The sequence below is a fragment of the Rutilus rutilus genome (genome assembly GCF_951802725.1).
Source record: "Rutilus rutilus genome assembly, chromosome: 24".
Taxonomy (NCBI): domain Eukaryota; kingdom Metazoa; phylum Chordata; class Actinopteri; order Cypriniformes; family Leuciscidae; genus Rutilus; species Rutilus rutilus.
The window spans coordinates 30,398,506-30,501,848 of NC_140228.1; the positions used below are offsets into that span (position 1 = coordinate 30,398,506).

Genomic DNA, 103,343 nt, shown 5'->3' on the forward strand with positions numbered 1-103,343 from the left:
GCATGAGGAATCATGGAGTCTGCGATCAGTGTGTGTGTTGTGTGTGTGTCAGCATGAGGAGTCATGGAGTCTGCGATCAGTGTGTGTGTTGTGTGTGTGTCAGCATGAGGAATCATGGAGTCTGCGATCAGTGTGTGTGTTGTGTGTGTGTCAGCATGAGGAATCATGGAGTCTGCGATCAGTGTGTGTGTTGTGTGTGTGTCAGCATGAGGAATCATGGAGTCTGCGATCAGTGTGTGTGTTGTGTGTGTGTCAGCATGAGGAATCATGGAGTCTGCGATCAGTGTGTGTGTTGTGTGTGTGTCAGCATGAGGAGTCATGGAGTCTGCGATCAGTGTGTGTGTCGTCAAAGAGACCAAAGAAATCCCCCATGAAGCTTTTAAAAAGGAATTTCCTTCCTGCAATAGAACAGTATATTGGGTCAAAACACCAATTCTCGCCATCATGGCAATTCAGGATAAATACAGTATTTCTATTCTCACATGTAGAATTACTATCGGGAACCAGCAGAAGCACTGAGTCTGTGAAGGTTCTGAGTCGATGGAAACAGAAGAAGAGGATGGAGGTGAGAAGAGAAGCTGAAGGTCAGTCAGAAAGAGTGTCAATGGAAGATTTGCTTGAATATCCTGAATCAGTTCATCTTTCTTCTTGCTCACCATTATTTTGCTTTTAACTCATGCACAAATACTGAACATTTTGTCCTTGAATCAGCGAGTTTCATCTGTAAAAATACACTGATGATTTCATTAAGGGCAGCTCGCAGAATAAATATATGTGGATGTGAACTCACGATTTTACAATCTTACGTGCTAAAAATAAAATAGTCCATACACAACAATCGGCCTTATACAATGTTACAGCAATATTAATGCTTAAGTCTCGAGAGAGAGGTCGGCTTCACTAGAAAACATGACAGAGGCACAAAATGGCGGTTTCAGCGTGTGTATGAAGAGCGCGAGTCCGCGGAGTGATACCAGCGCCGGTTTGAGTTCGCGGGCGGAAAACGGTCCATTATCCATTACCATTAGATTAGAGATGAGAACAGCGTTGCCGTGGACGACCTCGATTATTAGGAAATATTTGTCCGCTAGAGGTCGCCATTGACCAATCAGAATCGAGTATTCCAGAGCGCGATGTTATAAAAACTGTATTGAACTTACGTTGCGGTTTTAAATCGATAAATTCGTCTATGTACTATGCAGTGAATATGGTTTACTGCCAATGCAAATGTTTCATTGCATTGTGTGTCTAACACCATTTAATGAACAGAAAACAGATCTATTGAATCAGTTCCACTGCCTCAGGATAGTCTGCTTCCTCGGTAATCTGACTCATTCCCACAGGGAGTGAGCGCTGGATCTCACGCAGATCTGAGCTCTGAATGAGTCAGAATCACAGAGGAATGACAGGGGTCTTCCAGCACCTGCAGAAACTGAAGGGATTGAGGAAAAACAGATTCTGAGCACTTTAATCAAGTCAGAGAAAGACTGATGATGTCAGCAAAATGCTCAGCTAATGAACCACACCAAATTACTTCTGATGCTAATGTTAGACAGCATGACACGATGCACAATTAAATCAAGATTTCTTGGGCATTATAGATGATGTGTGGTACTTTGGATTTGTTCTTCTAAATCTCAAAATGATTGCTTGTTATGTGAGTAACTTTGGGGGATTCAGAGAATGAATGATCACAAAACGAGCTGCAGAGGCTGTGATATGAAGATCTGTCGCCCTCGTGTGGACATGCAGTGTAATGCAGACACACAATATAATGCATCAAACATGACCTATGACTCTCTCTGTCCACCTTATTTTAACCTAAGAGCGAATCTTTTTAATTGAATGTGCAAAGCTTCAGTGTCCGCCGTTTACATTTAATTAACTGCACATAGCCAGTCGTTATGCTGCTTGATGCTTCATCATCTTTTAATTTATTGTAATTATTAACAGGTTTTGTTCGCTCGCAGTGACGGTCTAATGGGGAACAAGAACGAAAAAATGCAAAAGATTTGCAAGCGAATGCAAAGCATTACAATAAAAAAAATCCATCCTGTCAAATAAGGAGGAAAAAGAGACTAGATTTCAAAAGTACAACTGTATGAGGAGACAAACATTATTTTAATCTTCTGGTTTGCAGTGTTATTAGATCTAAACACTGGACCGGAAAATTAAGTTGGGCAAATTCTTCATGTTCACAAAACACTGCAAACAAAAAACAGATGTGGATTCCCTTTTATTCTTAAAATTTTATGTACAAGTGCAACTGATTTATTTTTTTATTAATGTACATTCAATATAGAAAGTTTTTGTACGCATATTACATTTAACATTTCATAATTGCACTAGTCGTTCACATACATTTGTAATCAAGAGTCAGTACAATTTGTTCTTTGTCCTTTTAGAAGCTGATTTTCAGTTGGTCTTTATCATAGGTATAAATAATCGAGTGCTTTCTGGGGAAGGAGGGAAGAGAGACGAGGAACAGGAGAGACCGCAGACAGTGCGCTTCTCACATCATAATCAGTTTCACAGGATCCTTCTCAACTGCAAGGCTGCATGTTATCAAACAGAAAATGCGTAGGATTGGTTGGGATGAGGACAGACTTCAGCTGAGACACGGGCTGAATGCGAGACGCAGGAAGACGAAGACGACACCGTATCAGATCTATTCATCGGCTCACTCAGAATGAAGAAAATCAACAAACGCATAAAAATATCTCAATACAAAAGTAAACTATTCTGCTCTCCATGGAAAGAAAAGATTTACGAGACGCAACTGAATATAAAATGAAAGAGGAAGAAGTGTTGATGTATTAAAATGAAGGAATCACTAAAGACCATGAGTGCTGTGAGAGAGGAGACGACCAGCCCTCCGTTCCCTCTCTCTGTCCATCAGTCCATCAGCTGTCCTCGAGGATCAGGAGGATCAGGAGGATCATGAGGATCAGGAGTATCAGGAGCTGCTCCAGACAGATGTCCGACTCAGTCTCCGGGTCCGGCTTCGTCTGATGCTGTCAGTCTAATTCAGCCCAGGTCTCCGATGTCGTTGTCTACGGGCGGTGGGACGCTGGGGATGACCGTAGAGCCGGTGCCTGCTGTCAGATAGCCTGCCACTCCTGGACCTGAACATCAACACAGTCATCATCAACATCATTATCATCATCATCAACCAACACCATCATCTTCATCGTCATCAACACGTCATCGTCAACACCGTTGTCATTGTCAACACCGTCAGTCACACAGTCATAGTCAACACCGTCATCGTCAACACGTCATCGTCAACACCGTTGTCATTGTCAACACCGTCAGTCACACAGTCATAGTCAACACGTCATCGTCAACACGTCATCGTCAACACCGTTGTCATTGTCAACACCATCATCAACATGTCATCGTCAACACCGTCAGTCACACAGTCATAGTCAACACCGTTGCCGTCGCCAACACCGTCGCCATCGTCAACACCATCATCATCTTCATCAACACGTCATCGTCAACACCGTTGTCATTGTCAACACCATCATCAACATGCCATCGTCAACACCGTCAGTCACACAGTCATAGTCAACACCGTTGCCGTCGCCAACACCGTCATTGCCAACACCGTCATCAACACGTCATCGTCAACACCGTTGTCATTGTCAACACCATCATCTTCATCGTCATCAACACGTCATCGTCAACACCGTTGTCATCGTCAACACCATCATCTTCATCGTCAAAACCATCATCTTCATCGTCATCCACACGTCATCTTCAACACCGCCGCCATCGTCAACACCATCATCTTCATCGTCATCAACACGTCATCGTCAACACCGCCGCCATCGTCAACACCATCATCTTCATCGTCATCAACACGTCATCGTCAACACCGTCGTCAACATGTCATCGTCAACACCGTCATCAACACCGTGTCATCTTCATCGTCAACACCATCATCATCGTCATCACATCGTCAACACCGTCGCCATCGTCAACACCATCATCTTAATCGTCGTCAACACGCCGTCGTCAACACCGTCATCAACATGTCATCGCCATCGTCAACATCGCGCCATCGCCATCGTCAACACGTCATCGTCAAACACCGTCATCTTCACCGTCAACTTCATCGTCAACACCATCATCTTCATCGTCATCACGTCATCGTCAACACCGTCGTCATCATGTCATCGTCAACACCGTCAGTCACAGTCATAGTCAACACTGTCGCCATTGTCAACACCATCATCTTCATCGTCATCAACACGTCATCGTCAACACCGTTGTCATCGTCAACATGTCATCGTCAACACCGTCAGTCACACAGTCATAGTCAACACCGTCGCCGTCGTCAACACGGTCATAGTCCACACTGCCATCGCCAACACCGCTAGTCACATAAAGTCAACAGTCATCAACACCGTCGTCGTCAACACCAAAAATTATGACATTTATCATTTTTGGAACATAACAGACATGGATGAAATGTTTTATACTGATCACTCGGTTGAATGGAAAAAACTGGACAACAAAACACCATCAGTGCTGCATGTGAAGGTGGAGATGCAGATGGAAACGAAGTGCAAAGACAGATGAAGTCATCAGAAAGAGAGTGTACCTGCTTTAAAGTGAAAGAGAGGAGGGTGGGAGACTAAAGGCCAGTGCGCAGCGGACTACTGGCGGCCAGGAGAGAAGGAGTGGACACACCTGAAGAGTCCCAGATATAATACAGCAGAGAGAGAGAGAGGGAGAGAGGGAGAGAGAGAGAGAGAGAGAGAGAGAGAGAGAGAGAGAGAGAGAGCGAGGGAGAGAGAGAGAGAGAGAGAGAGAGAGAGAGGGAGAGAGAGAGAGAGAGAGAGAGAGAGAGAGAGAGAGAGAGAGAGAGGGAGGGAGAGAGAGAGAGGGGGAGAGAGAGAGGGAGAGAGAAGGAAGGGGGGGGGGAGCAAGCAGATGTTATAACCAGCAGGCGCAGAGGAACGACAGAGCAGTTCAGATCAGTACTGATACAAAGACACAGTCTACAGTCTATACTCGTTACATGTCAAAATGAGTTAAATACCACTCAAAAACAAGCACAGAAACAGTGTACAGTAATGCAATGAAGACAGAAGTCTGTGGAGCAACTGCATAGATTAACCTTCTGACACACACTTTTAATAGCACAGACAGTACATGTTAACACAGGACAGAAGCTCGTTCACGTCTACATGTCTCGCCCACACACTTCCACTGTTACTGCATCGCTGTAAACACAGGCTTCTCGGAGACTGAATGTGCGCTGGACTCACCCGTCAGATAACCTGCAGTCTGGGAGTCGGAGATGAAGAGGTCGTGTTTCTGGTCTTTGAAGGCACTCCACACAGTGGAACGAGACAGGATTTCATTGACCTGTAGCAGAAACACAGCATGAGTTGTGTTCTGACTGTGGCTCAAGTGTAAAGACCTGCTGAAGGAGGATGATGATGATGATGATGATTATACCTGCTCTCCGAACTGCAGGCTGCGGGTCATGGACTTCAGTGCTTTGACGATCTGAGCTTTGGTTGCTGAAGGGTTTTCAAGAGTCTCCAACCCGATGCCCTCCAACAGCTTGAGAAGATACGGCACCAGCTCCACTCTAAGAGCCTGTAAACACACGCACATTAATAACTCTAAATATGCGCTGTGCTATTAAATGAAAGATAAAATATAAGCGAGCAATAGAATGAATAGGGTTGGGAATCGAAAATCGTTTCCAATTCTGGAATTGAATACTTAAGGTCATCAATCTATTACTTGTTATAAAAATTAAATTTCAATTCCTCATATCGATTCCTTTGTGAGCATATGACTGTATGAGCATATTCAATATGACTAAACCATTCAAGCGAGAGACGATTCTGTTCTCTGTGCTACAGGCGTGTATAACTGTATATTGGATCCGTGCGGCTCTTAAAGTGACAGCAGCCTAATATTCCTGCTGCTGTCTCTATAATAACACTAATCAAACAACAAATGACAGAGAAAATTCACTCATTCTACTCGAATAACTTTTGTAACTATATTTGTAATGTATATTTTATTTATAAAGTAGTGTTATTTTAAGTCCGCTATGGAGGCTGCAGAGAGGGCCTCCAGATGGCTGGGGCTTCGGAGGAGTGATCTGTGGACCAGTGCTGCTGATCAACCCTGGCTGGGTCACCTGGGTGAGGGTGTACGATGTTGAAAGACCCAAAACACCCAATGACCTCAGGAACATCACTGAAGATCTGTCCCAGCGCATCCTGGGATATATCTTTGACGTATTAATACTGGCTCAGCCAGTGACACCAGGAATAGACTGGGTGACAACCGAGAACAGATTGGTGACAACTGGAGAGACAGTTGACAGCCCGGAAAGACGGCCACCGGGGCAGGAAGGGGTGCGGTGAGCACCCCAATAGAATGGACCTAATTATAACTACCTTGGCAAACGGATTACTGACAACGGCAAGGTGCATTTGCGGCAAGGTCTACAAGAATGAGCGCAGCCTTGAAATTAATCAGGCCAAGATGAAATGCATGGTGCAGGAGAGCACAGCGCAACGCACAGAAGTTACTTCTGGTGGGACGCAGGAGGAACCCGGCCCGGAGACACCCCACAGAGCCCAGAACCTCCAAGCGCAAAACTCTTCGGCTCCAGACAGAGTAGTTCAGCAGCGTCGGATCAAGTGGCCTGCGGAAAACCAGCAAATTATAGAGCAATTTTGACGAGGATACTGCGAGAATCATTACCACCATAGCAAAAGAAGATGCAGATAAATGGCTTCAGACAGTGACTACCATCATTGTCAGCTTCGCAACAGAGAGGTTTGGCTTTGAAGAGTGCAAGACCAACAGACCAAACTACACAATGAACCGAAGGGCAGACAAGATCTGCCAGCTGCGGCAAGCGCTTCGAGCTTTGCAAGACAGTTCAAGGCAGCAAACTGAGGAGGAGAAACCACCACTCGCAGAGCTCCGCCACAGCATTAGGAGGAAACTTGTGACCCTGCGTAGAGCAGAGTGGCACAGAGGGCAGCAGAGAGAGAGAAAGCAAGGAAGAGATCTGTGTTTATAGCAAATCCCTTCGAGTTCACAAAACAGCTTTCGGGGCAGAAGTGAAGTGGACGTCTGACTTGTTCCAAGAAGGAAGTAGACCGGTACATGCACAACACCCTGAGTGACCCTGACAGGGAGCCAGACCTAGGGCCCCTCGGAGCCCTGTTGGACGTACCATCTCCCACGGTGGACTTCAACATCAGAGACTCTAAGGACATCGGACTCTAAGGACTCGAGGGTGGCATCAGCAGGCATCACGGTGCGGACAGGTAGGAAGTGGAGAGCACAGGAAGGCCTAGAGATAGCAGAGTCCCGGCTGAGACACAGGGCTTTGGTTGGCAGCAGGGAGCATGGACAAGGTGGGAGAGGCTGTACTGGAAAAGAAGATCTCTTGGACCGAGATCTGGCAGGCAGATCCACAGCAGATCAAGTTCTTGATCCGAGCAGTCTATGATGTCCTTCCTAGCCCAGAGAATCTCCACATCTGGGGTAGGAATGACTCACCAGCATGTCCTCGGTTCCCTAGAGCACATCTAAAGCAGCTGCCCAACAGCCCTGGGGGAGGGCCGCGACCGCTGGCGGCATAATCAGGTGCTAAAGGCCGGTGAGATTCAGCTACAATTAAATGTTTTGCAATAAGACTAAATGTGAATAATATTGATTCTTTTTTTTTTTTACCTTATTGGAAGCGAAATTAGGAATCGTTAAGAATCGGAATCGATAAGCAGAATCGAAATTGGAATCGTTAAATTTCAAACGATACCAAACCCTAAAAATGAACAGAGAAAGTAACAGAAACTTGTTCAATACATTTTAACAGGCTTAATTAAGCATGAATATAACTGAAGGAAATTTGCTAAACAAATCAACAAATGATTCATATTCTTTTGGTTTCTCTTCCTAATATATTTAAAAATTACAAATGCGGTGAAAATACAGGTATTGTATCGGCCTCTTTATCGGAGCTTGTTCTGTGTGTGTGTGAGTGTGAGTGTGTGTGAGAGTGTGAGGGTCACCTGAGCCACGAGCTTGTTCTGTGTGTGTGTGTGAGTGTGAGTGTGTGTGAGAGTGTGAGTGTGTGTGAGAGTGTGAGAGTGTGAGTGTGTGTGTGAGTGTGAGTGTGTGTGAGAGTGTGAGTGTGTGTGTGAGTGTGAGTGTGTGTGAGAGTGTGAGTGTGTGTGTGAGTGTGAGTGTGTGTGAGAGTGTGAGTGTGTGTGAGAGTGTGAGGGTCACCTGAGCCACGAGCTTGTTCTGTGTGTGTGTGTGAGTGTGAGTGTGTGTGAGAGTGTGAGGGTCACCTGAGCCACGAGTTCGTTCTGCTCTCGCTGGAACATGCGGTTCAGAGCCTCACAGGCCAGTCCTGCCATATCAGCCCTGAGCTTCATCCCCGTCATCAGCGGCCCGATGGCCTCCAGAGCCGCCATGGAGCGCACACACAACTGCAGCAACACACACACACACTTATTATCCACACACACAACTACAGCAACACACACACACTTATTATCCACACACAGCTGCAGCAACACACACACACACAATTATTATCCGCACACACAACTACAGCAACACACACACACTTATTATCTGCACACACAGCTGTAGCAACACACACACACTTATTTTCCGCACACACAGCTGCAGCAACACACACACACAATTATTATCCGCACACACAGCTGCAGCAACACACACACAATTATTATCTGCACACACAGCTGTAGCAACACACACACACTTATTTTCCGCACACACAGCTGCAGCAACACACACACACAATTATTATCCGCACACACAACTACAGCAACACACACACACTTATTATCCACACACAGCTGCAGCAACACACACACACACAATTATTATCCGCACACACAACTACAGCAACACACACACACTTATTATCCACACACAAAGCTGCAGCAACACACACACTTATTTTCCGCACACACAGCTGCAGCAACACACACACACAATTATTATCCGCACACACAACTACAGCAACACACACACACTTATTATCCACACACAACTACAGCAACACACACACACTTATTATCCACACACAGCTGCAGCAACACACACACACACAATTATTATCTGCACACACAGCTGTAGCAACACACACACTTATTATCCACACACACAGCTGCAGCAACACACACACCACTTATTATTACTATAAACACTTAAGCCACACACAGCTGCAGCAGCAACACACGCCACATTACTCAGCACTTATTACTTATTATTTAAAACTACTTGATATAGAAGTATTATATTAGTGTACTTAGTAGTATATTATTAGAACTATGGAGACTTGTTTCAGTCATAAACTTGCAATTACACTTGCAAGAATTTAGAATTGTGAGATAAAAAGTCTCAATAACCTTTATTTATGTATTGCGTGGCAGAAACAAGCTTCCTTTTCTGACAATCACAGTAAGAGTGTGTGTGTGTGTGTGTGTGTTTGTGTGAGAGAGTGTGAGTGTGTGTGTGAGTGTGTGTGTGTGTGTGTGTGTGTGTGTGTGTGTGTGTGTGTGTGTGTGAGAGAGAGAGTGTGAGAGCTTGTGTGTGAGCAGCACCTCGTTGTCTGACAGCACGTGTATGAGTCTGATGGCACTCTTGGGCACAGCGTTGTTCTTGTGACCGAGCGCCGTCAGCACCCGCGGGAGATGCCCGAGAGGAGGCACCTGATCCGCCAGCTGAGTGTGTGTGCTGAAGAGACACACTGCTGCAGTGGTGACTGTCTCCAGCGCCTCACCCTGAGGAGAACACACACCCGTCAGGAGAACACACCCGTACACACACCCGTACACACACCCGTACACACACCCGTACACACACCCGTACACACACCCGTACACACACCCGTACACACACCCGTACACACACCCGTACACACACCCGTCAGGAGAACACACCCGTACACACACACCCGTCTCTGTAGTCACACTCACACTGGGGTTGTTCTTCTCCAGCAGCGCCGTCAGAGTGTCCATCAACGACACCAGGAACTCTCTGGGCTTCCGCAGAACCCATCCGGGCTGAGCAATGAAGATGCGCAGAAACACTCCTCCGACCTCCAGCTCTCCCTGTCCCGCTCCGTACGCCACGGAGAACTCCTCCGGCAGCTGAGACACACACAAATTAAATTATCAAAAATAATGATAATTCACGACTGTAAAACTAAATTTTGACACAAAAAAACTCCTCACCTTCCAGTTGACATCAGGATTGTCTTTCTGCTGCTTAAAATGCCTGAGGAAAGGAAGAAGAGTAAATGAGCAGGAGTGATCAGGGAATGAGGATAGTGTGATGTAGGATAGCTCACTCCAGCAGGAGGAGTGATCAGGGAATGAGGATAGTGTGATGTAGGATAACTCACTCCAGCAGGAGGAGTGAGCAGGGAATGAGGATAGTGTGATGTAGGATAACTCACTCCAGCAAGAGTGATCAGGGAATGAGGATAGTGTGATGTAGGATAGCTCACTCCAGCAGGAGGAGTGATCAGGGAATGAGGATAGTGTGATGTAGGATAACTCACTCCAGCAAGAGTGATCAGGGAATGAGGATAGTGTGATGTAGGATAGCTCACTCCAGCAGGAGGAGTGATCAGGGAATGAGGATAGTGTGATGTAGGATAGCTCACTCCAGCAAGAGTGATCAGGGAATGAGGATAGTGTGATGTAGGATAACTCACTCCAGCAAGAGTGATCAGGGAATGAGGATAGTGTGATGTAGGATAACTCACTCCAGCAGGAGGAGTGATCAGGGAATGAGGATAGTGTGATGTAGGATAACTCACTCCAGCAAGAGTGATCAGGGAATGAGAATAGTGTGATGTAGGATAGCTCACTCCAGCAAGAGTGATCAGGGAATGAGAATAGTGTGATGTAGGATAGCTCACTCCAGCAGGAGGAGTGATCAGGGAATGAGAATAGTGTGATGTAGGATAGCTCACTCCAGCAGGAGGAGTGATCAGGGAATGAGAATAGTGTGATGTAGGATAACTCACTCCAGCAGGAGTGATCAGGGAATGAGGATAGTGTGATGTAAGATAACTCACTCCAGCATCATCTCTCTGACGGTGGTGGAGACCGTCTCTCTCGAGCTGTCGTTCCAGATCAGCTCCGGGTTCTCGTGCGTTCCCTCGAATATGTGCACAGCCGCCTCGGGATTGTCCCGCATGGCGTCCATGAACACGGCCGGCAAGAAGCGCACCAGGGTCAGACGCACCTGTGGGAAACACTCGACACTCAGCGCAGGCAGAGTTATGGGTAATAAACACATCTATGATCAGAAACACAGGAGAAGGAAGCAGTGCTGCTCCTACGCTAAAGTCTCCACACACAGCCACAGTCTCACCTTGGGTCCCACCAGCTTGTCTGAGGTCATCTTGGAGAAGAGCTCTGCGGTCTGTGTGCGCACCTGAGGGTGGGTGGAGTTACAGAACAGATCTAACAGGTAGATCAGCGCACCTGAGAGGAGAGAGGTCAGACACAGCTGCAGTGACTAAACCATCTAAGGGATTCACAGAGGAAATCTGCTATTGGGGTATTTCTACAGGAAATGATGTCACGCTGACCTTTGTTCATGGCCTCTGTGATGATCTTAGTGTTGGAGGTCAGAGCGTAAAGCGTCTCCAGCACCAGCTGACGGCCTGCAGAGAGAAGAAACACATCAATCAGTCGGACAGGAGCACGAGTCAGGGCTTTCATGAAGAAATCAATTTTCATTTTTCATATTTGAAATTCAATTGAAATATTCAAAATATTTACCATATTCATAAATATTTGTAAACATTAAAAATATTTACTATAGGTTTAGGACTATATTTTTTAAATAAGATTCATATATATTTGTTAATTATTAAAAATATTTACAATAGTTTTAGGACTATATTTTATAAATAGATATTCATAAATATTTTACATATTAAACATTTTCCAAAGTTATGAGACTTTTATACATATTTTAAATAATACAAAATATTTACCATAATTATGGGACTATATTTTTTTAAATATGAAAAATATTTATTATAGTTTTAGGACTTTATTTTATAAATAAATATTCATAATTAAAAAAATATATATCCTATGATTAAATAGTCATAAACATTATCATAGATATAGTCATAAAAACTGCTATAAAAACTATTTATTGTGGATTTTATGCTCAATTGAACTATTAAGGTAAAGCCACATTTATTTATACAGCACATTTCATACACAATCATAATTAAAAGTGCTTTATATAGACAAATTAAATAAAGTGTAAATAGCTTAAATATAGACTTTTATGAAAGAATATGTATAAGGAGGTATATAGAAATATAATAATGTCATTGTATAAGACACTGTATATACAGGTGTGTGACTGTGTTTGTTCTTCAGCGTCCAGCAGATAGGGATGAAGCCAGAAGTCTACGTCGTGTCTATATCGTGTCTATATCGAGTATATGTCTAGTCCATGTTGAGTCCATATTGAGTCCATGTCGAGGTGTATGTCAAGTCTATGTCAAGTTTATGTCGAGGACTCAAAATTATGTCGAGGACTCGAGTCCATGTCGTGCCTATGTCGTGGTGTCTATATCGTGTATGTCGTGTCTATGTCAAGTTAATGTCGATTTCATGTCGAGTCCATGTCGAGACTGTCGAGACTGTCAAGTCTATGTTGAGTCTATGTCATGCCTATGTCATGTCTATGTCGTGTCTATATCGAGTATATGTCTAGTCCATGTTGAGTCCACATTGAGTCCATGTTGAGGTGTCTATGTCAAGTCTATGTCGAGGACTTGAGTCCATGTCGTGCCTATGTCGTGGTGTCTATATCGTGTATGTCGTGTCTATGTCAAGTCCATGCCGAGTCCATGCCGAGACTGTCGAGACTGTCATGTCTATGTCAAGTTTATGTCGAGTCCACGTCGAATCTTTGAATGTTTCAGAAGTCTTACTGGAAGGTAAGGAGTGCAGCAGCACCAGCAGATTGGGAAGAACTAGTGATTCTGCGATGTTAATGACACAGTCCTGGTTTGATGTGACGGTGTTCACCACCTACAGTTAAAGCACAAGCAGATGAGAACAGAGACAGTGGCTAATAACAGCGGTGTGTGAGACGTGTGTGTTGCAGGATATGCGCACCTCCAGAGCGAGCTGTTGGACCTTCCCGGCGCCGTGAACCCTCAGCAGAGAGAAGAGCAGCTTGAAGTGTCCGATGCACTCAGTCTCAGAGCCTGCAGAGCCACACACACACACACACACACACAGCACAGGTTAAAACCACTGATCCTACAGGAACCGTCACAGAGATCCTCCTCGCTCGAGCACCTGTGTTGTTCTTGATGACGTTACGGAGCGCTTCGAGAGCCATCTCGGCCCAGCGCAGTCTCTGAGCGTGATGCTGCGACTCCACTTTACTGGCCTGGGTCATGGCCAGGAGTGTGTGCAAGTACTGCGCCTGAGAGCCCACGTAATCCAGCAGACTCGACGCCAGCGCCTTCGGATACTAACGGGAGAGAGAGTACAGCGCTCAACAGACACACACAACACACACGGCTTTAAATTCAGACTTTGGAAATGAACACTTCCATTCATCAAGGATGCATTAAATTGATCAGAAGTGACAGTAAAGATATTTATAATGTTACAAAAGACACTGTAAAATAAATGCTGTGTTTGTGAGCAGAAGAGACTCAGGAACACTAACGCTCTCTCACCTCCAGGGGAAACGTAGGCTGCTCGTTATATACCCGGATGAAGATCTCTCCCACGATTAGCTCCTTCCCGTGTTCACTGAACAAGAACTCTGATCCGAAGTTCTTATCACACTCGCCCTACACACACACACACACACAGATAGAGAGGAGAAACTGAGCGCTGTGTGAGATGAGGAGTGTGAGAGGAGGAGTGTGTGTGTGTGTCTCACTCTCTTGATGTTGCTCTCCTGCTGCTCCTCCAGGAACTCCATCAGCTCGGCTCGCGTCCCGTTGTTCCAGATCAGATACGGGTTCTCCGAGTTGCTATTCAACAACTTGAGAACCTGATACGAACACAAGAACCACATATGAACAAACAAGCACATTTGAATGTTTATTTTATAAAACAGACACTTCCAAACCTAAAATATGATGAGCCATGTGTGAAGCCACCCTTCAGGCGTACAGTACTGTGTGTGTTTGGTTACAGTGTTCATTTCATTGACAAATAATTTGTCATTATTTTCATTAACATTTTTTCAGAGACGATAACTTAATAAAAACAGTTTTGAATGACAAAAACTATGACGAAAATCTACTGACATTTTCGTCAACGAATAAAAATTAGACGAAAATGTTAGGGAGGGGCCAGGGCTGACTGGGCAGAGATCCAGTCAGAATGATGAGAAGCGGGACATGAGCGGGACATGAGCGGGACATCAGCTGGACATGAGCGGGACATGAGCTGGACATGAGCTGGACATGAGCGGGACATGAGCTGGACATGAGCGGGACATGAGCGGGACATGAGCTGGACATGAAGCGGGACATGAGCGGGACATGAGCTGGACATGAGCTGGCATGAGCTGACATGAGCTGACATGAGCTGGACATGAGCTGACATGAGCTGACATGAGCTGACATGAGCTGGACATGAGCTGACATGAGCTGGACATGAGCTGACATGAGCTGACATGAGCTGACATGAGCTGACATGAGCGGGACATGAGCTGACATGAGCTGACATGAGCGGACATGAGCTGACATGAGCTGGACATGAGCTGGCATGAGCTGACATGAGCTGGACATGAGCTGACATGAGCTGACATGAGCTGGACATGAGCTGGACATGAGCTGACATGAGCTGACATGAGCTGACATGAGCTGACATGAGCTGACATGAGCTGGACATGAGCTGGCATGAGCTGACATGAGCTGACATGAGCTGGACATGAGCTGACATGAGCTGACATGAGCTGACATGAGCTGGACATGAGCTGACATGAGCTGACATCAGCTGACATGAGCTGGACATGAGCTGACATGAGCTGGACATGAGCTGACATGAGCTGACATGAGCGGGACATGAGCTGACATGAGCTGACATGAGCTGACATGAGCTGGACATGAGCTGACATGAGCTGACATGAGCTGGACATGAGCTGACATGAGCTGACATCAGCTGACATGAGCTGGACATGAGCGGGACATGAGCTGACATGAGCTGGACATGAGCTGACATGAGCTGACATGAGCTGACATGAGCTGACATGAGCGGGACATGAGCTGACATGAGCTGACATGAGCGGACATGAGCTGACATGAGCTGGACATGAGCTGGCATGAGCTGACATGAGCTGGACATGAGCTGACATGAGCTGACATGAGCTGACATGAGCTGGACATGAGCTGACATGAGCTGACATCAGCTGACATGAGCTGGACATGAGCGGGACATGAGCTGACATGAGCGGGACATGAGCTGACATGAGCGGGACATGAGCTGGCATGAGCTGGCATGAGCGGGACATGAGCTGGACATGAGCTGGCATGAGCGGGACATGAGCTGACATGAGCTGACATGAGCGGACATGAGCTGACATGAGCTGGACATGAGCTGACATGAGCTGACATGAGCTGGACATGAGCTGACATGAGCTGGACATGAGCTGACATGAGCTGGACATGAGCTGACATGAGCTGGACATGAGCTGACATGAGCTGACATGAGCTGGACATGAGCTGGCATGAGCGGGACATGAGCTGACATGAGCTGACATGAGCGGGACATGAGCTGACATGAGCTGACATGAGCGGACATGAGCTGACATGAGCTGGACATGAGCTGGCATGAGCTGACATGAGCTGGACATGAGCTGACATGAGCTGACATGAGCTGGACATGAGCTGGACATGAGCTGACATGAGCTGACATGAGCTGACATGAGCTGACATGAGCTGACATGAGCTGGACATGAGCTGGCATGAGCTGACATGAGCTGACATGAGCTGGACATGAGCTGACATGAGCTGACATGAGCTGACATGAGCTGGACATGAGCTGACATGAGCTGACATCAGCTGACATGAGCTGGACATGAGCTGACATGAGCTGGACATGAGCTGGCATGAGCTGGCATGAGCGGGACATGAGCTGACATGAGCGGGACATGAGCTGGCATGAGCGGGACATGAGCTGGCATGAGCTGGCATGAGCGGGACATGAGCTGGACATGAGCTGGCATGAGCGGGACATGAGCTGGACATGAGCGGGACATGAGCGGGACATGAGCTGGCATGAGCGGGACATGAGCTGACATGAGCGGGACATGAGCTGGCATGAGCTGGCATGAGCGGGACATGAGCTGGACATGAGCTGGCATGAGCGGGACATGAGCTGGATATGAGCGGGACATGAGCGGGACATGAGCGGGACATGAGCGGGACATGAGCTGGACATGAGCGGGACATGAGCTGGACATGAGCGGGACATGAGCTGGACATGAGCGGGACATGAGCGGGACATGAGCTGGACATGAGCGGGACATGAGCTGGACATGAGCTGGCATGAGCGGGACATGAGCTGGACATGAGCGGGACATGAGCTGGCATGAGCGGGACATGAGCTGGCATGAGCGGGACATGAGCTGGACATGAGCTGGCATGAGCGGGACATGAGCTGGCATGAGCGGGACATGAGCTGGCATGAGCGGGACATGAGCTGGACATGAGCGGGACATGAGCTGGACATGAGCGGGACATGAGCGGGACATGAGCGGGACATGAGCGGGACATGAGCTGGCATGAGCGGGACATGAGCTGGACATGAGCGGGACATGAGCTGGACATGAGCGGGACATGAGCGGGACATGAGCGGGACATGAGCGGGACATGAGCTGGCATGAGCGGGACATGAGCTGGACATGAGCGGGACATGAGCTGGACATGAGCGGGACATGAGCGGGACATGAGCTGGACATGAGCGGGACATGAGCTGGACATGAGCTGGACATGAGCTGGCATGAGCGGGACATGAGCTGGACATGAGCGGGACATGAGCTGGCATGAGCGGGACATGAGCTGGCATGAGCGGGACATGAGCTGGACATGAGCTGGCATGAGCGGGACATGAGCTGGCATGAGCGGGACATGAGCTGGCATGAGCGGGACATGAGCTGGACATGAGCTGGCATGAGCGGGACATGAGCTGGCATGAGCGGGACATGAGCTGGCATGAGCGGGACATGAGCTGGCATGAGCGGGACATGAGCTGGACATGAGCGGGACATGAGCTGGACATGAGCTGGCATGAGCGGGACATGATCTGGCATGAGCGGGACATGAGCGGGACATGAGCTGGACATGAGCGGGACATGAGCTGGACATGAGCGGGACATGAGCTGGACATGAGCTGGCATGAGCGGGACATGAGCTGGCATGAGCGGGACATGAGCTGGCATGAGCGGGACATGAGCTGGACATTAGCAGGACATGAGCTGGACATGAGCTGGCATGAGCGGGACATGAGCTGGCATGAGCGGGACATGAGCTGGACATTAGCAGGACATGAGCGGGACATGAGCTGGCATGAGCGGGACATGAGCTGGACATTAGCAGGACATGAGCTGGACATGAGCGGGACATGAGCGGGGCATGAGCGGGGCATGAGCGGGGCATGAGCTGGCATGAGCGGGACATGAGCGGGACATGAGCTGGCATGAGCGGGACATGAGCGGGGCATGAGCTGGCATGAGCGGGACATGAGCGGGACATGAGCTGGCATGAGCGGGACATGAGCTGGCATGAGCGGGGCATGAGCGGGGCATGAGCGGGGCATGAGCGGGGCATGAGCGGGACATGAGGCATGAGCTGGACATGAGCTGGCATGAGCGGGACATGAGCGGGCATGAGCTGGCATGAGCGGGACATGAGCTGGACATGAGCGGGACATGAGCTGGACATGAGCTGGCATGAGCGGGACATGAGCTGGCATGAGCGGGACATGAGCTGGCATGAGCGGGGCATGAGCGGGGCATGAGCGGGGCATGAGCGGGACATGAGCAGGGCATGAGCGGGACATGAGCGGGGCATGAGCGGGGCATGAGCGGGACATGAGGCATGAGCGGGACATGAGCTGGCATGAGCGGGCATGAGCTGGCATGAGCGGGACATGAGCTGACATGAGCGGGACATGAGCTGGTATGAGCGGGACATGAGCTGACATGAGCTGGACATGAGCTGGCATGAGCGGGCATGAGCTGGCATGAGCGGGACATGAGCTGACATGAGCGGGACATGAGCTGGTATGAGCGGGACATGAGCTGACATGAGCGGGACATGAGCTGGTATGAGCGGGACATGAGCTGACATGAGCGGGACATGAGCTGGCATGAGCGGGACATGAGCGGGGCATGAGCGGGGCATGAGCTGACATGAGCGGGACATGAGCTGACATGAGCGGGACATGAAAAGGCATGAGCGGGGCATGAGCTGGACATGAGCTGGACATGAGCTGGACATGAGCTGGACATGAGCTGGACATGAGCTGGACATGAGCGGGGCATGAGCGGGGCATGAGCGGGGCATGAGCTGGACATGAGCTGGACATGAGCTGGACATGAGCTGGCATGAGCGGGACATGAGCGGGACATGAGCTGGACATGAGCTGGCATGAGCTGGCATGGGCTTGAGGCATGTCTGGGAGAGAGAGAAGAGCAGACATGGATAGATCTGAACAAGAGTGATGACGCAAAAGAAAGCTGTATTCGGTACGGTTACACACACACACACACTCGAAGCGTGCAGTCATGCACATAGAAAGCTGTACAGCGCGCGAGTCCTGAACTGAGCTCTCTTTCGCCTCTGAATGGACAAATACACACAACATTATGTCTAAGTGTCCGTTTGGAGAGTATTCACGTAAACACAGTCGGTTATGTCTTTACAGAACTCTACTTTAGAAGAAGTGGTTTTACTTAATTTTAAGATTTGTTTTATGTCACAGCAGTTAAACAGCAGTTAGATCTGTGTCTGTATTGCATGTTCAAACTTTAAAATAATTCATATCAACAGGGAAATAGATGTTTTCTACGGGAGTATATAATGGGTTTGGACATTTTAGAGAAATTCTAAATTAATGCATTACAATCTAACTAAACCCATTAGATTTTAGTCAACGAAATACATCAAGATTTTAGTCGACTAAATCTACAGTAGATTTAGTAAATCTTGATGTATTTTGTTGACTAAAACTAGACAAATTAAAACAATTCAGTTGTCTAAAATATGACTAAAACTACATGCCATTTCAGTCAAAAGACTGTGACTAAAACTAAATCAAAATTTGCTGTCAAAATGAACAGTTTGTCTTCATATACAGCCTCTAGAGTGTTTCTCACCTCGGCCGGGGAGCTGCCGCCCAGTTTGCGAGAGATGTATGGCGTGAGCATGGCAGCCAGGCTCTTGCGGATGGCAGGGTTCTCCGGCGGGTGAGCGGCTCCGTTGGGTTCTCCGACAGGCCCGTCCTCTGGTTCTCGAGCAGAGCTGTAGCCCGCCAGACGGCCCAGGGCCAGCAGGCTCAGCTTGGCCAGACGGTTCGACACCTCCTGCTGGTTGCTCTCCTGGCTGGCCTGGACGCCGCTCTCCTCCAGTGTGAAGTCGTAGCAGAACAGGTTCGCTAGCAGGTGCCAGAGGACACCGGCCTGGTACAGGTGCGTCTGCAGGAAGAAGTCCACGGCGAACGAGCTCACACACTGAACCGCCACCGACGCCAGACGGGGCAGACCCTGAGACAGAGAGAGCAGACACGTTTATTATATATTATACTGTTATTATAGAGGCATTACAGAAGCCATTATAATCAGTGCTGCTGTCGACACTAAACCGATGCCTGTATTTCTGACGTTCTTCAAGCGCTCGTTCTACTTCTGACACGGTCAAATCATTTGCAACGTTCACATTGTCGCATTCGGTGTAGACACGGTATTAGACTTTCATAAGGGTAACACATTCATTTAAAAAAATTACTCAAACTCAGAAAGAGGGTCTAAAAGGCCCTGTTATTTTACAGTGTCCTTGTTTCATATGTTTCATGTACTTACCATAGTAATAACAGTAAATTATGCATAATTACATGCAACTAAACCCTAATCCTACCCTACAGTAAGTACATGCAGTTACTTAATATTACTCAGTACTTAAATGTATAATTACACTGTAACAATGACACCTTAAAATAAAGTGTAACCCTTTATGTGAAGGTGTCCTTGTTGCACTGTAAAATACACAAATCTGAGTAATATTAATGAACAGCATCATGTACGTACTGTAGGGTTAGGGTTCGTTTAGTTGCTTGTAATTATGTATAATTTGCTGTTTTTACTACAGTAGGTACATGTAACTTGTGACAATGATTTTGTTGTGATTTCGTTATATTAAAAAAACAATTTATTTTGGTGCAAGAAATCCAAAGTAACATTTTAAGGGAACTTTTTATCTGTAATATATACCTTATATAACTTACAAAAAACAATAAAACAATTATGAGTAGACTACAGCCCTTTAAATGTGGCCCATTATGCATTTTACAAATATAATTTTTTATGTAGTGTGTAATAAAGCTGTTTGTGAATGTAAAAGCTCTGCAAAGTTTCAAAGTGTAGATAAATGGAGTTTTTGTCTCCAAAAGAAAGAAGTGATTCTGAACTGAAACGAGTCGTCAGTAATTCAGTCTCACTTCCTGCCGAATCTAAAGGTTTGTAACTTATTGGCATAATGCCTGCCTCTGGTCTTGATTGGCTGAACAGCGTCTCTTAGCCCCGCCCTCAAACACTGTAGTGTATCTGAGACTGGTGCTGCATCCCAATTCGCATACTATCCGTCCTAAATAGTATTAGAAAATGATTCGAATTAGTACATCCCAAATCGTAGTATGTTGAAATGAGTGTTCCAAAGATACCCGGATGGTCTACTATTTCCGGTCAGAATCCGAAGTGCAGATCGATGCGCACTCTAACGGCAAATATTGCCCACAACCCATCGCGCGCTGGACGAGGATTCGGTTAGAACTACAAACACGAGTGAAAAGTGTTAAAAAACTACAGACATGGAGGACGCGCGAGTCCGGCGGTTATGTAGAGAGGTTTAGATTAAGGGGTTTGAGTGATTAATTATCAGTATCTAACCTGACGAAAATGTATTTCTTCAATGTTTTCTACATTATATTGCATCTGCAGCAGCATTGTGAACTTTTGTAAAGATACGTTTAGCCATTAACTTTTAAATGCATCATTATATTCAAATTGCAAACACATGAGGAGAGTCTCCGCGTGAAAGACCCACGACTGGCAGATGAACGGGCAACTACATTTCTCTTCGAAACGGTAGGAAATTAAATTAAATTGAATGGCGAATTTTAACTGTGACAAGATGATTGACAGGGCAGTTTACAGTGACAGGATGTACGCGACAGATCTGTCCGTTAAGATGACGAAGTAGTATGTCCCAAAGCTTGCCTACTCTTTTGCTACACACTCAAAAGTATGTACTTTTTCTTCACAAAAAGAGTACATACTTTTAGGTCGTAGTATAAGTAGGCGAATTGGGACGCAGCATGGAAGAGTTTGGTTCGTGTTGTTCATGTCGAGAAGACGCTGTTTTCTGCTGCCAAAGCAAATCCATTTTGATGAGATTGATACAGTAAAACCCACGCCATCGTTACTGTTCATATCACTGTGATCAAGCGCTGAAATTCAGATATGATAATGAGTGTTTGGTTTCCGACCAATCAGAGCAGAGCAGCTCTCAGAGAGGCGGGATTTAGAGAGACTGAATCTTCGAACTAACCGTTTCAGACATTTTTTTTACCTCAGATGCATGTAAACCTGTTGAAGGAAACTACAAAAAGTAAAGAGCCTTTAAAATAGCATGATAGGGCATTTTGTGAGCTAGCATCTGTAAAGGTTCATACCTATTCCATAATTCTGTTTCCATAACCTCTATTTCATGGTCTATGACACTGTACAGGACTCATGTTTGTGCAATAAAGCCATGGGTGTGCTTACCTTGCCGTAATAGAGAATGTGACAGACATCTCTGATAATGTTGGGAAGCTCAACAATTTTCTCCCTGCACTCCTCGAACTGAGCAGCGACGCTATAGCACCGACAGACGTGCCCGCACACCTGAAGAACACACACACACACACACACACACACACACACTGTGAGCTCGCTCTTCATGTGCTCAGTGATGGCTGACTGTGGTTGTGGACGCACCTGTACTGCCATGTCCTCAGGTTTGCTGGAGGCCGTGAGCACAGCCACGCAGCGACACAGGGCCTCCATCAGCATCTGCGCATACACACACACACACACAGCGTTAGCATCCGATCTCAGGCACACCGCCGGTAACTGTGCTTCAGCGCGCTTTAACTGAGCTTCACTGCTCTTTAACTGTGCTTCGCTGCGCTTTAACTGTGCTTCACCGCGCTTTAACTGTGCTTCACCGCGCTTTAACTGTGCTTCACCGCGCTTTAACTGTGCTTCAGGGCGCTTTAACTGTGCTTCGCTGCGCTTTAACTGTGCTTCACCGCGCTTTAACTGTGCTTCACTGCTCTTTAACTGTGCTTCACAGCGCTTTAACTGTGCTTCACCGCGCTTTAACTGTGCTTCGCTGCGCTTTAACTGTGCTTCACCGCGCTTTAACTGTGCTTCAGGGCGCTTTAACTGTGCTTCACTGCACTTTAACTGTGCTTCGCTGCGCTTTAACTGTGCTTCGCTGCGCTTTAACTGTGCTTCACCGCGCTTTAACTGTGCTTCACTGCTCTTTAACTGTGCTTCACAGCGCTTTAACTGTGCTTCACCGCGCTTTAACTGTGCTTCGCTGCGCTTTAACTGTGCTTCACCGCGCTTTAACTGTGCTTCAGGGCGCTTTAACTGTGCTTCAGGGCGCTTTAACTGTGCTTCAGGGCGCTTTAACTGTGCTTCAGGGCGCTTTAACTGAGCTTCACTGCGCATTAACTGTGCTTTAACTATTTAACTGTGCTTCACTGCGCATTAACTGTGCTTCACTGTGCTTTAACTGTGCTTTAACTGTGCTTTAACTATTTAACTGTGCTTCACCGCGCTTTAACTGCGCTTTAACTGTGCTTCACTGCGCTTTAACTATTTAACTGCTTCACTGCACTTTAACTGTGCTTCAGGGCGCTTTAACTGTGCTTCACCGCGCTTTAACTGTGCTTTAGGGCGCTTTAACTGAGCTTCACTGCGCATTAACTGTGCTTTAACTATTTAACTGTACTTCACCGCGCATTAACTGCGCTTTAACTGTGCTTCACTGCGCTTTAACTATTTAACTGCTTCACTGCACTTTAACTGTGCTTCAGGGTGCTTTAACTGTGCTTCACTGCGCATTAACTGTGCTTCACTGCGCTTTAAGTGTGCTTCAGGGCGCTTTGACTGTGCTTCAGGGTGCTTTAACTGTGATTTAACTGTGCTTCACCCCACTTTAACTGTGCTTCAGGGCGCTTTAACTGTGCTTCAGGGCGCTTTAACTGTGCTTCGCTGTGCTTTAACTGTGCTTCAGGGCGCTTTAACTGTGCTTCACTGCTCTTTAACTGTGCTTCACTGCGCATTAACTGTGCTTCAGGGAGATTTAACTGTGCTTCAGGGCACTTTAACTGAGCTTCACTGCGCATTAACTATGCTTCACTGCGCTTTAACTGTGCTTCACAGCGCATTAACTGTGCTTCACCGCGATTTAACTGTGCTTCACAGCGCTTTAACTGTGCTTCACGGCGCTTTAACTGTGCTTCACGGCGCTTTAACTGTGCTTCACGGCGCTTTAACTGTGCTTCACGGCGCTTTAACTGTGCTTCAGTGTACTTTAACTGTGCTTCACTGCACTTTAACTGTGCTTCACTGCACATTAACTGTACTTCACTGCGCTTTAATTGTGCTTCACTGCACTTTAACTGTGCTTCACTGCACTTTAACTGTGCTTCACCGCGCTTTAACTGTGCTTCACCGCGCTTTAACTGTGCTTCAGGGCGCTTTAACTGTGCTTCAGGGCGCTTTAACTGTGCTTCAGGGCGCTTTAACTGAGCTTCACTGCGCATTAACTACGCTTCAGCGTGCTTTAACTGTGCTTCACTGCTCTTTAACTGTGCTTCACTGTGCTTCAGGGCGCTTTAACTGAGCTTCACTGCGCATTAACTGTGCTTTAACTATTTAACTGTGCTTCACTGCGCATTAACTGTGCTTCACTGTGCTTTAACTATTTAACTGTGCTTCACCGCGCTTTAACTGCGCTTTAACTGTGCTTCACTGCGCTTTAACTATTTAACTGCTTCACTGCACTTTAACTGTGCTTCAGGGCGCTTTAACTGTGCTTCACCGCGCCTTAACTGTGCTTCAGGGCGCTTTAACTGAGCTTCACTGCGCATTAACTGTGCTTTAACTATTTAACTGTACTTCACCGCACTTTAACTGCGCTTTAACTGTGCTTCACTGCGCTTTAACTATTTAACTGCTTCACTGCACTTTAACTGTACTTCAGGGCGCTTTAACTGTGCTTCGCTGCGCTTTAACTGTGCTTCACTGCGCATTAACTGTACTTCACTGCGCTTTAATTGTGCTTCACCGCGCTTTAACTGTGCTTCGCTGCGCTTTAACTGTGCTTCACCGCGCTTTAACTGTGCTTCACCGCGCTTTAACTGTGCTTCAGGGCGCTTTAACTGTGCTTCACTGCGCATTAACTGTGCTTCACTGCGCATTAACTGTACTTCACTGCGCTTTAATTGTGCTTCACCGCGCTTTAACTGTGCTTCGGTGCGCTTTAACTGTGCTTCACCGCGCTTTAACTGTGCTTCAGGGCGCTTTAACTGTGCTTCGCTGTGCTTTAACTGTGCTTCAGGGCGCTTTAACTGTGCTTCACTGCTCTTTAACTGTGCTTCACTGCGCATTAACTGTGCTTCAGGGAGATTTAACTGTGCTTCAGGGCACTTTAACTGTGCTTCACTGCACATTAACTGTACTTCACTGCGCTTTAATTGTGCTTCACTGCGCTTTAACTGTGCTTCACTGCACTTTAACTGTGCTTCAGCACGCTTTAACTGTGCTTCAGCACGCTTTAACTGTGCTTCACTGTGCTTTAGCACTCTCTCACCTCGATGCCGTTCTCCCGCCGCAGCTCCTCAGCGTTGAGGGCTGAACAGTTCACTGTATGGAAGGCCAGTTCAGCGGCTGCCGGCAACAGCGGAGCAGTTTTGGAGAAGAGCTGCTCATCACCCGTCTCCATGGTGATGGTCTTAATTAGCATGGGGTAGCCGGCATATTTATACGGCTCCAATTCTGAGAGGAGAGAGAGTTCAATCTAAATCACTCATTTATTGTGTGAACATCAGGAATCTGAACTAGAGATGTGATCTGATTCTGCTTTAAGGCCCCGATATACTTCAAGAGACATAGAAGAACGAACTGGTGTGACAACTTCAAACTACCGGCTGATAAACGCCTCTGAGCTCCCATTGGTCTGTGTGTTGATGACGTAATAGGTGGGTGTGGCTCTGAGGCTCTGACACTGTTTTTCATGTTTAATTCTGTAAAGCTGCTGTTTTAAAGCATCTATTGTATAAAGTGCTGTATAAATTACATTAAATCACATTAATCACATTAAAGCTGTATAATAAACATGACTGAAGATCTGAATCTCAGAGCTGCTGCAAACATCCACATCTCTGTGATCTGATGCTTTCTGAACCGCTGTTCTCTCAGTTTTATTGTGTTTGTTTAGCTATTGAGAGGAAAGTGCAGCACATATTCATCTAAACGCCACTCTCAGCGCCACTCTCAGCAGCATCGGGATGTTTACTAAAAGTTTATCACTGAAAGGGGTTTACCAAACTTATTTTTGAACAAAAGAATGAAAGCAAAGAAGCGTAGAAGGAAACAGAGCGTGTCTGTGAGTGCATCAGGGCCTTTAGCGTGGAGTTAGCGTGGAGTTAGCGGTTCTGACCCTGTTTGTGTCTGTTGAACAGGATACTCTGGGCCTTCAGGATCAGGATGATGTTTTCTGGGTCGGGGCCGTGCACGATCCGGGCTGATTTAGTGCACAAGAACTCGTAGGCTTTGTTCACCTTCTCAAACATGTCCTGAACACACACACACATTGTACAGCCTGGTTATAGACTCTCACATGGCTTTGTTCAGTGATAATCAGACTGAGTGATGAATGCTTACCCTGCCCTCTGGGTTTTTGTCTGGATGGTATTTTTGAGCCAATCTGAAGTAAGCTTTCCTTATTTTACTCTCGTCATGCCTTAGAAAAAAGCACACAAACTCATATCAAATCAAAGATTACAAACAAAAGCATAGTGTCACATACATAATATTATCGTATTTTATTTTATTTTAATCAGAATAAGTTCCTCTTGCAGCATCTCTTCTCTTCTCTGATGATGAGGGCGGGGCAACCTGTCACTCACATGAGATCAGCCAATAGCTGATTTATCTTGTTCAAGCGTTTCACTCCGATATACGACACAATAGAGGAGAAAAGACCAGCACAACTTCCCTTTCATTTACAGGTCAGAATGGGAAACTGGCTGGTTTTGGAGCTAGAAATAAAATATACAGCAGAAGTGAAAAGTAAAATAATAATAGAAGAGCATGTGACTCACTGTCCCTGTCCGTTGGGGAGGTTGAGCACTTCGTAGGCATCGTCCACAGACATGGACGGAGGCTTCTTCTCCACCTCTCTCTTCCAGGCATCCAGCGTGTCCTTCAGCAGCTTCACCTGCAGGGGGTGATAATCACACACACACTGAGTGATACAGAGACACAATCACACACACACACACACACAGCGTGATACAGGCGAGGGAAGTGGAGAGCTGATGTGAGCGTACAGGGTCTCGGATGGGCCAGTTGGGGAAGCGTGTGGAGTCGCACAGGTGTCTCAGGTAGTAGATGTTGCAGAAGAGCTCGGAGTCGAGCTGTGGGAAGCTGACCACTGGGATCGGGCAGTACTGGTACAGCGCTCGTGTGTTGCTCTGCAGGCGAGGTGAGAAGTCTGCCAGGTGAGCCGCGATCTTCTCGATCATCAGACGCCTGCATACACACACACACACACACACACACACACACAGAGAGAGAGAGAGAGAGAGAGAGAGAGAGAGAGAGAGAGAGAGAGAGAGAGAGAGAGAGAGTCCGTAAACTACCAGCAGAGGATGATGGACCATGTCAATGTGCAGATTTACTAAGGTCCCCCCATTAACTACTATGTAATTGCATCAAAATATGTATGTTAAGAATATTGTGTTGATGATGTATTAAAACACTTGAGCTGGATACTGGGAAGATTAGGACAGGTTTGCTGGATACTTTTAGGACAGGTTTGCTGGATACGGGGAAGGTTAGGACAGGTTTGCTGGATACTTTTAGGACAGGTTTGCTGGATACTGGGAAGGTTAGGACAGGTTTGCTGGATACTGGGAAGGTTAGGACAGGTTTGCTGGATACGGGGAAGGTTAGGACAGGTTTGCTGGATACTTTTAGGACAGGTTTGCTGGATACTGGGAAGGTTAGGACAGGTTTGCTGGATACGGGGAAGGTTAGGACAGGTTTGCTGGATACGGGGAAGGTTAGGACAGGTTTGCTGGATACGGGGAAGGTTAGGACAGGTTTGCTGGATACGGGGAAGGTTAGGACAGGTTTGCTGGATACTTTTAGGACAGGTTTGCTGGATACTTTTAGGACAGGTTTGCTGGATACTGGGAAGGTTAGGACAGGTTTGCTGGATACGGGGAAGGTTAGGACAGGTTTGCTGGATACGGGGAAGGTTAGGACAGGTTTGCTGGATACTTTTAGGACAGGTTTGCTGGATACTTTTAGGACAGGTTTGCTGGATACTGGGAAGGTTAGGACAGGTTTGCTGGATACGGGGAAGGTTAGGACAGGTTTGCTGGATACGGGGAAGGTTAGGACAGGTTTGCTGGATACGGGGAAGGTTAGGACAGGTTTGCTGGATACTTTTAGGACAGGTTTGCTGGATACTGGGAAGGTTAGGACAGGTTTGCTGGATACGGGGAAGGTTAGGACAGGTTTGCTGGATACGGGGAAGGTTAGGACAGGTTTGCTGGATACTTTTAGGACAGGTTTGCTGGATACGGGGAAGGTTAGGACAGGTTTGCTGGATACTTTTAGGACAGGTTTGCTGGATACGGGGAAGGTTAGGACAGGTTTGCTGGATACTTTTAGGACAGGTTTGCTGGATACTGGGAAGGTTAGGACAGGTTTGCTGGATACGGGGAAGGTTAGGACAGGTTTGCTGGATACGGGGAAGGTTAGGACAGGTTTGCTGGATACGGGGAAGGTTAGGACAGGTTTGCTGGATACGGGGAAGGTTAGGACAGGTTTGCTGGATACTTTTAGGACAGGTTTGCTGGATACGGGGAAGGTTAGGACAGGTTTGCTGGATATGGGGAAGGTTAGGGCAGGTTTGCTGGATACTTTTAGGGCAGGTTTGCTGGATACGGGGAAGGTTAGGGCAGGTTTGCTGGATACTTTTAGGGCAGGTTTGCTGGATACGGGGGAAGGTTAGGGCAGGTTTGCTGGATAAGGGGAAGGTTAGGACAGGTTTGCTGGATACTTTTAGGGCAGGTTTGCTGGATACGGGGAAGGTTAGGACAGGTTTGCTGGATACGGGGAAGGTTAGGACAGGTTTGCTGGATACGGGGAAGGTTAGGGCAGGTTTGCTGGATACTTTTAGGGCAGGTTTGCTGGATACTGGGAAGGTTAGGACAGGTTTGCTGGATACGGGGAAGGTTAGGACAGGTTTGCTGGATACGAGGAAGGTTAGGACAGGTTTGCTGGATACTTTTAGGGCAGGTTTGCTGGATACTGGGAAGGTTAGGACAGGTTTGCTGGATACGGGGAAGGTTAGGGCAGGTTTGCTGGATACGGGGAAGGTTAGGACAGGTTTGCTGGATACGGGGAAGGTTAGGGCAGGTTTGCTGGATACGGGGAAGGTTAGGGCAGGTTTGCTGGATACTTTTAGGGCAGGTTTGCTGGATACGGGGAAGGTTAGGGCAGGTTTGCTGGATACGGGGAAGGTTAGGACAGGTTTGCTGGATACGGGGAAGGTTAGGGCAGGTTTGCTGGATACGGGGAAGGTTAGGACAGGTTTGCTGGATACTTTTAGGGCAGGTTTGCTGGATACGGGGAAGGTTAGGACAGGTTTGCTGGATACTGGGAAGGTTAGGACAGGTTTGCTGGATACTTTTAGGGCAGGTTTGCTGGATACTGGGAAGGTTAGGACAGGTTTGCTGGATACGGGGAAGGTTAGGACAGGTTTGCTGGATACGAGGAAGGTTAGGACAGGTTTGCTGGATACTTTTAGGGCAGGTTTGCTGGATACTGGGAAGGTTAGGACAGGTTTGCTGGATACGGGGAAGGTTAGGGCAGGTTTGCTGGATACGGGGAAGGTTAGGACAGGTTTGCTGGATACGGGGAAGGTTAGGGCAGGTTTGCTGGATACGGGGAAGGTTAGGGCAGGTTTGCTGGATACTTTTAGGGCAGGTTTGCTGGATACTGGGAAGGTTAGGACAGGTTTGCTGGATACGGGGAAGGTTAGGACAGGTTTGCTGGATACGGGGAAGGTTAGGACAGGTTTGCTGGATACTTTTAGGGCAGGTTTGCTGGATACGGGGAAGGTTAGGGCAGGTTTGCTGGATACTGGGAAGGTTAGGACAGGTTTGCTGGATACGGGGAAGGTTAGGACAGGTTTGCTGGATACTTTTAGGGCAGGTTTGCTGGATACGGGGAAGGTTAGGGCAGGTTTGCTGGATACTGGGAAGGTTAGGACAGGTTTGCTGGATACGGGGAAGGTTAGGGCAGGTTTGCTGGATACTGGGAAGGTTAGGACAGGTTTGCTGGATACGGGGAAGGTTAGGACAGGTTTGCTGGATACGGGGAAGGTTAGGGCAGGTTTGCTGGATACTTTTAGGGCAGGTTTGCTGGATACGGGGAAGGTTAGGGCAGGTTTGCTGGATACTTTTAGGGCAGGTTTGCTGGATACGGGGGAAGGTTAGGGCAGGTTTGCTGGATAAGGGGAAGGTTAGGACAGGTTTGCTGGATACTTTTAGGGCAGGTTTGCTGGATACGGGGAAGGTTAGGACAGGTTTGCTGGATACGGGGAAGGTTAGGACAGGTTTGCTGGATACGGGGAAGGTTAGGGCAGGTTTGCTGGATACTTTTAGGGCAGGTTTGCTGGATACTGGGAAGGTTAGGACAGGTTTGCTGGATACGGGGAAGGTTAGGACAGGTTTGCTGGATACGAGGAAGGTTAGGACAGGTTTGCTGGATACTTTTAGGGCAGGTTTGCTGGATACTGGGAAGGTTAGGACAGGTTTGCTGGATACGGGGAAGGTTAGGGCAGGTTTGCTGGATACGGGGAAGGTTAGGACAGGTTTGCTGGATACGGGGAAGGTTAGGGCAGGTTTGCTGGATACGGGGAAGGTTAGGGCAGGTTTGCTGGATACTTTTAGGGCAGGTTTGCTGGATACGGGGAAGGTTAGGGCAGGTTTGCTGGATACGGGGAAGGTTAGGACAGGTTTGCTGGATACGGGGAAGGTTAGGGCAGGTTTGCTGGATACGGGGAAGGTTAGGACAGGTTTGCTGGATACTTTTAGGGCAGGTTTGCTGGATACGGGGAAGGTTAGGACAGGTTTGCTGGATACTGGGAAGGTTAGGACAGGTTTGCTGGATACTTTTAGGGCAGGTTTGCTGGATACTGGGAAGGTTAGGACAGGTTTGCTGGATACGGGGAAGGTTAGGACAGGTTTGCTGGATACGAGGAAGGTTAGGACAGGTTTGCTGGATACTTTTAGGGCAGGTTTGCTGGATACTGGGAAGGTTAGGACAGGTTTGCTGGATACGGGGAAGGTTAGGGCAGGTTTGCTGGATACGGGGAAGGTTAGGACAGGTTTGCTGGATACGGGGAAGGTTAGGGCAGGTTTGCTGGATACGGGGAAGGTTAGGGCAGGTTTGCTGGATACTTTTAGGGCAGGTTTGCTGGATACTGGGAAGGTTAGGACAGGTTTGCTGGATACGGGGAAGGTTAGGACAGGTTTGCTGGATACGGGGAAGGTTAGGACAGGTTTGCTGGATACTTTTAGGGCAGGTTTGCTGGATACGGGGAAGGTTAGGACAGGTTTGCTGGATACTGGGAAGGTTAGGACAGGTTTGCTGGATACTGGGAAGGTTAGGACAGGTTTGCTGGATACGGGGAAGGTTAGGAAAGGTTTGCTGGATACGGGGAAGGTTAGGACAGGTTTGCTGGATACTTTTAGGGCAGGTTTGCTGGATACGGGGAAGGTTAGGGCAGGTTTGCTGGATACGGGGAAGGTTAGGACAGGTTTGCTGGATACTGGGAAGGTTAGGACAGGTTTGCTGGATACGGGGAAGGTTAGGACAGGTTTGCTGGATACTTTTAGGGCAGGTTTGCTGGATACGGGGAAGGTTAGGACAGGTTTGCTGGATACTGGGAAGGTTAGGACAGGTTTGCTGGATACTGGGAAGGTTAGGACAGGTTTGCTGGATACGGGGAAGGTTAGGAAAGGTTTGCTGGATACGGGGAAGGTTAGGACAGGTTTGCTGGATACGGGGAAGGTTAGGACAGGTTTGCTGGATACTGGGAAGGTTAGGACAGGTTTGCTGGATACGGGGAAGGTTAGGACAGGTTTGCTGGATACTGGGAAGGTTAGGACAGGTTTGCTGGATACGGGGAAGGTTAGGACAGGTTTGCTGGATACGGGGAAGGTTAGGACAGGTTTGCTGGATACTGGGAAGGTTAGGACAGGTTTGCTGGATACTTTTAGGACAGGTTTGCTGGATACGGGGAAGGTTAGGAAAGGTTTGCTGGATACGGGGAAGGTTAGGACAGGTTTGCTGGATACTGGGAAGGTTAGGACAGGTTTGCTGGATACTGGGAAGGTTAGGACAGGTTTGCTGGATACGGGGAAGGTTAGGAAAGGTTTGCTGGATACGGGGAAGGTTAGGACAGGTTTGCTGGATACGGGGAAGGTTAGGACAGGTTTGCTGGATACTTTTAGGGCAGGTTTGCTGGATACGGGGAAGGTTAGGACAGGTTTGCTGGATACGGGGAAGGTTAGGACAGGTTTGCTGGATACTTTTAGGGCAGGTTTGCTGGATACGGGGAAGGTTAGGACAGGTTTGCTGGATACTGGGAAGGTTAGGACAGGTTTGCTGGATACTGGGAAGGTTAGGAAAGGTTTGCTGGATACGGGGAAGGTTAGGACAGGTTTGCTGGATACTTTTAGGGCAGGTTTGCTGGATACGGGGAAGGTTAGGACAGGTTTGCTGGATACGGGGAAGGTTAGGAAAGGTTTGCTGGATACGGGGAAGGTTAGGACAGGTTTGCTGGATACTGGGAAGGTTAGGACAGGTTTGCTGGATACTTTTAGGACAGGTTTGAATCTTCTGGTACCTCACGATTCGGTTCTTGAGGTCACGAGTCGATTTAAAACTGATTCTCAATTTTGAATCAAATTTCGATGCGATATGTGCATTTTGATTGTAGTTTACTGTGTTGTGTTACTTTCTTATTTGACTGCGGTAGACGGTTTAATAGGTCTAGAAGAGAAAAAATTCTTCTCAATTAAATGTGAACCTTGACATTTAAATCGGTAGAAGATAGAATCATAATTCATATATGAATAGATTTTTCCCGCACCCCTAGTCTTTTTTTTGTTAAAATGTTTAGCATTCATAAACATTAAGATACATGGACAAAGGACACATGTGAAGCAGAGTTACAGAGAGGGGTTGGGGTTAGTGTGAAGCAGAGTTACAGAGAGGGGTTGGGGTTAGTGTGAAGCAGAGTTACAGAGAGGGGTTGGGGTTAGTGTGAAGCTTCACCTCATCTCGCTGCTCCAGATGGCCTCCGGCGTGTCGAACTCTCCCAGGAAGATCTCGGAGAACCTCTCGGGCTCGTAATTCTCCAGGTAACACACCATGGCCTCGGGCAGCATCGGGCCCAACACACTCCTCTGCACCAGCTCCACTCCTTTAGCCTGACACGGGCACACACACCATCATTAGTGTCTGAAGGGTTTCTCTGTTTCAGTCTTTCAATAAAGTAAATATTGATTCCTGAAATAATGAATGTTCTGAGAAGCATTACCTCCTCTGATTTGAAAGCTTGTTTCAGATGAGTGTACTTCAGGAAACTACAGAGAACAGAAGTACGTGAGTCATCATGTCTCTGTCATGTGTTTAATGAGGTGTGTGTAGTCTCTGCAGGAGTGTGTGTGTGTACCGAGCGACGGGCAGCACGTTGGAGCCGGTGTACATCATGATGAAGAAGAAGACCCCGGTGAGGTAGAGTCGCTGCAGGTTCGGGTTGTCCTGCATCACCACGTACAGCAGGTTGGCCACTTTCTCCACCAGGATGGGGTCAAAGGTCAAGAGCAGCTGCCAATGACAGGAGAGGAAGGTTACAGGCGTGCTGCAGTAGGGCTGTCACATAAACATTACAATTTTGAATATTCGTAAAAAAAAAATTAAAACTGCACATTCGAAATGCTGGTGTGTCGAGAGCCGCGAGACATGATGATGACGTCACTGACGCGGAGTGTTTCGGTTAGCTTATCCAGTACAGCGCAGTGGCTAATGTGAAAAGTGTCGGGGAAGTGTCGCTCAGTCCGAGGCAGAAATCGTACAACGACACACTTGACCTTCACCTGCACATCGGTCAGAGCTGAGCGTGTGTGTGAGTATGTGAGTGAGAGAGTGTGTGAGTGTGTGTGAGAGTGAGTGTGTGTAAGTGAGTGTGTTTCACCAACTGAAACACTGTCAACAGAAAGTGCTCAGCATGTGAGTGTGTGTGTGTGTGTGTGAGTGTGTGTGAGTGAGAGAGTGTGTGAGTGTGTGTGAGTGAGAGAGTGTGTGAGTGTGTGTGAGTGTGTTTCACCAACTGAAACACTGTCAACAGAAAGCGCTCAGCGAGTGTGTGTGTGTGTGTGTGTGTGAGTGAGAGTGAGTGTGTGAAAGTGAGTGTGTGAGAGTGAGTGTGTGAAAGCTCAGATCAAGCTGAGCGTCTGGTGTTTTTGATGAATAAGTAGATGTAGAGAGTAGAAGAGAGTGTTTCTGAATGCCAGTTTGATATTGTGTGTTCATGTAGTTTGGTTTATATTTGCTTATTGCGCTCGCTTGCGCCCTCTTGTGGACACAGGAGACAATACAGCACTTTTATCCTCTAACATGAAGTATTGCCTTTAGAATTAGAATATAACTCGAATTTTGCTAATATTTAAGAAAGAAATTTGAATTTAGCTTTTCAGCCATTCTGCCAGCCCTGGTGTGTGTGTGTGTGTGTGTGTGTGTGTGTACCTGTACGATGTGAGGAAGGCAGGTGTTGTCACTGATGAGTCTCTTCACCTTTGGTAACGGCCTGATGATGGCATTATCCTGGTCTCTAAACACACAAACACATCACAGCAGCAGGTCTTATTATAAATCATAAAGTTGTAGTATAATTATAGTATAGTATAGTAGGCATTTATATTACAGTATAAATAAATGTATATTTAAACGCATTTTAACACTAACACCGTGTCCTAACAGACGTGCCGGGATTATAGTTTAGAAAGTTTCTATTTCTGCGACGTCACGGCTGGAACAACCACATACAGAGTGTGACAGAGATGATCTCAGGTGCTGATTATGTGCTTTATTAACCCCTGGTGCTTTTTTTTTTTTTTGAATGGTACGAAACGTGGGTTTTGGCACTTGCTGTGTGAACACAAAATAAATCATGGACAAGATTGGAACAGGTTACATGGTCCTGGAAAAAAATAGTCACACTTGAGCTCCTCGCGGTCAGAAATGACGCATTGGAAATGAATGGAGACGAGTTTCCTCTAGTGGAAGCGTTTGGTACTGCAGCCGAACAACATCTCACTGAAAGATCCTTTTTTGAGATATCAGACTCAAAGTTTGAACACAAGTTGATTAGATTTATGGCTTTGATTTTCTCACAGTTTTAGAGTAAAACATGTTTTTGAAAATATAAATTTGATATAAAAATTGAAAATAGTATTTTTGCACATTTTTCATAAAAATAAACGTAAAATTCTGTAACTTTTTTTTAAGTTCACTTTTTAAAACTTTTTCCACTTCAGCAATAATCTGCCAAGTGTCGTCTTTGAAAAGAGATCAAACTTCAGTCTGTGCTTTAAAGCATTCAAGATTTACCACAGTTTAAGTTGGAAATTTATTTTCAGGTCTATGCTCAAAAAGTGAATAAATAGATTATAAATACAACATAAATATAATGTAGTGCCATAAAATCCCCTAATAATACAAAAAATGTATAAAAAGAATTATCAAACTAAAATATAGTACATTCATTTAATTGAAATAATAAATAAAAAAGAGAGGTCTGAAACAGTTTCTCAATAGTCTACATGTGGTATCGTAAACATTTTTGCACCATGGCAATACATGCAAGATATACCACGGTAAATATATGTTTTAAACGCATTTCCTTTACATTCCTTCTGAAATCATCAACTGATGCTTGACCTTCTGCTTTAGGAGTAACATCAGTTTTCTCAGATATTTTTGCAGTTGCTTTTAACCAGCAGCCAGTATTAATGTGTGATCCTCCGAGGCAGTGATGGTGCGTGTGTGCGTGTGTGTGTGTGTGCGTGTGTGTGTGTGTGTGCGTGCGTGCGTGCGTGCGTGCGTGTGTGTGTGTGCCCTTGTTTATATTACATTGTGGGGACCAAATGTCCCCATAAGAATAGTAAAACCTGAGATCACCTACATTGTGGGGACCAGCCAGCGGTCCCCACTTTTCAAAAGGCTTATAAATCACACAGGATGAGTTGTTTTGAGAAAGTAAAAATGCAGAATGTTTCCTGTGATGGGTAGGTTTAGGGGTAGGGTTAGTGTGTGTGTGTGTGTGTATGATGGGTAGGGTTAGGGGTAGGGTTAGTGTAAGGGGACAGAATATACAGTTTGTACGGTATAAAAACCATTAAGTCTATGGAGAGTCCCCACAAAGATAGTGAACCAGACGTGTGTGTGTGTGTGTGTGTGTGTGTGTGTGTGTGTGTGTGTGTGTGTGTGTGCGTTTGATTATCTCTTGGAAAAATAAACTTTGATTTATTCATTGCTATAGGAAAGGAAGAATTGTCTAAACTTGTTAAATCATCTAAATCAGCAACATGTATGTTAGACCCTATACGGACTAGGCTACTGAGAGAGATGCTTCCAGAGGTCACAGATCCTCTTCTTAATATCATTAATTCATCTTCATCTCTAGGATACGTACCGAAAACCTTTAAGCTGGCTATGATTAAACCTCTTATTAAAAAAAACGCAACTCTTTTACCTTGCATTCATATAGAACATTATACAAATCAGTTAAATGATTATTAGGCTGCATAGATCAGGTCAGCCGGAACCGGGAACACTTCCTATAACACCTGATGTACTCGTTACATCATAAGGAGAATGGCGTCTACGCTAATGTTAGTCTCTCTGTTTATTCCGAGGTTTACTGAAGTCAGCCGGATCTGGGCCGTATCCAGATCAGATGGTGGACCTGCGCCTGGACACACACACACACACACACACACACACACACACACACACACACACTCCAGATCAGATGGTGGACCTGCGCCTGGACACACACACACACACACACACACACACACACTCCAGATCTGATGGAGGACCTGCGCCTGGACACACACACACACACACACACACACACACACACTCCAGATCTGATGGAGGACCTGCGCCTGCACACACACACACACACACACACACACACACACACACACACACTCCAGATCTGATGGAGGACCTGCGCCTGCACACACACACACACACACACACACACACACACACACACTCCAGATCTGATGGTGGACCTGCGCCTGCACACGTCCACGACGCATCCCTGAGGTGCCAGCCTCATCAGCCCTGTGAAGGCCTCATCCACACCACAGCCATTGGCTCTGATCCTCAACAAACTCTTCTCCATACCGGCGTGACTCCGACTTCCAACCAGAGGAACTGGACAATATTCTGAATGTTCTGATCCAATCTGACCTCTGACCTGTAATGCCTGGATCATAATCATACACTGTTCGCTGGTTGGCCAGAGGAGAACTGAGACTGAAGGTGTTTCTCAATGTCAAGGATACTTCCTTGGCAGGACTGGTCCTTCCAAGTCACTTCCTTCAGAGGCTAGGCGAGGCTCCTCTTTAGCATTCGGAGAACATGTAAATGGAACAGGCTAGCAAGTGCACGTCAGTGCGTCATTACGTCAGTGAAAATGAAAAACAGAGCGTTGCTATGGACGCAGTTCTGTTCACTCAGGCAATATAATCGTTTTTAAATCAATAAACTCCTTTTTAATCATATTGATTATTTGACTGTTAAGTGTGTTTAAACAGTGCGGGTCAATATGACCCATAACATAATGGATGTAATTATTTTTTTAAACAAATGTTTGGTAACGTAAATATATTTACATTTGAAAGCATATTGATCCGTTAACGCTCCGACTCCGTTAACGTCTAACATTTTGAATTTTTTGAACAAGATAGCAAAGCTGCGCGCATAGGATTGTGGGTGATTTGAGAGCGCGAAGAGCGCGAAGGCTACACATATGCATCCTTTCCTGTATATGGGATATTTTTCGAACGAAGGACTCAGTCCTTGGTGGAAATTCCGAGGATCCTCGACATTGGAACAGTCCTTCCACGGATGTTGATGACGTAGCATCCTCGACATTCTGGCTTCCGAGGATCCTTCCTTGACATTGAGAAACGCCTTGAGTCTGGGTTCTCCCAAGGTTTTTTTCTCCATTCTGTCACTGATGGAGTTTCGGTTCATTGCCACTGTTGCCTTGGCCTCTGGCTTGCTTAGTTGGGGACATTTAATATTCAACAATATTACTGATCTGCCTTATGGGTGGACGACGCAATTTTCTTCTAGAAACAAACTTTGTTGTATTATTTTCAATGTTATCAATGTGAAGCTGCTTTGATACACTCTGTATTATAAAAAGCGCTATATAAATAAAGGTGACTTGACTTGAGTGTGAGTGTGTGTGTGTGTGTGTGTGTGTGTGTGTGTGTGTGTGTGTGTGTGTGTGTGTGTGTGTGTGTGTGTGTGTGTGTGTGTGTGTGTGCGCACCTGCTGGGGAAGTACGAGCACATGGTGATGAGCATGTTGAGTATGAGAGTGGCCAGGTCGCTCTCGTTCATCACGGGCGTCCCCAAGGCCATCACACTCCACTTCAGCTGCGGGACGGCCTGTAGGGGGCGCCACCCTTCCATGCCCTGCGCCCAGCAGCGGGTCTTAGCCGTCAGCTCGCCCGTGCGCCAGAACGCCTGCATCTGCGGGTCACAGGGCAGAGGTCAGAGGTCAGGGGTCAGCAGATCCTCACACACTCTCCTGAGAGATACAGCACCTCCTCGTAGCTGAACGGGCCTCTCCTCTCTTTATCTGCGTTCCCGAAGTACCACTCCTTCTCACTCTCTCGCTTCATATCTGGAGAAGCCTCCAACACGTTACTCTGGAACAGAGCATCAGAAATACAGTAGAAACAGTGAAATATTATTATAATGTAAATCAGCTGTTTTCTATGTGAATATACAGTAAAGTGTCATTTATTCCTGTGATCAAAGCTGAATGTTCAGCATCATTACTCCAGTCTTCAGTGTCACATGATCCTTCAGAAATCACTCTAATATGAGGATTTGATGCTCAGGAAACATTTATGATTATGATCAGTGTGTAAAACAGTTGTGCTACTTCAGATTTTAGAGGAAATCGTCATACATTTTATTTTTTGATAAAATTCTTTAAAAAATAAATGTTACTGCCTGCTAGTGTATATTGAGCGTGTCTGAACACACTCACACACTCTCACACACACCTGCAGTGGTACGGTGGCTCTGTTGGTGTGAAGGTGAGCGAGCGTCAGCAGGTCCACTAATATACGCACTCCATTCGAGTCCATGATGTCCTTCACATTTTTCTGTCAGAGCAGGAATGGTTGAAGCATGAGCAGAGAAACATGCACAATAAAACATATTCACAGATCATCTCATATTCCCTCTCAAGCTCTTCGCTGATGCTGCCGGCTGGAAGTACACTGGCTTACGATAAAACAATACTAGAGGCAAAATAATAATAATAATAATAATTTGTTGTTATTGGTGAAATGACGCCACAACTCTGGGACAGCTGCATTTACTTTCTAAATTAATAAATAGAAACTTTTTTATAATTATTTCACTTGTTTAGATTAATATAGTTTGCAGTAATGTAATACTTCATATGTTCATTGTGGATTTTCAACGCTTAAGATTAAAATGTTGGGTCTAAATCAATGTTTAAATGATCAAATCTATATATAAGCAAAATAAATGTATGCACGAGAAAGACAAGTTTCCTTCATATAACAAAAGGAAAGAAGTTGAAATCAACCCTTGGGAGATTGAAGAAACACCAATAAACATACATATACATACATATATATATGTGTGTGTGTGTGTGTGTGTGTGTGTGTGTTATGGGTATGTTTGTATGTATGTGTAGCTTTGTGATGATTTGACACCATCAAGGCCTGACATGTTCCTCACCTTGTTGAGAATGAGTTTGTTGAGGAACAGGATGAGTCTGTCTCTCTCCAGCTTGTCTGTACACTGGAGATTCACAGAAGAAAGATGACACAAACACACACACTGACACAGTTCACCATCATTCAGAAGAGAACATTACACACTGAACCCTGACCCGGTCCAGCAGAACATTACACACTGAGCACTGACCCGGTCCAGCAGAACATTACACACACTGACCAGGTCCAGCAGAACATTACACACACTGAACCCTGAGCACTGACCCGGTCCAGCAGAACATTACACACACTGACCAGGTCCAGCAGAACATTACACACACTGAACCCTGAGCACTGACCCGGTCCAGCATGCCCACGATGTACTTGGTGTCGGCGAAGGGCCCGATCTCCTCAGAGCACTTGCTGTAGACGATGGCGAGCGCCTGCAGACACAGACACTTCATGCCCACTTTAGGCGTCAGCAGGAACCGGTGGTACAGCTCGTTAAAAAACTCATACCTGAAGACACAGACATCAGGGTATTAAACATCAGACCACAATCCTTCAGAACCTTTGTGTAGAACAGAGGCCGACTGATATTTAATGTGTTGATGGCCGATGAGATATCTAACAGAGCAGTGTGACCAATATATAAATATATATACATATACATTATATATATATATATAAAAATACTACATTTAAAGATTAAACAAATGCATAACGGGCAACGATTAATCGCATACAAAAATAAAAGTTTGTGTTTACATAATATATATGCGTGTACTGTGTATAATTATTTTGTATATATACACACACATGCATGTATATATTTAAGAATATTAGCATGTATAATTTGAAAATTAATATGAAAAATTTTAGATGGCAAAATAAAAGTCCCTACACATCGGCCAAACTGAAACACACACAGGCCAATGGTGATAATTAACATCACCCGATATATCGGTCGACCTCTAATGAAGAAGCTCGAGAGGGAGTTCAGAAACGTACGATCTCTTGATGGCACCGGACTCGTCGTTCTCATCTTCCTCCAGCAGCAAACGCAGGTAATAATCCCCGATCCTAATCTCATCAGAGAGGCACTCGTACTTCACCTGAACACAGTTCCACAGGGTTTATACATTAGTGTCCAGTGATACAGTGAGACTCTAGAGTGTGTTCAGTGATACAGTGAGACTCTAGAATGTTCAGTGATACAGTGAGACACTAGTGTTCAGTGATACAGTGAGACTCTAGAGTGTGTTCAGTGATACAGTGAGACACTAGTGTTCAGTGATACAGTGAGACACTAGTGTTCAGTGATACAGTGAGACTCTAGAGTGTGTTCAGTGATACAGTGAGACACTAGTGTTCAGTGATACAGTGAGACACTAGTGTTCAGTGATACAGTGAGACACTAGTGTTCAGTGATACAGTGAGACTCTAGAGTGTGTTCAGTGATACAGTGAGACACTAGTGTTCAGTGATACAGTGAGACACTAGTGTTCAGTGATACAGTGAGACTCTAGAGTGTGTTCAGTGATACAGTGAGACTCTAGAGTGTGTTCAGTGATACAGTGAGACACTAGTGTTCAGTGATACAGTGAGACTCTAGAGTGTGTTCAGTGATACAGTGAGACTCTAGAGTGTGTTCAGTGATACAGTGAGACACTAGTGTTCAGTGATACAGTGAGACTCTAGAGTGTTCAGTGATACAGTGAGACACTAGTGTTCAGTGATACAGTGAGACACTAGTGTTCAGTGATACAGTGAGACACTAGTGTTCAGTGATACAGTGAGACACTGGTGTTCAGTGATACAGTGAGACACTGGTGTTCAGTGATACAGTGAGACTCTAGAATGTTCAGTGATACAGTGAGACACTAGTGTTCAGTGATACAGTGAGACTCTAGAGTGTTCAGTGATACAGTGAGACTCTAGAGTGTGTTCGGTGATACAGTGAGACTCTAGAGTGTGTTCGGTGATACAGTGAGACACTAGTGTTCAGTGATACAGTGAGACTCTAGAATGTTCAGTGATACAGTGAGACACTAGTGTTCAGTGATACAGTGAGACTCTAGAATGTTCAGTGATACAGTGAGACACTAGTGTTCAGTGATACAGTGAGACTCTAGAATGTTCAGTGATACAGTGAGACTCTAGAATGTTCAGTGATACAGTGAGACACTAGTGTTCAGTGATACAGTGAGACTCTAGAGTGTGTTCAGTGATACAGTGAGACTCTAGAGTGTTCAGTGATACAGTGAGACACTAGTGTTCAGTGATACAGTGAGACACTAGTGTTCAGTGATACAGTGAGACTCTAGAGTGTTCAGTGATACAGTGAGACTCTAGAGTGTGTTCAGTGATACAGTGAGACTCTAGAATGTTCAGTGATACACTAGTGTTCAGTGATACAGTGAGACTCTAGAGTGTTCAGTGATACAGTGAGACACTAGTGTTCAGTGATACAGTGAGACTCTAGAATGTTCAGTGATACACTAGTGTTCAGTGATACAGTGAGACTCTAGAGTGTTCAGTGATACAGTGAGACTCTAGAGTGTGTTCGGTGATACAGTGAGACTCTAGAGTGTGTTCGGTGATACAGTGAGACACTAGTGTTCAGTGATACAGTGAGACTCTAGAATGTTCAGTGATACAGTGAGACACTAGTGTTCAGTGATACAGTGAGACTCTAGAATGTTCAGTGATACAGTGAGACACTAGTGTTCAGTGATACAGTGAGACTCTAGAATGTTCAGTGATACAGTGAGACTCTAGAATGTTCAGTGATACAGTGAGACACTAGTGTTCAGTGATACAGTGAGACTCTAGAGTGTGTTCAGTGATACAGTGAGACTCTAGAGTGTTCAGTGATACAGTGAGACACTAGTGTTCAGTGATACAGTGAGACACTAGTGTTCAGTGATACAGTGAGACTCTAGAGTGTTCAGTGATACAGTGAGACTCTAGAGTGTGTTCAGTGATACAGTGAGACTCTAGAATGTTCAGTGATACACTAGTGTTCAGTGATACAGTGAGACTCTAGAGTGTTCAGTGATACAGTGAGACACTAGTGTTCAGTGATACAGTGAGACTCTAGAATGTTCAGTGATACAGTGAGACACTAGTGTTCAGTGATACAGTGAGACTCTAGAGTGTTCAGTGATACAGTGAGACACTAGTGTTCAGTGATACAGTGAGACTCTAGAGTGTTCAGTGATACAGTGAGACACTAGTGTTCAGTGATACAGTGAGACACTAGTGTTCAGTGATACAGTGAGACACTAGTGTTCAGTGATACAGTGAGACACTAGTGTTCAGTGATACAGTGAGACACTAGTGTTCAGTGATACAGTGAGACACTAGTGTTCAGTGATACAGTGAGACTCTAGAGTGTTCAGTGATACAGTGAGACTCTAGAGTGTGTTCAGTGATACAGTGAGACACTAGTGTTCAGTGATACAGTGAGACTCTAGAATGTTCAGTGATACAGTGAGACACTAGTGTTCAGTGATACACTAGTGTTCAGTGATACAGTGAGACACTAGTGTTCAGTGATACAGTGAGACACTAGTGTTCAGTGATACACTAGTGTTCAGTGATACAGTGAGACACTAGTGTTCAGTGATACAGTGAGACACTAGTGTTCAGTGATACAGTGAGACTCTAGAGTGTGTTCAGTGATACAGTGAGACTCTAGAATGTTCAGTGATACACTAGTGTTCAGTGATACAGTGAGACACTAGTGTTCAGTGATACAGTGAGACACTGGTGTTCAGTGATACAGTGAGACACTGGTGTTCAGTGATACAGTGAGACTCTAGAATGTTCAGTGATACAGTGAGACACTAGTGTTCAGTGATACAGTGAGACTCTAGAGTGTTCAGTGATACAGTGAGACTCTAGAGTGTGTTCGGTGATACAGTGAGACTCTAGAGTGTGTTCGGTGATACAGTGAGACACTAGTGTTCAGTGATACAGTGAGACTCTAGAATGTTCAGTGATACAGTGAGACACTAGTGTTCAGTGATACAGTGAGACTCTAGAATGTTCAGTGATACAGTGAGACACTAGTGTTCAGTGATACAGTGAGACTCTAGAGTGTTCAGTGATACAGTGAGACTCTAGAGTGTGTTCAGTGATACAGTGAGACACTAGTGTTCAGTGATACAGTGAGACTCTAGAATGTTCAGTGATACAGTGAGACACTAGTGTTCAGTGATACACTAGTGTTCAGTGATACAGTGAGACACTAGTGTTCAGTGATACAGTGAGACACTAGTGTTCAGTGATACACTAGTGTTCAGTGATACAGTGAGACACTAGTGTTCAGTGATACAGTGAGACACTAGTGTTCAGTGATACAGTGAGACTCTAGAGTGTGTTCAGTGATACAGTGAGACTCTAGAATGTTCAGTGATACACTAGTGTTCAGTGATACAGTGAGACTCTAGAGTGTTCAGTGATACAGTGAGACACTAGTGTTCAGTGATACAGTGAGACTCTAGAATGTTCAGTGATACAGTGAGACACTAGTGTTCAGTGATACAGTGAGACTCTAGAGTGTTCAGTGATACAGTGAGACACTAGTGTTCAGTGATACAGTGAGACTCTAGAGTGTTCAGTGATACAGTGAGACACTAGTGTTCAGTGATACAGTGAGACACTAGTGTTCAGTGATACAGTGAGACACTAGTGTTCAGTGATACAGTGAGACACTAGTGTTCAGTGATACAGTGAGACACTAGTGTTCAGTGATACAGTGAGACTCTAGAGTGTTCAGTGATACAGTGAGACTCTAGAGTGTGTTCAGTGATACAGTGAGACTCTAGAGTGTTCAGTGATACAGTGAGACTCTAGAGTGTGTTCAGTGATACAGTGAGACTCTAGAATGTTCAGTGATACACTAGTGTTCAGTGATACAGTGAGACTCTAGAGTGTTCAGTGATACAGTGAGACTCTAGAATGTTCAGTGATACAGTGAGACTCTAGAATGTTCAGTGATACAGTGAGGCACTAGTGTTCAGTGATACAGTGAGACTCTAGAATGTTCAGTGATACAGTGAGACTCTAGAATGTTCAGTGATACAGTGAGACTCTAGAATGTTCAGTGATACAGTGAGACTCTAGAGTGTTCAGTGATACAGTGAGACACTAGTGTTCAGTGATACAGTGAGACTCTAGAATGTTCAGTGATACAGTGAGACACTAGTGTTCAGTGATACAGTGAGACTCTAGAATGTTCAGTGATACAGTGAGACACTAGTGTTCAGTGATACAGTGAGACTCTAGAGTGTTCAGTGATACAGTGAGACTCTAGAGTGTGTTCAGTAACTCGATGGGTCAGACCTCGAACTCCTGGTGGTTCCAGGCGATGACGCTGGCGCTGCCCAGCTCGCGGTCCACACTGAAGCCGCGCATCTCTCCCTCCAGAGCGTCCCGCAGCTCCTCTCGCGTCTTCAGGTTCCAGATGAGGTTCGAGCGCGCGTGATCCTGCTGAAACCTGCACACACACACAGGGAAACACACTGAAACCTGCACACACAGAATCTCATATCTCAACACACCTTCTTATCTCTCTGACCTTTTGAGTACAAACACTCCAGCTAGAGGTTTAAGGTCATTGAATCAGAAACTCTTAGGGTGTATACAAACACCGGTCTTGTTTGGATTGATTGAATCGAACTTAAATTGGTTTCCCCCGTTGGTGCGGATCTTTTGGTCAGGTGTGATACAGCGATCGCACTCGAGTGTGGACCCAAATACTCGTACGTGACCCAGCTGAAGAGGTGCTCTCGGTCCGATTCCAAACCAACTCTGGCACGGTTCGTTTAGGTGTGAACACGACCCGACCCAATCGCAGAAACCACTGCGCCTTTTTTGACAGGGTCAGATTTTTTACTATGTAATTTGGGGTGATGAAATGCCTATACATTAGGGGCGCAACGGATCGCATTTTATCCGTACGGACCAGCTGCCCCATTTTAAAGGCAGAAGAGGAGGCGAAAACCTAACCCAAACTCTTTTGCGTTTCCTTGCCCTTGAACGGACACATGCACACAAAATTATTTTGAAACATTCATCTAAATACCCATCTGAGCAAGTATTCTCTGGGTTATGTCATAAGTGAACAGTTGAAAAAGAAACCAGATGTTCGTCAGATTTTTCGGTCTGTGCATTCGGCCTTAAAGTGACAGCAGCCTAATATTCCTGCTGTTGTCTGTGCCATTAATGTTAATAAAACAACTAAATACAGCTTTAACAAAGATGAAACTTTTTTATTTATACAGTGAACAAATAGTGTTATTTTACTTTTAGGCTAAATTATTAATTTCTGTATACTGAATACTGTTAGACTTTGTAACTTTGTTATTTAGTATTCATCTCTGCTTGTAATTAAGTTGGCTTGAGAGAGATTTGTTCTTATTTTATTACTGACTGTTCTCTTGTTTTTAATAATGTTTGAACTTCATCAGTGAAGAGCATGTTCTCTCTGCCGGAACCGTCTCGCAGCACATCTTCGTCTTCGCAAAATCCTAATTACAACATCATATAGATGACACTGTATCATATGATGCTCATAAGTTTCTTCATATTGCGTTAGTAGCTGATAACACCAAACCAGTCAAGAATAAAAATTGCACTATGAAAGATCTCCATGATTAGCCTGTTTTTGCACTTCCTGCTTTTCCCTGCTTCAGAATTTCTGTCCAATGAATGAATGACCTTAGCACACATGTGGTTTTGTTTACACATTTTGGTTCTCTTGGAAAAAGGCCAGTGTGAAAGCGAACCACAAACAAAATAAACAATAATCAACATTGTATTGGTGCGGACCGAAGTGTGGTGGCAAACAATTTTCTAATACTGAATAAGAGACAAAAAGGAATCAATTGTCTTTAACAATTATTTATTCCCTTGCATATATATATTCATAAGGGTATGTATCGACACTACATTCTTCTAATTACCATCATATTTCTAAGATTCTATAAATATAATTAAATGCAAACATATAGAACATATTCAATTTCTTCCACAAAAGCAAGTGAACTAGCGGACTTCCCTGGTGTGAATACACCCTGAGTGTTCCCTAGATCTAGGCTGAGGGAAAGGGTGACTGGGCTTTGGCCATAGCCGGCCCTATTAGATTAATCACATCAGAATCACTTTTTAAAGCAAAATTAAAAACCAATCTCTTCGAGAAGGCTTACAATCGCTGAGTTTCAAATGTTTTTTGTTGTTTTTTTCTTAACATTTATTGTGTATTTGTGTCTTATTGTCATATTGTTTTATGTTTCTGTTTTTTCGTTTTTCTTTTAAATGATATTGTTCAGCACAATGGTCAACCATCGTTGTTTTATTGTGCTTTATAAATAAATTGAGATTGAAGTCATATACTTAATTTCCAACAAAATCAGGCCAAAACAAAGTTTGCTTGAGGTTTGTTTACGGAGTTTGAAACAGCTTGTCTAAGTGTTTGCGCCAATGAACGCCTCTGAGCTCCCATTGGACCGTGTGGTGATGATGTAATAGGTGGGTGTGGCTCTGAGGCTCCGCCTTCTTTGAGGTGTAAATCTGTTCAGTCGGTCGCGAGTAAAAACATGAACACACTGAGAGAAACTGAAGCTGAAAGAGACTCTGACACTGTTGTTCATGTTTAATTCTGTAAAGCTGCTGTTTTAAAGCATCTATTGTATAAAGTGCTGTATAAATGACATTAAATCACATTAACGCTGTATAAATAAACATGACTGAAGATCTGAATCTCAGATCTGATCAAACATCCACATCTCTGTGATCTGATGCTTTCTGAACCGCTGTTCTCTCAGTTTTACTGTGTTTATTCAGTTACTGAGAGGAAAGTGCATATTCATGTAAACGTCGCTGATTAGCATCGTGACGATCTTCGCTAACAGTTCATCACTGAAAGGGGTTTCAAACGTCTTTTTACCTGTAAGTGAAGAACGGTAAAGAACTTCGCAGTGAGAACATCAGGGCTTCTAGTCTGAGTAAAACGGCGAGTGTACCTGTAGTAAAACAGCTCCCAGTTGGACTCGATCTTGATCCGCTGTCGTCTCTTCCTCAGGATGACCGGCTTCTGGTTTGCGTTCTACAATCAGTGCGACAGAATTACTGCAGTGGCGCAATATTGGTTTATAAGACAACGACTTCATATAAATACTAGACACAGGGATGTAAGGATAATGCAGACGACACTAGAGCGGTGGAATTTAGCACACATGATATGAAGTTACGATCCTGCTATAAACACACATAAATATGCCGTCCTGAGAAGAGACACGGATGTCAACACACTGATCTAACACAGCGCATGTGTAACAGCAGAATAAACCCACGTGACATGATAAAGTGAGTGACATGAGAAGGGGAGGGTCTAACAGAGGTGGAGGTCTCTGATTGGATAATGCTACTCACCAGGTTATTCCTGTCCTGCTGCATTGATTGACAGCAGAAACCACAATAAGAGCCGGTGGGGGGGGCAGAGATAAGAGAGGTTATTGGTCCTGAGGTCAACCAATCACACTGCTGAATACTAGATGTTCATAACGAACATGGTTTCAATTTCAACAAGGCAAATGCATGAAATTGTGTGATTGGAGGCTCAAGAGCGAAGAGATTATGATGAGGGTCAGTTTATAACTCATGCTCATGATTCCAAAGCTGCAGAAAATGATTCATATCAGCAAAACAAACATCATTACCCAGAATTATTATTCCCGGGAATAACATTTAGATGTCATTAGATGACATCGTTAAATGCAAGATGGTGCCAACACTCAGACCCAGTGTAGGTGGTGGTGTTGTTTTGGTGTAATTTATCTACAGGATGCACAGTATATGGTTATCATACGGGTTATTGTTAAATAACACAATTATTAATCTATCAGCATCGGTTAATGCACATTTACCCAGAGTACACCTGCCGTCGTCTAACGCCCACTTAAACTTAGATTTTATAAACACCTATAATGCTAACACTTACATTTAATTATTTATATTTATATTTTTATTTTATATTGACCTTAGATGTTTAGATCAGTGCATCTGTAATTAGTTTTTTCCCTGTGAAATTCTGAACATGAATCAGATACAGAAAGGCACAGTTGACAGATGTTCAGTCGGCCAATCAGAACGCGAGCAATCCATGTCAAGAAGTGTGCAAAGGTTAATTAACAGGAGCGTTAATTATTATTAAACCATTCCAGAGCCAGAAGATTACAGAGAGAAAAGCCAACACTAGTTTGTACTCAAATGCACTACACGCTCTCGCAACATCTCAGAAACATGAAAAACCAGCGAGTCAAAGATGGACATGCCTAGCATTTACAGCAAACCAGCAGCACAGAGCAGAGGACAGCAGGTCAGAGGTCACTCACCTCCTTCTGAGCGATGCCCATCTTGTCTCTCCAGTGCACCAGCACGAGGTCGGCCTTCTCCTTGGCGAACTTCTCGACCTCTTTCGCAGCCTTACCTGCCAGACGCTGCCACTCCGGCACTTTATTCCTCCCGAACTGGTCCTGCAGAGATATAGGCATTAATGCATTTACAGCACTAAAAGAGGACATTTGAGAATAATAGCTGTTCATCATTATACCGTGGCAATCTTGACATTGTCCCGTATGTGCATCCTATCGACGTCCTTCTCCGGCACGGGGTCAGGGCTGTCCAGGAACGCCAGCAGACCCGTGGGCTGAGCACAGACACAGAGTTAAAGCTTTCTGTGACACTTTCACAAGAAACAATTCATAACTGTGCACACCAGGGCTGTCAAAATGGCTGAAAAGCTAAATTTGAAATTCTTTCTCAAATATTAGCAAAATTCGAATTATATTCGAATTCTAAAGGCAATACTTAAAGATGACATATTATGCCCCTTTTCACAAGATGTAATATAAGTCTCTGGTGTCCCCAGAATGTGTCTGTGAAATTTCAGCTCAAAATTCCCCCCAGATCATTTATTACAGCTTGTCAAATTTGCCCCTTTTTGGGTGTGAGCAAAAACACGCCGTTTATGTGTGTGTCCCTTTAAATGCAAATGAGCTTTAGCTCCGCCTCCGTTCAAAAGAGGGCGGAGTCTTTACAGGAGCTTCAGAAACTCCAGCAATAACAAAACAGGCCAATCTCACTCATCCAGAATCCCAGAATAACCAGTAGCGAGTGCAGCCTTACGGAGAGACTCAGGAAGAGCTTCTGAATGTTAGTGGAGACATTTCTGTAGTTGTTGTGGAGTTACATTGATCATCTCATCATCATGTTGAACTTCTCCACAAGTGTCCACAGTTCCTGAGGTGTTTATAAGACAGCGGTGACATGTTCTGGTCAATAGTGTTCAGTGCTCGTCTGTGCTCAACCACAGAACAGTTTCAGGCTTTGCTGGATCTTTATCATTGCGTTAGAACTGGTCTCTGCTGTCGCTTGTGGAACCAAATGTCGGCTGGTGTGTGTAAACGTGCAGATTAAGGGCCGGTAATATTATAATAAGATCCTCTTCATACGTCAGAAGGAGAGAGAAATCTGATCGGCTTATTTTTTGACATGCTTGCAGAGAAAGACTCACCAGAACACAGTTACTGGGTTTCACTTTTCACGTTTTCTGTGTTGGTAGAAGCACCGGGACCCGATTATAGCACTTACACACGGGGAAAAGTCAGATTTTCATGATATGTCCCCTTTAATGTTAGAGGATAAAAGTGCTGTATTGTCTCCTGTGTCCACAAGAGGGCGCAAGCGAGCGCAATAAGCAAATATAAACCAAATCAAGCATCGCATCTTTTATTGAAATGAAATATTCACTTTTTAAAGTGCATTAACTTTTGAAATAATTGTTCTTAAATAAAATATAATTTCCTTTATAATTGTTATAAAATGGTTACAATAGTGCATAAAACTGTGTTTGTGCATCAATAACCTGAGAAAACACACTTCAACACACAGCGTAATGAACTACATGAACACACAATAGCCAAATTGGCATTCAGAAACACTCACTTCTACTCTCTACATCTACTTATTCATCAAAAACACCAGACGCTCTTGATCTGAGCTTTCACACACTCACTCTCACACACTCACACTGAGCGCTTTCTGTTGACAGTGTTTCAGCTGATGAAGCACACACTCACACACACACTTAGCTCTGACTGATGGTTTGGTCAAGTGTGTCATTGCACCATTTTTGCCTCCAACTGAGAGGGTTTCGTCAGCAGGAAGAACCTTTTCCCGCCATTTTTCACATTAGCAACGCAGCCGCACCTGCTGTACTGGATAAGCTAACAGAAACACACTGCGCCAGTGATGTCATCATGTCTCGCGCAGCTCTCGACACACCAACAATTTGGATGCACTGTTTTTGCATTCGAATGTGCAGGTTTTTTTAAATCGACAAATAATCGAAATTCGAATTTTTATTTGACAGCCCTAGTAGACCACTCGTCCGGCTCACCAGTATCCTCTTCAGGAGGTTCAAGGCAATGGGGTTTTCTGCCGTCCACAAGCCCACCAGATGTCGACTCAGCTGTCTGTGAGAGAAAGGGGATTATCAGTGTAAGAGGTCAGTGATGTCCTGCAGTGTAACTGTGATGTCCTGCAGTGTAAGAGGTCAGTGATGTCCTGCAGTGTAACTGTGATGTCCTGCAGTGTAAGAGGTCAGTAATGTCCTGTAGTGGACCATGATGAACCTGACCTGTTGGTGAGCATCCGCTGGTCAGCGCTGACGGTGAACAAGGAGGTGTGGAGGTGTCTAGGTAAAGCTCCTTCGCTCAGGGCCAGATCCTGCATCTTAGTGGCGATCTCCTTATCTCCTTCCTGACACACACACAGTTTAATAGACTTATAGGGAACACAGACAAACACGCGGCAGGAACTGCAGGTCTCACCTCAATGATGGCCTTCATGATCAGACCGGCTCCTTTCACGATGGCCATGGAGGGATGCTGTGGAGAGACGCAAATATACACATCAAGGATGCATTAAATAGACCAAAAATGGCAATAAAGTCATTTATAATGTTACAAAAAATTATATTTCAAATAAATGCTGATCTTTTGAACTTTCAATTCATCAAAGAATCCTGAAGAATAAAAGAATTCTTGATCATCAAATCATCATATTAGAGTGATTTCTGAAGGATCGTGTGACACTGAAGACTGGAGTAATGATGCTGAAAATTCAGCTTTGATCACAGGAATAAATTACACTTTACTATATATTCACATAGAAAACAGCTCATTTACATTGGAATAATATTTCACTGTTTTTACTGTATTTTTGATCAAATAAACGCAGCTTTGAGCAGAAGAGACTCTTTCAGACACATCAACACATCTTCTGAACGCTGTAGAGACAGCAGTGTGTATGAAAGCTGCAGCTCCAGACCTGGAAGAGCTTGAAGAGCGTGCGCCCGTGTGACGCCGCCATCTCCAGCAACATGTCGAACTGCTGGCCCTCCGTGGTCTCGCTGTATGGCGCGCAGAGGGCAAAGGTCAGGAAGTCCAGCAGAGAGCTGATCACTAACGCCCCGGTGCCCTGATCCTGAGGAGACACACACACACTGAGTCAAGCACTCAGAGACACACACACACACACACACACACACACACACACACTCACACACTGAGTCAAGCACTCACTCAACTCTCTGTCTCACTCTCTGTCTCTCACACACACACACACACACACACACACACGTGACGCACCACATTACTGATAAACTTCTCCAGTAGGTTTTCCAGGAACTTCTTTGAGGAGAGCAGAGAGGCTTTATTCAGCTGCTCCTGCCGCAGGTCGTAGTCATCGTGCATCGGCTGCAGAAACACACACGTCACATCAGGATCTGCGCATTAATGTCAATCTGTCACACTTTCATCATCATACTTACACACATCAGAGCACACAGCATGTCTATGGCGGCGTGCGTCACACCGTTGTTGTTCCTCTTCAGTGCTTTTACGGTTTTTACTCCCAACTTCTCTCTAAACCTGCAACACAAACATCAAGCAATTGACAAAAAAGACAAAAAAAGTGTTACTGGCATTTTTATAATATATATTATATTTATAACATTATATATGGCCCAGAAAAATAAATAAATGAAGATAGATAGGTGGATAGATAGAAACACTACATTGCGAAAAGTTTTGGGACGTCTGCCTTAGCATGCACATGAACTATAATGACATCCCATTCCTGATCTGTAGTGTTTGATAAGGAGTTGCTCCACCCTTTGCAGCTATAACAGCTTCAGCTCTTCTGGGAAGGCTTTCCACAAGGTTTATGAGTATGTTTATGGGAATTTTTGACCATTCTTCTAAAAGTGCATTAGTGAGGTCAGGCACTGATGTAGGATGAGAAGGCCTGGCTCGCAGTCTCCGCTCTATTTCATCCCAAAGCTGTTCTATCAGGTTGAGGTCAGGACTCTGTGCTGGCCAGTCCAGTTCCTCCACACCCAACTCCTCATCCATGTCTTTATGGACCTGCATTGTGCACTGGAGAGCAGTCATGCTGGAACAGGAACATCCACAAAGTCTTCCCACAAAGTGGAGAGTGAAATTGTCCAAAATGTCTTGGAATGCTGACGCTTTACACCACTGCACCCCGCGCTTTAAACCACTGCACCCCACGCTTTACACCACTGCACCCCACGCTTTACACCACTGCACCCCGCGCTTTACACCACTGCCCCCCGCGCTTTACACCACTGCACCCCACGCTTTACACCACTGCACCCCACGCTTTACGCCACTGCACCCCGCGCTTTACGCCACTGCACCCCGCGCTTTACGCCACTGCACCCCGCGCTTTACACCACTGCACCCCGCGCTTTACGCCACTGCACCCCGCGCTTTACGCCACTGCACCCCGCGCTTTACGCCACTGCACCCCGCGCTTTACGCCACTGCACCCCGCGCTTTACGCCACTGCACCCCGCGCTTTACACCACTGCACCCCACGCTTTACGCCACTGCACCCCACGCTTTACGCCACTGCACCCCGCGCTTTACGCCACTGCACCCCGCGCTTTACGCCACTGCACCCCGCGCTTTACGCCACTGCACCCCGCGCTTTACACCACTGCACCCCACGCTTTACACCACTGCACCCCACGCTTTACGCCACTGCACCCCGCGCTTTACGCCACTGCACCCCGCGCTTTACGCCACTGCACCCCGCGCTTTACGCCACTGCACCCCGCGCTTTACACCACTGCACCCCACGCTTTACACCACTGCACCCCGCGCTTTACACCACTGCACCCCGCGCTTTGCACCACTGCACCCCGCGCTTTGCACCACTGCACCCCACGCTTTACACCACTGCACCCCGCGCTTTGCACCACTGCACCCCACGCTTTACACCACTGCACCCCGCGCTTTACTCCACTGCACCCCGCGCTTTACACCACTACACCCCGCGCTTTGCACCACTGCACCCCACGCTTTACACCACTGCACCCCGCGCTTTACTCCACTGCACCCCGCGCTTTACACCACTACACCCCGCGCTTTGCACCACTGCACCCCGCGCTTTGCACCACTGCACCCCGCACTTTACACCACTGCACCCCGCGCTTTGCACCACTGCACCCCACGCTTTACACCACTGCACCCCACGCTTTACACCACTGCACCCCGCGCTTTACTCCACTGCACCCCGCGCTTTGCACCACTGCACCCCGCGCTTTGCACCACTGCACCCCGCGCTTTACTCCACTGCACCCCGCGCTTTACACCACTGCACCCCGCGCTTTGCACCACTGCACTCCGCGCTTTGCACCACTGCACCCCACGCTTTACACCACTGCACCCCGCGCTTTACTCCACTGCACTTTACGCCACTGCACCCCACGCTTTACAACACTGCACTCCGCGCTTTGCACCACTGCACCCCACGCTTTACACCACTGCACCCCGCGCTTTACTCCACTGCACTTTACGCCACTGCACCCCACGCTTTACGCCACTGCACCCCACGCTTTACACCACTGCACCCCACGCTTTGCACCACTGCACCCCGCGCTTTGCACCACTGCACCCCACGCTTTATGCCACTGCACCCCACGCTTTACGCCACTGCACGCCGCGCTTTACACCACTGCACCTCACGCTTTACGCCACTGCACCCCGCGCTTTGCACCACTGCACCCCACGCTTTACACCACTGCACCCCACGCTTTACGCCACTGCACCCCACGCTTTACGCCACTGCACCCCACACTTTACGCCACTGCACCCCACGCTTTACGCCACTGCACCCCACGCTTTACCCCTTTACGCCACTGCATCCCACGCTTTACCCCACGCTTTACTCCACTGCAGCCCGCGCTTTACACCACTGCACCCCGCGCTTTACGCCACTGCACCCTGCACTTTACGCCACTGCACCCTGCACTTTACGCCACTGCACCCTGCACTTTACGCCACTGCACCCCACGCTTTACCCCACGCTTTCCTCCACTGCACCCCACGCTTTACTCCACTGCACCCCACGCTTTACCCCACGCTTTCCTCCACTGCACCCCACGCTTTACTCCACTGCATCCCACGCTTTACTCCACTGCACCCCACGCTTTACTCCACTGCATCCCACGCTTTACTCCACTGCACCCAACACTTTACTACACTGCATCCCACACTTTACTCCACTGCACCCCACGCTTTACACCACCGCATCCCACGCTTTACTCCACTGCACCCAACACTTTACACCACTGCATCCCACGCTTTACTCCACTGCATCCCACGCTTTACCCCACGCTTTACTCCACTGCATCCCACGCTTTACTCCACTGCACCCCACGCTTTACACCACTGCATCCCACGCTTTACTCCACTGCATCCCACGCTTTGCACCACTGCACCCCGCGCTTTGCACCACTGCACCCCGCGCTTTACTCCACTGCACCCCGCGCTTTACACCACTGCACCCCGCGCTTTGCACCACTGCACCCCGCGCTTTGCACCACTGCACTCCGCGCTTTGCACCACTGCACCCCACGCTTTACACCACTGCACCCCGCGCTTTACTCCACTGCACTTTACGCCACTGCACCCCACGCTTTACAACACTGCACTCCGCGCTTTGCACCACTGCACCCCACGCTTTACACCACTGCACCCCGCGCTTTACTCCACTGCACTTTACGCCACTGCACCCCACGCTTTACGCCACTGCACCCCACGCTTTACACCACTGCACCCCACGCTTTGCACCACTGCACCCCGCGCTTTGCACCACTGCACCCCACGCTTTATGCCACTGCACCCCACGCTTTACGCCACTGCACGCCGCGCTTTACACCACTGCACCTCACGCTTTACGCCACTGCACCCCGCGCTTTGCACCACTGCACCCCACGCTTTACACCACTGCACCCCACGCTTTACGCCACTGCACCCCACGCTTTACGCCACTGCACCCCACACTTTACGCCACTGCACCCCACGCTTTACGCCACTGCACCCCACGCTTTACCCCTTTACACCACTGCATCCCACGCTTTACCCCACGCTTTACTCCACTGCACCCCGCGCTTTACACCACTGCCCCCCTTGCTTTACGCCACTGCACCCTGCACTTTACGCCACTGCACCCTGCACTTTACGCCACTGCACCCTGCACTTTACGCCACTGCACCCTGCACTTTACGCCACTGCACCCCACGCTTTACCCCACGCTTTCCTCCACTGCACCCCACGCTTTACTCCACTGCACCCCACGCTTTCCTCCACTGCACCCCACGCTTTACTCCACTGCATCCCACGCTTTACTCCACAGCACCCCACGCTTTACTCCACTGCATCCCACGCTTTACTCCACTGCACCCAACACTTTACTACACTGCATCCCACACTTTACTCCACTGCACCCCACGCTTTACACCACCGCATCCCACGCTTTACTCCACTGCACCCAACACTTTACACCACTGCATCCCACGCTTTACTCCACTGCATCCCACGCTTTACTCCACTGCATCCCACGCTTTACTCCACTGCACCCCACGCTTTACACCACTGCATCCCACGCTTTACTCCACTGCATCCCACGCTTTACCCCACGCTTTACTCCACTGCATCCCACGCTTTACTCCACTGCATCCCACGCTTTACTCCACTGCACCCAACACTTTACTACACTGCATCCCACGCTTTACTCCACTGCACCCCACGCTTTACACCACCGCATCCCACGCTTTACTCCACTGCACCCAACACTTTACTACACTGCATCCCACGCTTTACTCCACTGCACCCCACGCTTTACGCCACCGCATCCCACGCTTTACTCCACTGAACCCCACGCTTTATTCCACTGCACCCCATGCTTTACTCCACTGCACCCCACGCTTTATTCCACTGCACCGCACGCTTTACCCCACTGCATCCCACGCTTTGCACCACTGCACCCCACGCTTTACACCACTGCACCCCGCGCTTTGCACCACTGCACCCCACGCTTTACACCACTGCACCCCACGCTTTACGCCACTGCACCCCACGCTTTACGCCACTGCACCCCACGCTTTACGCCACTGCACCCCACGCTTTACCCCTTTACGCCACTGCATCCCACGCTTTACCCCACGCTTTACTCCACTGCACCCCACGCTTTACACCACTGCACCCCACGCTTTACGCCACTGCACCCCACGCTTTACGCCACTGCACCCCACGCTTTACCCCTTTACGCCACTGCATCCCACGCTTTACCCCACGCTTTACTCCACTGCACCCCACGCTTTACTCCACTGCACCCCACGCTTTACCCCACGCTTTCCTCCACTGCACCCCACGCTTTACTCCACTGCATCCCACGCTTTACCCCACGCTTTACTCCACTGCACCCCACGCTTTACTCCACTGCATCCCACGCTTTACTCCACTGCACCCAACACTTTACTACACTGCATCCCACGCTTTACTCCACTGCACCCCACGCTTTACACCACCGCATCCCACGCTTTACTCCACCGCATCCCACGCTTTACTCCACTGCATACCACGCTTTACTCCACTGCACCCCACGCTTTACACCACTGCATCCCACGCTTTACTCCACTGCATCCCACGCTTTACTCCACTGCATCCCACGCTTTACTCCACTGCATCCCACGCTTTACTCCACTGCACCCAACACTTTACTACACTGCATCCCACGCTTTACTCCACTGCACCCCACGCTTTACACCACCGCATCCCACGCTTTACTCCACTGCACCCAACACTTTACTACACTGCATCCCACGCTTTACTCCACTGCACCCCACGCTTTACGCCACCGCATCCCACGCTTTACTCCACTGAACCCCACGCTTTATTCCACTGCACCCCATGCTTTACTTCATTGCACCCCACGCTTTATTCCACTGCACCCCATGCTTTACTCCATTGCACCCCACGCTTTACTCCACTGCACCGCACGCTTTACCCCACTGCATCCCACGCTTTATTCCACTGCACCCCATGCTTTACTCCATTGCACCCCACGCTTTACTCCACTGCACCGCACGCTTTACACCACTGCACCCCACGCTTTACTCCACTGCATCCCACGCTTTACTCCACTGAACCCCACGCTTTATTCCACTGCACCCCATGCTTTACTCCACTGCACCCCATGCTTTACCACACGCTTTACTCCACTGCATCCCACGCTTTATCCCACGCTTTACTCCACTGCATCCCACGCTTTACTCCACTGCATCCCACGCTTTACTCCACTGAACCCCACGCTTTATCCCATGCTTTACCCCACTGCATCCCACGCTTTATCCCATGCTTTACCCCACTGCATCCCACGCTTTACTCCACTGCATCCCACGCTTTACTCCACTGAACCCCACGCTTTATTCCACTGCACCCCATGCTTTACTCCACTGCACCCCATGCTTTACCACACGCTTTACTCCACTGCATCCCACGCTTTATCCCACGCTTTACTCCACTGCATCCCACGCTTTACTCCACTGCACCCCATGCTTTACTCCACTGCATCCCACGCTTTATCCCACGCTTTACTCCACTGCATCCCACGCTTTACTCCACTGCACCCCACGCTTTACTCCACTGCATCCCACGCTTTACTCCACTGCACCCCACGCTTTAAGCCACTGCATCCCACGCTTTACGCCACTGCACCCCACGCCTAATGCCACTGCATCCCACGCTGTACCCCACTGCATCGCACGCTTTACACCACTGCATCCCACGCTTTACACCACTGCATCCCACGCTTTACACCACTGCATCCCACGCTTTACACCACTGCATCCCACGCTTTACACCACTGCATCCCACGCTTTACACCACTGCATCCCACGCTTTACACCACTGCATCCCACGCTTTACACCACTGCATCCCACGCTTTACACCACTGCATCCCACGCTTTACTCCACTGCATCCCACGCTTTACTCCACTGCACCCCACGCTTTACTCCACTGCATCCCACGCTTTACTCCACTGCACCCCATGCTTTACTCCACTGCATCCCACGCTTTATCCCACGCTTTACTCCACTGCATCCCACGCTTTACTCCACTGAACCCCACGCTTTATTCCACTGCACCCCATGCTTTACTCCACTGCACCCCATGCTTTACCCCACGCTTTACTCCACTGCATCCCACGCTTTACTCCACTGCATCCCACGCTTTACTCCACTGCATCCCACGCTTTACTCCACTGCACCCCATGCTTTACTCCACTGCATCCCACGCTTTATCCCACGCTTTACTCCACTGCATCCCACGCTTTACTCCACTGCACCCCACGCTTTACTCCACTGCATCCCACGCTTTACTCCACTGCACCCCACGCTTTACGCCACTGCATCCCACGCTTTACGCCACTGCACCCCACGCCTAATGCCACTGCATCCCACGCTTTACACCACTGCATCCCACGCTTTACATCACTGCATCCCACGCTTTACACCACTGCACCCCACGCCTAATGCCACTGCATCCCACGCTTTACACCACTGCACCCCACGCTTTACGCCACTGCATCCCACGCTTTACGCCACTGCACCCCACGCCTAATGCCACTGCATCCCACGCTTTACACCACTGCATCCCACGCTTTACACCACTGCATCCCACGCTTTACACCACTGCATCCCACGCTTTACACCACTGCATCCCACGATTCACACCACTGCATCCTACACTTTACACCACTGCATCCCACGCTTTACACCACTGCATCCCACACTTTACACCACTGCATCCCACACTTTACACCACTGCACCCCACGCCTTATGCCACTGCACCCCACGCCTCACGCTTTACACCAATAAAAACCCATTCCATGAAAGTCTACGCACTGTTCTTGAGCAAATCTGAAGGCCACAGAAGTTTTTTGGTCTGTAGCTATTGACTCTGCAGAAAGTTGGAGCCTACCACTGAGTTACTGTTGTTCCCAATTGCTTCCACTTTGTTATAAAACCACTATCAGTTGACCGTGGAATATTTAGTAGTGAGGAAATTTCCCGAATGGACTTATTGCACAGGTGGCAACCGATCACGGTACCACGCTTAAGTTCACTGAGCTCTTGAGAGCGATCTATTGTTTCACAGATGTGTGTAGAAGCGTCTGCATGCCTAGTGCTTGATTTATAAAACTGTGGCCATGGAAGTGATTGGAACACCTGAATTCAATGATTTGGAGGGGTGTCCCAATACTTTTGGCAATATAGTGTAGATAGATATATATATAGAGAGAGAGAGAGAGAGAGAGAGAGAGATTTCTGGTAGTCCATTCAATATTTGCATGGTTGCATTGGTAAACAAATACTGAATGAATTGTAGATGTATAAATAGAGGACAGGAACACAACTAGTCGATTCATACATCTCAGTGACCCAGAGAAACACAATAAAATGATTTATGACAGTTTTATGACAGTTGAGAGAAAGAGAAAGCAGGTGTAAAGCGTTTAAAAAAAGGGGAAATGTAAAACAGCAAGACAAATGAAGATTTCCTTAAAATGGTTTCAGATAGGAAGGCCGATGGAGAGACAGATGGACGGATGAGAGAAAGAAAGGGTACACTGAGATATATGGATAATATTTACATTGCAGGTTCGAGTCCACCCATGGGACCAGACCTTAGGACAACAGAGGGGTTTCATTACAACCCAGACAAACATGTGCAGATACAGAGAAGGGCAACGTGAGTGTGAACCGAGAGGATACGGTGAATAATCAAGCAGGAGTCGATCCGACTAAACACACGAGTATCACAGTCTCGGCTCAACACTGCATTAATCTCAAGCATTTAAATGCGATATAAACGGATTGATCTGGTGTGTGAATGCATATAGTTTGTGTTTGTGTCTCTCTGCAGCAGAGGTGTGGGACGAGCCGTACTTCGGGAGCTGTGTGAAGGCCTGGAAACCGGCTTTGGACGCCACGAGTCTCCTGATGGCCTGAAACTGGGCCTCCAGCTCCACGTTCGGTCCGGGCAGATCCACGTCCTGAGACAGCAGAGCCAGCACCGCATTGCTGATCAGCTTCTCTTTATTCTCTGAGAAAAGACCCTATAACACACAGAGCAGAAGGACGGGTCACACTGAGACCCAGTTAACACACACACACACACACAGAGAGCCGTGGGAACACACTCACGTCCTGAGTAACGGCGTGCAACACACCACTGTACGAGATGTTGGCATTGAATCTGAACACGGCATCCGCAAAATTGCCATCTAGAATAAAGAACAAAAAACATTAGTTATTATATACATTAGCTAACTGTGATTTTGTATATATACATTTCTGAAATACATAACTTAGACAGTCACCTCTGATTACAGATCACTCTAAACTGTAATGTGGACTCTGAATGTGGCTTTGAAACGATGTGTATTGGGAAAAGCGCAATACAAATAAATGTGAATTGAATAAAATTATTCAAAGCGAATGCGTTTCAGATCTAAAATGAAAAAACAATGATGGCAGTGGGAATTGTTATTTTTATTTTATTAATTTGATTCTTTACTTTTTAAACATTTATTTACTTTAGCTTTTAGTGTGTTTTAATTCTCCTTTTTATCATATCTGCCGCTTTTGGTGTCGGTAATGTGTCTGAAGTAGTCTATTCTGTCACCAAGGCTGTGTTTATTGGATAAAAAAAATACAGTAACAACAATGAAATATTATTCAAATTTAAAATAACTGTTTCACTGTTGTGAATTTATTCCTGTGATCAAAGCTGAATGTTCAGCATCATTACTCCAGTCTTCAGTGTCACACGATCCTTCAGAAATCACTCTAATCTGATGATTTGATGCTCAAGAAACATTTATGATTATTATCAGTGTGGAAAAAAGTTGTGTTGCTATATATTATTGTGGAAACTGATACATTTTATTCTTCAGGATTCTTTGATGAATTGAAAGTTTAAAAGAACAGCATTTATTTGAAACAGAAGCTTCGTGACATCATAAATGTCTTTACGGTCACGTCCTTGCTGAATTAAAGTATTAATTTCTTTATTTAAACAACCCTCTTACTGATACTGACCTCAAACGTTTAAACGACTATGAGTATAAATGCACATATTCTGTATACATGCACACACACATTAACAGTTAGAAGATAAATATCAATGTTCAGCCCTCCTGCTAACAGCACTAGAGCAGATGACGAGTGAGGTTTGTGCACTAAATCACAAAGCAAAATTCTCCTCAGATCTTGTAAAACACTGTTTTTTAGACACTGAACGATGAGAGTGTGTGTGTGTGTGTGTGTGTGTGTGTGTGTCGTACTGGGCGGCGCGGCGAGGAATCTGAGGTGAAGACTCTCCACCTCCTCGTCCACAGGAGTGCTGATCAGACCCCAGCGCTGACCCCGACGCGAGCTCGCCATCTTCACACACACATCCCTGTTCCCAGACGCCCGCACGCTGTCCAGCAGACTCGCCAGCAGAGAGTCCCTGCACACACACACACACACGTCAAACACACGCTGACATCAGGAGAGCAGAGCAGAGAGTCCCTGCACACACACACACACGTCAAACACGCATCAAACACGCTGACATCAAGAGAGGAGAGCAGAGCAGAGAGTCCCTGCACACACACCACACGCGTCAAACACACACACGCGTCAAACACACACACACGCGTCAAACACACATGCGTCAAACACACGCTGACATCAGGAGAGCAGAGCAGAGAGTCCCTGCACACACACACACACGTCAAACACGCATCAAACACGCTGACATCAGGAGAGGGGAGCAGAGAGTCCCTGCACACACATCACACACACATCACACACACGCACACACACACACACACACACACACACACACACACACACACGCGCGTCAAACACACACGCGCGTCAAACACACACGCGCGTCAAACACACACGCGCGTCAAACACACACGCGCGTCAAACACACACGCGCGTCAAACACACACGCGCTGACATCAGGAGAGGAGAGCAGAGCAGTGAGTCACTGCACACACACACACACGCTGACATCAGGAGAGGAGAGCAGAGCAGTGAGTCACTGCACACACACACACACGCTGACATCAGGAGAGGAGAGCAGAGCAGTGAGTCACTGCACACACACACACACACACACAGACTCACACACACACACACACCTGTCAGTGGAGCAGTACTTCCGGATCTGACCGCGGATAAACTCCATGCTGAAGACCTGAGGATTCTCCGCATCACAGATCAGAGCAAAGACCTGCACACAAACACACACACACACACACACACACACACACACACAAACAGACGGACACACAGACACACTCCACGTCAGCACATTCTGGTTACAATATAAACACACTTCAGAAGTGAGTTAGTGCATTAACTGACAGTAAGCAGCAGGTGTGTTGCAGTAAGAGTCCAGCTGTGTGTTCATGTCAGCTCAGGTCTGCTCAATAATATTATCAGATACAACTTCTGGTCTGAATAATGTATCAGTAAATGCTGAAATTAACATTAGATAAAATTAAATGCTGTAGAAGTGTTTTTCATTGCCCATTCATGTTAACTGACAGAACCTTATTTTAAATTTGTTGCCCAAATTTCTATATATAAATGATTATTTCTATTATGCAGGGCTGCCCTCGACTACAGATGTTTCTAGTCGACTAATAGTCGTTCATTTAAGCCATTAGTCGATCACGTGTTTATATATATTAACAAGCCATAAATCATAATAATGCGCCTTTAATTGCCTATATAAATCACGTATAGCCTAATCAGCGCTCAGACGCACACATAAAGCCACAGCGCACCGGCTAATGTAATGATTATGAGTGTGTCGTGACAGAAACAGAAGGAGACCGTTTAAACATTTGAATAATTTATTGGTAATTAATGTTTTTGGCTGCAGAGATTAAGTCACGATGCTGACTCGTCACCTATACGCACATTTCATACGGATTACATAATCTGAGAATATCTATTTTCCATTTAAATCTGTAAAAAAAAATGCAGACATTTCAAGCTTTCTACAGATACGTTCCTCATGTCTGAAGTATACGCTGAGTTTCTCCAGTTCTGGCTGAGACGGCAGAAAACACTTCCTGTTTGCTTTCATTATTAGACAGAACACAACGTTTGTTGTTATTGTGAGTTTACAGAAACAAAAGTAGACCCTTTACAGTTTGCATTACTCGTATTTGTATAATGGAGAATGATGGAGTATTTTAAGTTAAATGCAGTGATGCGTGCGATGAAGATGTTTATGTGCTTGTGTTGGTCACCTCTCCGAAGGGTTTAACGGTGACGATGTTGTAGGATGCGGGGTCTCTCTCCACCAGACACGTCTCAGTGAGGGCCAAGATCCTCTTCACCGGCTCCTGAACACACACACCCACCAGTCAGATCATCAGGACGCAGGTGACATCATGAGCGTGAGTGTGTTCGGCGGCTCATCTTACCCCGTGCCGTGGCGTGAGCTTCTGCACGATGAACTCTGTGAGCGAGGTGATGCACTCGTCTGAGCTGTACTTCCCCAGGCGCTCACACACGAAGCTCTCGAACACCAGCGGGTCCTTGCGCAGGCGCAGCGTGAGGCCGATGAAGCTGCCGGCGTGCTCGATCGCACTGCGGATGATCTCGTCTCGGTGCTCCGACGCAAACAGGTGCTGAGAGAGAGAGAGAGAGCGTCAGTGTGTGTGTGTGTGTGTGTGTGTGTGTGCAGGATCTCATCTCGGTGCTCAGACGCAAACAAGTGCTGAGAGAGAGAGAGAGAGAGAGAGAGAGAGAGAGAGAGAGAGAGAGAGCGTCAGTGTGTGTGTGTGTGTGTGTGTGTGTGTGCAGGATCTCATCTCGGTGCTCAGACGCAAACAAGTGCTGAGAGAGAGAGAAAGAGAGAGAGAGTGTCAGTGTGTGAATGTGCAGGATCTCATCTCGGTGCTCCGACGCAAACAAGTGCTGAGAGAGAGTGTGTGAGTGTGTGTGTGTGTGTGTGAGTGTGTGTGAGAGAGACACACACCAGCCTGCCGAAGCCCCCGTACACCACACAGAATCCGCCCTGGTAGTCGGACACCTCGGCGAATCCCTCCACACACCGGTAGTCGTACGAACACAACACACGGTTGGTCTGCGGGTCGATCTGATCGATGCCGCCCGGAGTCACTTCCAGACACACACTCTTCCTTGCGTCGCTCCAGTGGTGCTTGAAGCAGTTGTAGCGCTGAGGACACACACACACACACTGACAGCATGAGCACTGCACAGAATGGGAAGGACATCAGTAAAGCTCTGGTGGACGGAGAGGGTTTCTCATGTGTGAGTCTGTACAGTTTTTTGTTACTTTATATTTTATTTACCTTTAAATTACTAGATTTGATCAATAAATAATAAATAAATAGTCATTTAAGCACATTACTAACATTTGTTCAACTTAAATTCAAAATAACTCATAATTGTATGCTCTAAATATCTTACATTGGGAGTGTTTGTCGACCTCTTGTGGAAAAAACGAATATAAGATGATATTTCCTGACTCTAGATGGCGCTATAGCTCTATATGGAGTACATGAGCTGTTCCTCTGGGTCCTAGACTCAGCTCTCTTCAGTGTGCATTCAGATACACATGTAGACATTATAAAACAATTTCTTGGTAAAGATTTAGCATTTTTAGTCAGAATTTTGAGCATTTTTAGGTTTTTCTGTGTGTACTGAAGCATTCCTCACATTCCCTTCATTCCTATGGGGGTCAGATTGACCCGAGAATGAAGGATGTGTTACTTTTTTAAACTTCAACCACAAAACTCCTCGAATCCATTTAACTCCTCAGTTTCGGGTCAAAATGCCCGAGGGAAGGACGAGTGCACGGCAGCTCGTGATAAACTCATGCGTTCGGATGGAGGTAGGGTTGTGCCGATAGACGATAGTCAGAGATATGCTGGCAGATGCCTTTGACGATATCAATACGATAATTGGCTCGTTTTCCCATTAATGTATTAAATCATTATTATGAAGCTAGTATTGTTATTAAATTAATTAGGAACTACAATTAATTTGCCTTGCATAAATTCATAACGACATCACCACATAACCACACTTGCGGCATCACCGACACGCGTGTATGAGGACTCCTCGAAGAAAATGGTTTTAAAACAGACTAAAAAACTACATCCCACATCAAAATGTAATTGTAAGATGATCCTTCACAAATTGTCGAGTGCTTGTTTTAACAGACGCATCATTCTTATCCAGAGCCAAGATGAAGACGGCAGCACTGTTCGGCAGTGTTTTGTTTCCATAGCACATTAACAAAACATTTAATGACACTGATAACACTAAAAACAATACAATTACAAAATATTAATGATAATAATAATATCACTAAAATTCTATAGGCCTGATAACAGTCTTTAGTTCACGAACGCAGACCAACTTCAAACACTTGTTTAACAAGAAATATTCTTCTAATTTATTCACTGTCAATAATGTAAGTCCACAAGAGAAATATTAAGCCAGTAAATTAAGATAGTTGCTATACCGTTATATCCACCGTGGTCTCTGAGAGAGCGCGCCGTTAATCCAGCGAAAGCTCAGTCCGTTTCTGCTTTCCCTCTCAGGGAATGAGCGCGTCAACACGTAGCCTATACGTTATCAACCCGATTATGCTGAATAGCTGACAGTGCATGTGGTCATGTAAACGCATTAACCTGTTTTCCTTTATCGGAGTCAAGTCATAAGTTCAAGTATAAACCGATCGACTTTTAGATTTTCTAAATTGACTGATTTCTCCCGGCATTTAAAACACATTAACCCGCGTTCTTTGGGCTTATTGAAGTGTGCATATGTGAAGTGCATCCAGACAGAGAGAGCACTGGGAGGAGGACATATATCGCAGACTCCGACTCTTTCTTGACCCAAGATATTATTACAACATGTTCTCATCTCGTGCAGAAGAACAGTCAAAATGCTGCATCTGTAACGGCATGAGAGGAGAATGTGTGTCCGTAAACTTCCTGAGAATACCCAGCTGAAATACCCAGTCAGATACAAGAATGATTAGGATCTTTTTTTACCTCACTATACCGGGGAATAACCTGATTTAGCCTATTAATAAACACTCCACCTTTGCTAGCAAAATAGAAAAAGATTCAGAAATTGAGTAAATAAGCAAGTTAATAAAATCAAATAAGTAAGCCCCGCCCCCCTCACGATAATATCGACCTCCCAGGCGGACGATAGGACGATATGAAAATGGAGCATATCCCCAACACTAGATGGAGGAGATGTTACGCTGTCAATCACCTGACTGTGAACTGAGCCGTAAACAAAGGTCATGTGCTTGGAATCAAATGAATAAATAGTTATAATTTATATAACTCTATAACTGTAGTTTAAATGGTTTTGCATTTGATCTTTCAAAGTGTTGGATGTCATTTTAGCAGAAATAAGTTAGCGCAAACTGATTAGTTCTGCAATATCTAACTTATAAATATGCACATATCAAATATTGTAAAAATACCATAATAATTGCCCATTAAATTTTTTTTTTTTTTCTTCTTACCAGCCGGCGCTCGCTGTAGTGGAGCGGTGACGTCATGTTATTCATCTAAACCGTTTCCAGCATTACAGTAATAAAAGTGTCCAGATTTAAACTGTGTTCACTAGCTCTAAGTGCAGTAGTTACCGTACGGTGCCTGGCAGGGGTCAAAAAGCACTCAGAAAATGACTTTTGGATTCATCCCCTCTTATAAACTTGGATAGCAAGTGCACGACCTTGGTGTGTGTCAAGGAAACTGTGTGTGATCGGCTGGGGATTGTGACGCAGGTGAGGGAGAAAACACTGTTTACATGTAAAGATGAATTTGTGTGTGAAACGGCATCATTTCACACAGCATTTGCCGACAGCATCAGAGGGATTATACTCACTCTCCCGGTGATCTTTCCCTCGGAGAAGTCCGTTCGGAATCTCTGAGGAGCAGACAGAGACAACATCAGCATTACAGGAGAGAGTCAGAGTCAGTGTGAAGAAGAGCGAGGGATGAAGAGGAGTGATGATGAAGAGGAGTGATGTAGTGATGAAGAGGAGTGAGTGATGAAGAGGAGTGATGTAGTGATGAAGAGGAGTGATGATGAAGAGGAGGAGTGATGTAGTGATGAAGAGGAGTGATGAGGAGTGAGTGATGAAGAGGAGTGATGTAGTGATGAAGAGGAGTGAGTGATGAAGAGGAGTGATGATGAAGAGGAGGAGTGATGTAGTGATGAAGAGGAGGAGTGATGAAGAGGAGTGATGATGAAGAGGAGTGATGATGAGGAGTGAGTGATGAAGAGGAGTGATGATGAAGAGGAGGAGTGATGTAGTGATGAAGAGGAGGAGTGATGTAGTGATGAAGAGGAGTGAGTGATGAAGAGGAGTGATGTAGTGATGAAGAGGAGGAGTGATGTAGTGATGAAGAGGAGTGAGTGATGAAGAGGAGTGATGTAGTGATGAAGAGGAGTGATGATGAAGAGGAGGAGTGATGTAGTGATGAAGAGGAGTGAGTGATGAAGAGGAGGAGTGATGTAGTGATGAAGAGGAGTGATGATGAAGAGGAGGAGTGATGTAGTGATGAAGAGGAGTGATGAGGAGTGAGTGATGAAGAGGAGTGATGTAGTGATGAAGAGGAGTGAGTGATGAAGAGGAGTGATGTAGTGATGAAGAGGAGTGATGAAGTGATGAAGAGGAGTGATGTAGTGATGAAGAGGAGTGATGAAGTGATGAAGAGGAGTAATGTAGTGATGAAGAGGAGGAGTGATGAAGAGGAGGAGTGATGAAGGAGTGAGTGATGAAGAGGAGGAGTGATGAAGAGGAGTGATGAAGGAGTGAGTGATGAAGAGGAGTGATGTAGTGATGAAGAGGAGTGATGAAGTGATGAAGAGGAGGAGTGATGAAGAGTACAGCTGTCTCACCAGGGCTTCGGTCAGGAGCTCGGTCCGGTGTTCGGTGGAGAACTTCAGCGTCTCCGACTTCTTCCCGCTTCCCTTCCGGAAGGTGAGATTAAACTCCGAGCCCTGACCTTTACCAGCCGGAGCGAGGCCACAGATGTCCCCGTACGGCCACTGCGCACACACACACACACACACACCACAGAGGTTATGTTTGCATTATAATAGTTGTTGATGAATATAATACAGCAACCAATAATAATATTAATGATGATAATAATAATAATGAAGAATCATCAGTATTACTATTATTAACACTAATACTATGAAAACAAGAAATATAATTTTATCTATGTTAATGATGACAATAATAATAATAAAAAACTAAAACACAATATTAATATAAAATCAATAATAATATTATTATTAATAATACATTATTATTATGAATTGGCTGATTTTTTAATAACTATTGTAATTATGATGTGAAGCACAGCTGTAATCATCAGTACCTGGTTTGTAACCTCTAAGGTGGTGGGATTGTATGTGGTGATGCCATGAGTCCCGACCGAGAACACACGCTTGTACCTGTAAACACACACACACACACACATACACACACACACACATTACAGGCTTTTCTGCATCAAACTTCATATTGAAACAACCGTTTATAATAATAATGATAGTGTCTTCTGTCTAATCCAGCAGCTCCTGTCCTACAGAATACATCAGAATAATCAGAGAGTTCAGTGTGTGTGTGTGTGTGTGTGTGTGTGTGTGTGTGTGTGTGTGTGTGTGTGTGTGTGTGATGTTTGAAACCCTATTCAAAGCACATTTCTGTAAATCTGTTTCAGTCTGACTGGATTTCACGTCGCTTTTCTTTCTCACGCACGTAAAATGTAAACATGGCAGACGTTGCTGAAGGAAAGATGCTAAAAGATGTTGTGTTGTTGTGAAATACAGCAGAAACTACAATATAGCCTACTGCAATACACAGTCACCTGATCCACACACACTTCAGATCACACACACTCTTCATCGGATCTTAATCATCAGATGTTGGTGTGAACGGGCATTAATACTAGTTTATCAGACTACTAGTTTATCAGACTAGTTTATCAGACTACTAATTTATCAGACAAGTTTATCAGAATACTAGTTTATCAGACTAGTTTATCAAACTACTAGTTTATCAGACTACTAATTCATCAGACAAGTTTATCAAACTACTAGTTTATCAGACTAGTTTATTAGACTACTAGTTTATCAGACTAGTTTATTAGACTACTAGTTTATCAGACTAGTTTATTAGACTAAGAGTTTATCAGACTAGTTTATTAGACTAAGAGTTTATCAGACTACTAGTTTATCAGACTAGTTTATCAGACTACTAGTTAATCAGACTACTAGTTTATCAGACTAGTTTATCAGACTACTAGTTTATCAAACTACTAGTTTATCAGACTACTAATTCATCAGACAAGTTTATCAAACTACTAGTTTATCAGACTAGTTTATTAGACTACTAGTTTATCAGACTAGTTTATTAGACTACTAGTTTATCAGACTAAGAGTTTATCAGACTACTAGTTTGTCAGACTAGTTTATTAGACTACTAGTTTATCAGACTAGTTTATCAGACTACTAGTTTATCAGACTAGTTTTATCAGACTACTAGTTTATTAGACTAGTTTATCAGACTAGTTTATCAGACTACTAGTTTATCAGACTACTAGTTTATCAGACTAGTTTGTCAGACTACTAGTTTATCAGATTACTAGTTTATCAGACTACTAGTTTATCAGACTAGTTTATTAGACTACTAGTTTATCAGACTAGTTTGTTTATCAGACTACTAGTTTATCAGACTACTAGTTTATCAGACTACTAGTTTATCAGACTACTAGTTTATCAGACTACAAACTACTAGTTTATCAGACTAGTTTATCAAACTACTAGTTTATCAGACTACTAATTCATCAGACAAGTTTATCAAACTACTAGTTTATCAGACTAGTTTATTAGACTACTAGTTTATCAGACTAGTTTTATCAGACTACTAGTTTATTAGACTACTAGTTTATCAGACTAGTTTATTAGACTACTAGTTTATCAGACTAGTTTGTCAGACTACTAGTTTATCAGACTAGTTTATTAGACTACTAGTTTATCAGACTAGTTTATTAGACTAAGAGTTTATCAGACTACTAGTTTATTAGACTAAGAGTTTATCAGACTACTAGTTTATCAGACTAGTTTATTAGACTACTAGTTTATCAGACTAGTTTGTTTATCAGACTAGTTTATCAGACTACTAGTTTATCAGACTAGTTTTATCAGACTACTAGTTTATTAGACTAGTTTGTTTATCAGACTAGTTTGTCAGACTACTAGTTTATCAGACTAGTTTATTAGACTACTAGTTTATCAGACTACTAGTTTATCAGACTACTAGTTTATCAGACTACTAGTTTATTTATCAGACTAGTTTGTTTATCAGACTACTAGTTTATCAGACTAGTTTATTTATCAGACTAGTTTATTTATCAGACTAGTTTATCAGACTACAAGTTATTCAGACTAATTTATCAGACTAGTTTATTTATCAGACTAGTTTATTTATCAGACTAGTTTCAGACTAGTTTGTTTATCAGACTACTAGTTTATCAGACTAGTTTATTTATCAGACTAGTTTATCAGACTACTAGTTTATCAGACTACTAGTTTATTTATCAGACTACTAGTTTATCAGACTACTAGTTTATCAAACTACTAGTTTATCAGACTAGTTTGTCAGACTACTAGTTTATCAGACTAGTTTATTAGACTACTAGTTTATCAGACTACTAGTTTATCAAACTACTAGTTTATCAGACTAGTTTGTCAGACTACTAGTTTATCAGACTAGTTTATCAGACTACTAGTTTATTTATCAGACTACTAGTTTATCAGACTACTAGTTTATCAAACTACTAGTTTATCAGACTAGTTTGTCAGACTACTAGTTTATCAGACTACTAGTTTATCAGACTAGTTTGTTTATCAGACTACTAGTTTATCAGACGACTAGTTTATTTATCAGACTAGTTTCAGACTACTCGTTTATCAGACTAGTTTATTATACTAGTTTATTTATCAGACTAGTTTATTATACTAGTTTATCAGACTACTAGTTTATCAAACAAGTTTATTAGACTACTAGTTTATCAGACTAGTTTATTAGACTAGTTTATTTATCAGACTAGTTTATTATACTAGCTTATCAGACTACTAGTTTATCAAACAATTTTATTAGACTACTAGTTTATCAGACTAGTTTATTATACTAGTTTATTTATCAGACTAGTTTATTATACTAGTTTATCAGACTACTAGTTTATCAAACAAGTTTATTATACTAGTTTATCAGACTAGTTTATTAGACTAGTTTATCAGATTACTAGTTTATCAAACAAGTTTATTAGACTACTAGTTTATCAGACTAGTTTATTAGACTAGTTTATCAGACTACTAATTTATCAGACTAGTTTATTAGACTACTAATTTATCCAAAAAATCCAAACGACAACTTTCTTCCAAAACTGTATTATGACAGATAATGAGTTGATAGTGTGTGTATGCTCAAGTCTGATCCGCTACAGCAGATGAGTGTGAAACATCGCAGTGATAACAGCTCACATGATGAAGGAGACCGTATAACACAGAGAATAATGAGACGTTATCGCAGAAATAAAAACGTTGATTTACATTTTGTCCAATTTTGAGTTAGATTAGACGTTTGAGTGTGTTAACTTTTGTCAGTGTGCCGTATATAGATGATATTATTCAGTATGTAGATGATATTCTGCTGTATATAGATGACAGTATTCAGTATATAGATGATATTCTGCTGTATATAGATGACAATATTCAGTATATAGATGATATTCTGCAGTATATAGATGACAATATTCAGTATATAGATGATATTCTGCTGTATATAGATGACAATATTCTGTATATAGATGATATTCTGCTGTTCTCAACACAAGGCCAGTTCCTTCGGTCTCTGTGAGCTTGCAGAAGAAAACAGGCTTGTCACAAGACTGGTTAATTATTCAATGTGTGGCTTTTAACATCTTCCCCTGAACGAGAACATCACACACACACACACTCCCATCACATGACTGGACCCAACAAATGCTCCTGTCATCTGATTGAATATCTCCAGCTTTCTTTACTTCCACCTGCTGTATCTGCACTAACGAGGTCATAAACGAGGGGAAAATCACTAAAATAACTCCATCTTGACGAATCTTCACTGACTTCACTCCTATTGGCTGTCGCTCCCGAAATTCACTCTTTATTTGCTAGGGGTGTAACGATATTCGAACCGAACCGAAAAACCGCGATACACCACCCACGATACGAATCGCGATTCTCTCATGGCGTACCGAACACGCCCGCCCCGCCCCCTGCTGTCGGCTCATTGGACCTCATGTCTTATATGTACACAACGAATACAGCGTTGTCTAACCACCATTAACCACATTTAATCGCAATAAGCTTATGTTTTGTTACATTCGATAATAAGCAAGGTATAATCTTTCAAATTCTGTCTATTTGATCACGAAATTCAAACATTAAATGTCATTTTGGCGCTCTTTGATGTGGCGTGACAGATCACCGTACTAGCACCTCATTTAAAGCGGCAGCGCGGAGCGCGAGTAAACGCGATTCTCTTCCTCAGTTACAGAATAAACATGAATGGACACCTGAAGGTATGTTGAAAGATACAGTATACTTACTGAAACGCATCATAACTCGTGTAATCGCTCAGTCAGCGTTTCAACAGCGGAAATACGTCAATAAAACGCTTAGTTTTTCACATAGCTTTATTTAGGCTACCTCAGGCAAGTCATTCAGTGTCCACAGCTTGTTGGTTTGCTAAGGAAATGAACTCTTTCTCTAAATAAATGCACTATATTAGCCTATATATTATATTTTACTTAACCTGTTAATGACATCTTGATTATTTAATGTATGTTTAAAATATCTGTCATGAAAATGACAGCAACTGTGTAAATGATTATATTTCAATAATAAATTAGTAAAAATGTTAATGTAAAAACTGCCTTATGTGCAGTTTACATGTTTTCATACAATTTGTTACTTGAGTGTTGATTATTATTATTATATCTAAAAATAAATAGCAACTGAATTTAGGCTAAAAGTCTAGGCTCTGTTGTTAAGCTTTAATGTTATAGTAATGTGCAAGTATGGGCTCCTATATAGTTTACAGCATTAGCAGATAATTGAATAAAAAAATGTATCCTTGCGAAACGTTTACTTGTAATTGAATTAATTTAAAGACAAGGACACAATTTGTTAATTAGAGCACTGTTTAACAAAAAGAAGAAGCAATTTTAGCTTTCTAAACCCCCCACTCCACCTAAATGAACCGAACCGAACCGAGACGTCAAAACCGTGGGACGTACCGAACCGTCAGTTTTGTGTATCGTTACACCCCTATTATTTGCATATAGTTCAACATATCTCAGCTTTTGGCTATAGTCACTGTCGCTGGAAATCGCCAGCTCTCCATTGAGTTTAATAGTGTCGCTGCCTGTCATTTAAATATACATATACACACAATTATATATATATTAGGGGTGTCCCCGACTATGGATTTTCATAGTCGAATCAGAAGTCTTGCCTATAGTGTAATCATGTGTATGGGGGTGGGGCTGGGGGCGGGGCTTTAACATTTCAAAGCCGCGATGTACAGAAAATCACACAAAGATATAGAAGAAAATGTATAAAAACATTTTGGGTGAATACAACTAAGAAATAACATAACTCCAGAAAGGCCACACTGCAGACAGGATTTGCATTTCACGTGCAAATCAAATTAAATGAGCTAAATTACCTGTGCGAGCAGGCTCTAAGTACAGCACAACATCGATGCACCGAAAAAAAACCCAATTAATTTGCTAAATTAAATTAGAACAGAATATACCTTTCTAATAAATAAAAATACAAAACAAAATAAATCAGAATCAAGTCACAAGATGAGGAGCAAATGTGTGCAAAATGCCTAAAGTGCAGGGGAACATATATTCAAAACACAAGCCACAAATAGTTAGATTAGATAACCCTGACAGATCAATCAATAAAATTAAAATAAAGAAATTATTAAAATAACGATAGTAGCCAGAATTTTCAACTTTGTCTTTTTAACTGCAGAAACAACAATAAATGCTAAACTGGAGTGGCAGTCTTTAGCTAAACATGTTCACAGCTAGTAATATAGTAATATACACTGTATATTAAAATTATGTATTTTTTGGTAATGGTATGACTGAACTCCAATTGCTGAATTAAACATGCAATTTAATAAGGTCATGTGACAATGTAGTATCAAAACTTCAGTTTGAAACGTTTTTGCATGATAAACATAGTTTCACACACTGTTAATAATAGTATCACAACGATAGTCTTCCATACTTGAGGTTTACATAAAGCCAAAGTACATGAAGACACTGAAATCAGGAACTGAAAGAAAGTGTTGCACAGTCTTGGCCACAGTGTGTAACCAGTAAAGTCTGAGAAAGAGAAAAGCCTGAAGTGTGAAACTGAGCAGCGCTGAGATTTCAGAAGCTCAATCCTCAGATAACAGCAGATCTGAGATCATCTGAAGAACGTCAGGAAGATTATATAATCCTGAAGAAGCTAAACTACACCTGTTCTATCTCTATTTAGCAAATATTCTCTGGCTCTGTGGGCATTATTGTCCGACTCCGGGTCGAACTGAACACCGCTAGTGCAGCTTCAGTGCGAGAGATTGTCCTGTTTTGTCTGAGCTCTTGAAGCTCCGCCCTCTTCTGGAAAGGGGGCGGGGAGCAGCAGCTCATTTGCATTTAAAAGGACACACACAAAGAGTGCGTTTTTGCTCACCCCCCAAAAAAGGCAATTGTAACATGCTATAAAAATAATCTGTGGGATGTTTTGAGCTAAAACTTCACATACACACTCTGGGGACATCAGAGACTTATTTTACATCTTGTAAAAAGAGGCATAATTGGTGCCCTTTCAGAAGCTGTAATTCATATAAACTTAACTATAGCCTAATTATATTATATTAAAAATAAATAAAACAATTTAATCTTAAATACTTTTATCATATACAGTGTTTTTTGTTTCTCAATTTATTCAGAATCGTGCAGCTCTACTGACAACCATTTTAGAGTTGTTGCCAGCTGTTGCATAATTTACTCTCGGTTTGTCAGAAGTGAAAGTCAGACTGTACAGCTGTGTGTGTGTGTGTGTGTGTGTGTGTGTTTAGCCTCAGTGCACTGGTCAATGAGAAGCTCTTTAGTAAATCTAATCAACTCTCAGTGGCTGCTGTCACATGATTAGGAAAAAAATAGAGTAGATCCCTCACAAATACAACAAAATCAATCAGGAAACTGAGAAGTCTGAATAAAACTAAGATATTTTTCTCAGCAAAACTCTTCCTGCTCAGATCCTACAAGCCGGACTAATGATTAGAGGTGGACGAGTCACGGCTCCTGCACAACTCCTGTGCTAATCCTAACTCACATCATGCTGTACACACTCACTCAAACATACACTCAATATCAGCAAGGCATGGTTAGTGGTCCTGACCGTCCAGTGGGAGTTAAGCATGTTCTGGTACTACTTTTCACTTTCTGTGTGTTTTCCTCTGGAGTTTTTCCCAGCATTCACTCTAACCGGAGAGATGATGTTTGTGCTTCAGTGTTAAACACTGTGGAGAAGAGCTTCACAAGAACATCTGCGTCAACACTGACAACGACCAATCAGGACTTTACAATCCGGACTTCATTAGGAAAACCATCTCTGGAAAGTGCAACCTTTGAAGGAATGGCTCAACCTTTTAAACTAAAATTCTGTTTGGAACAACAAAGGATATAAGAGGCAAAATATTCACATAGATCTAATTCACACAATGAAAGTAAACGCTGTCAAACTCAAAAAAGGCAGAATAAAAATACCATAACAACTGGTCTGAAGGACGATCTGAAGTCCAAAGATCCAAAGCACTTGAATAAAACAGAACAAAATGTTCATCTTAAATGGCTAAAATAGAGTCTGGTAAATCCAGTCGCCGGTCTCTTCATCACACCAACTCTCATAGAAAACTAATGAAATCAGTTCCCCTAGTCGCTCCAGATCAGTGTCAGTGTAAACGCTCTAGAGACTGAGACTATCTGACACGCGGCTCGAGGGAACCAGTCTGAAGCAAACAGATCAAAACACTAGACTGAGTTCATTTAAAAGTCAGTTGTAAATCTGACTGAAGCCTGAGGTCATGGAGAAGGTCATGGAGAAGGTCATGGAGAAGGTCATGGAGAGTGTTTGAAATTAACTTATTCACTCACCGGCCAATTTGGCTACTAAATTAAGTTACCGGCCATTCAGAACTTCAGAAAAAAAGGAAAGAAATTAACCAGATTAACTACATCACAGCTTATATATATATATATATATATATATATTAGGGATGGGCATTTTTCAAAAATATTGCATTCGAATATTCGGGCTCATAAAATTTGAATATTCGAATATTCGTTTATTTAAATGACGTTTAACGAAAAATACGTTATTTTTTAAGGTAATTTTTTTTTTACGTTTTGTCACCATTTCTGAAGAAGCTTATGATTAGGCAATATACACAACAAGCTTACAACATGTGTTAAAGTTTTCTTTTAATTGAAAACATTAAACAGTAGGCCTATGTGTAAACAAAAAAATATAAGAACAAAAGGATATAGCAGCTAAGCTCAAGCAGCGCGAACGGAAAAAAACGCCTAATAAAGCAGAGTAGCAGATTGCGCCAGTTATCGTACAGAACGTACACATACACTCGAGTCAGCATATGATTATCGTGTTTATATTGTTTCACGTTTATGTTGAGAAAAACAATAATATCCACATGGAGGGACGCCGCGAGCAATTTATGCTCGAGTGAGAAAACGCGCTGCGCTGACAGACGTTTCAGAGAAACAAAGATAACGGTGTTCTAGTTCTAAGTTTCTAACAGCACCTTGCGTTTTCTGTTCTTAAACCTCTCTCTCAAAGAAAACTTAAAGGAAGAATATACCTCATTTACTATTAGATAAGTTATCATCTCGGATCACTCGCACAGTCGCACTACAGCTGCGCTTACCTGCAGTCGTGATGCAGTGATAGACAGCTGTCTTTCCTCAGTCGACTGCTGCTGTTTGGATTTCATGTGATTTCTCATTGTGGTGATGATATTATAACTCCAGATTAATAAATTAATTTGATCAAAAGTAATTCCATTTTGTAAAATCATTTAGTAACCTCATTTTCGACTAGTAATTCCAAACTTCGCGAGGCAGACGACGGCATTATGATAAAATACAAACAACTTGTTAAACATGCGCCACAGTGCCACCCAGTGCATTTAATTACAACTGCGAGTTAGTGCTTGGGATTTATCAGGGATTCACTGCATTTACGACCCGCAAAGTATTTACGGCTTCATAAATTCGATAAAATTCGAATAGTATTTTATTTTTCGAATAATAATTACAGATCGAATATTCGAAAATTCGAATATTCGTGCACATCCCTAATATATATATATATTGTAAAATTTGGATTTCATACATTCATTTCTTATTCAAACTAAATCCTGTGGTCCAGCATCTCCTCTTCCTCTTTCATCCTTTCCCCCATAAATGTGTTTTAGACGGACAGATCAATACAGCACACAGAACATCAGAAACATGAAGGATGATGGGAAATAACACTGTCTTTCTGTTCACCAAATGCTCTTTATTCTCCGCTATTGCTTCATCGCTAATGAACAAGCGCTGTTATCTGTTGTGTAGTGACGTGTGTGTTCAAGTAATCCAGATATGAGCAGATTCTGCGTAATACACTGTATTTAATATATCAGGATGATTCACGAGTCGAGTATTTTTGATTTGACTACATGAACTTCCCAGCAAAGTGAATAAATATAATAAGTAACACGCCAAACTGGCCAGTGATTGGACAGCGTTTCCCGCCACTGGTGTTCATCTCGAACCCTGGTCATGAGTCTCCTGTGAACGAGACGCAGAGCAGAAAGCACTTACTTGCCCCTCCAGGAGTGTTTGGTTGTGTAGAAACAGGCCAAGTCTCTGTTGTCTTTGAGGACGTTCATCTTCAGACAGCGCCTGTGGAAAGAGAATAGGAGATTCACGTCTGCAACTCTCATTTACTTCCTGATCAAACATGACAAGGCCAGGTTCATGATCACGCATATAAGCTGTCATGGGGAAATCTGGAAAGACATTTAGCAGTTTCTTGTAGGATGACGGTGAAACTGTGGCCTAGACATCACTCAAGGCACTCACACATCAGTTCTGAAGTTAAAGCTGAAGATGGTTCACCCAAACACTTCATCTACTCACACTCAGATGCCTACGGGTTCATCATAGACTTTTGCTCATCTTCAAAACACAAATGAAGATTCTTTTGTTCATCCAATGAATGACTTTTATCAGCATACAGAAGATGCAGATCTCTCAAGCACTGCAGACTCCACTGAGGTCCTCAGACTAACCCTAACTCTACAGACTCCACTGAGGTCCTCAGACTAACCCTAACCCTACAGACTCCACTGAGGTCCTCAGACTAACCCTAACTCTACAGACTCCACTGAGGTCCTCAGACTAACCCTAACTCTACAGTCTCCACTGAGGTCCTCAGACTAACCCTAACTCTACAGACTCCACTGAGGTCCTCAGACTAACCCTAACCCTACAGACTCCACTGAGGTCCTCAGACTAACCCTAACTCTACAGACTCCACTGAGGTCCTCAGACTAACCCTAACTCTACAGACTCCACTGAGGTCCTCAGACTAACCCTAACTCTACAGACTCCACTGAGGTCCTCAGACTAACCCTAACCCTACAGACTCCACTGAGGTCCTCAGACTAACCCTAACTCTACAGACTCCACTGAGATCCTCAGACTAACCCTAACCCTACAGACTCCACTGAGATCCTCAGACTAACCCTAACCCTACAGACTCCACTGAGATCCTCAGACTAACCCTAACCCTACAGACTCCACTGAGGTCCTCAGACTAACCCTAACTCTACAGACTCCACTGAGGTCCTCAGACTAACCCTAACTCTACAGACTCCACTGAGATCCTCAGACTAACCCTAACCCTACAGACTCCACTGAGGTCCTCAGACTAACCCTAACTCTACAGACTCCACTGAGGTCCTCAGACTAACCCTAACCCTACAGACTCCACTGAGATCCTCAGACTAACCCTAACCCTACAGACTCCACTGAGGTCCTCAGACTAACCCTAACTCTACAGACTCCACTGAGGTCCTCAGACTAACCCTAACTCTACAGACTCCACTGAGGTCCTCAGACTAACCCTAACTCTACAGACTCCACTGAGGTCCTCAGACTAACCCTAACTCTACATACTCCACTGAGGTCCTCAGACTAACCCTAACCCTACAGACTCCACTGAGGTCCTCAGACTAACCCTAACCCTACAGACTCCACTGAGGTCCTCAGACTAACCCTAACCCTACAGACTCCACTGAGGTCCTCAGACTAACCCTAACCCTACAGACTCCACTGAGATCCTCAGACTAACCCTAACCCTACAGACTCCACTGAGGTCCTCAGACTAACCCTAACCCTACAGACTCCACTGAGGTCCTCAGACTAACCCTAACTCTACAGACTCCACTGAGGTCCTCAGACTAACCCTAACCCTACAGACTCCACTGAGGTCCTCAGACTAACCCTAACTCTACAGACTCCACTGAGGTCCTCAGACTAGATAATTCACCTCAGATCTTGAAATTAAACAAATGGAAACAAGAACGTTCAAACTGTGAACATACAAGTGTATTCTTTGACAAATATTGTTTTAGTAACTCAGAAGCCTATGTATTTTTTAAAATGTTTAAATGGTGTAATATTTGTGAATTTGATTATGTAGCCTACTTATCCATTTTCTTGCAAGTGCCGTCAAGATTAGGCTACTCTCTGGTGCTGTGAGTGTGCACTTGCTGCGACTCCGCGAGGGTTGACAAATGCGGTCTTCACGTGAGAGAATTCTGTTAAATAAGCACGTGCAATTAAAAGCTGAGGTCCTGCTTTTACTTTTTTTATTTATTTACGGTGCGGTTGGACGCGGCGTCCGTCGAAAATAGACTAGGCGCCTATCTTTATCGAAGCGGCGCTGAGAGACGCTTCTGAAACGCGCCGCGTCGTGGCTGTTGTAAACACAAGCATTGACTAGAGTGGGCGCGATCAGCTCTGGTAGCCGCGTCACAGCCGTAACACGCCACAGAGTGTAAATAAGGGGTTATAGTCAATAGCCTACGAATGGAATGTTATTTATGTGTCATGAAACAACTTGCGAACTTGCGAAAGGTCGGATTTGTTCCATCTTTTGATGATAAGTTTTGTTTAGAAAACCTTGAATCCATGTAAGACACAATGTTATTAGACACAATCCATGTCATTAGAATCAATGAATCCATGTCATTAGACACAACGTGAACACATGTGAAGGCCAGTGTAAAAAAAAAGTTTTTTTTTTTTGCGGTGATGACGGTGACCAGCTCAGACCCGCGGTAGGCGTCACGTGACCGCGTTATTGCGGTAATGCGGTAACCGTCCCAACCCTAGTGGTTTTCTTAGTTTATTATGCATTTAAGTTTATGTGAGCCAGAATAATGCTGAATTACACAATCACCTTCGCATTAATAGTGTAGCTTTGATAATTAGAGTTGATTGGGTGGAGATCTGCTGCTGAACACACTGAAGTAGAGATGCACAATATATGAACCACCATATCAGCCAATACCTTCATCTTTGATGTTATCGTTATCGGCCCAATAAAAAAAAAATGTGGCCAATATATTAAAGCCGATAAATAATGTATTATTTCCTTCAGCTGAGAGAATGTGCACTGTTCATCATGATGGTTTAGAAATGCTTGAAATATGATTGGAATCACTTCAAAAAGGAAAATACAGTGAAGTGCAACAGGTAAGTCTGTCAAGGCTACATAACATTATCATGAGAACATTATAATTGTGTGTTTAGGACATGGATTTTAATGGTGAGACTTTTGTTTTTGTAATTAGGCTCTCAAAACTTATATAAAAACTTGGATTTAGATTTATCGGCCAATATATCGGTTATCGGCTTTCAAAATATCGGTTATCGGTATCGGCCAAATTGTTCCTCTCGGTGCGTCCCTGCCCTAACCCTAACCCTGCACTGGAGCACTGGAGCCGTGCCGCGTCTCAGGAGCCCGAGACGATCCTGGAAACATCCAACGTTTCCCACAACACACAGATCCACACCTCACTCTCACTCTCATGTTCTGAGGCTGAAGCCATGGAAAAACACTGGGGCATTATGGGTAATTCTGACAAGTGAAAACACAGATGTAAAAAGAACATTTTACGAGTTTTGATCATGGAAATAACTTTGAGTCATCCATAAAAGTAGGTTATGAGTTTCACTCTGGAATTAAATATCATGCAAACAACATTCATATTGTATTCAGAGAAGAAAGCACATGTAAACATGAGACGGGAGGAAAGGGAAGCGCGGGTCATGTTCACTGAGTGCCTAAGCTCGAGGACAGTGGGAAGAGGAGAGGTGTTGATCTGTGAACCGTGTTGATCATGAATGTCTCTGTCAGCAGAAAACCCCTTCCTTCCTTCCTCAGACCGACACTAAACCCTTACAGGAGCTCACAAACTCCTGACTCTCAGCATCAGCTAAAGCTAATCAGCACACCACCGCTCTCAGTACATCAGCTAAAGCTAATCATTCCTCAGCACACCACCGCTCTCAGTATATCAGCTAAAGCTATCAGCACACCACCGCTCTCAGTATATCAGCTAAAGCTAATCAGAACACCACCGCTCTCAGTATATCAGCTAAAGCTAATCAGCACACCACCGCTCTCAGTATATCAGCTAAAGCTAATCAGCACACCACCGCTCTCAGTATATCAGCTAAAGCTAATCAGAACACCACCGCTCTCAGTATATCAGCTAAAGCTAATCAGAACACCACCGCTCTCAGTACATCAGCTAAAGCTAATCATTCCTCAGCACACCACCGCTCTCAGTACATCAGCTAAAGCTAATCAGAACACCACCGCTCTCAGTACATCAGCTAAAGCTAATCATTCCTCAGCACACCACCGCTCTCAGTACATCAGCTAAAGCTAATCAGAACACCACCGCTCTCAGTATATCAGCTAAAGCTAATCAGCACACCACCGCTCTCAGTATATCAGCTAAAGCTAATCAGCACACCACCGCTCTCAGTATATCAGCTAAAGCTAATCAGAACACCACCGCTCTCAGTACATCAGCTAAAGCTAATCATTCCTCAGCACACCACCGCTCTCAGTACATCAGCTAAAGCTAATCAGAACACCACCGCTCTCAGTACATCAGCTAAAGCTAACCATTCCTCAGCACACCACCGCTCCCAACACTGAGAATGACTGCGGCTTTACACTGACACTACTAACCCAGGGTCAGATCTAAACTCGGGTTAATCTTATCCTGGGTTATCCATTGTCTATTATTCTTGACTTAGTATTGGGTAGTCAGATTTTACATTGTACACACTGGTAAACTTCAAGCTAAGGTTCTAATTTGCATATTTGGTACATAAACTCAATTGTAAAAGTATCGCCATTTAAATGCACTCGGATTCTCTTAAAATTGTACAAAAAATAATACTCTTTTCACCATTCCAGTGAGTGAGCGTATTCTGATCTAGAGATATGAGCGCTACAGTAACATCTTTCCAAAATGACTTAGCCTAAGTATAAATGTCTAAATTAATTAACAAGAGAAAATGATTTTGAGAAATGGCTTAAAAAACACATTTTTTTAAATGTGTAATGCAATAAAACTTTTTTTTCTTTTTGTTATGCTTTTTCATGGCCCGTCTCCTCGACTCACTGAGAAAGTAAATTGTAATGAATTAAAGGAAGCGCTGGAGGAAGATGCAGTAATCTAGGCTACGCAACAGGACAACTAAACTGCACCGGCAGTACTGATAACCCCAGCGATCGGACATTCAGAGAGGGCTCATATCTGTAATCCTGCTGGTGTTCTGGGTCTAATGGAGTTACAGCACTCGGATGCAATGCATTAATAGCTTAAGTATGTTAAAAATCCAGCGCGATTTCCAGGATGAGGTCACATGATCAATCTCCACAGCTCTCGGCACGGATCAATACAAGCTGCACAGAAACACACACTCTTTAAGTGCCTTCATTCTGCACTGAAGCGTCACAGAAATACAGCTAAATGTAAATGTCTCCTCTGTACAGGTTTAGTCCCGTACGATGGAGAGGTTCTGCCAAACTGCTGAAACTGATCCTTTTCCACAGAACATAAAGCCGTTTTGAAGGGTTTTATGAATGCAAAGCTCATGCGTAATGCTGTCACTGAGAGCAGTAAAGGCCGTGATGAATCTCTCCTGTATCTGCAGGCTTCAATAAAACACCATGACAGTCGTGATTGTGTGGCATGACATTTACACTAGCATTGCATCACTGCTCACGACGAGCTCGAGGGCTTACTGCCTGTTAGTTATTACACAATCCTAGACACTCTCACACACACACTCACTCACACACACACACACACACACACACACACTCACACTCTCACACACACACACACACACACACACACACACACACACACACACAGGTAAGTTTATATCCTTCTAAGTTTATAAATAGCTGTAGTACTTTTGCACAATTTCAGTTACACACACAGCATGATGAAGTGTTTGGCTCATGTTGTGTGTGTAACTGAAATTGTGCAAAAGTAGGCTACTACAACTATTTACACTCATTTTTTGCTTTCACTTCTGCAATAATCGGCTTTCTTTTAAAAGAGACCAACCTTAGGTCTGCATTCATTTAGGGCTGCACGATTCATCGTATTTTAATCGCGATAACGATATCTGCCTCTCCCGATTCATTTGAAAAAATCGTCGCGATATTTGCCCGCTCGTTTTTTATCCTGAAAATGCTTTTTTATTAGACTTTTGCATTATCTTGCATTGTAAACAAGTCCCCACTAGCACTGATGTTTGTGGTTGCCAGATCTGAACAGCTTAAATCTCCCAAATTACCCAAACAGAGCTTTTCTCTTACATTTTATGCCCCGTGTTTTACTGAATCGGTGCAATCTGGCAACCCTGCCTGTAAAAAAAAGTTTTTACCAGTTTTCATGATGTGAATCAGCTGAAACCGACAGCCACTGCCCGTTTTCAGTGTGTATCAACAAGTAGACTATTTTTCTTTGCAGTACGAATTTGCTGAGCGATCTGGATCTGTACTTTGTCTCATTTTCAACCGAAATGTGTCGCTTAGAAGATCTAATGTGAAGTGCTCATCTAACGTTAAATCATGCCATTTGTATTGACTTGCTGTTTGAGGAAGTTGTCGTTGGTTAAATGAAGTCTGATGGTGATGGTTTGAAATTAACATCGCTGTCAAATCACTGGCCAATTTGGCATGTTATTATGTTTACTGACTTTGCTGGGGAAATTCGTGTAAACCAAATCTGCACGGATTTTGCGCAAATACTCGCAAATAACGGTGCAAAACCGTTAACTGTCTCTTCTCTTTCTCTGTAGTTTCTCAAATGAGAATAATCATCGCGATTATAATTTTGAGCAAAATAATCGTGATTATCATTTTAACCATTATCGTGCAGCCCTACATTTATTAGGCTATCTAATATAGTTCAGATCTGTTCTCAAAGGAGTAGACAGTAGCGAACGGGTTAAGAGCGAACGGGTTAAGAGTAGACAGTAGCGAACGGGTTAAGAGCGAACGGGTTAAGCGTAGACAGTAGTGAACGGGTTAAGAGTAGACAGTAGCGAACGGGTTAAGAGTAGACAGTAGTGAACGGGTTAAGCGTAGACAGTAGCGAACGGGTTAAGAGTAGACAGTAGCGAACGGGTTAAGAGTAGACAGTAGTGAACGGGTTAAGCGTAGACAGTAGCGAACGGGTTAAGAGTAGACAGTAGTGAACGGGTTAAGAGTAGACAGTAGCGAACGGGTTAAGAGTAGACAGTAATGAACGGGTTAAGCGTAGACAGTAGCGAACGGGTTAAGAGTAGACAGTAGTGAACGGGTTAAGCGTAGACAGTAGCGAACGGGTTAAGAGTAGACAGTAGCGAACGGGTTAAGAGTAGACAGTAGCGAACGGGTTAAGAGTAGACAGTAGCGAACGGGTTAAGAGTAGACAGTAGCGAACAGGTTAAGAGCGAACGGGTTAAGAGTAGACAGTAGCGAACGGGTTAAGAGCGAACGGGTTAAGAGTAGACAGTAGTGAACGGGTTAAGAGTAGACAGTAGCGAACGGGTTAAGAGTAGACAGTAGCGAACGGGTTAAGAGCGAACGGGTTAAGAGTAGACAGTAGCGAACGGGTTAAGAGTAGACAGTAGCGAACGGGTTAAGAGTAGACAGTAGCGAACGGGTTAAGAGTAGACAGTAGCGAACGGGTTAAGAGTAGACAGTAGCGAACAGGTTAAGAGCGAACGGGTTAAGAGTAGACAGTAGCGAACGGGTTAAGAGCGAACGGGTTAAGAGTAGACAGTAGTGAACGGGTTAAGAGTAGACAGTAGCGAACGGGTTAAGAGTAGACAGTAGCGAACGGGTTAAGAGCGAACGGGTTAAGAGTAGACAGTAGCGAACGGGTTAAGAGTAGACAGTAGCGAACGGGTTAAGAGCGAACAGGTTAAGAGTAGACAGTAGCGAACGGGTTAAGAGCGAACAGGTTAAGAGTAGACAGTAGCGAATGGGTAAAGAGTAGACAGTAGTGAACGGGTTAAGAGTAGACAGTAGTGAACAGGTTAAGAGTAGACCGTAGCGAACGGGTTAAGAGTAGACAGTAGCGAACGGGTTAAGAGCGAACAGGTTAAGAGTAGACAGTAGCGAACGGGTTAAGAGCGAACAGGTTAAGAGTAGACAGTAGTGAACGGGTTAAGAGCGAACAGGTTAAGAGTAGACAGTAGCGAACGGGTTAAGAGCGAACAGGTTAAGAGTAGACAGTAGCGAACGGGTTAAGAGCGAACAGGTTAAGAGTAGACAGTAGCGAACAGGTTAAGAGTAGACAGTAGTGAACGGGTTAAGAGTAGACAGTAGCGAAAGGGTTAAGAGTAGACAGTAGCGAACGGGTTAAGAGCGAACAGGTTAAGAGTAGGCAGTAGCGAACGGGTTAAGAGCGAACAGGTTAAGAGTAGACAGTAGTGAACGGGTTAAGAGTAGACAGTAGCGAACGGGTTAAGAGCGAACAGGTTAAGAGTAGACAGTAGCGAACGGGTTAAGAGTAGACAGTAGCGAACGGGTTAAGAGCGAACAGGTTAAGAGTAGACAGTAGCGAACGGGTTAAGAGCGAACGGGTTAAGAGTAGACAGTAGCGAACGGGTTAAGAGCGAACAGGTTAAGAGTAGACAGTAGCAAACGGGTTAAGAGCGAACAAGTTAAGAGTAGACAGTAGCGAACGGGTTAAGAGTAGACAGTAGTGAACGGGTTAAGAGCGAACGGGTTAAGAGCGAACGGGTTAAGAGTAGACAGTAGCGAACTGGTTAAGAGTAGACAGTAGCGAACGGGTTAAGAGTAGACAGTAGTGAACGGGTTAAGAGCGAACGGGTTAAGAGTAGCAAACGGGTTAAGAGTAGACAGTAGTGAACGGGTTAAAGGAGAAGTTCACTTTCAAAAAAACTTTTGCTGATAATTTACTCACCCCCATGTCATCCAAGATGTCCATGTCTTTCTTTCTTCAGTCGCAAAGAAATTAAGGTTTTTGATGAAAACATTCCAGGATTTCCCCCCATGTAATGGATTCTATTGGGACCCAAACGGTAGAAGGTCCAAATGACAGTTTAAGTGCAGCTTCAAAGGGCTTTAAACGATACCAGACGATGAATAAGGGTCTTATCTAGCGAAACGATCGGTCATTTCCAAAATAAATAAAAAAGTTTAAGTTTTATAAGCACAAACGCTCGCCTTGCTCTGTTCTGTGATGCGCGTTCGTGACGTCACGTAATACGCAATTACGTTGAAAAGGTCACGCTTGACGTGTTTACAAATGTGCAGGAGGAGGACCATATACACATTTTCAAATGTATTTGTGTCAGTTTATCGTTTAAAATGCCCATTTCGTGTGCGTATCCTGGGTGTTTTAATATTAAAAAGCCAAAAAGAACATTTTCTTCAGGACAGAAATTTTTCAAGCGTGACCTTTTCAACGTAATTGCGTATTACGTGACGTCACGAACGCGCATCACAGAACAGAGCAAGGCGAACATTTGTGCTTATAAAACTTAAACTTTTTTATTTATTTTGGAAATGACCGATCGTTTCGCTAGATAAGACCCTTATTCATCATCTGGTATCGTTTAAAGCCCTTTGAAGCTGCACTTAAACTGTCATTTGGACCTTCTACCGTTTGGGTCCCAATAGAATCCATTACATGGGGGGAAATCCTGGAATGTTTTCATCAAAAACCTTCATTTCTTTGCGACTGAAGAAAGAAAGACATGGACATCTTGGATGACATGGGGGTGAGTAAATTATCAGCAAAAGTTTTTTTGAAAGTGAACTTCTCCTTTAAGAGCGAACGGGTTAAGAGTAGACAGTAGTGAACGGGTTAAGAGTAGACAGTAGCGAACGGGTTAAGAGTGAACGGGTTAAGAGTAGACAGTAGCGAACGGGTTAAGAGTAGACAGTAGTGAACGGGTTAAGAGCGAACGGGTTAAGAGTAGCAAACGGGTTAAGAGTAGACAGTAGTGAACGGGTTAAGAGCGAACGGGTTAAGAGTAGACAGTAGTGAACGGGTTAAGAGTAGACAGTAGTGAACGGGTTAAGAGTAGACAGTAGCGAACGGGTTAAGAGTGAACGGGTTAAGAGTAGACAGTAGCGAACGGGTTAAGAGTAGACAGTAGTGAACGGGTTAAGAGTAGACAGTAGCGAACGGGTTAAGAGTGAACGGGTTAAGAGTAGACAGTAGCGAACGGGTTAAGAGTAGACAGTAGTGAACGGGTTAAGAGCGAACGGGTTAAGAGTAGCAAACGGGTTAAGAGTAGACAGTAGTGAACGGGTTAAGAGTGAACGGGTTAAGAGTAGACAGTAGTGAACGGGTTAAGAGTAGACAGTAGTGAACGGGTTAAGAGTAGACAGTAGTGAACGGGTTAACAGTAGCGAACGGGTTAAGAGTAGACAGTAGCGAAACACATAATGCTTCTATTGTTAAAATAAAACATTACTCTCTAACTTATGACCAACCTTACAAACCATTGTGTCAAAATACCATAGTTTCCCATTCATCAACACAGAAAAGACAGACAGATAGTAAAAGCCTGTTATATTCTCTAGGGTTTGGTGATGTTTTACTGTGGTATTTACAGTAAACGCTCGCTGTCTGACAGGCGTCACTGGCCTGATCGCGCGGTGAATGCAGTGCTGGAGAATGAGCAGAATGAGTGTGTTTTACCTGGATCTGTGGTGTCAGAAGCGGCTCGGTTCGGTCCCTCGGCCCCCGCCCTCCTCAATGCGAGTGTGCTTTAAATCAGTGATCCAGAACTGAAGCCCAAACTGGCCGAACGCGCTTCCCTCAGTGAGAAACCCAGGACGCCGCCATCTTCCTTCTGCCACCAGCAGGGCACTGCGCATGCGCACGACGGCACTCTCACGCGTGTGTCAGCTGACGGGCTCGACAGGAAGTGGAGATTCTAGAGATCCGCGGGCCCCATCCTGACAGTTAATACTATAAAGACACATTTAATCTGAGAAAAATGAACATGCTACTATAAAGGTGTAAAGTGTAAAACTATTTAGAGTATATAAAAATATTATATACAATTTAAAATATTTAGTTTTTAAGCAAGATGTATTTTATTATTTTATTTGTATACAATTATTTATTATTATTTATTAATTTAAATCATATTTCAAATATGTTAATACATTTTTATTAAAAAAATAATTACTTTATTTTTTAGTTACTTATTTAGTTATTTGCTTTTATAAAATTAATTTTATTTATTTAAATGTATTTGTTTTTATCATTTTTATTTATTCATTTTAAACTATTTTTCTTTTTAAATATTTTTTTATTTAGTTGGTTATTAATTGTTTATAAAAAAGTATTTATTTTAATTAATTTTGTAATTGTAATCAAATTAATTTAGTTAAATGCTCTTGGGTTTAATTTCCCGATTGCGCAGCGCCCCCTTGTGGCCCCTGAGGGCCCGGCCCCGTCTGAGAAACACGCTCTGAGATCATTTCATGCGAGTCTGACAAGAACACTTACATCATCAAGTTTTACTTCGCTCATTATAAGGACATTATAAGAAAAGTGTGTATTTGGAAAACCCGAGTAACAGCGACTCAAAACATTACTTTGTTCATTTTTCATTTGCATACTTTTTATTAAATGTCCTGAGAATCTACTGAATCTACTGATGTTCTTCTCCACTCATAACGGGGTTCAACATTAATTAAAATAAATAAGAATTTATTTCCAATACCATTTCAAAAATAAAATGAATGATAAAAATAGTGATTTAATTACAGCTAATTAATGAACTAAAATGTATTTAATGCATAAACTGAATCCTTGGGTCGTCTGGCGATGAGAATAAAGTGATGCCGTTTCTGTGTGAGTTATTCTGTCTGTGTTTTGTTGTTCGACTCGCCGTTTTAATTCCAGAGTTTCACCAAAATAATGTCAAAAAGCAAAAGCTTGAAACTGAGATTCACTTCTCTCTTCTGCAGAATATTATTAAGGATTTAAACAAATTTACACAGCAAGAAGAAAATAGCTGTCTATGAAAGAGGACAACGCAAAAAAGTCTTGCTAAATCAGTGCAAGTAAAAGTTGTGAAGCTAGTTTATACACTTGAGGCAGAGAGAGAATATTTAAGCTCACATGTAGTCATTTTATAGCTTTATCTATTGATTCGAAAGCGTATTTATATTACCTTCTATATATTTATTCCTTTAAACTGTGCGTAATAATAATTGATAAACTAAAATTGTACATGTGTGATCGATTAATTATTACATAAATAATATCTAAATCATACAAAATGATCATTCTAAATAAGCATTACTAAAAGCCAGGAGATTCTGTCTTTAAAAATCATGTGTAGTGACCTTTAATGTGGAGAAACAGGGGGAGTGGCTTCATCGCATCATCAGACATGTGTCACTGTGCTCACAGCTGATTGGTCCAAGATCGGTTTGCAACCTCTCACCTGGAACATCACCTGACCCGGACCAGGTTAGCCGTTACTATGGCGATGAACACTGCTAAAAGCCAAACCACTTTCATGGTGCCTAAACCCCAGGATTTGGCTCAAACTGGTACAGACCTGAGTGTGTGTGTGTAAACCCGAGTGTGTGTGTGTAAACCGGCTTCATGGTACAGACCCGAGTGTGTGTGTAAACCCGAGTGTGTGTGTGTAAACCTGAGTGTGTGTGTGTAAACCGGCTTCGTGGTACAGACCCGAGTGTGTGTAAACCGGCTTCATGGTACAGACCCGAGTGTGTGTGTAAACCCGAGTGTGTGTGTGTAAACCGGCTTCGTGGTACAGACCCGAGTGTGTGTAAACCGGCTTCATGGTACAGACCCGAGTGTGTGTAAACCGGCTTCGTGGTACAGACCCGAGTGTGTGTAAACCGGCTTCATGGTACAGACCCGAGTGTGTGTAAACCGGCTTCATGGTACAGACCCGAGTGTGTGTGTAAACCTGAGTGTGTGTGTGTAAACCTGAGTGTGTGTGTGTAAACCTGAGTGTGTGTGTGTAAACCGGCTTCATGATACAGACCCGAGTGTGTGTGTAAACCCGAGTGTGTGTGTGTAAACCGGCTTCGTGGTACAGACCCGAGTGTGTGTGTAAACCACCATCTAACTGCATCTGTGTGTGAGGAGCCGCGTGACGTGAAGAGCCTGAACTCATCAGAACCGCACTGGAGATCCTCACAGGAACTGCACATGCTCCGGTTGTGAGGAAAAGGTCATATAAAGTGATTTTGTAAACAAAGCCAGAGGAATGCAGGTCAGGGAACCACACATGACAATCAATAAGAAGAGGTCGTGACCCTTAGGAGTCGAGAAAGCATTGCTTTGATCAGAGACACTAGTTTCCTCAACATCAGTGACGGTTATCAATCGCTGCCTTTGTGCTTCAGCTTTAGAAACGCATGTTTCTCTGAACATAAGACTGTGTTTAGCTTGTGTCGGTCACATTTCTTCTGTTACAGGAGCACTAACACACAGAGCAAACTTCAGATATCACACACTTCTGTCTTTACATCACAGTATACAGGTTTACTTTTATGATTTTGCAAATGACTATAGTTTATTTGTTTACACTGAAAATCTAATGAAAGCCCAGTATGAAAAATAAAGGATTCAGTGAATAAATCAGCAAACAGAAAGTCTGTGTCCACTTCAAATATATAAATAACTAAAACTGTCACTGCACTAAAGAAAGCGTTACTTAGAAAGAACAATGAAAATGTTCCTCTGTCAACAGCCATCAAAACCAAGACATATGATAATGATTCTTTTTTGAAATGTAAAGTAATCACAAATGGTCAAATCTTCTATTCTACATCATTCTCATCGGCCTGTGTTGTTCACATCCGGTGGATCACTCAGATCATCAGTCATTGTAAGAAGAAGGCAGCGGATCATTAGATCATGGTCTGATATTTCTCCTCAGATCCATGAGTGTGTAGTAAACCTGAGGAACTCACCGAGACTGAAGGTAGAGAGGAAACATGCTGTCGTCTGCGTCGCCTCATGAGCAGTGATGGACCTCACAGAGCATCTGATCTCGAGCATGTGCTGCCCGTTACACTAATGCAGTTAGTGACCCACCGACACACAAAACACACATTCAGACAGTCTCAGCCTCTACTGACGGATGTGGAGCGCTGTGAACTTTATCAGCTTCACATGGAGTCAGTGTAGCTGTAGAGTAGAGTAGAGTAGAGCTTTAGAGTAGAGTAGAGTACAGTAGAGTAGAGCTTTAGAGTAGAGTACAGTAGAGTACAGTAGAGTTGTAGAGTAGAGCTGTAGAGTAGAGTAGAGTAGAGTAGAGCTTTAGAGTAGAGTAGAGTACAGTAGAGTAGAGCTTTAGAGTAGAGTACAGTAGAGTACAGTAGAGTTGTAGAGTAGAGCTGTAGAGTAGAGTAGAGTAGAGCTTTAGAGTAGAGTAGAGTACAGTAGAGTAGAGCTTTAGAGTAGAGTACAGTAGAGTACAGTAGAGTTGTAGAGTAGAGCTGTAGAGTAGAGCTGTAGCTGTAGAGTAGAGTAGAGTACAGTAGAGTAGAGCTTTAGAGTAGAGTAGAGTAGAGTACAGTAGAGTAGAGCTTTAGAGTAGAGTACAGTAGAGTAGAGTAGAGTACAGTAGAGTAGAGCTTTAGAGTAGAGTAGAGTAGAGTACAGTAGAGTTGTAGAGTAGAGCTGTAGCTGTAGAGTAGAGTAGAGCTGTAGAGTATAGTAGAGCTGTAGAGTAGAGTAGAGTAGAGTACAGTAGAGTTGTAGAGTAGAGCTGTAGCTGTAGAGTAGAGTAGAGCTGTAGAGTATAGTAGAGCTGTAGAGTAGAGTAGAGTAGAGCTGTAGAGTATAGTAGAGCTGTAGAGTAGAGTACAGTAGAGTAGAGCTTTATAGTAGAGTAGAGTAGAGTAGAGCTGTAGAGTAGAGCTGTAGAGTAGAGTAGAGTAGAGCTGTAGAGTATAGTAGAGCTGTAGAGTAGAGTACAGTAGAGTACTGTAGAGTAGAGTACAGTAGAGCTTTAGAGTAGAGTAGAGTACAGTAGAGCTTTAGAGTAGAGTACAGTAGAGTACAGTAGAGTAGTGTAGAGTAGAGCTGTAGAGTAGAGTACAGTAGTGTAGAGTAGAGTACAGTAGAACTTTAGAGTAGAGTACAGTAGAGTACAGTAGAGCTTTAGAGTAGAGTACAGTACAGTAGAGCTTTAGAGTAGAGTACAGTACAGTACAGTAGAGTACAGTAGAGCTTTAGAGTAGAGTACAGTAGAGTAGAGCTTTAGAGTAGAGTACAGTACAGTAGAGCTGTAGAGTATAGTATAGTGCACTAGAATAGAGTGCAGAAGAGTACAATATAGTATTTTATAGTAGTACAATAAAGTAGAGTACAGTATAGTAGAGTACAGTATAGTAGAGTACAGTAGAGTAGAGTACAGTACAGTAGAGCTGTAGAGTATAGTATAGTGCAGTAGAATAGAGTGCAGAAGAGTACAATATAGTATTTTATAGTAGTACAATAAAGTAGAGTACAGTAGAGTACAGTATAGTAGAGTACAGTATAGTAGAGCACAGTAGAGTACAGTAGAGTACAGTAGTGTAGAGTAGAGTACAGTAGAGCTTTAGAGTAGAGTACAGTAGAGTACAGTAGAGCTTTAGAGTAGAGTAGAGTACAGTAGAGCTTTAGAGTAGAGTAGAGTACAGTAGAGTAGTGTAGAGTAGAGCTGTAGAGTAGAGTACAGTAGTGTAGAGTAGAGTACAGTAGAGCTTTAGAGTAGAGTACAGTAGAGCTTTAGAGTAGAGTACAGTAGAGTAGAGCAGTAGAGTAGAGTACAGTACAGTAGAGCTGTAGAGTATAGTATAGTGCAGTAGAATAGAGTGCAGAAGAGTACAATATAGTATTTTATAGTAGTACAATAAAGTAGAGTACAGTAGAGTACAGTATAGTAGAGTACAGTATAGTAGAGCACAGTAGAGTAGAGTACAGTAGAGTGCAGTAGAGCTTTAGAGTACAGTAGAGTGCAGTAGAGCTTTAGAGTAGAGTACAGTAGAGCACAGTAGAGGTTTAGAGTACAGTAGAGTACAGTACAGTAGAGTACAGTAGAGTGCAGTAGAGCTTTAGAGTAGAGTACAGTAGAGCACAGTTAGAGGTTTAGAGTACAGTAGAGTACAGTACAGTAGAGTAGAGCAGTAGAGTAGAGTACAGTACAGTACAGTAGAGCTGTAGAGTATAGTATAGTGCAGTAGAATAGAGTGCAGAAGAGTACAATATAGTATTTTATAGTAGTACAATAAAGTAGAGTACAGTAGAGTACAGTATAGTAGAGTACAGTATAGTAGAGCACAGTAGAGTAGAGTACAGTAGAGTACAGTAGAGCTTTAGAGTACAGTAGAGTGCAGTAGAGCTTTAGAGTAGAGTACAGTAGAGCACAGTAGAGGTTTAGAGTACAGTAGAGTACAGTACAGTAGAGTACAGTAGAGTGCAGTAGAGCTTTAGAGTAGAGTACAGTAGAGCACAGTTAGAGGTTTAGAGTACAGTAGAGTAGAGTACAGTAGAGTAGAGCAGTAGAGTACAGTACAGTAGAGCTGTAGAGTATAGTATAGTGCAGTAGAATAGAGTGCAGAAGAGTACAATATAGTATTTTATAGTAGTACAATAAAGTAGAGTACAGTAGAGTACAGTATAGTAGAGTACAGTATAGTAGAGCACAGTAGAGTAGAGTACAGTAGAGCTTTAGAGTACAGTAGAGTGCAGTAGAGCTTTAGAGTAGAGTACAGTAGAGCACAGTAGAGGTTTAGAGTACAGTAGAGTACAGTACAGTAGAGTACAGTAGAGTGCAGTAGAGCTTTAGAGTAGAGTACAGTAGAGCACAGTTAGAGGTTTAGAGTACAGTAGAGTACAGTACAGTAGAGTACAGTAGAGTGCAGTAGAGCTTTAGAGTAGAGTACAGTACAGTAGAGTGCAGTAGAGCTTTAGAGTAGAGTACAGTAGAGCACAGTAGAGGTTTAGAGTACAGTAGAGTAGAGTACAGTAGAGTACAGTATAGTAGAGTACAGTATAGTAGAGCACAGTAGAGTACAGTAGAGCACAGTAGAGGTTTAGAGTACAGTAGAGTACAGTACAGTAGAGTGCAGTAGAGCTTTAGAGTAGAGTAGAGTACAGTACGGTAGAGTACAGTACAGTAGAGCTTTAGAGTACAGTACAGTACAGTAGAGTACAGTACAGTACAGTAGAGCTGTAGAGTATAGTATAGTGCAGTAGAATAGAGTGCAGAAGAGTACAATATAGTATTTTATAGTAGTACAATAAAGTAGAGTACAGTAGAGTACAGTATAGTAGAGTACAGTATAGTAGAGCACAGTAGAGTACAGTAGAGTACAGTAGAGCTATAGAGTAGAGTACAGTACAGTACAGTAGAGTATAGTAGGGTACAGTAGAGTAGAGTGCAGTAGAGTGCAGTAGAGCACAGTAGAGTACAGTAGAGGTTTAGAGTACAGTAGAGTACAGTACAGTAGAGTACAGTAGAGTACAGTACAGTAGAGTACAGTAGAGCTTTAGAGTAGAGTACAGTACGGTAGAGTACAGTACAGTAGAGCTTTAGAGTAGAGTACAGTACAGTAGAGTACAGTACAGTAGAGCTGTAGAGTATAGTATAGTGCCGTAGAATAGAGTGCAGAAGAGTACAATATAGTATTTTATAGTAGTACAATAAAGTAGAGTACAGTATAGTAGAGTACAGTATAGTAGAGCACAGTAGAGTACAGTAGAGTACAGTAGAGCTTTAGAGTGGCGTAGAGTACAGTAGAGCTTTAGAGTACAGTAGAGTACAGTAGAGCTTTAGAGTGGAGTACAGTAGAGTACAGTAGAGCTTTAGAGTAGCGTAGAGTACAGTAGAGCTTTAGAGTACAAGTGTACAGTAGAGTGCAGTAGAGCTTTAGAGTAGAGTACAGTAGAGTACAGTAGAGTGCAGTAGAGCTTTAGAGTACAGTACAGTAGAGTGCAGTAGAGCTTTAGAGTAGAGTACAGTAGAGTACAGTAGAGCTTTAGAGTAGCATAGAGTACAGTAGAGCTTTAGAGTACAGTAGAGTACAGTAGAGTGCAGTAGAGCTTTAGAGTAGAGTACAGTAGAGTACAGTAGAGTGCAGTAGAGCTTTAGAGTAGAGCACAGTAGAGGTTTAGAGTACAGTACAGTAGAGTACAGTAGAGTGCAGTAGAGCTTTAGAGTAGAGCACAGTAGAGGTTTAGAGTACAGTACAGTAGAGTACAGTAGAGTGCAGTAGAGTGCAGTAGAGCTTTAGAGTACAGTACAGTACAGTAGAGTAGAGTACAGTAGAGTGCAGTAGAGTGCAGTAGAGCTTTAGAGTACAGTACATTAGAGTACAGTAGAGTGCAGTAGAGCTTTAGAGTAGAGTACAGTACAGTACAGTAGAGTGCAGTAGAGTACAGTAGAGTAGAGTACAGTAGAGTGCAGTAGAGCTTTAGAGTAGAGTAGAGTACAGTACAGTAGAGTGCAGTAGAGTAGAGTACAGTACAGTAGAGTACAGTAGAGTGCAGTAGAGCTTTAGAGTAGAGTACAGTAGAGTACAGTACAGTAGAGGACAGTAGAGTAGATTAGAGTACAGTAGAGTACAGTACAGTAGAGTGCAGTAGAGCTTTAGAGTAGAGTAGAGTACAGTAGAGTACAGTAGATTAGAGTACAGTAGAGTACAGTAGAGTAGAGTACAGTAGAGTGCAGTAGAGCTTTAGAGTAGAGTACAGTAGAGTAGAGTACAGTACAGTGCAGTAGAGCTTTAGAGTAGAGTACAGTAGACTTGTAGTCAAGACCACCTAAACCGAGACCAAGACACTACCAAGACCAGAGGGTATCGAGACCAAGACAAGACCAAGACCAAGACCAAGACAGACCAGGTCAAGACCAAGACCAAGTCGAGACCAAGACCGAGACCAAGTCGAGACCGGAGGGAATACAAATAGACTAGTGTTGAGGCTAAGCAATATGAATTCAAGAACAGCAGCATACTAGGGTTCAGCCGCAGTTTACATTCAATACATATTAGATGGTATTACTTCAACTACACAGGCAGAACAATACAGAGACAGACCATGTCATGTGTGTGACTGTGAGCTCACTGTAAATGTTTTTGCAGGGTGAGATCAACTATGTGTAGCAATTGCATGACGGCTGTTACTGCACTATTAGAGGATTGAGACTCCCTTAACTTTTGTGTACTGTTGAGGACTGACATGACTGGTACTGACTGGTTCATCTGACAAAACATCAAACACCTCCAACACCATCTTGCTCCTCCAACAACTGTCTAAAGAATGAGAAATATGTAACCAATTGAAATTATACTTAATGTGTAGATGAAATCGTAACATCATATTAAAGATACGCAATTATAAACTTGGATTAGGCCTAATGTTTAGTCAACACAACGGAGATATGCAGATGATATTTAAAAGACCATTTATTTAGTCTAACACCATCTTAAATACAATACTGTAATCAAACAACACACACACACACACACCGTTGGCGGTGCGCTCAAAGTCATCTGTCAGTTGTGCAGTTACCCAAAATCTCCTGAATGAAGTTAAAACCCTTAACCCGTCATGTCACTGATATGTGTTTTTTTAAATCAAGTGATCAAAGTGCTCGTTGCCGCTGCGATCAGTGGCGCGGATAAAGTGTTTTCTCTTATATTGGGCGCACACGCCGCTGTCTTCACTCGGACGCGCGCTTCAATCCGTTCCGTTGCGGATTATAATGTTGCATTATCGAACGTTGTGTCGTCGTGGATATTGTAGTAGTAGCCTATTGTATTGCTAAATCCCCGACCACTATGTCGGTCTGAGACAGCGAGACCTAGACAAGACCGAGAGGTCCGAGACCAAGACAAGACCAAGACCAAAGACCATCAAGGCCGTGACAAGACCGAGACCACGTAAAAGTGGTCAAGACCAAGACCGGTCTCGAGACATACATCACTAGAGTACAGTAGAGTACAGTACAGTAGAGCACAGTAGAGGTTTAGAGTACAGTAGAGTGCAGTAGAGCTTTAGAGTAGAGTACAGTAGAGTACAGTACAGTAGAGCACAGTAGAGTAGATTAGAGTACAGTAGAGTGCAGTAGAGCTTTAGAGTAGAGTACAGTAGAGTACAGTACAGTAGAGCACAGTAGAGTAGATTAGAGTACAGTAGAGTGCAGTAGAGTAGAGTACAGTAGAGTACAGTGCAGTAGAGCTTTAGAGTAGAGTACAGTAGAGTAGAGTGCAGTAGAGTACAGTAGAGTACAGTGCAGTAGAGTGCAGTAGAGCTTTAGAGTACAGTACAGTACAGTACAGTACAGTAGAGTGCAGTAGAGCTTTAGAGTAGAGTACAGTACAGTACAGTACAGTAGAGTGCAGTAGAGTACAGTACAGTAGAGTAGAGTACAGTAGAGTGCAGTAGAGTACAGTAGAGTACAGTGCAGTAGAGCTTTAGAGTAGAGTACAGTACAGTACAGTACAGTAGAGTGCAGTAGAGTAGATTAGAGTACAGTAGAGTACAGCTTTCAAAAAGCACACTGAATTAACATTCAATTAGTTTGAGAAGCACTGTAAAGAGAAACTCCCTTTTAAAGACATTCCTCACCTGTTTATAAAGAGAAATCATCATCATCATCATCACCATCAACATCATCATCATTCATTCATTTATCCAGATTAATGAACATCTGTCAGTAACCATATAAACACTCCAGACTTCATACTGGAAGACTGACTTCAGATAAATACATACATATTGATTTTAATATTCTCATTCAATACTGTCACACTAAGGATTTACAATATAAAAGTCGAAAAGCTGAAAAAACAGCTTCAATTATTTTCATTAATATGTAGCAGGAAAATATTGAAATGCTGAGAATACAAAGACACAATACAAAACTAAATGAAGTCGTAAAGGTTCTGGAAGGAAGGAGCCAATCATTCCTCTTTAAACACCTTCAGTTTCCAGCCTTTGAAGAGTGAAAGAACAACATGATCCTCAAATCTCTGCGAATCCATGAAGACAGCACAACTATAAGAACCAACATCTGAAGAGATATTAAGATATCTTTAACGCAAAACATAAAGTGCTTTTTCCCATTGTTGAACTGTCACTGGCATATAACAAGACAAAGATTACTGAAGTCGACAGATTATAGATCTGCATCTAAAAATAAAATAATGATTCTGCCATCTTTCTAAAGTCATTTTTATCCTAATGTAATTTGGCTACAAATCTACAAAACAGTGGATTAGTAAATATTTAGTAAACGTTTAATATTTAAAGTGAAATATATTAATGGTTTAGCATATTTATTCCATGATTAATGTTATGGTTTGATGATGCTGTGTTGAGCCAGGAGATGTGCTGATGGCGCCCTCTTCTGCATATATATATATATATATAATTAATGTTATATTATTTTCCTTAGAAATGGTTTTAGAATGCTTTAATTCATTGCTAATATAATGCACATAAATATTGTACATAACCTCACAAACAACAAGTAGGCTACTTAATGTTTGTAACCTGATAACATAGGCTAAGATGAAATGTGACGTCAGTTCCAGCAGAGTAATTCACAGGTACTGCGCCTTTAACAGATGAACTCTAGTGCACTTCTCTCGCACTCTACACCCCCTCGCCCTCATCAGGGCACAGAGAATATACCTCATAACTCATAACCTCCAGCACAATATGAGCTGTGTATTACTGCCGTTTGGAGATTGAGTCTTTCATCACTGATGTCCGTCAGTCGCTCCGGGCTGATCTTCCGTAAAGCCGATTTGAAAAACAATGAAAGCGTCAAATAAACATGTTGGGTGTTGGGTTGATTCTGTTGTGAGAGGAATGAGCCGATCCAGAGGAAACACACATGGAGACTCACTGAGACACAGAGAGAGAGAGAGAGAGAGAGACCGCTGTCAAGAGAATAAATCCACAGAGAGAGAGACGAGTGCAGTGAAGAGACGCGAGGGAGAGTAATGATGAACACACGCGGGTGAGGAGGAGGAGGAGGAGGAGGAGGAGGACAGGGCTATTGCCAAGGAGACGTGCCTTCATCTTCATCAGTCTGTGTGAGCCTCTCTGTGCTTCTGCTCCTCTTCATCTTCATCACTGTCTTCAGTCTGTGAGCCTCTCTGTGCTTCTGCTGATCTTCATCTTCCTCTTCATCACTGTCTTCAGTCTGTGTGTGTGAGTGTATGTATGTGTGTGTGTGTGTGTGTGTGTGTGTGTGTATGTATATCTCCTGCAGGACTGACCCGAGCTCGACCTCTCTGTGCTTTTGCTCATCTGTGTGTGTGTGTGTGTGTGTGTGTGTGTGTGTGTGTGTTATATCTCCTGCAGGACTGACCTGAGCTCGACCTCTCTGTGCTTTTGCTCATCTGTGTGTGTGTGTGTGTGTGTGTGTGTGTGTGTGTGTGTGTGTGTGTGTGTGTGTGTGTTATATCTCCTGCAGGACTGACCCGAGCTCGACCTCTCTGACCGTCATGTAAGATCTCCTGGCCTGAAGCGTAACTCCTCTAAACAGGACTCCTCTCACACACATTAAAAACACTGGGCTTTTACTGTATCTCTTATCTTTGATGGAGTGTTTGTTACTGATTTTTTGTTTTTAATTAATATTTTCAGATTTCAAATTAATGTTTTTGGTATCTAACATAAAAAAGTAACATGTGAAAAAGTAATAGGACTTAATAGGTTGATTTTATTGTATTTAATAAATTCCAATGACGTCACATGTATGTAATGTTTTGAAAAGACAAAGAACAAGAACAAGCGCACCATAAACAATTCATCGTGTGTGTGTGTGTGTGTGTGTGTGTGTGTGTGTGTGTGTGTGTGTGTGTGTGTGTGTGTGTGTGTGTGTGAGTGTGTGTGTGTGTGTGAGAGTGAGTGTGTGTGTGTGTGTGTGTGTGTGTGTGTGTGTTATATTCCAGGTTCTCTGAGTGTGTCTCTGTCGGTAAGTCCCAGCGGATCAGGAGTGTGTGTGTGTGTGTGTGTGTGTGTGTGTGTGTGACACTGGATGAGATGTTACTCACTCGAACAGCGACTCAGAATGCAGAAACACAGAAACACAGTAGGCTATACGATTATATCTCGCTGTGAAGAGACACAGAAGTGAGTGTGACCGCTCACACATATTACCGTTCAGAAGCAGACCATATGATCAAAGCTTTAAGATCAGACAAACTACTAACAAATTATACATTTGATTCTTCTTAAATCCACTAAAGATGAGTCCAGTGGAGTCAGTGTGGTGTTTCCCAGAGGCTCCTTCGCACCAGGAACGATAACGGCTCAGTTTCGGCGTCTGCCGCTGGAGCTCTTTAGAGCAGGGTGGATTCTGATTGGCTGTCAGTGTTTTATCGTTCATCAGGCTTTCTGGAAAATATTTCAGTGATATCGTTCGTTATCGTTATAGTTGTGCTATAGACTCATTTAGAACGATTTATACAACTATCTCTATCATTATTGTTATAGTTCTCGTCATTGGTGTGAACGGGTCTAAGCGTAAGCCTTCAAATGCTTATTCTTCAGAGATTTAAACAACAGCGTTTTCTCTCATCAGCTGCATTAATATTCAACATGTTATTTACTGTAGAGATAGGGATATGTTTGATCTAAATAGTCATTGAATAGTAAGAACTAGTACTTGTGTTTTCTAGTAAAGTTTAACTAAATACTAGTCACTTATGAAATTTGGAACAAGTAAATTTATATTTAGGTACTAATATGTAATGGTTAAGTACTGTTGAATAGAGACTAGTCACTATTGTAATAAGTACAAGTAACTTTTGTAATACTATTATACAAGCAACAAAAATAAGTAAAAAATATTACAAAAGGCTTGTCATACAGTGTATAATGAGCAAGTAAAGTGTTTTATACCACATGATTGTCATTTGCTGATCACAGGTGAAGCGTTACACATCATCTTTATTGTATGATGAACTATCGAGGCCACTGAGACGGAGACAGAGACCCTCGCTGTGAAGAAGAGCACGACTGCAGGATGGGCTTACAGGGCAGATATTACTGTGTTTCTGACAAGCAAAAAATACAACAAAAACATTCTATGAACACTTTGTATTTTGTTTCATGCTAAGTGACATGATGAAATGCTTCGTAATGATTCGGTGTAATTTGCCATTCTTTAAAACATTGTTTCAGCCCAGAAAACCTAATCCATAACAAGAAATCATTTCTAAATCAGTATGTCATTTTGGGAAAACAATCTCATGGATCATTCAGTATCTGGTTACAGCAGAACTCTGTGGTGGATCTGGACTGCTGATTTTTCACCCAACAATCAAATTCTTCAACCA

General features: G+C 44.1%; 1 protein-coding gene and 1 long non-coding RNA gene across 5 annotated transcripts; both read right to left on the reverse strand.

The window, feature by feature from the left end:
• Positions 1-2,217: 2,217 nt before the first annotated feature.
• dnajc13 (DnaJ heat shock protein family (Hsp40) member C13) lies at positions 2,218-89,879 on the reverse strand. Of its 3 annotated transcripts, XM_084399456.1 has the most exons (57): positions 89,695-89,879; positions 79,241-79,321; positions 69,620-69,695; positions 69,132-69,281; positions 68,112-68,153; positions 65,209-65,409; positions 64,652-64,858; positions 64,475-64,570; positions 63,353-63,444; positions 62,501-62,667; positions 61,359-61,438; positions 61,101-61,270; positions 52,608-52,707; positions 52,426-52,533; positions 52,106-52,261; positions 51,607-51,663; positions 51,414-51,535; positions 51,174-51,249; positions 49,326-49,421; positions 49,108-49,248; positions 48,146-48,163; positions 47,737-47,819; positions 45,056-45,209; positions 40,715-40,818; positions 40,063-40,222; positions 39,726-39,788; positions 39,017-39,118; positions 38,549-38,653; positions 38,272-38,474; positions 34,441-34,525; positions 33,368-33,522; positions 33,233-33,278; positions 32,968-33,122; positions 26,937-27,138; positions 26,709-26,824; positions 26,269-26,347; positions 26,045-26,180; positions 25,196-25,380; positions 22,306-22,380; positions 22,093-22,212; positions 19,429-19,815; positions 13,981-14,094; positions 13,772-13,888; positions 13,383-13,560; positions 13,197-13,288; positions 13,010-13,109; positions 11,639-11,713; positions 11,419-11,531; positions 11,120-11,289; positions 10,269-10,311; positions 10,011-10,184; positions 9,636-9,815; positions 8,349-8,489; positions 5,473-5,616; positions 5,280-5,379; positions 4,610-4,698; positions 2,218-3,125 (listed from the first exon to the last, which is right to left on the reverse strand). In XM_084399456.1, the coding sequence occupies exons 2-56, from the start codon at positions 79,306-79,308 to the stop codon at positions 4,643-4,645; spliced, it is 6,735 nt and encodes a 2,244-aa protein (XP_084255582.1). In that variant the 5' UTR covers positions 79,309-79,321; positions 89,695-89,879; the 3' UTR covers positions 2,218-3,125; positions 4,610-4,642. The 3 variants fall into 3 exon arrangements, with proteins under 3 accessions (XP_084255582.1, XP_084255580.1, XP_084255581.1); XM_084399454.1 differs by lacking the exon at positions 4,610-4,698; XM_084399455.1 differs by lacking the exons at positions 4,610-4,698; positions 48,146-48,163.
• On the reverse strand, positions 84,110-85,887 carry LOC311283699. 2 transcript variants are annotated; one of them, XR_014626102.1, is made up of 4 exons: positions 85,268-85,887; positions 85,053-85,218; positions 84,882-84,931; positions 84,110-84,842 (listed from the first exon to the last, which is right to left on the reverse strand). It is a non-coding gene; the product is annotated as an uncharacterized lncRNA (long non-coding RNA). The 2 variants fall into 2 exon arrangements; XR_014626103.1 differs by having other exon boundaries at positions 85,036-85,218; positions 85,268-85,669.
• Positions 89,880-103,343: the final 13,464 nt, after the last annotated feature.

Excerpts from the sequence above, each read along its gene's own strand:
- dnajc13 (XM_084399454.1), bottom strand. The coding sequence starts at position 79,308 with ATGAACGTCCTCAAAGACAACAGAGACTTGGCCTGTTTCTACACAACC. Across the intron at positions 61,271-61,358 it reads TGCACGCCGTTACTCAGGAC|GGTCTTTTCTCAGAGAATAA; the intron begins GTGAGTGTGTTC and ends TGTGTGTTATAG. Across the intron at positions 51,250-51,413 it reads CAGCGGATGCTCACCAACAG|ACAGCTGAGTCGACATCTGG; the intron begins GTCAGGTTCATC and ends TTTCTCTCACAG.